At 49.3% G+C, this 130697-nt stretch overlaps 3 protein-coding genes across 9 annotated transcripts in view; 1 reads left to right on the top strand and 2 right to left on the bottom strand.

The window, feature by feature from the left end:
- Positions 1–5895, bottom strand: part of LOC149466154 (uncharacterized) — a 13732-nt gene extending 7837 nt beyond the window's left edge. For all 3 annotated transcript variants that reach the window (XM_089672779.1, XM_089672780.1, XM_089672781.1), the window contains exons 1-4: positions 5776–5895; positions 2077–2179; positions 493–636; positions 303–411 (exon numbers count right to left, since the gene is read on the bottom strand). In XM_089672779.1, coding sequence (XP_089528905.1) covers positions 303–411; positions 493–636; positions 2077–2169 — 346 coding nt within the window. In that variant the 5' untranslated portion in view covers positions 2170–2179; positions 5776–5895. The remainder of the gene's footprint in view (positions 1–302; positions 412–492; positions 637–2076; positions 2180–5775) is intronic.
- Positions 5896–18721: 12826 nt separating this feature from the next.
- LOC149466153 (uncharacterized) lies at positions 18722–60783 on the bottom strand. Of its 2 annotated transcripts, none has more exons than XM_089672762.1 (7): positions 60597–60783; positions 57902–57968; positions 25658–25959; positions 25475–25574; positions 25149–25379; positions 24787–24885; positions 18722–24148 (listed from the first exon to the last, which is right to left on the bottom strand). In XM_089672762.1, exons 2-7 carry the CDS (start codon positions 57930–57932, stop codon positions 22830–22832), a joined length of 2082 nt encoding a protein of 693 aa, XP_089528888.1. In that variant the 5' UTR covers positions 57933–57968; positions 60597–60783; the 3' UTR covers positions 18722–22829. The 2 variants fall into 2 exon arrangements, with proteins under 2 accessions (XP_089528888.1, XP_089528887.1); XM_089672761.1 differs by having other exon boundaries at positions 25149–25382; positions 60597–60782.
- Positions 60731–116555, top strand: LOC149466152 (uncharacterized). 4 transcript variants are annotated; one of them, XM_089672853.1, is made up of 14 exons: positions 60731–60900; positions 67380–67471; positions 67575–67639; positions 67753–67864; positions 73476–73568; positions 85446–85538; positions 91622–91677; positions 97805–97907; positions 99022–99037; positions 102874–102913; positions 105035–105100; positions 107356–107424; positions 112906–113276; positions 116241–116555. In XM_089672853.1, the coding sequence occupies exons 2-14, from the start codon at positions 67441–67443 to the stop codon at positions 116437–116439; spliced, it is 1314 nt and encodes a 437-aa protein (XP_089528979.1). In that variant the 5' UTR covers positions 60731–60900; positions 67380–67440; the 3' UTR covers positions 116440–116555. The 4 variants fall into 4 exon arrangements, with proteins under 4 accessions (XP_089528979.1, XP_089528978.1, XP_089528980.1 ...); XM_089672852.1 differs by having other exon boundaries at positions 60732–60935; XM_089672854.1 differs by lacking the exon at positions 67575–67639 and having other exon boundaries at positions 60872–60935.
- Positions 116556–130697: the final 14142 nt, after the last annotated feature.

The raw sequence follows: 130697 nt of genomic DNA, 5'->3' as shown, positions 1-130697 counted from the left end.
GACACATACACATCATTCATCTACTCTTGGTCCGGCCCCCGGGTCCAATATATGAACCCATTGCGGACCTCAAGTCAAAAAGTTTGCCCACCCCTGATCTAGGTGGATCCTCAATACAAGAAATGAAAGTCTCCTCTTACCCGGTGATGTGAGGGGCGGCCAGTTCTCCATCATGACGTCCTTCTACAGATCCTTGTGTCCTTCTATATACTCCCACTCCTCTATTGTTTCTATATCTTTATATCAGAGGATGTGTGTATCTAGGTGGATCCTCAATGCAAGAAATTAAAGTCTCCTCTTACCCGGTGATGTGGCTGGTGGCCGGTTCTTGGTCTTGATGTCCTTGTACAGGTCTTTATTTTCTTCTAACTCCTCCACCTCCTCCTCCGATGAGAAGCAGACGGTGACATCCTGGAGCAAACAACAATACGATCACCATCCAAACACATCTCTTGTCTGTTACAATGGCCCATAATTCCCGGCACCGCTCACCTCTCCTGTCAGCAGCTCGGTGATCTTGCATGTGACATCTAGAATCTTCTTATTGTTGTTTTTGTCACTTCTCAGTACATGGGGAGAAAGCATGTTCTTGGTCGTCACATGTTCAACAGATGTCTTCTTCACTACTATGTAATCCTATATGTGATAAGTTCAGGTCACTAAAAATAGTTCTCAACTCACATTTCACAATAAAGTTTTATATCTCTTATTTTAAATCAAAGAATGAATCACACCTCTCCAGTCAGCTCAGTGATGTCATGTGACCCTCCCAGAATCCTCCTCACCTCTCCGGTCAGGTCTGTATTTATTAACCGATTTCCGCCCGCCATATAATAATATGACGGACGCAAGGTGGTTCTCTCGTTCTGGGAGGACGTCATATGACGTCCTCCCATTCTCACCGCGCATGAGTGGCTCCGGGAGCGCACAGCGCGGCGATCGTCGGTGCGCTGTGTCCCTCGGACACAGCGGATCACCGATCTACGAAAAGAGCCGAGGATGTCGGCTCGGTCATGTGATCAGCTGTGTCCAATCACAGCTGATCACATGTAAACAGGGAAATGCCGGTTATCGGCATTTCTCTCCTCACGAGCTATCACGCTGACAGAGAAGAAGAGAGCCGGTAATCGGCATTCCTCGGAGGGGACATCTACACAGATCATCAGAGCACTGATGATCAGTGTGCCCTGATGATCTGTGTAGCCCCAGCAGCGCTACCTGTCAGTGTCCATCAGTGTCAGCTCTCAGTGCTCATTCATGCCACCTGCCAGTGCCCATTAGTGCCACATCAATGCCACATATCAGTGCCCATCTGAGCTGTCTTTCAGCGTCACCCATCAGTGCCAGTCAGTGCCACCTATCAATGCCAGTCAGTACCACCTATTAGTGCTGCTAATCAGTGCCCCCTATCAGTGCTGCCTATCAGTGTGCATCAGTGCCGCCTATCAGTGCCGCCTAACAGTTCCAGTCAGTGCCACTTAACAGTGCCAGTCAGTGCCGCCTATCAGTGCCATATATGAGTGCTGCCTTTCAGTGCCCATCAGTGATGCCTGTCAATGCCCAACAGTGCCACCTACCAGTGCCTCCTCATCAGTGCCCATCAATGCCACCTATTAGTGTCCATCAGTGCAGCCTATCAATGCCCATCACTGCAGCCTCATTAGCACACATCAGTGAAGGAGAAAAATCACTTATTTACAAAATTTTATAACGAAAACTAAGAAAAAGTGTTTTTTTTTTTTAAAACTTTCAGTGGTTTTTGGTTTGTTTAAGAAAAAAATAAAAAACCCAGAGGTGATTAAATACCACCAAAATAAAGCTCTATCTGTCTCAAAAAAATTATAAAACTTTCATATGGGTACAGTGTTGCATGATAGTCATTCAAAGTGCAACAGCGCTGAAAGCTTGAAATTGGCCTGGGCAGGAAGGGGGTATAAGTGCCCTGTAGGCTAGTGGTTAATAGATATGAGCAATGTCATGTGACCTACCAGAATCCTCGTCACCTCTCCGGTCAGCTCTGTGTTTTATTAATAGAGATAGGAGTGATGTCATGTGACCTCCCAGAATCCTCCTCACCTCTCCAGTAATAAGGTAGATGATCTCCAGGGTGAAGTTCAATATCTTCTCAGTAATTATGTTCGCCTCATCCATAGTCTGTGGATCAGTCATGACTGCAGCACTGGGTATGGTGCAAAGGCAATACATATGCAATAAATAAATGGTACATGTAATAGTCCTCCATACATTGTAAGTAAGGTGAAAGACTTTATGCAACCAGATCTTTTCCTGTACACATAAGTAGTGATTCCCTTACATGACATTGGTGTCATTGGTGTTGGCCCTGGAACTATGAAGGCATAATCATATAGGAGGTCAATCAGCTACAGCTCAAATAACCCCTAGCAACCTCTGGAGGAACCCCAGGGTTCCGTGGAACCTTGGTTGAGAATTGCTGCATTACATCATCAAAAAATATCTGCACACTCTTAAAATCCACCAAATACGGGAGTATAATTAAAACACTGCCACCGTACTGGAGACCTCAGTGGCTAAAAACGTTGGACTATGATGGAAAGCTACCGTCAAAGCAAGTCAAGTTCTACACATTCTGCTAAGATAGGACAAGGCTCTGTGCATAAAGCAGACCTAAACCCAACACAAACCTGGATCTTGCCGACCAACAGTAGTGTCAAACCTCACCAAAACTCAAGCCTAGGAGCTTTTGAAAAACAGAGCTCTTGAGATTCCTGGGGGGTCCTGCAGTGAAATGGGATACTCTAAGCCAGGGTTCAATGAAATCCTAGGGTTCCTCCAGAGGTTACCAGGGGTTCCTTGGGCAGTGAGCAATTTCTGCCTCTCAGATAAGTTCCCACTGACACCATTGATCTTTTTAGCTATCTCTAAGGGGGAATTCTTCCCAATGTCCACATGTGTAAGGATCATTCTTCCCACTGACCATCACACTAATGTATCATGAGTTGTAGATATATTCATTTTTAACAGGGGTTCCCTGAGACTGGAAGGTTATTTCAAGGGTTCCTCCATATTGAAAAGGTTGAGAAAGGCCACTCTAAACAAACGGACATGCCAATATTTAGGCAAAACATGGAACCCTATCCTGACATAAAAGGGGCAACAGTGCTATACAAAGACAGCAAACCCACAAATGTTAAAAAGAGCCGGCAACAATTGGGCAATTGTTACAAGACACTGGCAACAAAGGGGCAATCATTCCAATACGCAATCAACAAATGGGCAATCATTACAAATGTGACCAACATCTCCCTCTGGTCACACAGTGGCTAGAGAAGGTGGAGTAGCAAAGTCTGCCAAACTGGCTGGGGAAGAACCTAATGAACCACAATCTGCGTTCCATTAGCTTCACTGGAGGACAGGTGGGAAATTTAATGCTTCATTAAAAAACACAACCAGATCTTTTCCTGTACATAGAAGTGGCGATTCCCTTACAAGACATTGGTGTCTTGCTTCTTAACCTGTAAGAAGAAAAAAAAAAAAAAAAAATCACAAAGGGGACTTTTTGCCCTCTATGTGATGAAAAAAAAAAAGCAAAAAAAAAATAAAGTTACACCCAAGCACTTACAATACCACCTGAAAAGTTTTTTTGAGGCCCCTCCACCCCCACATAGGCAAACAAAAAAGCACACATTGGGGGTACCTACACACAAAAAGTCAATTGCCTTACACTTCTTACATATCGCCGCACATGCCAGAATGAGACCTACAATTCTAAGCCTATTTTTCATGGTTATCTATAAACTGATGACCTGTAGGGGGCTTTTAAAGGGTCGCCTATGGAAAATATAGTGCGCCGAAGTTTGAAGCCATTTCAAGGTTTCAAGTTTTGACATGTTGGGGATCTATTTACTGAAAGCAGCCAGAAAATATAGTGTGCCGAAGCTTGATGCAGTTTCACGGTTTGACATGTTGGGTATCTATTGAGTCGGAGCAACCTGAAAATTTAGTTTGCCGAAGTTTGACGCCATTTCACTGTTTCAAGTTTTGACATGTTGGGTATCTGTTTACTCGGAGCAACCTGAACATTTAGTGTGTCAAAGTTTGACGCCGTTTCACGGTTTCAAAGTTTGACATGTTGGGTATCCATTTACTCAGTGAAACCTCACCTTTCATATTTTACGAAAAAAAATTTAAGAATATATTGTGTTATTGTGCCTTAAACCTAACCTTAGTGTATGATTTACTCAAATTTTTTATTTCAAAGACTGTTGCGCTAATATCATCTGCCAAATAATATTGGAACTCCCATTATTTTATTCTCCAGGGTGTCTGCTTTGGGAAAATATGTTTTCAGGGGTTTATGTCATCTTCGCTATTTTACTCTCTAGGGCAGGGGTCTCCACACTTTCTAAACTGGACTATGGCCAGCGGGACTAGAAGTTTTCCTGGCATCAGTAAACATCACCACATAGGCACCACATGGTATCATTGGGAGGAATGGTGTCCCATTGTTGGCGTCAGTTGGAGAAATGGTGCCCTATTGTTGGCGTCAGTCGGAGAAATGGTGCCTCATCGTTGGCGTCAGTCGGAGAAATGGTGCCCCATCGTTGGCGTCAGACGCAGAAATGGTGCCCCATCGTTGGCGTCAGACGCAGAAATGGTGCCCCATCGTTGGCGTCAGACGCAGAAATGGTGCCCCATCGTTGGCGTCAGTCGCAGAAATGGTGCCCCATCGTTGGCGTCAGTCGCAGAAATGGTGCCCCATCGTTGGCGTCAGTCGCAGAAGTGGTGCCCCATCTTTGGCGTCAGTTGCAGAAGTGGTGCCCCATCTTTGGCGTCAGTTGCAGAAGTGGTGCCCCATTTTTGGTGTCAGTTGCAGAAGTGGTGCCCCATTTTTGGCGTCAGTTGCAGAAGTGGTGCCCCATTTTTGGCGACAGTTGCAGAAGCGGTGCCCCATTTTTGGCGTCAGTTGCAGAAGGGGTGCCCCATTTTTGGCGTCAGTTGCAGAAGCGGTGCCCCATTTTTGGCGTCAGTTTCAGAAGTGGTGCCCCATTTTTGGCGTCAGTTGCAGAAATGGTGCCCCATTTTTGGCGTCAGTTGGAAGAATAGTGTTTCGTATCAGTGGGAGGAATAGTGCCCCAAGAGACAGATAAAGACATGCAAAAAGCAGCACCTGGCCCCCCGACCGCAGTTCGAGGACCACTGTTCTAGGGTGCCTGCTTTCAGGAAATATATAACGTTTGGGGGGGGGGAGTTTAATTAGTCTTCAGGCCTAAAATTATTTTCTTTTTTTTTTCTTTAACTCAAAAATGGCTCTGGCACTCAAAAAAAATCGTGCCGAGTCACAGTTTGCAATTGGTAATCACCAGCCCAGAAGAAGGATGCAGATCAGAGGAAAGTCGTTCAAACCCACCTACTTGTTCCAGGTGTGCAGCTGGAAGTCACTGCAGCCTGAGGATCAGAACAGCAAGCAGGCCATCAGCATTTTCAGAAGGAGATCTGCATTGGAGATCCCTATTACTTTTTGATGACAGGCTTCCGATAAAGTTGGTACAGCGGTCTGCCTTCGCTATTGGTTAATACTACGATGGCTCCTGACCAATAGCAGGCACTGAGAATGGCTAGGCAACATTTCATGCCAGAGTAATAAGGCAACCCCTTGTTTGGGGGCTTCTGGACTCTAATCAAGGTTGATTGACCACCACTAACACCCCCTGTAGGTTCACATTGGTAACATTCCTCCTACAGCTACAATCCTCCCCAAGACAGACAACAATAACAGCCATTGGCTCCTCATACCTGTTTCAGCCTGGTCAGCCCAGCCACAGCCAGCCAGCACTGCAGGAATAAAGACACAATAGGCAGAGCAAGCCAATCTGACACTCGTCCCCCTTTTTTTTTGTCAATTCAACAACTTCCTGGTGGACCACGACAAAATGGCCGCCGCTGGACTACAAGACTATGGCTGCCTGCTCACTTCCGGTTCTTCCTGGCGGATAATGAGCGCTCTTTAGAGGTGGAAACGTGTGGAATGCAGAGGAATGGCCAGCAGGAGGCGCAGTTCGGCGCTTACCGCTGGTAGACTGAACCTTGTTCAGCACTTCCGCTGTCTACAAAAAAATGGCGTCTGAACCTCCAGCTTTGAGGACATTTTTTTTGTGTATGTAATTCCAAGGTATATTTTTTACATCTGACTTCAAATGTACTGTCTAGTGAGGAAGAGGCAATAATGTCTTCTTATTATGAGAGAAGGGGGTCCCAGCACTGTGTGTGGACTAGATGGGGGAGGGGGGGTGTTATGTCACCTCAACCCATCAACATCTTCCTGCAAGTCTTCTGGAGGACCTTAGATGGTCAGCTCTGCTGGTGCCAGGGCTAACGACATTTGGGGAGTATTCCCCGGAAAGCTGCAACCCTCGTCTTCTAGAAATACGCTAACTGATTGGAGAGCGTATCAGTCATGGTGTCACCGGTACTTGCATTGGAGAGCGTATCAGTCATGGTGTCACCGGTACTCGCATTGGAGAGCGTATCAGTCATGGTGTCACCGGTACTCGCATTGGAGAGCGTATCAGTCATGGTGTCACCGGTACTCGCATTGGAGAGCGTATCAGTCATGGTGTCACCAGTACTTGAATTGGAAAGCGTATCAGTCATGGTGTCACCAGTACTTGCATTGGAAAGCGTATCAGTCATGGTGTCGCCGGTACTTGCACACGCTACTGATTTACAAACATCAGATATTCCTGGAAGATGAAACAAGAATGGGCTGTATAGCAGTTGCGCATAAAAATTCTTTTTTTTTAATAAAATCAAGGGAAGGTGGCGTAAGCAGTGTTCGAAAATACTGGTCGGCAATGCTGATTTTTTTTTTATCATTTTGTTTCACTGATCTATGAGTAGCATAAGTTTACTTGCCTGTGTGTACACTTCCATTAAAAACAATGGGCTGTATTTAGATCAGTAGAGAAAAATGAGCACAAGTGTGTGTATATACAAATATACAAATATATACAGTATCTCCCAGAAGTGAGTCTACCCCTCACATTTGTGTAAATATTTGATTCTATCTTTTCATGTGACAACACTGAAGAAATGACACTTTGCTACAATGTGACGTAGTGAGTGTACAGCTTGTATAACATGTAAATTTGCTGTCCCCTCAAAATAACTCAACACACAGCCATTAATGTCTAAACTGCTGGCAACAAAAGTGAGTCCACCCCTAAGTGACAAGGTCCAAACTGGGCCCAAAGTGTCAATATTTTGTGTGGCCACCATTATTTTGCAGCACTGCCTTAACCCTCTTGGTCATGGAGTTCACCAGAGCTTCACAGGTTACCACTGGAGTCCTCTTCCACTCCTCCTTGACGACATCACGGAGCTGGTGGATGTTAGAGACCTTACGCTCCTCCACCTTCCGTTTGAGGATGCCCCACAGATGCTCAATAGGGTTTAGGTCTGGAGACATGCTTGGCCAGTCCATCACCTTTACCCTCAGCTTCTTTAGCAAGGCAGTGGTGGTCTTGGAGGTGTGTTTGGGGTCCTTATCATGTTGGAATATTGCCCTGCGGCCCAGTCTCCGAACGGAGGGGCTCATGCTCTGCTTCAGTATGTCACAGTACATGTTGGCATTCATGGTTCCATCAATGATCTGTAGCTCCCCTGTGCCGGCAGCACTCATGCAGCCCCAGACCATGACACTCCCATCACCATGCTAGACTGTAGGCAAGACACACTTGTCTTTGTATTCCTCACCTGGTTGCTGCCACACATGCTTGACACCATCTGAACCAAATATGTTTCCCTTGGTGTCATCAGACCACAGGACATGGTTCCAGTAATCCATGTCCTTAGTCTGCTTGTCTTCTGCAAACTGTTTGCAGGCTTTCTTGGGCATCATCTTTAGAAGAGGCTTCCTTCTGGGACGACAGCCATGCAGACCAATTTGATGCAGTGTGCGGTGTATGGTCTGAGCACTGACAGGCTGACCCCCCCCCCCCCCACCCCTACAACCTCTGCAGCAATACTGGCAGCACTCATACGTCTATTTCCCAAACACAACCTCTGGATATGACGTTGAGCATGGGCACTGAACTTCTTTGGTGGACCATGGCGAGGCCTGTTGTGAGTGGAGCCTGTCCTGTTAAACCGTTGTATGGTCTTGGCCACCGTGCTGCAGCTCTGTTTCAGGGTCTTTCCAATCTTCTTATCGTCTAGGCCAGTGATGGCGAACCTTTTTGAGCCCGAGTGCCCAAACTGCAACCCAAAACCAACTTATTTCTTTCAAAGTGCCAACACTGCAATGAAACCTGAATATCGAGCTTTTGGTTTAGAAAAAACAACTCGTACAGTAGTGCAAACTAATTAACAGTACAGGGATGACCAGAGACTGCGGACAGTACAGGGATGACCAGAGACTGCGGACACAGTACAAGGATGACCAGAGACTGCGGACACAGTACAGGGATGACCAGAGACTGCGGACACAGTACAGGGATGACCAGAGACTGCGGACAGTACAGGGATGACCAGAGACTGCAGACACAGTACAGGGATGACCAGAGACTGCAGACACAGTACAGGGATGACCAGAGACTGCGGACACAGTACAGGGATGACCAGAGACTGCGGACAGTACAGGGATGACCAGAGACTGCGGACAGTACAGGGATGACCAGAGACTGCAGACACAGTACAGGGATGACCAGAGACTGCGGACACAGTACAGGGATGACCAGAGACTGCGGACAGTACAGGGATGACCAGAGACTGCGGACAGTACAGGGATGACCAGAGACTGCGGACACAGTACAGGGATGACCAGAGACTGCGGACAGTACAGGGATGACCAGGGACTGCGGACAGTACAGATGACTGCTGACCTTTGGGGAGGGAGGGGGAGCGGGTACCTGAATTTGACAGGTACCCGCTCTTACTTCCGCAGAGTTTTTTTTTTATCTTACCTGTTCCTTTATCCAGCCGCGCGCTGTCTTCCCGGCTTCTGTAGTGTGGGAGCTCGTCGGACAGCCGGATGCCCAGTGCGCATGCGCGAGAAGCGCTGCGCTTTGTGATTGGTCCGGCGGCTTCTGGGATCTGTCATGTGTCCCAGGTACCGCCTTACCATTCACAAAGCATGCGCACTTGGGACCCGGCTGTCACGCACACTACAGAAGCCGGGAAGAAAGCGCGCCGCTGGATAGAGGGACAGGTACGGTCCCACTGCAGAGCTGAGCGGCCGGCCCGGTATTCTGACACGGCGGCGGTGGAAATACCGGACCGGCCGCTTTATATTCGCTCCATAAGACGCACTGACATTTTCCCCCCTTTTTTGGGGGAAAAAAAGTGCGTCTTATGGAGCGAAAAATACGGTATTCTCCTGGCGTGCCCACAGATAAGGCTCGGCGTGCCGGCTGTGGCACGCGTGCCACGGGTTCGCCATCACTGGTCTAGGCCATCTTTATGTAGAGCAATAATTCTTTTTTTCAGATCCTCAGAGAGTTCTTTGCCATGAGGTGCCATGTTGAACTTCCAGTGACCAGTATGAGAGAGTGCGAGCAACAACACCAAATGTAACACACCTGCTCCCCATTCACACCTGAGACCAGTGGTGTGTTTTGGTTTTGTGCTGCCCTAGGCAAAACTAAAATCGGGCACCCCCCGCATCCAAATTTGTCCCACCCTTTCATCTACAAACTCCACCCCTTCCTCTTTAGGCCCCACCTCTTCCTATTAGAGCTCCACCCACTGACAACGATGGGGCGCTATTCCTCCCACTGACACCAATGATGGGGCACTATTCCTCACACTGACACCAATGATGGGGCACTATTCCTCCCACTGACACCAATGATGGGGCACTATTCCTCACACTGACACCAATGATGGTGCCCCATCATTGCTGTCAGTGGGAGGAATAGTACTCCATCACTATTCCTACCTATGACACCAATGATGGGGCACTATTCATCCCGCTGACACTAATGATGGAGTACTATTCCTCCCACTGACAGCAATGATGGGGCACTATTCCTCACACACTGACACTAATGATGGGGCACCATCATTGGTGTCAGTGTGAGGAATAGTGCCCCATCATTGGTATCAGTGGGAGGAATAATGCCCCATCATTGGTGTCATTGGGAGGAATAGTGCCCCATCATTGGTATCAGTGGGAGGAATAGTGCCCCATCATTAGTGTCAGTGGGAGGAATAGTGCCTCATCATTGGTATCAGTGGGAGGAATAGTGCCCCATCATTGGTGTCAGTGGGAGGAATAGTGCCCTATCATTGGTATCAGTGGTAGGAATAGTGCCCCATCATTGGTGTTAGTGGGAGGAATACTGCCCCATCATTGGTATCAGTGGCAGGAATAGTGCCCCATCATTGGTGTCAGTGGGAGGAATAGTGCCCCATCATTGGTTTCAGTGGGAGGAATAGTAAACCATCATTGGTATCAGTGGGAGGAATAGTGCCCCATCATTGGTATCAGCGGGAGGAATAGTGCCCCGTCATTGGTATCAGTGGGAGAAATAGTGCCCTGTCATTGGTATCAGCGGGAGGAATAATGTCCCTTCATCGGTATCAGCGGGAGGAATAGTGTCCCATCATCGGTGTCAGCGGGAGGAATAGTGCCCCATCATTGGTGTCAGCGGGAGGAATAGTGCCCCATCATTGGTATTAGTCGGAGGAATAGTGCCCTATCATTGGTATCAGTGGGAGGAATAGTGCCCCATCATTGGTATCAGTGGAAGGAATAGTGCCCCATCACTGGTATCAGCGGGAGGAATAGTGCCCGTCATTGGTATCAGCGGGAGGAATAGTGTCCCTTCATTGGTATTAGTGGGAGGAATAGTGTCCCATCATTGGTGTCAGGGGGAGGAATAGTGCCCCATCATTGGTGTCAGTGGGAGGAATAGTGCCCCATCATTGGTGTCAGTGGGAAGAATCGTGCTCCATCATTGGTATCAGTGGGAGGAAGTGCCCCATCATTGGTTTCAGTGGGAGGAATAATGCCCCATCATTGGTGTCAGTGGGAGGAAAAATGCCCATTCATTGGTGTCAGTGGGAGGAAAAGTGCCCTATCATTGGTATCAGTGGGAGGAATAGTGCCCCATCATTGGTGTCAGTGGGAGGAATAGTGCCCCATCATTGGTGTCAGTGGCAGGAATAGTGCCCTATCATTGGTATTAGTTGGAGGAATAGTGTCCCATCATTGGTATCAGTGGGAGGAATAGTGCCCCGTCATTGGTATCAGTGGGAGGAATAATGTCCCTTCATTGGTATTAGTGGGAGGAATAGTGTCCCATCATTGGTGTCAGGGGGAGGAATAGTGTCCCATCATTGGTGTCAGTGGGAGGAATCGTGTCCCATCATTGGTGTCTGTGGGAGGAATCGTGCCCCATCATTGGTGTCAGTGGGAGGAAGTGCCCCATCATTGGTGTCAGTGGGAGGAATAATGCCCCATCATTGGTGTCAGTGGGAGGAATAGTACTCCATCATTGGTGTCAGTGGGAGGAATAGTACTCCATCATTGGTGTCAGTGGGAGGAATCGTGCCCCATCATTGGTGTCAGTGGGAGGAATCGTGCCCCATCATTGGTGTCAGTGGGAGGAATAGTGCCTCATCATTGGTGTCAGTGGGAGGAATAGTGCCTCATCATTGGTTTCAGCGGGAGGAATAGTGCCACGTCATCGGTATCAGCGGGAGGAATAATGTCCCTTCATCGGTATCAGCGGGAGGAATAGTGTCCCATCATCGGTGTCAGCGGGAGGAATAGTGCCCCATCATTGGTATTAGTCGGAGGAATAGTGCCCTATCATTGGTATCAGTGGGAGAAATAGTGCCCCGTGATTGGTATCAGCGGGAGGAATAGTGTCCCTTCATTGGTGTTAAAGGGAGGAATAGTGTCCCATCATTGGTGTCAGGGGGAGGAATAGTGCCCCATCATTGGTGTCAGTGGGAGGAATATTGCCCCATCATTGGTGTCAGTGGGAAGAATCGTGCCCCATCATTGGTGTCAGTGGGAGGAAGTGCCCCATCATTGGTTTCAGTGGGAGGAATAATGCCCCATCATTGGTGTCAGTGGGAGGAAAAATGCCCCATCATTGGTGTCAGTGGGAGGAAAAGTGCCCCATCATTGGTATCAGTGGAAGGAATAGTGCCCCATTATTGGTGTCAGTGGGAGGAAAATTACTCCATCATTGGTGTCAGTGGGAGGAATCGTGCCCCATCATTAGTGTTAGTGGGGAGGAATAGTGCCCCATCATTGGTATCAGTGGGAGGAATAGTGCCTCATCATTGGTATCAGTGGGAGGAATAGTGCCCCATCATGGGTATCAGTGGGAGGAATAGTGCCCCATCATTGGTATCAGTGGGAGGAATAGTGCCCCATTATTGGTGTCAGTGGGAGGAAAATTACTCCATCATTGGTGTCAGTGGGAGGAATCGTGCCCCATCATTAGTATCAGTGGGAGGAAGTGCCCCATCATTAGTGTCAGTGGGAGGAATAGTGCCTCATCATTGGTGTCAGTAGGAGTAATAGTGCCCCATCATTGGTGTCAGTGGGAGGAATAGTGCCCCATCATTGGTATTAGTGGGAGGAATAGTGTCCCATCATTGGTATCAGTGGGGAGGAATAGAGCCCCATCATTAGTATCAGTGGGAGGAATAGTGCCCCATCATTAGTATCAGTGGGAGGAATAGTGCCCCATCATTGGTGTCAGTGGGGAGGAATAGTGCCCCATCATTGGTATCAGTGGGAGGAATAGTGCCCCATCATTGGTATCAGTGGGAGGAATAGTGCCGTATCAGTGGGAGGAATAGTGCCCCATCATTGGTATCAGTGGTAGGAATAGTGCCCCCTCATTGGTATCAGTGGTAGGAATAGTGCCCCATCATTGGGGTCAGTGGGAGGAATAGTACCCCATCATTGGTATCAGTGGGAGGAATAGTGTCCCATCATTGGTGTCAGTGGGAGGAAAAGTGCCCCCTCATTGGTATCAGTGGAAGGAATAGTGCCCCATCATTGGTATCAGTGGGAGGAATAGTGCCCCATCATTGGTGTCAGTGGGAGGAATAGTGCTCCATCATTGGTATCAGTGGAAGGAATAGTGCCCCATTATTGGTGTCAGTGGGAGGAAAATTACTCCATCATTGGTGTCAGTGGGAGGAATCGTGCCCCATCATTAGTGTTAGTGGGGAGGAATAGTGCCCCATCATTGGTATCAGTGGGAGGAATAGTGCCCCATCATTGGTATCAGTGGGAGGAATAGTGCCCCATCATTGGTATCAGTGGGAGGAATAGTGCCCCATCATTGGTATCAGTGGGAGGAATAATGCCCCCTCATTGGTATCAGTGGTAGGAATAGTGCCCCATCATTGGGGTCAGTGGGAGGAATAGTACCCCATCATTGGTATCAGTGGGAGGAATAGTGCCCCATCATTGGTATCAGTGGGAGGAATAGTGCCCCATTATTGGTGTCAGTGGGAGGAAAATTACTCCATCATTGGTGTCAGTGGGAGGAATCGTGCCCCATCATTAGTATCAGTGGGAGGAAGTGCCCCATCATTAGTGTCAGTGGGAGGAATAGTGCCTCATCATTGGTGTCAGTAGGAGTAATAGTGCCCCATCATTGGTGTCAGTGGGAGGAATAGTGCCCCATCATTGGTATTAGTGGGAGGAATAGTGTCCCATCATTGGTATCAGTGGGGAGGAATAGAGCCCCATCATTAGTATCAGTGGGAGGAATAGTGCCCCATCATTAGTATCAGTGGGAGGAATAGTGCCCCATCATTGGTGTTAGTGGGGAGGAATAGTGCCCCATCATTGGTATCAGTGGGAGGAATAGTGCCCCATCATTGGTATCAGTGGGAGGAATAGTGCCGTATCAGTGGGAGGAATAGTGCCCCATCATTGGTATCAGTGGTAGGAATAGTGCCCCCTCCTTGGTATCAGTGGTAGGAATAGTGCCCCATCATTGGGGTCAGTGGGAGGAATAGTACCCCATAATTGGTATCAGTGGGAGGAATAGTGTCCCATCATTGGTGTCAGTGGGAGGAAAAGTGCCCCCTCATTGGTATCAGTGGAAGGAATAGTGCCCCATCATTTGTATCAGTGGGAGGAATAGTGCCCCATCATTGGTGTCAGTGGGAGGAATAGTGCCCCATCATTGGTATCAGTGGAAGGAATATTGCCCCATTATTGGTGTCAGTGGGAGGAAAATTACTCCATCATTGGTGTCAGTGGGAGGAATCGTGCCCCATCATTAGTGTTAGTGGGGAGGAATAGTGCCCCATCATTGGTATCAGTGGGAGGAATAGTGCCCCATCATTGGTATCAGTGGGAGGAATAGTGCCCCATCATTGGTATCAGTGGGAGGAATAGTGCCCCATCATTGTTATCAGTGGGAGGAATAATGCCCCCTTATTGGTATCAGTGGTAGGAATAGTGTGCCATCATTGGGGTCAGTGGGAGGAATAGTACCCCATCATTGGTATCAGTGGGAGGAATAGTGCCCCATCATTGGTATCAGTGGGAGGAATAGTGCCCCATTATTGGTGTCAGTGGGAGGAAAATTACTCCATCATTGGTGTCAGTGGGAGGAATCGTGCCCCATCATTAGTATCAGTGGGAGGAATAGTGCCCCATCATTGGTGTCAGTAGGAGTAATAGTGCCCCATCATTGGTGTCAGTGGGAGGAATAGTGCCTCATCATTGGTGTCAGTAGGAGTAATAGTGCCCCATCATTGGTGTCAGTGGGAGGAATAGTGCCCCATCATTGGTATCAGTGGGAGGAATAGTGTCCCATCATTGGTATCAGTGGGAGGAATAGTGCCCCATCATTGGTGTTAGTGGGGAGGAATAGTGCCCCATCATTGGTATCAGTGGTAGGAATAGTGCCCCCTCATTGGTATCAGTGGTAGGAATAGTACCCCATCATTGGTATCAGTGGGAGGAATAGTGTCCCATCATTGGTGTCAGTGGGAGGAATAGTGCCCCATCATTAGTGTCAGTGGGAGGAATAGTGCCTCATCATTGGTGTCAGTAGGAGTAATAGTGCCCCATCATTGGTGTCAGTGGGAGGAATAGTGCCCCATCATTGGTATCAGTGGGAGGAATAGTGTCCCATCATTGGTATCAGTGGGAGGAATAGTGCCCCATCATTGGTGTTAGTGGGGAGGAATAGTGCCCCATCATTGGTATCAGTGGTAGGAATAGTGCCCCCTCATTGGTATCAGTGGTAGGAATAGTACCCCATCATTGGTATCAGTGGGAGGAATAGTGTCCCATCATTGGTGTCAGTGGGAGGAAAAGTGCCCCTTCATTGGTGTCAGTGACACCAATGAGGGGGCACTATTCCTCCCACACTGACACTAATGATGGGGCACTATTACTCCCACTGACACCAATTATACTTACATCGCTGTGCTGACCCCTGCTCCAGCCCGGGCTCCCTCCTTCAGGCACAGACACTTACCCATCAGCTGTCTTCCTTCTCCAGCCGCTCTCCTCCTCTTCACCGGCTACAGCTGCTCCCTCACTGGATCTCCAATCTTCGCACTGCCGCTTGGCTCCTCCTCTACAAGCTCTGCCTCCTCGCCTGTGATTGTCTGCCTGTGTGCCTTTTCTGAGCTACAGATCTGGCGTCCAATCACTGGCGAGGAGGTGGAGCTTGCAGAGGGAGGGACAGGCTGCAGTAGGCTGCCCAGTGATCCCAGGGGTGTGGCCAGATTCCAGGGGTGGCTTGTCATCCCGCCCACATCTTGATCAAGATCCAGGAAGATGAAGACACCGGACGGACACCCTCTGCACCCCTCCTCCAGCAGCGCCTTGTGGACCTGATCAACGTGGGACACGAAGTCAGGTAAGACACAGCAGCACCTGTCCCTTTCCCACGGAAATGTCCCTTCCGTGGGAAAGGGGGAAGGCAGCGCTGCCGCCCCTCTGAAAAGTGCCGCCCTAGGCAAATGCCTTGTTTGCCTCGAGGCAAATATGCCCCTGCCTGAGACCTTGTAACACTAACGAGTCATATGACACCAGGGAGGGAAAATGGCTAATTGGGCCTAATTTGGACCTTGTCACTTAGGGGTGATTCACTTTTGTTGCCAGCGGTTTAGACATTAATGGCGGTGTGTTGAGTTATTTTGAGGGGACAGCAATTTATATGTTATACAAGCTGTACACTGACTACGTCACATTGTAGCAAAGTGTCATTTCTTCAGTGTTGTCACATGGAAAGATAGAATCAAATATTTACAAAAATGTGAGGGGGGGAATCACTTCTGAGAAATACCGTGTGCATATATATATATATATATATATATATACACAGTTGTGTTCAAAATAATAGCAGTCAGACATCACTAACCTGATCAATCACTGTTTTTGGTAGAAATGATATTTCTACATGGCAAATAATTTACTAGCAGGTGTAGTAGAGTAATAGAAATCCAACAGACCCAACAGTCATGACATGCATGCTGCTGATTCTGTGTAATTGAATCACTAATTGAAGGGGGCATGTTCAAAATAATAGCAGTGTGGAGTTCTATTAGTGAGGTCATTCATTCTTTGAAAAACAGGTGGCAATTATTGCCCTTATTTAAGGAAGGAAGGCAGCAAATGTTGTACATGCTGGTTACAGTGCATTTCTCTCTGAAATTCTGAGGAAAATGGGTCGTTCCAGACATTGTTCAGAAGAACAGCGTACCTTGATTAAAAAGTTGATTGAAGAGGGGAAAACGTATAAAGAAGTGCAGAAAATGATAGGCTGCTCAGCTAAAATGATCGGAAATGCTTTAAAATGGCAACCAAAACCTGAAAGACGTGGAAGAAAGCGAAAAACTACCATTCGAATGGATAGAAGAATAGCCAAAATGGCAAGGACTCAGCCAACAATCAGCTCCAGGAAGATCAAAGAAGGTCTAAAGTTACCTGTGAGTACTGTTACAATTAGAAGACGCCTATGTGAAGCCAAGCTATCTGCAAGAAGCCCCCCCAAAGTCCCACTGTTGAAAAAAAGACATGTGCTGAAGAGGATACAATTTGCACAAGAGCACATTGACTGGCCTAAAGAGAAATGGCGCAACATTTTGTGGACTGATGAAAGTAAGATTGTTCTTTTTGGGTCTAGTGGCCGGAGACAGTTTGTCAGACGACCCCCAAACACTGAATTCAAGCCACAGTACACTGTGAAGACAGTGAAGCATGGTGGTGCAAGCATCATGATATGGGGATGTTTCTCATACTACAGTGTTGGGCCTATTTATCGCATACCAGGGATCATAAATCAGTTTGAATACATCGGAATACTTGAAGAGGTCATGCTGCCTTATGCTAAAGAGGAAATGCCCTTGAAATGGGTGTTCCAACAAGACAACGACCCCAAACACACCAGTGAACGTGCAACATCTTGGTTCCAGACCAACAAGATTGACGTTATGGAGTGGCCAGCCCAATCCCCGGATCTTAATCCAATAGAAAACTTGTGGGGTGACATCAAAAATGCAGTTTCTGAGGCAAAACCAAGAAAAGAGAACTGTGGAATGTAGTCCAATCATCCTGGGCTGGAATACCTGTTCACAGGTGCCAGAAGTCGGTTGACTCCATGCAACACAGATGTCCAGCAGTTCTCAGAAACAGTGCTTATACAACTAAATATTCATTAAGTGATTCAAAGGAAAGCAAAATCTTCAAACATTTTTCAGTTTATATAGTGAATGTTTGAGTTTGTAAAGAAGAATACAAACACTGCTATTTTTTTGAACAGTCTAATATTCACTTTTCTTCAATTTTTTTAGAGGAACAACACAAATTTGATATATTTTTCTTCATGTTTTGATTTGGAATAGAATGTGTAGTGTTCCCAATGCATTTGTGTGTATGGAAATAAAAGCTGTTAGATGGATTTTGAGCTTTATTCACTTTTTTCAACACACTGCTATTATTTTGAAAACAACTGTATATTGTAATTTTTATTTATTTATACTAGTAATGGCAGAGATCAACGACTTATAGTGGGACTGTGATAGTGTGGTGGGCAAACTGACACTGACTGCGTGGGGGGTACACTGACAGCAACAGTGACACTAATACAGTGATCACTAATATTATACAGTTTCACTGTACTAATGACACTGGCTGGGGTTAACTGTGTACAGGGGTGGACTGACCATTTGGAAACTCGGGCACTGCCCGAGGGCCCGGGGTCAGTAGGGGGCCCCATGAGATGCCCCTGGTACCCTTTTCATAGTTTTTTTTTTAGTTTGGCCAAAGAAACAGGGGCCCCATGATCCCCTATTGCCCCATGAGTTGTCAGTCGGCCCCTGACTGTGTACCTAACAATGTGTAACAGGTGCTGCTTTTACTAAGCGATCTTGTCTTTTTCCCTTGCAGGGAATAAAAAAAAAAACAGCAAGAGCGCCTGTGAGTGTACATAGCTCTGTGTTGGTAAACAACACAGGGCTCTCTTCCGTAAATCACGGAGCCGATCAGCGGGTCCCGGTGATCAGACATTGGCGGGGACCCAATGATCGGCTTGTGCTGTAACAAATTATAGCACAGCTGGGGTGGCGGGTGCTCGCGCCCTACCCGGAGGTTCTGATCACATACCGGATGCATCATCTAGTGCACAGTGGCTGCTCTGCCACAGTAAATGCACATGGGGTGGTCGCTAAGCAGTTAAACAACCTCCAAACATCACAATGTATACAGTAAAGATTTAAAAGAAAACAGAGACAAAGGTAATCAGTACGTATTCTTTATTTATAACTGAAGAAAGCGTTATCTTAAGATTGATGGATGAAAGTATCTTGTGTGTCTCTTCTCCCTCCATGTGGCACCTCTGGGAAAAATGGTACATTGCCTTCCACAATGTACGAGGGGTGTTCAAGTTAAACCAGGACTTTTAAGTTCATATAATAAAAGAACAAATTTCAAGGAGTGGAAACTGCGTTTATTTTTCGACATACTCCCCTACTACATATATACACTTATCTCAGCGTTTGACTAACGCCTGGAAAGCTTCGGCATAGAAAGGTTTGTCAGTACGCCAGAATCATCCTAGGTCAGCCAGCTTCACTTCACCATCATTGTGTTCAAAGTTCCCACAGAAAGATTCATCTCTTGTGAAATTTCACAACAGGTAATACGTCGATTATCCAGGATCAGGCGTTCTACACACTGAATATTCACAGGAATGACTGCTGTGGGCTGGGAACCACCATGGCCGGAATGGTCAATGACAGACTTATGGCCATCTTTGAAACGTTTACACCATTACTGCGGCTGAGCGTCTCATCACCGTATCGTGCTTGAAGTCTGTAGTTATCTGTGGGTTTTACGCCTTCTTCCTCAAGAAACTTCATCACCACATGCTGTTCCATGCACGCACTAACACTCCTGTCTGCCATCTTGATTACCAATCTCTGGCCTGGCCCACGCCTATCAGTAATAGGACTCACTTGCCACTTACTACTGTGTGTATTACCGCCACGCTAGTATCCTTTTATACATGGAAAATTAAAGGTTCCAGTTGGACTTGAACACCCCTTTTAGTTCTTGATGCATTACATCAGGGCTCTCCAAACTTTTCAAAGGGCCAGTTTACTGTCCTTCAGACTTTAAGGGGGTTGGACTGGGGCCAGTGGGGGTAGAAAATGTCCCTGACCCAGCATCAGTGAGAGTAAACATTACCATAGGGTTGGTGGTCAGTAAGGAGGAGTAATGCTCCATCATTGGTAATAGTGGCAAGAATAGTGCCCCATCATTGGTATCAGTGTGGAAGACATAGTGCCCCATTGTTGGTTTCAGTGGGAGGAATACTGTCACATCATTTTTATTAGTATGAGGAATAGTGCCCCATCATTGGTATTAGTGGGAGGAATAGTGCCCCATCATTGGTATTAGTGGGAGGAATAGTGCCCCATCATTGGTGTCAGTGGGAGGAATAGTGCCCCATCATTGGTATCAGTCGGAGGAATAGTGCTCCATCATTGGTAATAGTGGCAAAAATAGTGCCCCATCATTGGTAGCAGTGTGGAAGACATAGTGCCCCATTGTTGGTTTCAGTGGAAGGATTACTGTCCCATCATTATTATTAGTGGGAGGAATAGTGCCCCATCATCGGTGTCGGTGGGAGGAATAGTGCCCCATCATCGGTGTCGGTGGGAGGAATAGTGCCCCATCATCGGTGTCGGTGGGAGGAATAGTGCCCCATCATCGGTGTCGGTGGGAGGAATAGTGCCCCATCATCGGTGTCGGTGGGAGGAATAGTGCCCCATCATTGGTACCAGTGGGAGGAATAGTGCCCCATCATTGGTATCAGTGGGAGGAATAGTGCCCCATCATTCATGTCAGTGGCTGGAATTATGCCCCACTATTTGTGGAGGTATAGTGCCCCATCATTGGTATCAGTGGGAGGAACAGTGCCCCATCATTCATGTCAGTGGCTGGAATTATGCCCCACTATTTGTGGAGGTATAGTGCCCCATCATTGGTATCAGTGGGAGGAATAGTGCCCCATCATTCATGTCAGTGGCAGGAATTATGTCCCACTATTGGTGGAGGTATAGTGCCCCAAGGGTCGAATAAAGGCAAACAAAGGGCCTCTAAGGAACATTATGAACATGAAAATATGGCCAACTAATTGGTAAAGTTCACTGTTTGGCTTTTCAAGAACTGTATAGGCAATCCAAGGTCAATGGAATGAGTGGGCCACTATGCGTTTCAGGGGCCCCATCCCCTTTGTCAAACTTGAAACACGTAGCGGTCCACCCAAGCCATTGACGTTGTGTTGCATGTCAGAGGTGCATGAGGGAAGGCTGGAGACGCCTCTGGCTTTCTCTCAAATTTGCAGGTCCGGCTTCACTAGCCTACCACCTCAACAGCCTATTTGTCACCCTTGCAATCGGCCGCATGGTGTACCCCTTCTGCTCCTCAGGCTGTTTTCAGGCTTCTTATATGTAAGTGTACTCTACTGTTTATTTAACCATTTACCCCCTCCCCCCATCCTGACCAGGCCATTACGGTGCTGCGTTACTTTAACTGACAATTGCGCGGTCATGCAACGCTGCACCCAAATTAAATTTACGTCTTTTTACCACAGAGCTCTCTCTCTCGGTGGGATTTGATCACCTCTACATTTTTTATTTTTTGCACTATAAAAAAAAAAAAAACCTACAATTTTGAAAAAAAAAACAATATTTTTGACTTTTTGCGATTAAACATTTCCAGTAAAAAAATTAGAAAAATCAAATTTCGGCATAAATTTAGGCCAAAATGTATTCTGCTCCGTGTCTTTGCTAAAAAAATAAATCCCAATACGTGTAAATGAATTGGTTTACATGAAAGTTATAGCGTTTACAAATAGCGATATATATACTGGGATTTTTTTATATTTACTAGTAATGGCGGCGATCAGCGACTTATAGCGGAACTGCGGCGGGCATTCTGACACTGGGGGAGAACTGACTTGGTGTCACTGACATCCCCAGTAACACCAATACAGTGATCAGTGCTAATAAAAAGCACCGACACTGTACTAATGGCACTGGGCAGGAAGGGGTTAACGTCTGGGGCGATCAAAGGGTTGACTGTGTGTGTTTTACCAAGTGCTGTGTTTGTGCTTCACTGTAAGCACACTGCTTTGCACGGCTGTGCTATGCAGAGCCATACAAAGCAGTGTGCAGGAGCTGACAGGGGAGAGAACTGTACTGTTTACATACAGTTCTGTCCCTCCTTCGGTAATGCTCCTCGATCACCGGGTGCCGGCGAGTAATTACTGGCGAGGACCTGGTGATTGACAGCTGAGGATGCAAATAGCGGCGCAGGCCCCCTACCCGGAAACGCGAAATCATGTATATATACACGTGATTTTGCGCACCCTGCAGCAGTATATCTGCTATAGGGGGGCGAGAAAGTGGTTAAGCCTGCCAAGCCCTTGGTCTTACATGTGATAGTGTTTATGATACGTGCCTGCCTTGTTCCCGTGCCTTGACCTGATCTCCGCCGTGCCAGCTAGTTTGGATTTCCTTGTTATTGACTTTGGACTACTCTCTAAACTCAACTTACCTTTTATTGATTTACTTATTTCAGGTACTTATATAGCGCCGTCAATTTTACGCAGCGATTTACAGATATATTATACATTCACATCAGTCCCTAACCCTCAAGGGGCGTACAATCTAAGGTCCCTAACTTACATTCATACATACACATACTAGGGACAATTTAGACAGAAGCCAATTCACCTACCAGCATGTCTTTGGAGTGTGGGAGGAAACCGGAGTACTCGGAAGAAACCCAGGCAGGCACATGGAGAACATGCATACTCCAGGCAGGTGGGTCCGTGGTTGGGATTCTAACCATCGACCCTAGTACTCCAGGCGGAAGTGCTAACCATTTAGCCACTGTGCTGCCCTAAACGACTACATTGCCTGCCCTGAACCTAGACTGCCATTGGACCACTTTGTCTGTCTGCCGTTTTGTTTGCTGTACTTAGCTGGTGCCTGCCCTGGCATGGTAGCTATAGGCACTACAGCATTGCTTAGAAGTCCTGGGGGGCAATGGAGTCCCGGTAGGCCTGCTTGCGTTATGGGAAAGGGGGCTGGCTAAGGCTGAAGAACACAGAGCCAGCTATAGTGCCTGACCACCAATGCTAGGGGTAGGCATGACAGCAGCTTTGTTTTCACAGAAACAGTTCTCCCGCTCTGACCCTGAAAACGGCTTATTTCCACAGTTAACTCTTTCATGTATTGCTGACATTTCCTGCTATCGGAACATGAACATGGCATCAACTCGGAGTTAGGTCAATGATGTCCAATAGAATGTTTTCACTAGAAAAGCTTCTAGTTCACTCTGGACCTGAATATGACCTATCACCCGTGTGTGTTCTAAGATGTGTTTCAAATGCTGACTTGTCAGCAAAACATTTCTCACATTCAGAACAGGAAAACGACTCGTCCTTCATGTGAATTCTTTCATGTGAAATAAGACGTCTCCTCACGGAAAAACATTTCCCGCACTCCGTGCACGAGTAAGGCTTTTCCCCCGTGTGAATTCTTTGGTGCGTCACGAGAGTTGACTTTTGGCTAAAATATTTACCGCATTCGTCACAGTAAGGTCGCTTCTCCCCCATGTGAACTTTCTGATGGCTGGTCAGTAGCCGTTTACAAGAAAAGTTCTTCCCACATTTGGAACACAGATAGGGGCGATCCCCGCTGTGTGTTCTTTGATGTATGACAAGAACCGATCTGACGGCAAAACACTTTCCACACTCCAAGCATGTATATGGCTTTTCTCCTGTGTGAATCCTCTGGTGTCTGATCAGGCATTCCCGCGATGAAAAAAATTTCTTGCAATCTGAACATGTGTACGGCTTTTCCCCCGTGTGAGTCCTCTGGTGCTTGAGAAGGCGGGTCTTACAGCGGAAACATTTTCCGCACTCGGGGCATGAAAACGGCCTTTCTCCTGTATGAATCCGTGTGTGTGAAATTAAAGACTGCTTTAGGGAAAATGTTTTTCCGCATTCGGAGCATACGTATGGTTTCTCCCCCGTGTGAATCCTAACGTGCACTATGAGAGCTGATTTCCGGCTAAAGCACTTTCCGCACTCGGAGCATGGGAATGGCCTCAGTCCTTGGTGGGTCTTCCGATGAGCGATGAGGTTCCCGTTATGGGTGAAGCTTTTGCCGCACTCTGAACAAGAAAACGGCTTCTCGGAAGTGTGAATTCTCTCGTGGATAACAAGAGAGGATCTTTCGATGAAGCACTTTCCGCACTGTGAACAGGAATACGGCTTCTCTCCTCTGTGGATTTTTTCATGCTTGGCAAGGGATGATTTCCAGGGGAAACCTTTACCGCATACAGAACAGGAATAGGGTTTCTGGGCCGTATGCAATCTCTCATGTGAGATGAGCCCTGCCCTATCAGTAAAATATGTACCACACACCGTGCATGGGAATAGTTGTCCCTTGCTGAGTGCTGCTTGTTGGATGATGAAGTGTAAGTGGCCAGATAAAGGCTTGCCGTGTGTATAGAATGACAGACCTCCATTTTGTGGTGCTGGAGGAAGATTCTGGGTGATCGGGTTTTGCTTCGAAGAAACGGGCGTAACTTCTGTTCCACAATCTGAAGGCTGCAGCTCTGCTCTATATCTATGATACTCTCCATCTAGAGAAGAAGAAAGGGGGAAAATAGGAAACGTAAACAGACCAAGCATTTTCTGGCACATTTTGTTTACAAGTTTAATCACTTGCCCTCCACTCTATAGCAGAAATACTGCTACAAGGCAGCAGGGCTGCGCAAAATCACATATATATATATACACGTGATTTGCATTACTGGGTACGGTGTGTGCACACCCAAGCTGCTGTTGGCAGCTAGAGATATCAATCACCGTGTCCCGGCCAGCGATTCAGAGAGAGAAAACAAGGGGGGGTGGGCTTCAGAGTGACTGATCACTGTGACAGCCAATCAGATACTGTCTCCCCATTACTGTCTACTGACAGAGGAGGGGGGGGGGGGGGAGAAGAGATTGTTGTAGTGACTGAACAAGGAGGATCTGGGACTCTTCTCTGAATTTAGTATTTATCACTCACCTGGGCTGATCTCTGGAGGGATCTCCTCCTTCTTGCATAGCGCATAGCCGGAGTCTAATAGAGGCTGATGGTTTCTGACCCCCCCACTGGGCACATACTGTCCCCCCATTACTGTCTACTGACAAAGGAGGGGGGAGAAGAAGAGATTGTTGTAGTGACTGAACAAGGAGGATCCGGGACTCTTCTCTGGATTTAGTGTTTATCACTCACCTGTGCTGATCTCTGGTGGGATTTCATCCTCCTCAATCTTCACACATTGTATTTCCTCCTCTTCAACTTTGACATGTTTGTGAGTGGGGTCCCTGGGGTCTGTGAATAAAGAGAATTTGTGCCGATTTATTGTGTTGTTGATTACCGCCATTAATAGTATAGTGTCATAGCTGAGTAAATTCCAGTATATATTGTATACTATAGTTTGTAGACACTATATCTTTTACACAAACCAATTAAGACCCCGGTCACACTGGGTGAGACCCGGCATGCGATTTTCATGCCATACAACTTGCAAATTGCATGCCAAAACCTTCCGGAGGTCAAAATAATTACCTTTTAGAATCACTTTAATTTCTCACCTGTTTTGAGCTCTGCAGGAAGTTCCTCCTCTTTAATCTTCACATTCCCTTGTTCCTCCTCTTCAACGCTGAAGTGTCCCTGTGTCACTGAGGTATTTCCAAGGTCTTTGGTTACAGATGGCCTTCTCGTCAGGTAGCACAGAATGACAGGATGAGAGGAAAGCAGCGGTCTAATAGAGGCTGATGGCTCCTGACTCCCCCACTGGGCACATACTGTCCCCCCATTTCTGTCTACTGACAGAGGAGGGGGGAGAAGAAGAGATTGTTTTAGTGACTGAACAAGGAGGATCTGGGACTCTTCTCTGGATTTAGTGTTTATTCCTCACCTGTGCTGATCTCTGGAGGGATCTCCTCCTCCTTACATGGACCATCACCCATCACATACGGCTCTTCTGCCTCTTCTTTGACTTTATTCATATTTTTATACTGAAAATAAATACAAAATGTTGCATACGGTTTGATCTAGTAGACATCTGCAACAAAGTAGACTCAGTGGACAATCCATCTACCTGGTCCTCCTGAGGGATCTCCTGATGTTCATGTGTGAAGTCCCAGGAATACAGAGAAGGGGGACATCTCTCTGGTGGGTTCCCAATACTGGATCCATCTACCTGGTCCTCCTGAAGGATCTCCTGATGTTCCTGTGTGGAGTTCCAGGAATACAGAGAACGGGGACATCTCTCTGGTGGGTTCACAATACTGGATCCATCTACCTGGTCCTCCTGAGGGATCTCCTGATGTTCCTGTGTGGAGTCCCGGGAATACAGAGGACGGGGACATCTCTCTGGGGGATTTCCATTGCAGGATCCATCTGTAGGAAGCACATCCAGACTGTTTTTTTATTTTCGGTCTTGAAGATTCAATCAAATGTTAATTAGGAGCTTAAGTAACTTCCAACACACTCATTCATTACTCTGCACTGGCCTTTCCATCTATCAGAGAGCAGTTACGCCTAGCGGGACTTGTTACATGACACATCTGCCAGTACAATGTATGGCCAAAAGTATGTGGTCATACCTCTAAACCAGTCATTCTCAACCAGGGTTGAGAAACCAAGGGTTCCTCCAGAGATTTCTAGGGGTCCTTGAGCTGTGGGTACATCTTGAAGGCCCCTGCATAGTTCCAGGACCAATGGCACTTAGTAAAACCAGTGACACCAATAATTTTTAGCTGTCTGTATGGGTGGCATTCTCTCACTGTAATGGGTGCATTCCTTCTATTGACCACCAATGTAAGAGGCATTTTTGAGATTGCCGCCCAATGGACTGGTTTTAGTAAGGCAGGGCTTGACAAATTTGCTTCGACTCTAGGAGGAAGTTAAAAAAGTTAGAAAGCCAGTTTTTTTTAGCGCAGCGTGGGTTGTCAGCGCCTGGAGCAAGGCAACTTTTGAGTGACAGGCTTCACGGTTAAGCGATTTGCCGTGTGATAATCATGGGAAAACCACGCTACGTTATGGGTATCATTGAAACTAGTGGCACTTGAACCTGCATTTTGCAATCACAGCGATTCTGCTGCAATCCCAAAATGCCCAGGTGTGAATGGAACTGCCCTGCAATTCTGGATGCGTTTTCAAACTCACAGATTTGCATGACAGGCTAGATATTGTGTGTTCCTATAGAGATTGTTCACACAGATGCGATCCACATGCATTGTGTTTTGAGTGCCATTATGAAAAGGGTCCTGTGCGAGTGTGTAGCAGAAAACTCCAGACTCCCAAGTGATAGAGTACCAGACTCATCCACCTTACTAATGGCTCCATATCTGCCAATCCCTCCAATGGCTTCCCATTCAGTGTCCTCTGTCCCTCTCTGCCAAACTCTCCACAGGCCTCTACTCAGTGTCCTGCATCCCTCTTTGCCAATCCTTCCACTGGCCTCCATTCAGTGTCCTCCACCTTTTTCTGCCAATCCCTCCACTGGCCTCCATTCAGTGTCCTCCACCTCTCTCTGCCAATCCCTCCACTGGCCTCCATTCAGTGTCCTCCACCCCTCTCTGCCAATCCCTCCACTGGCTTCCCATTCAGTGTCCTCCACCCCTCTCTGCTAATCCCTCCACTGGCTTCCCATTCAGTGTCCTCCACCCCTCTCTGCTAATCCCTCCACTGGCTTCCCATTCAGTGTCCTCCATCCCTCTCTGCCAATCCCTCCACTGGCTTCCCATTCAGTGTCCTCCACCCCTCTCTGCCAATCCCTCCACTGGCCGCCATTCAGTGTCCTCCACCCCTCTCTGCCAATCCCTCCACTGGCTCCCATTCACTGTCCTCCATCCCTCTCTGCCAATCCCTCCACTGGTCTCCATTCAGTGTCCTCCATCCCTCTCTGCCAATCCCTCAACTGACTTCCATTCAGTGTCCTCCACCCATCTCTGCCAATCCCTCCACTGGCCTTCATTCAGTGTCCTCCACCCCTCTCTGCCAATCCCTCCACTGGCCCCCATTTAGTGTCCTCCACCCCTCTCTGCCAATCCCTCCACTAGCTTCCATTCAGTGTCCTCCATCCCTCTCTGCCAATCCATCCACTGGCTTCCATTCAGTGTCCTCCACCCCTCTCTGCCATTCCCTCCACTGGCCTCCATTCAGTGTCCTCCACCCCTCTCTGCCAATCACTCCACTGGCCTCCATTCAGTGTCCTCCACCCCTCTCTGCCATTCCCTCCACTGGCCTCCATTCAGTGTCCTCCATCCCTCTCTGCCAATCCCTCCACTGGCTTCCCACTGCCCAACGAATAAAATTCAAACCATTAACAATCACATATAAAGCCATTTATAACTCTGCCCAAAATCACTTCACCGATCTTGTCTTTAAATATCACCCAAACCATCCTCTCCGCTCCTCCCACTCTCTAGCTCCCTTGTCTCCTCCTCCCATGCTCATCTCCAGGACTTCTCCAGAGCCTTCCCCGTCCTCTGGAACTCTCTACCCCAATTTATCAGACTATCGCCTACTCTGCTCACTTTTAGGTGATCTCTGAAAACCTCTCTTCAGGGAAACCTATCCTGCCGTCAGCTAATAACGGAATCTTCTATTCCTTCTACCAGTCCCTCCCCCACAGTTATTACCTTTTGTATGACCATCCCCTTCCTCTTAGATTGTAAGCTCCTAGGATCAGGGCCCTCCTATCCCTCTTGTATTGAACTGTAGTGTGGCTGTATTGTTTCCCGTTATACTGTAAAGTGCTGAGCAAACTGTTGGCGCTATATAAATCCTGTATAATAATAGAGTAGAGTGATAGAGTAGAATGGCACGTGGAGATAAGTGGTCACATAGGATTGCTATCCACAGGGGTTTTTGAATTGAAGTCAATGGGATGCGATTTTACACTGAAATCAATTGGAAGCGATTTTACATTGAAATAAATTGAAGGCAATTCTGCATTGATGTCAATAGGACGAAATTTTGCATTGAAGTCAATGGGAGACGATTTTGCATTGAAGTCAATAGGAGGCAGTGTGTGCACTGAGACGCCAGGACACAATTTTTAGGTGCCATGGTGACTTGGCACCTGGGATTTGTCGAGCCCTGTAGTAAGGGTTCCTCGAGACCTGAAAATTATTTTAGGGGTTCCTCTGGGTAAAAAGATTGAGAAAGGCTGCTTTTAACTATGGAGTTCAGGTGTTTCCAGTGAAGTTTATGTTACTCCTACACCATAAAGGCATTTTTGATAATTGCGTGTTTCCAACCTTGTGACAACAGTTTGGGGAAGGCGCTTTTCTATTACAGCATGACAGTGCCCTGCGCACAAGCCCAGCTCCATGAAGACATGGTTTGATGTGAAGGGACTCAAGTGGGTCCAGGGAGAGCGGATATAGTGAATGCAGGGTCCGGGGAGACCGGATATAGTGAATGCAGGGTCCAGGGAGAGCGCATATAGTGGATGCGGGGTCCGGGGAGACCAGATACAGTGAATGCAGGGTCCGGGGAGACCAGATACAGTGAATGCAGGGTCCGGGGAGACCAGATATAGTGAATTAAGGGTCGTGGGAAACCAGGTATAGTGAATGCAGGGTCTGGGGAGACCAGATATAGTGAATGCAGGGTCCAGGGGGAGAGCGAATATAGTGAATGCGGTGTCCGAGGAGAGAGGATATAGTGAGTGCAGGGTCCGGGGAGACCAGATATAGTGAATGCAGGGTCCGGGGAAAGCAGATATAGTGAATGCAGAGTCCGGGGAAAGCGGATATAGTGAATGCGGGGTCCGGGGAAAGCGGATATAGTGAATGCGGGGTCCGGGGAAAGCGGATATAGTGAATGCGGGGTCCGGGGAAAGCGGATATAGTGAATGCGGGGTCCGGGGAAAGCGGATATAGTGAATGCGGGGTCCGGGGAAAGCGGATATAGTGAATGCGGGGTCCGGGGAGAGCGGATATAGTGGATGCGGGGTCCGGGGAGAGCGGATATAGTGGATGCGGGGTCCGGGGAGAGCGGATATAGTGGATGAGGGGTCCGGGGAGAGCGGATATAGTGGATGCGGGGTCCGGGGAGAGCGGATATAGTGGATGCGGGGTCCGGGGAGAGCGGATATAGTGAATGCGGGGTCCGGGGAAAGCGGATATAGTGAATGCGGGGTCCGGGGAAAGCGGATATAGTGAATGCGGGGTCCGGGGAAAGCGGATATAGTGAATGCGGGGTCCGGGGAAAGCGGATATAGTGAATGCGGGGTCCGGGGAGAGCGGATATAGTGAATGCGGGGTCCGGGGAGAGCGGATATAGTGGATGCGGGGTCCGGGGAGAGCGCATATAGTGGATGCGGGGTCCGGGGAGAGCGCATATAGTGGATGCGGGGTCCGGGGAGAGCGCATATAGTGGATGCGGGGTCCGGGGAGAGCGGATATAGTGGATGCGGGGTCCGGGGAGAGCGGATATAGTGGATGCGGGGTCCGGGGAGAGCGGATATAGTGGATGCGGGGTCCGGGGAGAGCGGATATAGTGGATGCGGGGTCCGGGGAGAGCGGATATAGTGGATGCGGGGTCCGGGGAGAGCGGATATAGTGGATGCGGGGTCCGGGGAGAGCGGATATAGTGGATGCGGGGTCCGGGGAGTGCGGATATAGTGGATGCGGGGTCCGGGGAGAGCGGATATAGTGGATGCGGGGTCCGGGGAGAGCGGATATAGTGGATGCGGGGTCCGGGGAGAGCGGATATAGTGGATGCGGGGTCCGGGGAGAGCGGATATAGTGGATGCGGGGTCCGGGGAGAGCGGATATAGTGGATGCGGGGTCCGGGGAGAGCGGATATAGTGGATGCGGGGTCCGGGGAGAGCGGATATAGTGGATGCGGGGTCCGGGGAGAGCGGATATAGTGGATGCGGGGTCCGGGGAGAGCGGATATAGTGGATGCGGGGTCCGGGGAGAGCGGATATAGTGGATGCGGGGTCCGGGGAGAGCGGATATAGTGGATGCGGGGTCCGGGGAGAGCGGATATAGTGGATGCGGGGTCCGGGGAGAGCGGATATAGTGGATGCAAGGATTGGGGAGACCAGATATAGTGAATTCAGGGTCCTGGGAAACCAGATATAGTGAATGCAGGGTCCTGGGAGAGCAGATATAATGAATGCAGGGTCCTGGGAGACCAGATATAGTGAATGCAGGGTCCTGGGAGAGCAGATATAGTGAATGCAGGGTCCTGGGAGACCAGATATAGTGAATGCAAGGTCCGGGGAGAGCCAATATAGTGAATGCAGGGTCCGGGGAGACCAGATATAGTGAATTAAGGGTCGTGGGAAACCAGGTATAGTGAATGCAGGGTCTGGGGAGACCAGATATAGTGAATGCAGGGTCCAGGGGGAGAGCGAATATAGTGAATGCGGTGTCCGAGGAGAGAGGATATAGTGAGTGCAGGGTCCGGGGAGACCAGATATAGTGAATGCAGGGTCCGGGGAAAGCAGATATAGTGAATGCAGAGTCCGGGGAAAGCGGATATAGTGAATGCGGGGTCCGGGGAAAGCGGATATAGTGAATGCGGGGTCCGGGGAAAGCGGATATAGTGAATGCGGGGTCCGGGGAAAGCGGATATAGTGAATGCGGGGTCCGGGGAAAGCGGATATAGTGAATGCGGGGTCCGGGGAGAGCGGATATAGTGGATGCGGGGTCCGGGGAGAGCGGATATAGTGGATGCGGGGTCCGGGGAGAGCGGATATAGTGGATGCGGGGTCCGGGGAGAGCGGATATAGTGGATGCGGGGTCCGGGGAGAGCGGATATAGTGGATGCGGGGTCCGGGGAGAGCGGATATAGTGGATGCGGGGTCCGGGGAGAGCGGATATAGTGGATGCGGGGTCCGGGGAGAGCGGATATAGTGGATGCGGGGTCCGGGGAGAGCGGATATAGTGGATGCGGGGTCCGGGGAAAGCGGATATAGTGAATGCGGGGTCCGGGGAAAGCGGATATAGTGAATGCGGGGTCCGGGGAAAGCGGATATAGTGAATGCGGGGTCCGGGGAAAGCGGATATAGTGAATGCGGGGTCCGGGGAGAGCGGATATAGTGAATGCGGGGTCCGGGGAGAGCGGATATAGTGGATGCGGGGTCCGGGGAGAGCGGATATAGTGGATGCGGGGTCCGGGGAGAGCGGATATAGTGGATGCGGGGTCCGGGGAGAGCGCATATAGTGGATGCGGGGTCCGGGGAGAGCGCATATAGTGGATGCGGGGTCCGGGGAGAGCGGATATAGTGGATGCGGGGTCCGGGGAGAGCGGATATAGTGGATGCGGGGTCCGGGGAGAGCGGATATAGTGGATGCGGGGTCCGGGGAGAGCGGATATAGTGGATGCGGGGTCCGGGGAGAGCGGATATAGTGGATGCGGGGTCCGGGGAGAGCGGATATAGTGGATGCGGGGTCCGGGGAGAGCGGATATAGTGGATGCGGGGTCCGGGGAGAGCGGATATAGTGGATGCGGGGTCCGGGGAGAGCGGATATAGTGGATGCGGGGTCCGGGGAGTGCGGATATAGTGGATGCGGGGTCCGGGGAAAGCGGATATAGTGGATGCGGGGTCCGGGGAGAGCGGATATAGTGGATGCGGGGTCCGGGGAGAGCGGATATAGTGGATGCGGGGTCCGGGGAGAGCGGATATAGTGGATGCGGGGTCCGGGGAGAGCGGATATAGTGGATGCGGGGTCCGGGGAGAGCGGATATAGTGGATGCGGGGTCCGGGGAGAGCGGATATAGTGGATGCGGGGTCCGGGGAGAGCGGATATAGTGGATGCGGGGTCCGGGGAGAGCGGATATAGTGGATGCGGGGTCCGGGGAGAGCGGATATAGTGGATGCGGGGTCCGGGGAGAGCGGATATAGTGGATGCGGGGTCCGGGGAGAGCGGATATAGTGGATGCGGGGTCCGGGGAGAGCGGATATAGTGGATGCGGGGTCCGGGGAGAGCGGATATAGTGGATGCGGGGTCCGGGGAGAGCGGATATAGTGGATGCAAGGATTGGGGAGACCAGATATAGTGAATTCAGGGTCCTGGGAAACCAGATATAGTGAATGCAGGGTCCTGGGAGAGCAGATATAATGAATGCAGGGTCCTGGGAGAGCAGATATAGTGAATGCAGGGTCCTGGGAGAGCAGATATAGTGAATGCAGGGTCCTGGGAGACCAGATATAGTGAATGCAGGGTCCGGGGAGAGCCAATATAGTGAATGCAGGGTCCGGGGAGACCAGATATAGTGAATTAAGGGTCGTGGGAAACCAGGTATAGTGAATGCAGGGTCTGGGGAGACCAGATATAGTGAATGCAGGGTCCAGGGGGAGAGCGAATATAGTGAATGCGGTGTCCGAGGAGAGAGGATATAGTGAGTGCGGGGTCCGGGGAGACCAGATATAGTGAATGCGGGGTCCGGGGAAAGCGGATATAGTGAATGCGGGGTCCGGGGAAAGCGGATATAGTGAATGCGGGGTCCGGGGAAAGCGGATATAGTGGATGCGGGGTCCGGGGAGAGCGGATATAGTGGATGCGGGGTCCGGGGAGAGCGGATATAGTGGATGCGAGGTCCGGGGAGAGCGGATATAGTGGATGCGGGGTCCGGGGAGAGCGGATATAGTGGATGCGGGGTCCGGGGAGAGCGGATATAGTGGATGCGGGGTCCGGGGAGAGCAGATATAGTGGATGCAAGGATTGGGGAGACCAGATATAGTGAATTCAGGGTCCTGGGAAACCAGATATAGTGAATGCAGGGTCCTGGGAGAGCAGATATAGTGAATGCAGGGTCCTGGGAGAGCAGATATAGTGAATGCAGGGTCCGGGGAGACCAGATATAGTGAATTAAGGGTCGTGGGAAACCAGGTATAGTGAATGCAGGGTCTGGGGAGACCAGATATAGTGAATGCAGGGTCCAGGGGGAGAGCGAATATAGTGAATGCGGTGTCCGAGGAGAGAGGATATAGTGAGTGCAGGGTCCGGGGAGACCAGATATAGTGAATGCGGGGTCCGGGGAAAGCGGATATAGTGAATGCGGGGTCCGGGGAAAGCGGATATAGTGAATGCGGGGTCCGGGGAAAGCGGATATAGTGAATGCGGGGTCCGGGGAAAGCGGATATAGTGAATGCGGGGTCCGGGGAAAGCGGATATAGTGAATGCGGGGTCCTGGGAGAGCAGATATAGTGAATGCAGGGTCCTGGGAGAGCAGATATAGTGAATGCAGGGTCCGGGGAGACCAGATATAGTGAATTAAGGGTCGTGGGAAACCAGGTATAGTGAATGCAGGGTCTGGGGAGACCAGATATAGTGAATGCAGGGTCCAGGGGGAGAGCGAATATAGTGAATGCGGTGTCCGAGGAGAGAGGATATAGTGAGTGCAGGGTCCGGGGAGACCAGATATAGTGAATGCGGGGTCCGGGGAAAGCGGATATAGTGAATGCGGGGTCCGGGGAAAGCGGATATAGTGAATGCGGGGTCCGGGGAAAGCGGATATAGTGAATGCGGGGTCCGGGGAAAGCGGATATAGTGAATGCGGGGTCCGGGGAAAGCGGATATAGTGAATGCGGGGTCCGGGGAAAGCGGATATAGTGAATGCGGGGTCCGGGGAAAGCGGATATAGTGGATGCGGGGTCCGGGGAGAGCGGATATAGTGGATGCAAGGATTGGGGAGACCAGATATAGTGAATTCAGGGTCCTGGGAAACCAGATATAGTGAATGCAGGGTCCTGGGAGAGCAGATATAATGAATGCAGGGTCCTGGGAGACCAGATATAGTGAATGCAGGGTCCTGGGAGAGCAGATATAGTGAATGCAGGGTCCTGGGAGACCAGATATAGTGAATGCAAGGTCCGGGGAGAGCCAATATAGTGAATGCAGGGTCCGGGGAGACCAGATATAGTGAATTAAGGGTCGTGGGAAACCAGGTATAGTGAATGCAGGGTCTGGGGAGACCAGATATAGTGAATGCAGGGTCCAGGGGGAGAGCGAATATAGTGAATGCGGTGTCCGAGGAGAGAGGATATAGTGAGTGCAGGGTCCGGGGAGACCAGATATAGTGAATGCAGGGTCCGGGGAAAGCAGATATAGTGAATGCAGAGTCCGGGGAAAGCGGATATAGTGAATGCGGGGTCCGGGGAAAGCGGATATAGTGAATGCGGGGTCCGGGGAAAGCGGATATAGTGAATGCGGGGTCCGGGGAAAGCGGATATAGTGAATGCGGGGTCCGGGGAAAGCGGATATAGTGAATGCGGGGTCCGGGGAGAGCGGATATAGTGGATGCGGGGTCCGGGGAGAGCGGATATAGTGGATGCGGGGTCCGGGGAGAGCGGATATAGTGGATGCGGGGTCCGGGGAGAGCGGATATAGTGGATGCGGGGTCCGGGGAGAGCGGATATAGTGGATGCGGGGTCCGGGGAGAGCGGATATAGTGGATGCGGGGTCCGGGGAGAGCGGATATAGTGGATGCGGGGTCCGGGGAGAGCGGATATAGTGGATGCGGGGTCCGGGGAAAGCGGATATAGTGAATGCGGGGTCCGGGGAAAGCGGATATAGTGAATGCGGGGTCCGGGGAAAGCGGATATAGTGAATGCGGGGTCCGGGGAAAGCGGATATAGTGAATGCGGGGTCCGGGGAGAGCGGATATAGTGAATGCGGGGTCCGGGGAGAGCGGATATAGTGGATGCGGGGTCCGGGGAGAGCGGATATAGTGGATGCGGGGTCCGGGGAGAGCGGATATAGTGGATGCGGGGTCCGGGGAGAGCGCATATAGTGGATGCGGGGTCCGGGGAGAGCGCATATAGTGGATGCGGGGTCCGGGGAGAGCGCATATAGTGGATGCGGGGTCCGGGGAGAGCGGATATAGTGGATGCGGGGTCCGGGGAGAGCGGATATAGTGGATGCGGGGTCCGGGGAGAGCGGATATAGTGGATGCGGGGTCCGGGGAGAGCGGATATAGTGGATGCGGGGTCCGGGGAGAGCGGATATAGTGGATGCGGGGTCCGGGGAGAGCGGATATAGTGGATGCGGGGTCCGGGGAGAGCGGATATAGTGGATGCGGGGTCCGGGGAGAGCGGATATAGTGGATGCGGGGTCCGGGGAGAGCGGATATAGTGGATGCGGGGTCCGGGGAGTGCGGATATAGTGGATGCGGGGTCCGGGGAAAGCGGATATAGTGGATGCGGGGTCCGGGGAGAGCGGATATAGTGGATGCGGGGTCCGGGGAGAGCGGATATAGTGGATGCGGGGTCCGGGGAGAGCGGATATAGTGGATGCGGGGTCCGGGGAGAGCGGATATAGTGGATGCGGGGTCCGGGGAGAGCGGATATAGTGGATGCGGGGTCCGGGGAGAGCGGATATAGTGGATGCGGGGTCCGGGGAGAGCGGATATAGTGGATGCGGGGTCCGGGGAGAGCGGATATAGTGGATGCGGGGTCCGGGGAGAGCGGATATAGTGGATGCGGGGTCCGGGGAGAGCGGATATAGTGGATGCGGGGTCCGGGGAGAGCGGATATAGTGGATGCGGGGTCCGGGGAGAGCGGATATAGTGGATGCGGGGTCCGGGGAGAGCGGATATAGTGGATGCGGGGTCCGGGGAGAGCGGATATAGTGGATGCAAGGATTGGGGAGACCAGATATAGTGAATTCAGGGTCCTGGGAAACCAGATATAGTGAATGCAGGGTCCTGGGAGAGCAGATATAATGAATGCAGGGTCCTGGGAGAGCAGATATAGTGAATGCAGGGTCCTGGGAGAGCAGATATAGTGAATGCAGGGTCCTGGGAGACCAGATATAGTGAATGCAGGGTCCGGGGAGAGCCAATATAGTGAATGCAGGGTCCGGGGAGACCAGATATAGTGAATTAAGGGTCGTGGGAAACCAGGTATAGTGAATGCAGGGTCTGGGGAGACCAGATATAGTGAATGCAGGGTCCAGGGGGAGAGCGAATATAGTGAATGCGGTGTCCGAGGAGAGAGGATATAGTGAGTGCGGGGTCCGGGGAGACCAGATATAGTGAATGCGGGGTCCGGGGAAAGCGGATATAGTGAATGCGGGGTCCGGGGAAAGCGGATATAGTGAATGCGGGGTCCGGGGAAAGCGGATATAGTGGATGCGGGGTCCGGGGAGAGCGGATATAGTGGATGCGGGGTCCGGGGAGAGCGGATATAGTGGATGCGAGGTCCGGGGAGAGCGGATATAGTGGATGCGGGGTCCGGGGAGAGCGGATATAGTGGATGCGGGGTCCGGGGAGAGCGGATATAGTGGATGCGGGGTCCGGGGAGAGCAGATATAGTGGATGCAAGGATTGGGGAGACCAGATATAGTGAATTCAGGGTCCTGGGAAACCAGATATAGTGAATGCAGGGTCCTGGGAGAGCAGATATAGTGAATGCAGGGTCCTGGGAGAGCAGATATAGTGAATGCAGGGTCCGGGGAGACCAGATATAGTGAATTAAGGGTCGTGGGAAACCAGGTATAGTGAATGCAGGGTCTGGGGAGACCAGATATAGTGAATGCAGGGTCCAGGGGGAGAGCGAATATAGTGAATGCGGTGTCCGAGGAGAGAGGATATAGTGAGTGCAGGGTCCGGGGAGACCAGATATAGTGAATGCGGGGTCCGGGGAAAGCGGATATAGTGAATGCGGGGTCCGGGGAAAGCGGATATAGTGAATGCGGGGTCCGGGGAAAGCGGATATAGTGAATGCGGGGTCCGGGGAAAGCGGATATAGTGAATGCGGGGTCCGGGGAAAGCGGATATAGTGAATGCGGGGTCCTGGGAGAGCAGATATAGTGAATGCAGGGTCCTGGGAGAGCAGATATAGTGAATGCAGGGTCCGGGGAGACCAGATATAGTGAATTAAGGGTCGTGGGAAACCAGGTATAGTGAATGCAGGGTCTGGGGAGACCAGATATAGTGAATGCAGGGTCCAGGGGGAGAGCGAATATAGTGAATGCGGTGTCCGAGGAGAGAGGATATAGTGAGTGCAGGGTCCGGGGAGACCAGATATAGTGAATGCGGGGTCCGGGGAAAGCGGATATAGTGAATGCGGGGTCCGGGGAAAGCGGATATAGTGAATGCGGGGTCCGGGGAAAGCGGATATAGTGAATGCGGGGTCCGGGGAAAGCGGATATAGTGAATGCGGGGTCCGGGGAAAGCGGATATAGTGAATGCGGGGTCCGGGGAAAGCGGATATAGTGAATGCGGGGTCCGGGGAAAGCGGATATAGTGAATGCGGGGTCCGGGGAGAGCGGATATAGTGGATGCGGGGTCCGGGGAGAGCGGATATAGTGGATGCGGGGTCCGGGGAGAGCGGATATAGTGGATGCGGGGTCCGGGGAGAGCGGATATAGTGGATGCGGGGTCCGGGGAGAGCGGATATAGTGGATGCGGGGTCCGGGGAGAGCGGATATAGTGGATGCGGGGTCCGGGGAGAGCGGATATAGTGGATGCGGGGTCCGGGGAGAGCGGATATAGTGGATGCGGGGTCCGGGGAGAGCGGATATAGTGGATGCGGGGTCCGGGGAGAGCGGATATAGTGGATGCGGGGTCCGGGGAGAGCGGATATAGTGGATGCGGGGTCCGGGGAGAGCGGATATAGTGGATGCGGGGTCCGGGGAGAGCGGATATAGTGGATGCGGGGTCCGGGGAGAGCGGATATAGTGGATGCGGGGTCCGGGGAGAGCGGATATAGTGGATGCGGGGTCCGGGGAGAGCGGATATAGTGGATGCGGGGTCCGGGGAGAGCGGATATAGTGGATGCGGGGTCCGGGGAGAGCGGATATAGTGGATGCGGGGTCCGGGGAGAGCGGATATAGTGGATGCGGGGTCCGGGGAGAGCGGATATAGTGGATGCGGGGTCCGGGGAGAGCGGATATAGTGGATGCGGGGTCCGGGGAGAGCGGATATAGTGGATGCGGGGTCCGGGGAGAGCGGATATAGTGGATGCGGGGTCCGGGGAGAGCGGATATAGTGGATGCGGGGTCCGGGGAGAGCGGATATAGTGGATGCGGGGTCCGGGGAGAGCGGATATAGTGGATGCGGGGTCCGGGGAGAGCGGATATAGTGGATGCGGGGTCCGGGGAGAGCGGATATAGTGGATGCGGGGTCCGGGGAGAGCGGATATAGTGGATGCGGGGTCCGGGGAGAGCGGATATAGTGGATGCGGGGTCCGGGGAGAGCGGATATAGTGGATGCGGGGTCCGGGGAGAGCGGATATAGAGGATGCGGGGTCCGGGGAGAGCGGATATAGTGGATGCGGGGTCCGGGGAGAGCGGATATAGTGGATGCGGGGTCCGGGGAGAGCGGATATAGTGGATGCGGGGTCCGGGGAGAGCGGATATAGTGGATGCGGGGTCCGGGGAGAGCGGATATAGTGGATGCGGGGTCCGGGGAGAGCGGATATAGTGGATGCGGGGTCCGGGGAGAGCGGATATAGTGAATGCGGGGTCCTGGGAGACCGGATATAGTGAATGCAGGGTCCGGGGAGAGCCAATATAGTGAATGCAGGGTCCGGGGAGACCAGATATAGTGAATTAAGGGTCGTGGGAAACCAGGTATAGTGAATGCAGGGTCTGGGGAGACCAGATATAGTGAATGCAGGGTCCAGGGGGAGAGCGAATATAGTGAATGCGGTGTCCGAGGAGAGAGGATATAGTGAGTGCAGGGTCCGGGGAGACCAGATATAGTGAATGCAGGGTCCGGGGAAAGCAGATATAGTGAATGCAGAGTCCGGGGAAAGCGGATATAGTGAATGCGGGGTCCGGGGAAAGCGGATACAGTGAATGCGGGGTCCGGGGAAAGCGGATATAGTGAATGCGGGGTCCGGGGAAAGCGGATATAGTGAATGCGGGGTCCGGGGAAAGCGGATATAGTGAATGCGGGGTCCGGGGAAAGCGGATATAGTGAATGCGGGGTCCGGGGAGAGCGGATATAGTGGATGCGGGGTCCGGGGAGAGCGGATATAGTGGATGCGGGGTCCGGGGAGAGCGGATATAGTGGATGCGGGGTCCGGGGAGAGCGGATATAGTGGATGCGGGGTCCGGGGAGAGCGGATATAGTGGATGCGGGGTCCGGGGAGAGCGGATATAGTGGATGCGGGGTCCGGGGAGAGCGGATATAGAGGATGCGGGGTCCGGGGAGAGCGGATATAGTGGATGCGGGGTCCGGGGAGAGCGGATATAGTGGATGCGGGGTCCGGGGAGAGCGGATATAGTGGATGCGGGGTCCGGGGAGAGCGGATATAGTGGATGCGGGGTCCGGGGAGAGCGGATATAGTGGATGCGGGGTCCGGGGAGAGCGGATATAGTGGATGCGGGGTCCGGGGAGAGCGGATATAGTGGATGCGGGGTCCGGGGAGAGCGGATATAGTGGATGCGGGGTCCGGGGAGAGCGGATATAGTGAATGCAGGGTCCTGGGAGACCAGATATAGTGAATGCAGGGTCCGGGGAGAGCCAATATAGTGAATGCAGGGTCCGGGGAGACCAGATATAGTGAATTAAGGGTCGTGGGAAACCAGGTATAGTGAATGCAGGGTCTGGGGAGACCAGATATAGGGAATGCAGGGTCCAGGGGGAGAGCGAATATAGTGAATGCGGTGTCCGAGGAGAGAGGATATAGTGAGTGCAGGGTCCGGGGAGACCAGATATAGTGAATGCAGGGTCCGGGGAAAGCAGATATAGTGAATGCAGAGTCCGGGGAAAGCGGATATAGTGAATGCGGGGTCCGGGGAAAGCGGATATAGTGAATGCGGGGTCCGGGGAAAGCGGATATAGTGAATGCGGGGTCCGGGGAAAGCGGATATAGTGAATGCGGGGTCCGGGGAAAGCGGATATAGTGAATGCGGGGTCCGGGGAGAGCGGATATAGTGGATGCGGGGTCCGGGGAGAGCGGATATAGTGGATGCGGGGTCCGGGGACAGCGGATATAGTGGATGCGGGGTCCGGGGAGAGCGGATATAGTGGATGCGGGGTCCGGGGAGAGCGGATATAGTGGATGCGGGGTCCGGGGAGAGCGGATATAGTGGATGCGGGGTCCGGGGAGAGCGGATATAGTGGATGCGGGGTCCGGGGAGAGCGGATATAGTGGATGCGGGGTCCGGGGAAAGCGGATATAGTGAATGCGGGGTCCGGGGAAAGCGGATATAGTGAATGCGGGGTCCGGGGAAAGCGGATATAGTGAATGCGGGGTCCGGGGAAAGCGGATATAGTGAATGCGGGGTCCGGGGAGAGCGGATATAGTGAATGCGGGGTCCGGGGAGAGCGGATATAGTGGATGCGGGGTCCGGGGAGAGCGGATATAGTGGATGCGGGGTCCGGGGAGAGCGCATATAGTGGATGCGGGGTCCGGGGAGAGCGCATATAGTGGATGCGGGGTCCGGGGAGAGCGCATATAGTGGATGCGGGGTCCGGGGAGAGCGGATATAGTGGATGCGGGGTCCGGGGAGAGCGGATATAGTGGATGCGGGGTCCGGGGAGAGCGGATATAGTGGATGCGGGGTCCGGGGAGAGCGGATATAGTGGATGCGGGGTCCGGGGAGAGCGGATATAGTGGATGCGGGGTCCGGGGAGAGCGGATATAGTGGATGCGGGGTCCGGGGAGAGCGGATATAGTGGATGCGGGGTCCGGGGAGTGCGGATATAGTGGATGCGGGGTCCGGGGAGAGCGGATATAGTGGATGCGGGGTCCGGGGAGAGCGGATATAGTGGATGCGGGGTCCGGGGAGAGCGGATATAGTGGATGCGGGGTCCGGGGAGAGCGGATATAGTGGATGCGGGGTCCGGGGAGAGCGGATATAGTGGATGCGGGGTCCGGGGAGAGCGGATATAGTGGATGCGGGGTCCGGGGAGAGCGGATATAGTGGATGCGGGGTCCGGGGAGAGCGGATATAGTGGATGCGGGGTCCGGGGAGAGCGGATATAGTGGATGCGGGGTCCGGGGAGAGCGGATATAGTGGATGCGGGGTCCGGGGAGAGCGGATATAGTGGATGCAAGGATTGGGGAGACCAGATATAGTGAATTCAGGGTCCTGGGAAACCAGATATAGTGAATGCAGGGTCCTGGGAGAGCAGATATAATGAATGCAGGGTCCTGGGAGAGCAGATATAGTGAATGCAGGGTCCTGGGAGAGCAGATATAGTGAATGCAGGGTCCTGGGAGACCAGATATAGTGAATGCAGGGTCCGGGGAGAGCCAATATAGTGAATGCAGGGTCCGGGGAGACCAGATATAGTGAATTAAGGGTCGTGGGAAACCAGGTATAGTGAATGCAGGGTCTGGGGAGACCAGATATAGTGAATGCAGGGTCCAGGGGGAGAGCGAATATAGTGAATGCGGTGTCCGAGGAGAGAGGATATAGTGAGTGCGGGGTCCGGGGAGACCAGATATAGTGAATGCGGGGTCCGGGGAAAGCGGATATAGTGAATGCGGGGTCCGGGGAAAGCGGATATAGTGAATGCGGGGTCCGGGGAAAGCGGATATAGTGGATGCGGGGTCCGGGGAGAGCGGATATAGTGGATGCGGGGTCCGGGGAGAGCGGATATAGTGGATGCGAGGTCCGGGGAGAGCGGATATAGTGGATGCGGGGTCCGGGGAGAGCGGATATAGTGGATGCGGGGTCCGGGGAGAGCGGATATAGTGGATGCGGGGTCCGGGGAGAGCAGATATAGTGGATGCAAGGATTGGGGAGACCAGATATAGTGAATTCAGGGTCCTGGGAAACCAGATATAGTGAATGCAGGGTCCTGGGAGAGCAGATATAGTGAATGCAGGGTCCTGGGAGAGCAGATATAGTGAATGCAGGGTCCGGGGAGACCAGATATAGTGAATTAAGGGTCGTGGGAAACCAGGTATAGTGAATGCAGGGTCTGGGGAGACCAGATATAGTGAATGCAGGGTCCAGGGGGAGAGCGAATATAGTGAATGCGGTGTCCGAGGAGAGAGGATATAGTGAGTGCAGGGTCCGGGGAGACCAGATATAGTGAATGCGGGGTCCGGGGAAAGCGGATATAGTGAATGCGGGGTCCGGGGAAAGCGGATATAGTGAATGCGGGGTCCGGGGAAAGCGGATATAGTGAATGCGGGGTCCGGGGAAAGCGGATATAGTGAATGCGGGGTCCGGGGAAAGCGGATATAGTGAATGCGGGGTCCTGGGAGAGCAGATATAGTGAATGCAGGGTCCTGGGAGAGCAGATATAGTGAATGCAGGGTCCGGGGAGACCAGATATAGTGAATTAAGGGTCGTGGGAAACCAGGTATAGTGAATGCAGGGTCTGGGGAGACCAGATATAGTGAATGCAGGGTCCAGGGGGAGAGCGAATATAGTGAATGCGGTGTCCGAGGAGAGAGGATATAGTGAGTGCAGGGTCCGGGGAGACCAGATATAGTGAATGCGGGGTCCGGGGAAAGCGGATATAGTGAATGCGGGGTCCGGGGAAAGCGGATATAGTGAATGCGGGGTCCGGGGAAAGCGGATATAGTGAATGCGGGGTCCGGGGAAAGCGGATATAGTGAATGCGGGGTCCGGGGAAAGCGGATATAGTGAATGCGGGGTCCGGGGAAAGCGGATATAGTGAATGCGGGGTCCGGGGAAAGCGGATATAGTGAATGCGGGGTCCGGGGAGAGCGGATATAGTGGATGCGGGGTCCGGGGAGAGCGGATATAGTGGATGCGGGGTCCGGGGAGAGCGGATATAGTGGATGCGGGGTCCGGGGAGAGCGGATATAGTGGATGCGGGGTCCGGGGAGAGCGGATATAGTGGATGCGGGGTCCGGGGAGAGCGGATATAGTGGATGCGGGGTCCGGGGAGAGCGGATATAGTGGATGCGGGGTCCGGGGAGAGCGGATATAGTGGATGCGGGGTCCGGGGAGAGCGGATATAGTGGATGCGGGGTCCGGGGAGAGCGGATATAGTGGATGCGGGGTCCGGGGAGAGCGGATATAGTGGATGCGGGGTCCGGGGAGAGCGGATATAGTGGATGCGGGGTCCGGGGAGAGCGGATATAGTGGATGCGGGGTCCGGGGAGAGCGGATATAGTGGATGCGGGGTCCGGGGAGAGCGGATATAGTGGATGCGGGGTCCGGGGAGAGCGGATATAGTGGATGCGGGGTCCGGGGAGAGCGGATATAGTGGATGCGGGGTCCGGGGAGAGCGGATATAGTGGATGCGGGGTCCGGGGAGAGCGGATATAGTGGATGCGGGGTCCGGGGAGAGCGGATATAGTGGATGCGGGGTCCGGGGAGAGCGGATATAGTGGATGCGGGGTCCGGGGAGAGCGGATATAGTGGATGCGGGGTCCGGGGAGAGCGGATATAGTGGATGCGGGGTCCGGGGAGAGCGGATATAGTGGATGCGGGGTCCGGGGAGAGCGGATATAGTGGATGCGGGGTCCGGGGAGAGCGGATATAGTGGATGCGGGGTCCGGGGAGAGCGGATATAGTGGATGCGGGGTCCGGGGAGAGCGGATATAGTGGATGCGGGGTCCGGGGAGAGCGGATATAGTGGATGCGGGGTCCGGGGAGAGCGGATATAGTGGATGCGGGGTCCGGGGAGAGCGGATATAGTGGATGCGGGGTCCGGGGAGAGCGGATATAGTGGATGCGGGGTCCGGGGAGAGCGGATATAGTGGATGCGGGGTCCGGGGAGAGCGGATATAGTGGATGCGGGGTCCGGGGAGAGCGGATATAGTGGATGCGGGGTCCGGGGAGAGCGGATATAGAGGATGCGGGGTCCGGGGAGAGCGGATATAGTGGATGCGGGGTCCGGGGAGAGCGGATATAGTGGATGCGGGGTCCGGGGAGAGCGGATATAGTGGATGCGGGGTCCGGGGAGAGCGGATATAGTGGATGCGGGGTCCGGGGAGAGCGGATATAGTGGATGCGGGGTCCGGGGAGAGCGGATATAGTGGATGCGGGGTCCGGGGAGAGCGGATATAGTGAATGCGGGGTCCTGGGAGACCGGATATAGTGAATGCAGGGTCCGGGGAGAGCCAATATAGTGAATGCAGGGTCCGGGGAGACCAGATATAGTGAATTAAGGGTCGTGGGAAACCAGGTATAGTGAATGCAGGGTCTGGGGAGACCAGATATAGTGAATGCAGGGTCCAGGGGGAGAGCGAATATAGTGAATGCGGTGTCCGAGGAGAGAGGATATAGTGAGTGCAGGGTCCGGGGAGACCAGATATAGTGAATGCAGGGTCCGGGGAAAGCAGATATAGTGAATGCAGAGTCCGGGGAAAGCGGATATAGTGAATGCGGGGTCCGGGGAAAGCGGATAGAGTGAATGCGGGGTCCGGGGAAAGCGGATATAGTGAATGCGGGGTCCGGGGAAAGCGGATATAGTGAATGCGGGGTCCGGGGAAAGCGGATATAGTGAATGCGGGGTCCGGGGAAAGCGGATATAGTGAATGCGGGGTCCGGGGAGAGCGGATATAGTGGATGCGGGGTCCGGGGAGAGCGGATATAGTGGATGCGGGGTCCGGGGAGAGCGGATATAGTGGATGCGGGGTCCGGGGAGAGCGGATATAGTGGATGCGGGGTCCGAGGAGAGCGGATATAGTGGATGCGGGGTCCGGGGAGAGCGGATATAGTGGATGCGGGGTCCGGGGAGAGCGGATATAGAGGATGCGGGGTCCGGGGAGAGCGGATATAGTGGATGCGGGGTCCGGGGAGAGCGGATATAGTGGATGCGGGGTCCGGGGAGAGCGGATATAGTGGATGCGGGGTCCGGGGAGAGCGGATATAGTGGATGCGGGGTCCGGGGAGAGCGGATATAGTGGATGCGGGGTCCGGGGAGAGCGGATATAGTGGATGCGGGGTCCGGGGAGAGCGGATATAGTGGATGCGGGGTCCGGGGAGAGCGGATATAGTGGATGCGGGGTCCGGGGAGAGCGGATATAGTGAATGCAGGGTCCTGGGAGACCAGATATAGTGAATGCAGGGTCCGGGGAGAGCCAATATAGTGAATGCAGGGTCCGGGGAGACCAGATATAGTGAATTAAGGGTCGTGGGAAACCAGGTATAGTGAATGCAGGGTCTGGGGAGACCAGATATAGGGAATGCAGGGTCCAGGGGGAGAGCGAATATAGTGAATGCGGTGTCCGAGGAGAGAGGATATAGTGAGTGCAGGGTCCGGGGAGAGCGGATATAGAGGATGCGGGGTCCGGGGAGAGCGGATATAGTGGATGCGGGGTCCGGGGAGAGCGGATATAGTGGATGCGGGGTCCGGGGAGAGCGGATATAGTGGATGCGGGGTCCGGGGAGAGCGGATATAGTGGATGCGGGGTCCGGGGAGAGCGGATATAGTGGATGCGGGGTCCGGGGAGAGCGGATATAGTGGATGCGGGGTCCGGGGAGAGCGGATATAGTGAATGCGGGGTCCTGGGAGACCGGATATAGTGAATGCAGGGTCCGGGGAGAGCCAATATAGTGAATGCAGGGTCCGGGGAGACCAGATATAGTGAATTAAGGGTCGTGGGAAACCAGGTATAGTGAATGCAGGGTCTGGGGAGACCAGATATAGTGAATGCAGGGTCCAGGGGGAGAGCGAATATAGTGAATGCGGTGTCCGAGGAGAGAGGATATAGTGAGTGCAGGGTCCGGGGAGACCAGATATAGTGAATGCAGGGTCCGGGGAAAGCAGATATAGTGAATGCAGAGTCCGGGGAAAGCGGATATAGTGAATGCGGGGTCCGGGGAAAGCGGATAGAGTGAATGCGGGGTCCGGGGAAAGCGGATATAGTGAATGCGGGGTCCGGGGAAAGCGGATATAGTGAATGCGGGGTCCGGGGAAAGCGGATATAGTGAATGCGGGGTCCGGGGAAAGCGGATATAGTGAATGCGGGGTCCGGGGAGAGCGGATATAGTGGATGCGGGGTCCGGGGAGAGCGGATATAGTGGATGCGGGGTCCGGGGAGAGCGGATATAGTGGATGCGGGGTCCGGGGAGAGCGGATATAGTGGATGCGGGGTCCGGGGAGAGCGGATATAGTGGATGCGGGGTCCGGGGAGAGCGGATATAGTGGATGCGGGGTCCGGGGAGAGCGGATATAGTGGATGCGGGGTCCGGGGAGAGCGGATATAGAGGATGCGGGGTCCGGGGAGAGCGGATATAGTGGATGCGGGGTCCGGGGAGAGCGGATATAGTGGATGCGGGGTCCGGGGAGAGCGGATATAGTGGATGCGGGGTCCGGGGAGAGCGGATATAGTGGATGCGGGGTCCGGGGAGAGCGGATATAGTGGATGCGGGGTCCGGGGAGAGCGGATATAGTGGATGCGGGGTCCGGGGAGAGCGGATATAGTGGATGCGGGGTCCGGGGAGAGCGGATATAGTGGATGCGGGGTCCGGGGAGAGCGGATATAGTGAATGCAGGGTCCTGGGAGACCAGATATAGTGAATGCAGGGTCCGGGGAGAGCCAATATAGTGAATGCAGGGTCCGGGGAGACCAGATATAGTGAATTAAGGGTCGTGGGAAACCAGGTATAGTGAATGCAGGGTCTGGGGAGACCAGATATAGGGAATGCAGGGTCCAGGGGGAGAGCGAATATAGTGAATGCGGTGTCCGAGGAGAGAGGATATAGTGAGTGCAGGGTCCGGGGAGACCAGATATAGTGAATGCAGGGTCCGGGGAAAGCAGATATAGTGAATGCAGAGTCCGGGGAAAGCGGATATAGTGAATGCGGGGTCCGGGGAAAGCGGATATAGTGAATGCGGGGTCCGGGGAAAGCGGATATAGTGAATGCGGGGTCCGGGGAAAGCGGATATAGTGAATGCGGGGTCCGGGGAGAGCGGATATAGTGGATGCGGGGTCCAGGGAGAGCGGATATAGTGGATGCGGGGTCCGGGGACAGCGGATATAGTGGATGCGGGGTCCGGGGAGAGCGGATATAGTGGATGCGGGGTCCGGGGAGAGCGGATATAGTGGATGCGGGGTCCGGGGAGAGCGGATATAGTGGATGCGGGGTCCGGGGAGAGCGGATATAGTGGATGCGGGGTCCGGGGAGAGCGGATATAGTGGATGCGGGGTCCGGGGACAGCGGATATAGTGAATGCGGGGTCCGGGGAAAGCGGATATAGTGAATGCGGGGTCCGGGGAAAGCGGATATAGTGAATGCGGGGTCCGGGGAAAGCGGATATAGTGAATGCGGGGTCCGGGGAGAGCGGATATAGTGAATGCGGGGTCCGGGGAGAGCGGATATAGTGGATGCGGGGTCCGGGGAGAGCGGATATAGTGGATGCGGGGTCCGGGGAGAGCGCATATAGTGGATGCGGGGTCCGGGGAGAGCGCATATAGTGGATGCGGGGTCCGGGGAGAGCGCATATAGTGGATGCGGGGTCCGGGGAGAGCGGATATAGTGGATGCGGGGTCCGGGGAGAGCGGATATAGTGGATGCGGGGTCCGGGGAGAGCGGATATAGTGGATGCGGGGTCCGGGGAGAGCGGATATAGTGGATGCGGGGTCCGGGGAGAGCGGATATAGTGGATGCGGGGTCCGGGGAGAGCGGATATAGTGGATGCGGGGTCCGGGGAGAGCGGATATAGTGGATGCGGGGTCCGGGGAGTGCGGATATAGTGGATGCGGGGTCCGGGGAGAGCGGATATAGTGGATGCGGGGTCCGGGGAGAGCGGATATAGTGGATGCGGGGTCCGGGGAGAGCGGATATAGTGGATGCGGGGTCCGGGGAGAGCGGATATAGTGGATGCGGGGTCCGGGGAGAGCGGATATAGTGGATGCGGGGTCCGGGGAGAGCGGATATAGTGGATGCGGGGTCCGGGGAGAGCGGATATAGTGGATGCGGGGTCCGGGGAGAGCGGATATAGTGGATGCGGGGTCCGGGGAGAGCGGATATAGTGGATGCGGGGTCCGGGAAGAGCGGATATAGTGGATGCGGGGTCCGGGGAGAGCGGATATAGTGGATGCGGGGTCCGGGGAGAGCGGATATAGTGGATGCGGGGTCCGGGGAGAGCGGATATAGTGGATGCGGGGTCCGGGGAGAGCGGATATAGTGGATGCGGGGTCCGGGGAGAGCGGATATAGTGGATGCGGGGTCCGGGGAGAGCGGATATAGTGGATGCGGGGTCCGGGGAGAGCGGATATAGTGGATGCAAGGATTGGGGAGACCAGATATAGTGAATTCAGGGTCCTGGGAAACCAGATATAGTGAATGCAGGGTCCTGGGAGAGCAGATATAATGAATGCAGGGTCCTGGGAGACCAGATATAGTGAATGCAGGGTCCTGGGAGAGCAGATATAGTGAATGCAGGGTCCTGGGAGACCAGATATAGTGAATGCAGGGTCCGGGGAGAGCCAATATAGTGAATGCAGGGTCCGGGGAGACCAGATATAGTGAATTAAGGGTCGTGGGAAACCAGGTATAGTGAATGCAGGGTCTGGGGAGACCAGATATAGTGAATGCAGGGTCCAGGGGGAGAGCGAATATAGTGAATGCGGTGTCCGAGGAGAGAGGATATAGTGAGTGCGGGGTCCGGGGAGACCAGATATAGTGAATGCGGGGTCCGGGGAAAGCGGATATAGTGAATGCGGGGTCCGGGGAAAGCGGATATAGTGAATGCGGGGTCCGGGGAAAGCGGATATAGTGGATGCGGGGTCCGGGGAGAGCGGATATAGTGGATGCGGGGTCCGGGGAGAGCGGATATAGTGGATGCGAGGTCCGGGGAGAGCGGATATAGTGGATGCGGGGTCCGGGGAGAGCGGATATAGTGGATGCGGGGTCCGGGGAGAGCGGATATAGTGGATGCGGGGTCCGGGGAGAGCAGATATAGTGGATGCAAGGATTGGGGAGACCAGATATAGTGAATTCAGGGTCCTGGGAAACCAGATATAGTGAATGCAGGGTCCTGGGAGAGCAGATATAGTGAATGCAGGGTCCTGGGAGAGCAGATATAGTGGATGCGAGGTCCGGGGAGAGCGGATATAGTGGATGCGGGGTCCGGGGAGAGCGGATATAGTGGATGCGGGGTCCGGGGACAGCGGATATAGTGGATGCGGGGTCCGGGGAGAGCGGATATAGTGGATGCGGGGTCCGGGGAGAGCGGATATAGTGGATGCGGGGTCCGGGGAGAGCGGATATAGTGGATGCGGGGTCCGGGGAGAGCGGATATAGTGGATGCGGGGTCCGGGGAAAGCGGATATAGTGAATGCGGGGTCCGGGGAAAGCGGATATAGTGAATGCGGGGTCCGGGGAAAGCGGATATAGTGAATGCGGGGTCCGGGGAAAGCGGATATAGTGAATGCGGGGTCCGGGGAGAGCGGATATAGTGAATGCGGGGTCCGGGGAGAGCGGATATAGTGAATGCGGGGTCCGGGGAGAGCGGATATAGTGGATGCGGGGTCCGGGGAGAGCGGATATAGTGGATGCGGGGTCCGGGGAGAGCGGATATAGTGGATGCGGGGTCCGGGGAGAGCGGATATAGTGGATGCGGGGTCCGGGGAGAGCGGATATAGTGGATGCGGGGTCCGGGGAGAGCGGATATAGTGGATGCGGGGTCCGGGGAGAGCGGATATAGTGGATGCGGGGTCCGGGGAGAGCGGATATAGTGGATGCGGGGTCCGGGGAGAGCGGATATAGTGGATGCGGGGTCCGGGGAGAGCGGATATAGTGGATGCGAGGTCCGGGGAGAGCGGATATAGTGGATGCGGGGTCCGGGGAGAGCGGATATAGTGGATGCGGGGTCCGGGGAGAGCGGATATAGTGGATGCGGGGTCCGGGGAGAGCGGATATAGTGGATGCAAGGATTGGGGAGACCAGATATAGTGAATTCAGGGTCCTGGGAAACCAGATATAGTGAATGCAGGGTCCTGGGAGAGCAGATATAGTGAATGCAGGGTCCTGGGAGAGCAGATATAGTGAATGCAGGGTCTGGGGAGACCAGATATAGTGAATGCAGGGTCCAGGGGGAGAGCGAATATAGTGAATGCGGTGTCCGAGGAGAGAGGATATAGTGAGTGCAGGGTCCGGGGAGACCAGATATAGTGAATGCGGGGTCCGGGGAAAGCGGATATAGTGAATGCGGGGTCCGGGGAAAGCGGATATAGTGAATGCGGGGTCCGGGGAAAGCGGATATAGTGAATGCGGGGTCCGGGGAAAGCGGATATAGTGAATGCGGGGTCCTGGGAGAGCAGATATAGTGAATGCAGGGTCCGGGGAGAGCAGATATAGTGAATGCAGGGTCCGGGGAGACCAGATATAGTGAATTAAGGGTCGTGGGAAACCAGGTATAGTGAATGCAGGGTCTGGGGAGACCAGATATAGTGAATGCAGGGTCCAGGGGGAGAGCGAATATAGTGAATGCGGTGTCCGAGGAGAGAGGATATAGTGAGTGCAGGGTCCGGGGAGACCAGATATAGTGAATGCGGGGTCCGGGGAAAGCGGATATAGTGAATGCGGGGTCCGGGGAAAGCGGATATAGTGAATGCGGGGTCCGGGGAAAGCGGATATAGTGAATGCGGGGTCCGGGGAAAGCGGATATAGTGAATGCGGGGTCCGGGGAAAGCGGATATAGTGAATGCGGGGTCCGGGGAAAGCGGATATAGTGAATGCGGGGTCCGGGGAAAGCGGATATAGTGAATGCGGGGTCCGGGGAAAGCGGATATAGTGAATGCGGGGTCCGGGGAGAGCGGATATAGTGGATGCGGGGTCCGGGAAGAGCGGATATAGTGGATGCGGGGTCCGGGGAGAGCGGATATAGTGGATGCGGGGTCCGGGGAGAGCGGATATAGTGGATGCGGGGTCCGGGGAGAGCGGATATAGTGGATGCGGGGTCCGGGGAGAGCGGATATAGTGGATGCGGGGTCCGGGGAGAGCGGATATAGTGGATGCGGGGTCCGGGGAGAGCGGATATAGTGGATGCGGGGTCCGGGGAGAGCGGATATAGTGGATGCGGGGTCCGGGGAGAGCGGATATAGTGGATGCGGGGTCCGGGGAGAGCGGATATAGTGGATGCGGGGTCCGGGGAGAGCGGATATAGTGGATGCGGGGTCCGGGGAGAGCGGATATAGTGGATGCGGGGTCCGGGGAGAGCGGATATAGTGGATGCGGGGTCCGGGGAGAGCGGATATAGTGGATGCGGGGTCCGGGGAGAGCGGATATAGTGGATGCGGGGTCCGGGGAGAGCGGATATAGTGGATGCGGGGTCCGGGGAGAGCGGATATAGTGGATGCGGGGTCCGGGGAGAGCGGATATAGTGGATGCGGGGTCCGGGGAGAGCGGATATAGTGGATGCGGGGTCCGGGGAGAGCGGATATAGTGGATGCGGGGTCCGGGGAGAGCGGATATAGTGGATGCGGGGTCCGGGGAGAGCGGATATAGTGGATGCGGGGTCCGGGGAGAGCGGATATAGTGGATGCGGGGTCCGGGGAGAGCGGATATAGTGGATGCGGGGTCCGGGGAGAGCGGATATAGTGGATGCGGGGTCCGGGGAGAGCGGATATAGTGGATGCGGGGTCCGGGGAGAGCGGATATAGTGGATGCGGGGTCCGGGGAGAGCGGATATAGTGGATGCGGGGTCCGGGGAGAGCGGATATAGTGGATGCGGGGTCCGGGGAGAGCGGATATAGTGGATGCGGGGTCCGGGGAGAGCGGATATAGTGGATGCGGGGTCCGGGGAGAGCGGATATAGTGGATGCGGGGTCCGGGGAGAGCGGATATAGTGGATGCGGGGTCCGGGGAGAGCGGATATAGTGGATGCGGGGTCCGGGGAGAGCGGATATAGTGGATGCGGGGTCCGGGGAGAGCGGATATAGTGGATGCGGGGTCCGGGGAGAGCGGATATAGTGGATGCGGGGTCCGGGGAGAGCGGATATAGTGGATGCGGGGTCCGGGGAGAGCGGATATAGTGGATGCGGGGTCCGGGGAGAGCGGATATAGTGGATGCGGGGTCCGGGGAGAGCGGATATAGTGGATGCGGGGTCCGGGGAGAGCGGATATAGTGGATGCGGGGTCCGGGGAGAGCGGATATAGTGGATGCGGGGTCCGGGGAGAGCGGATATAGTGGATGCGGGGTCCGGGGAGAGCGGATATAGTGGATGCGGGGTCCGGGGAGAGCGGATATAGTGGATGCGGGGTCCGGGGAGAGCGGATATAGTGGATGCGGGGTCCGGGGAGAGCGGATATAGTGGATGCGGGGTCCGGGGAGAGCGAATATAGTGGATGCGGGGTCCGGGGAGAGCGGATATAGTGGATGCGGGGTCCGGGGAGAGCGGATATAGTGGATGCGGGGTCCGGGGAGAGCGGATATAGTGGATGCGGGGTCCGGGGAGAGCGGATATAGTGGATGCGGGGTCCGGGGAGAGCGGATATAGTGGATGCGGGGTCCGGGGAGAGCGGATATAGTGGATGCGGGGTCCGGGGAGAGCGGATATAGTGGATGCGGGGTCCGGGGAGAGCGGATATAGTGGATGCAAGGATTGGGGAGACCAGATATAGTGAATTCAGGGTCCTGGGAAACCAGATATAGTGAATGCAGGGTCCTGGGAGAGCAGATATAATGAATGCAGGGTCCTGGGAGAGCAGATATAGTGAATGCAGGGTCCTGGGAGAGCAGATATAGTGAATGCAGGGTCCTGGGAGACCAGATATAGTGAATGCAGGGTCTGGGGAGAGCCAATATAGTGAATGCAGGGTCCGGAAAGACCAGATATAGTGAATGCAGGGTCCGGGAGACCAGATATAGTGAATGCAAGGTCCTGGGAGAGCAGATATAGTGAATGCGGAGTCCGGGGAGACCGGATATAGTGAATGGAGGGTCCGGGGAGAGCGGATATAGTGAATGCGGGGTCCGAGGAGAGCGGATATAGTGAATGCGGGGTCCGGGGAGAGCGGATATAGTGAATGCGGGGTCCGGGGAGAGCGGATATAGTGGATGCGGGGTCCGGGGAGAGCGGATATAGTGGATGCGGGGTCCGGGGAGAGCGGATATAGTGGATGCGGGGTCCGGGGAGAGCGGATATAGTGGATGCGGGGTCCGGGGAGAGCGGATATAGTGGATGCGGGGTCCGGGGAGAGCGGATATAGTGGATGCGGGGTCCGGGGAGAGCGGATATAGTGGATGCGGGGTCCGGGGAGAGCGGATATAGTGGATGCGGGGTCCGGGGAGAGCGGATATAGTGGATGCGGGGTCCGGGGAGAGCGGATATAGTGGATGCGGGGTCCGGGGAGAGCGGATATAGTGGATGCGGGGTCCGGGGAGAGCGGATATAGTGGATGCGGGGTCCGGGGAGAGCGGATATAGTGGATGCGGGGTCCGGGGAGAGCGGATATAGTGGATGCGGGGTCCGGGGAGAGCGGATATAGTGGATGCGGGGTCCGGGGAGAGCGGATATAGTGGATGCGGGGTCCGGGGAGAGCGGATATAGTGGATGCGGGGTCCGGGGAGAGCGGATATAGTGGATGCGGGGTCCGGGGAGAGCGGATATAGTGGATGCGGGGTCCGGGGAGAGCGGATATAGTGGATGCGGGGTCCGGGGAGAGCGGATATAGTGGATGCGGGGTCCGGGGAGAGCGGATATAGTGGATGCGGGGTCCGGGGAGAGCGGATATAGTGGATGCGGGGTCCGGGGAGAGCGGATATAGTGGATGCGGGGTCCGGGGAGAGCGGATATAGTGGATGCGGGGTCCGGGGAGAGCGGATATAGTGGATGCGGGGTCCGGGGAGAGCGGATATAGTGGATGCGGGGTCCGGGGAGAGCGGATATAGTGGATGCGGGGTCCGGGGAGAGCGGATATAGTGGATGCGGGGTCCGGGGAGAGCGGATATAGTGGATGCGGGGTCCGGGGAGAGCGGATATAGTGGATGCGGGGTCCGGGGAGAGCGGATATAGTGGATGCGGGGTCCGGGGAGAGCGGATATAGTGGATGCGGGGTCCGGGGAGAGCGGATATAGTGGATGCGGGGTCCGGGGAGAGCGGATATAGTGGATGCGGGGTCCGGGGAGAGCGGATATAGTGGATGCGGGGTCCGGGGAGAGCGGATATAGTGGATGCGGGGTCCGGGGAGAGCGGATATAGTGGATGCGGGGTCCGGGGAGAGCGGATATAGTGGATGCGGGGTCCGGGGAGAGCGGATATAGTGGATGAGGGGTCCGGGGAGAGCGGATATAGTGGATGCGGGGTCCGGGGAGAGCGGATATAGTGGATGCGGGGTCCGGGGAGAGCGGATATAGTGGATGCGGGGTCCGGGGAGAGCGGATATAGTGGATGCGGGGTCCGGGGAGAGCGGATATAGTGGATGCGGGGTCCGGGGAGAGCGGATATAGTGGATGCGGGGTCCGGGGAGAGCGGATATAGTGGATGCGGGGTCCGGGGAGAGCGGATATAGTGGATGCGGGGTCCGGGGAGAGCGGATATAGTGGATGCGGGGTCCGGGGAGAGCGGATATAGTGAATGCGGGGTCCTGGGAGAGCAGATATAGTGAATGCAGGGTCCTGGGAGAGCAGATATAGTGAATGCAGGGTCCTGGGAGAGCAGATATAATGAATGCAGGGTCCTGGGAGACCAGATATAGTGAATGCAGGGTCTGGGGAGAGCCAATATAGTGAATGCAGGGTCCGGGAAGACCAGATATAGTGAATGCAGGGTCCAGGGAGAGCAGTGATAGTGAATGCAGGGTCTGGGGAGACCAGATATAGTGAATGCAGGGTCCGGGGAGAGCGGATATAGTGAATGCAGGGTCTGGGGAGACCAGATATAGTGAATGCAGGGTCTGGGGAGCAGATATAATGAATGCAGGGTCTGGGGAGCAGATATAATGAATGCAGGGTCCGGGGAGACCGGATATAGTGAATGCGGGGTCTGGGGAGACCAGATATAGTGAATGCAGGGTCCGGGGAGAGCGGATATAGTGAATGCAGGGTCCGGGGTTTAGAAACACTTTAATGTCCCTCTAACAACGAAGTCACGTAGACGTAGGGCGGAGCGCCGGGAGGTATCTTGCCTACAGAGTGAATGTCGGTTCACCAATAGCAGCCTGATGTACATGGCTCTTTGAGAGCTGCCAGTCTCTGGATACGAATGGAGCGGTGAGCTACGGAAACCATCCCGCTCTGTGACAGTGAATGCCTCTTATTTCTGTATTATTGTGAGTGCGGTTTTTAATAAATAGGTGGTTTTGATATAATTATACAGAAAGAACTATTTGGTTCTTTTTTTTGTTTACTTTTTTATTATTTTTGTGGACCAACTGGGAGTGTACCGAGAAGGAAGAATAAAAAGTCTTCATGTTAGCTGATCCCGGCTCACAGATGGGACACAGGTTGCACAGGAGTATTCACTATCTTTTTGGGGAGCTGGACATAATTGTCTCATCAACTTTTACATCAACTGTTTTCACTGGTTTTTTTTTCATATTTATTTATTGTTCATTGATTGCACACCAGCACTTTATGATATACTGATGCTGATATGGGCATTTTACAAATACGGTACCATCCGCCCTATAGCAGTTTTACTGCTACAGGGCGGCATTCCTGTGCAAAATCACAAATATATATATATATATATATATATATATACCCGTGAGCCGCCGGAGGGACATTTCTGCTGTGAAATGTCACAGCAAAAATTGATCTACAAGCCCCAGGGAGGAAGAAAAGAGCTGTGTCTATGTTTAGTTACAGTTCTGTTGTGACGGGAAGGGGAGTCATGAATCGTGTGTCTCTGCAGAGCTGAGAACACGATCCATCACTTCCCACCACCTACTGTACACCAAGCACATAGCTAGGCACACCCTTTGATCATCTTAGATGTTAACCCCTTCCCAACCAGTGTCAGTATAGTGATCAGTGTCCATTTTTAGCACTGATCACTGTATTCATGTCACTGGTTCTCACAAAGTGTCAATTACAGTGTCAGGGAATATCCGATTGCCTCTCGGGGGATCAGGAAGGAATTTTTTCCCCTGTAGGAGTAAATTGGATCATGCTTTGCTGGGGGTTTTTTTGCCTTCCTCTGGATCAGCTGTTTAGGATTATAACTTTTTTTTTTTATGGTTGAACTGGGTGGACTTTTGTCTTTTTTCAGCCAGACTATGTAACTATGTAGTGGAAAAATGTCTGTTGCAATATCGCAGTCCTGCTATAGGTCGCTGATCGCCGCCATTACTAGTATAAAAAATAAATAAAATTCCAGTTAATGTCCCATAGTTTGTAGACACTAAAATTTTGCTCAAACTAATCAAAATACAATTATTGGGATTTTTTTTTTATTACCAAAAATACGTAGCAGAATACATTTTGGCCTAAGTTTTTTTAAATTAAAAAAAAGAAACTTAATTTATACATTTTTTTTTATTAGATATGTTTTAAAGCACAAAGTAAAAAATAATAAAAAAATATGGACAGCGCCATGAAAAAATTAAATTATGTAGTGAAAATAAATATAAAAAGCCGCAAAACCTAACCTATAAGGTGTGTGCATAAATGCAAAACCAGCTCCGTGAGGACGTCACGTGACGAAACGCGTAGGGTGGAGCTTGTGGATGTGACGTTCCCTGATCTGTCGGCATCCGTGGTTCCCTGATGTGTCGGCATCCGTGGATGCCGGAGGAAGTTGTGTTTTGTGTTTTTCATTGCTGAGAACGCTGATTATGCTGGTGTCGGGTTAGACACCAGTTATTGTGAGTGCGATGATATATTTTAAATGAAAAAATCTTTTTAAATGTTAGTGCACTATGAGCTTCTCTTCTCTTACTTCCTGAGTACCATTTGGAGTTTATGAAGAAGCGGGTGCCATACTGAAACATTCTATATATGCTGAAATTCTCCTGCAGATTATTGCTCCCAGAGCACAAAGCGCTGATTTATAATATGATCAGCATATTGCTCTGGTGAGTTCATTCAATTTATTCGGTGGTGGATTTATGCACGGTGGTTTTTGCATTTTGCACATGAAAAATAAGTTTTGAATTGAAGATTGTTTATTGAACACAGAAAAAACTTTTTTGTTGGTGTTGGACTTTTTGCACAATTATTTGGATTAATAATTTATTGTTATAAAGATTTATATAGTTATATATGCGACTATATTTGTAATAATTTGGGTGAGATTATTAGCGCAAACCTGTTTTTTCATTTATGCACAAAAAAAAAAAATAGTTTTTTTTTTCAAAATTGTCGGTCTTTTTTTGTTTATAGCGCAAAAAGTAAAAAAAAATGTAGAGGTGATCAAATACCACCTAAATAAAATTTGTGGGTAAAAAAAAAAAAAAAAAAAAAAAAAAAAGGACGGAAATTTCATTTAGGTGCAGCGTTGCATGACCGCGCAATAGTCAGTTAAAGTAACGTAGCGCCGTTTCGAAAAACGGGGGGGAGGGGGGTAACAGTGGTTAAAGTATCGTCTTACCAGGGGAGACAGGGCACTGCTCATCCTCCATCGTGGGATCCTCACAGAAAGATGTCTAAAACCTGAACTGAAAAATGTACAAATCGGTAAATGTCAGCGTACGACATATATTTAACAAATGACGCGGGTTATAAAAGTTGCAGCTGCCACAGATATGGCTGTATGGTAATAACTGTGGTATTGGGGGGATAGTGACAGATCTGTAATGACAATAAATGAGGACAGAAAAAAACAGGGCGCACTCTCCTCGTGCATTAACCACCTCCCGTCCGGCCGTTGTATATAAACGGCCAGATGGTGGCAGTGCAGGGTCAGGTGGCCGTTTATAAACGGCCTCCCCGCCCCCTGCTTGTGCGCCCCCTGGGAGTACGCAGCACTGCGATCCGGTGCCCACTGTGTCCTCAGGACACAGTGGAACACCGATCATCATACGGAATCTATGTGATCACTGACTGGCCAATTGTTGCTGTTTGCTTTTTGTCCGTTTTGCGTTTTTCTACATGTATTTTTATTGCGCTTTGTTCAGCTTTTTTTTTTTTTTTTTTTGCTGGGCAGAATAAAAATGCAAAACGCAGCAAATAGCAGAGCCAGGCAAGGCAGCGTGCTTACAGTGAAGCACACACACAGGACACAATGTAAAAAAAAAAAAAAAGCACACAGTTAACCCTTTGATTGCCCAAAATGTTAACCCCTTCCTGCCCAGTGCCATTAGTACAGTGTCAGTGCTTTTTATTATTATTATACAGGATTTATATTATTATTATTAGTCAGGATTTATATAGCGCCAACAGTTTGCGCAGGGCTTTACAATATAAGGGAGACGGTACAATTAAAATACATTTCAGTGCAGAAGGAATGTGAGGGCCCGGCTCGTGGAGCTTACAATCTTATTAGCACTGATCATTGTATTGGTGTCACTGGGGATGTCAGTGACACCAAGTCAGTACCCCCCCCCAGTGTCAGAATGCCTGGTGCAGTCCTGCTATAGGTCGCCGATCACCATCATTACTAGTAAAAAAAAAATTCCAGTATCTATACCGCCATTTGTAGGGTGATCAAAGGGTTAACTGTGTGCAGGGAGTGTTTTACTAGGGGGCGGAGTCTGTGTGCTTCACTGCTCTGGATGGCTGTGCTGTGCAGTGTGCCCGAGCTGAGAGGGAGGAGAGCTGTTAGTAAATAAACAGTTCTCCCCTTCGGAGGTCCTCGGCAATCATTGGGCACTGGCGAGTAATCACCGGTTGGGACCCAGTGATTGACAGCCGCAAACGGCGGCGTGGGTAGGGCGCACGCCCCCTACCCGTCAATACAAAATCATGTATATATACACACGTGATTTTGCGCACCCATGCCGCCCTGTAGCAGTATTTCAGCTATAGGGAGGTCGGGAAGCTTGTAATTAAAAAGTCGAATAGAATACATTTATATATATATATATATATATATATATATATATATATACCAAAAAAACTATTTTCTTTAGAAAAAAAAAAAAAAACCCCATCCATTTCGGGTTTCAGCCAAGGGCATCCGGAATCTTAAGTTTCGATGCACCACTACTATGGATAGTAAAATTTAAGTCGTTTGTCGCCGTTGCACGGGAATGTGCAATTTTAAGGCGTGACATGTTTGGGATCTATTTTTTTTATTTTTTTTGCGAGTGTATTTTTTTCTCAAAAATTAGTTTGAAAAAAGCACTGCGCAAATGCCGTGCGACAAACAAAAAAGCAAAACCACCATTTTATTCTCCAGGGCCTGTTTTAAAAAATCTCTCATGTTTGGGGGGGGTTTCGAAGACAATTTCTAGGAAATAAATACAGATTTTTACGTGTAAAAAAAAAAGTGTCAGAGAAAAGCCTGGAGGTCAAGTGGTTAAAGCGGATATTTGCCTTCCACTCCCCCCCCCCCCCATTTTTTTTACACCCGACTACCTCTGGGTCCAATCAGGGGTGGACTGACAACTCATGGGGCCCCCGGGCAATAGGGGATCATGGGGCCCGTGTCCTTGCCCAAACTTAAAAAAGCCTATGAAAAAGGTACCAGGGGCATCTCATGGGGCCTCCTACTGACCCCGGGCCCTTGGGCAGTACCCAAGTTTCCAAATGGTCAGTCCGCCCCTGGGTCCAATCCAGTCCACTAAATACAAGGAAGGGGATCTGTCCTCTTTTATGTAGGTTGATCGGATCGGAGGGCAGTTTCGGGTGACCATGGATGATGCCTGTCCATCAACACAACTTTGCAGGGCTTTCCTTTCTCTGGAGTACAGACAGAAGTGTTTCTGTAGTTTTCCTTTTCAGGCCTTTTGAGAGGAGTATTGAGGGAGGGGGCTGTGATGTTTTCAGAGGCAATGTACAGCAAGCCCCCTGCTGACCTCTCCCACCAGCCACAATCTGCCTGCATTGTATATAGAAGCACAGAGACCCCGTGAAGAAACTACTAATGGTGGGGGTGTGGTGCCGGGGGAATAGGCCATCACACAGAATGCAGAGCAGCAATGAGCACTGGCCCTGTATTTTCCCTGATGGTGTCAGTCCACACACAGTGTTGGGACCCCCCATGTCTCATAATATTCAGTCCTCCTCTGCATCTGTCCATCTCCTTCATATAAAGGGGGCATACAACACCTTCCCACAATCCCCCTCGACTACCTAATCCCCATTCATTAATATTCATCAGCTCATTATTACACAGCACTCACCAGCAACTCTGACCGGAAGTCCCTGCTGTCCTCTCTGCCTGACACCGGAAGTGAATGATCTAGGCAGCACCTCCCTGTTCGGAAAGCAGGAGGGAGAGCGCCGACCCGTGCTCTCTGTTGGCCGCCATCCTGCAGGCGGTTAAGCGGTTTTCTGATTGGCTCCTTAGGGAACAGTAAAGAAGCACAAGAGGGCGGCGGCCATTTTCCTGTGGCCGGGGTGTTCTGGAGGAAGGCAAGATTGCCGCCATTTTGTTGTGGAAGAGGAAGAGGCGGGGAGGGGATGTTGTATCGCCTGCAGAGTGATGTGAGTGTGGAGAGTGTGAGCCCAGGGAGGAGGAGGTAATAATGTCTTCTTATTATGAGAGAAGGGGGTCCCAGCACTGTGTGTGGCCTGAATGGGGGGGGTCATGTCACCTCCACACCATCCTCTGATGTGTAGAATTGGATGGGGGGCGCTGCTGGGGCTGATAGAACCCCCATCCTATAGAAACACGTCTGTGGATACGACGGGGCGGGACAATAGAAAACCTCCAGGGCGTGTGCGGGTTAGCGCCCCCATTGGTTTTCTGGCTTGCTTTTGAGGCTGAAAAAGAGCTCCGCCTCCCCACATAGAGTCAAAGGAGGCATTTTTAGTATGGCGTTGTGATTGGTCACTCTGTTACAAGGAGGCGGGGTCTGGAAATGTATATATCAAATTTTTCAAACCATAGTGTGGTGATGGAGGACATCGTGGAAGATCTCGTGGCGCGGTGGCCCCGCTATGCTTCACATGTGTCATCCGTAATCAATACTGACCATACCGACCTTGAGACGGAATATCTGACCCCCCCCCCCCCCCCCGATAGGCCAATTCTGACACTCCTCTCCTACATGTCAAAATCTGCTTTTTTTTGTTTGTTAGAAAATGACTTAGAACCCCCAAACATATATATTTGTAAGCAGAGGCCCTGGAGAATAAAATGGTGTGGGGGGGAGTGCGGTTACTTATGTCACCTGAGGTTTGTGCTGCAGTTTTTCAAGTTTTTTTGGAAGAAATACACTTTAACCCCTCGCCTACCGGGCACTGTCACCCCCTTCCTGCCCAGGCCAATCTCCAGCTTTCAAAGCTGTCGCCCTTTGAATGACAATTGCGCAGTCATGCAACACTGTATTCGTATGGACATTTTTATCATTTTTTCACACAAATAGAGCTTTCTTTTGGTGGTATTTATGCTCCACTGGGTGTTTTATTTTTTGCGCTATAAACAAAAAAAAGAGCAAAAAATTTGAAACAAATAAGTTTTTCTTTGTTTCTATTATAACATTTTGCAAACAGGTCATTTTTCTCCTTCACTGATGTGCGTTGATAAGGCTGCACTGATGGACACTGATAGGCGGCACAGATAAGCAGTACTGATAGGCGGCACTGATAGGTGGCATTGATGGGCAGCACTGATATGCAACAATGATGGGCACTGACTGGCAGCACTGATGGGTGTCCCTGCTGGGCACTGGTGGGTGGCACTACTAGGTACTGATGGGCACTGATAGGTGGCACTGATAAGCAGTACTGATAGGCGGCATTGATGGGCACTGATAGACGGCACTGATAGACGGCACTGATAAGCAGTACTGATAGGCAGCACTGATGGGCAGCACTGATATGCAACTGATGGGCACTGACTGGCAGCACTGATGGGTGTCCCTGCTGGGCACTGGTGGGTGGCACTACTAGGCGCTGATGGGCACTGATAAGCAGTACTGATAGGCGGCATTGATGGGCACTGATAAGCAGTACTGATAGGCAGCACTGATATGCAACTGATGGGCACTGACTGGCAGCACTGATGGGGGTCCCTGCTGGGCACTGGTGGGTGGCACTACTAGGCACTGATGAGCGGCACTGGTGGGTGGCACTACTAGGCACTGATGAGCGGCACTGGTAGGTGGCATGCTGGGCACTGATCATCAGGGAACTGATGATGGGTGCCAATCTGTCCTCTGACAATTGCTGGTTCTCAGCAGTGCTTTTCTCACGTTGTGACAGCGTGAGGAAAGTGCAGCCGATAATTGGCAACTACATTGACTGGTGATCAATGTGTCACTGGACACGGCTGATCACATGGTAAAAGGCCACTGTGACTGGCCTATTACCACATCATGTGACCAGCTGTGTCCGTAGATCGCCGGGGGCGTGCGGGAGGCCGCATTCTGGGAGAACGTCATATGATGCTCTCCCAGGACTGGACAACCTCGCTGTAGTTGTCATTCAGGTATAGCGCAGTTGGCAAGTGGTTAAAGAAGAAATCCGGGCAAATTTTTAATTAATGTCAAATGTTCATTTCTGTATAGGGGCTAAACAAAAGGGATGCAAACTGTGTTGGTGTGAACCAGGCCTGAAATGCATTGAAAACACTCCTTGCATTTTTCATGCATTTTGCATTTTTAATTGTCATAAAATTAAAAAAAAAATGCCTCAAAAACATGCATGAAAAAATGCAAAACAGATAAAGCACAAACTGCATTGGTGTTATCCAGGCCTAAAATGCATTGAAAACGCATAAAAAAAACACATTTTTAATCTGTCCTGCAACAAGTTGGCCAAAATAAATAAATAAATAAAAAAAAGCAAAACTCATCAAAATTGTTTATGCAAAACCAGGCCTGAAATGCATTGAAAATGCTGCAAAAATGCACATGTTGCGTTTTTCATGCATTTTGCATTTTTAATCTACCCAGCTGGCAAAAACACGCGTGCAAAAATGAAAAAAGCACTGCAAAACAGACAAAACACAAACTGCATTGGTGTGATCCAGGCCTGAAATGCATTGAAAACACATAAAAAACACACACTTTTTAATCTGCCCAGCAACAAGTTGGCCAAAAAAAAAAAAAATTTCAAAAAACACAAAACACATCAAAAATGTGTATGCCAAAACACACTACAAAACAGACAAAACGCAAACGGTGCTGGTGTGGACCAGGCCTGAAATGCATTGAAAACCCAGCAAAAATGCGCATGTTGAGTTTTTTATGCATTTTGCGTTTTCAATCTGCCCAGCAACAAGTTGGAAAAAAAAATGAAAAATGCATCAATAAATGTGTCAAAAATTCAAAACGTACTGCAAAACGGACAAAACACAAACTGCATTGGCACGAACCAGGCCTGAAATGCATTGAAAACGCATCAAAAACGCACTTTTTGTTTTAGATATGTATTGCGTTTTTAATCTGCCCAGCAACAAGTTGGCCAAAGAAAAAACGCAAAGGCAAAAAAAAAGTGTAAAACAAATTTTAAACAATGCATGCAAAATGTACTAAAAACAAACTGCATTGGTGTTAACCAGACCTGAAATGCACTGAAAACCCATTAATAAAAAAAACTCACACATGTTACATTTGGATGCATTTTTGGAGTCACATGACCTATGAAAAATGCACCCGAAATGTGGTAAAATCATGCGTTTTTGGTGGCCATTATCGGCTCCTTTTTTCCTATCGGCAAAATGCTGATAACACAATTTTTGACTGATACATTTCGGCCGCCGATATATATCGGTGAATCCATGCGCTTTGATGGCCGTGAATGCGCTGCACTTGCGAGGTGTGTTTGGGGTGCCATTAACAATGAAAGATACGCACATCTCGCAAAAAGCAGTGTGGGAAACGCACAAAGAAAGTGCCTAAAAAGGGAAGTTCCGGCTTTTCTTCCTCCTCCTCCTCCCCCCAACCACAATATTTTTTTTTTCTGGGAGAGGGTACTTGACAGGTACTCACTCCCACTTCCACTTGGATCACCTAGGCAATTGGAGCGGAAGTTCGATGTCCCCCTCCCGCAACCTTCTGAGGCATGTCACAGGTCGTAGGAGGCTGCGGGTCTATTGAGACAGCGCAGCACTACTCATGCAAGTGCAGTGGAAAGAATAGTACCCCATTACTGGTGTCAGTGGGAGGAATAGTGTCCCATCATTGGTATCAGTGGAGGAATAGTGCCCCATCATTGGTGTCAGTGGGAGGAATAGTGTCCCATCATTAGTATCAGTGGGAGGAATAGTGTCCCATCATTGGTATCAGTGGGAGGAATAGTGCCTCATCATTGGTATCAGTGGAGGAATAGTACCCCATCATTGGTGTTAGTGGGAGGAATAGTGCCCCATCATTGGTATCAGTGGGAGGAATAGTGCCCCATCATTGGTATCAGTGGGAGGAACAGTGCCCCATCATTGGTATCAGTGGGAGGAATAGTGTCCCATCATTGGTATCAGTGGGAGGAATAGTGCCCCATCATTGGTATCAGTGGGAAGAATAGTGCTCCATCATTGGTATCAGTGGGAGGAATAGTGCCCCATCATTGGTATCTGTGGGAGGAATAGTGTCCCATCATTGGTATCAGTGGGAGGAATAGTGTCCCATCATTGGTATCAGTGGGAGGAATAGTGCCCCATCATTGGCGTCAGTGGGAGGAATAGTGCCCCATCATTGGTATCAGTGGGAGGAATAGTGCCCCATCATTGGTATCAGTGGGAGGAATAGTGTCCCATCATTGGTATCAGTGGAGGAATAGTGCCCCATCATTGGTATCAGTGGGAGGAATAGTGTCCCATCATTGGTATCAGTGGGAGGAATAGTGCCTCATCATTGGTATCAGTGGAGGAATAGTACCCCATCATTGGTGTTAGTGGGAGGAATAGTGCCCCATCATTGGTATCAGTGGGAGGAACAGTGCCCCATCATTGGTATCAGTGGGAGGAATAGTGCCCCATCATTGGTATCAGTGGGAGGAATAGTGTCCCATCATTGGTATCAGTGGAGGAATAGTGCCCCATCATTGGTATCAGTGGGAGGAATAGTGTCCCATCATTGGTATCAGTGGGAGGAATAGTGCCTCATCATTGGTATCAGTGGAGGAATAGTACCCCATCATTGGTGTTAGTGGGAGGAATAGTGCCCCATCATTGGTATCAGTGGGAGGAACAGTGCCCCATCATTGGTATCAGTGGGAGGAACAGTGTCCCATCATTGGTATCAGTGGGAGGAACAGTGTCCCATCATTGGTATCAGTGGGAGGAATAGTGTCCCATCATTGGTATCAGTGGGAGGAATAGTGCCCCATCATTGGTATCAGTGGGAAGAATAGTGCCCCATCATTGGTATCAGTGGGAGGAATAGTGTCCCATCATTGGTATCAGTGGAGGAATAGTACCCCATCATTGTTATCAGTGGGAGGAATAGTGCCCCATCATTGGTGTCAGTGGGAGGAATAGTGTCCCATCATTGGTATCAGTGGGAGGAATAGTGTCCCATCATTGGTATCAGTGGGTAGAATAGTGCCCCATCATTCGTGTCAGTGGGAGGAATAGTGCCCCATCATTCGTGTCAGTGGGAGGAATAGTGCCCCATCATTGGTATCGGTGGGAGGAATAGTGCCCCATCATTGGTATCGGTGGGAGGAGTAATGCCCCATCATTGGTATCGGTGGGAGGAATAGTGTCCCATCATTGGTATCAGTGGGTGGAATAGTGTCCCATCATTGGTGTCAGTGGGAGGAACAGTGTCCCATCATTGGTGTCAGTGGGAGGAATAGTGTCCCATCATTGGTGTCAGTGGGAGGAATAGTGTCCCATCATTGGTATCATTGGGAGGTATAGTGCCCCATCATTGGCGTCAGTGGGAGGAATAGTGCCCCATCATTGGTGTCAGTGGGGAGGAATAGTGCCCCATCATTGGTGTCAGTGGGAGGAATAGTGCCCCATCATTGGTGTTAGTGGGAGTAATAGTGCCCCATCATTGGTGTCAGTGGGAGGAATAGTGCCCCATCATTGGTGTCAGTGGGCGGAATAGTGCCCCATCATTGGTGTCAGTGGGCGGAATAGTGCCCCATCATTGGTGTCAGTGGGCGGAATAGTGCCCCATCATTGGTGTCAGTGGGCGGAATAGTGCCCCATCATTGGTGTCAGTGGGAGGAATAGTGCCCCATGGTTGTGTCACTGGAAAGAATAGTGCCCCATTGCTGGTGTCATTGGGAGGAATAGTGCCCCATTGCTGGTGTCAGTGGAAAGAATAATACCCCATTGCTGTCAGTGGGAGGAATAGTGCCCCATCGTGGGTGTCAGTGGGAAGAATAATACCTTATTGGTGTCAGTGGGAGGAATAGTACCCCAAGAACTGGATAAAGACAAACAATGAGCCACATCTGGCCCTCAGGCCGCAGTTTGGGGACCTCTGCTCTAGAAAATGTCCTATCTACAGCCCCGAATAAGAGGTCGGCTGTTTCCCCTAAACGCGTTGGCTACATCTGTCACCCTTATGATTGTCAAAGTTCTGAAACCATCCAGTGAGAGGATCATCTGTTAACCCGCTCTCGATTTCTGGACAACCTGAGCGGGGACAAAAGTCCGACGTGGCACTCTGCATTTATCAGGGGCATAGGTCTGTTTGATGGTCATCGAGTCATTCTAGGTTGGACGTCCACTTTGACCTCTTGGTCACACACCCCTCCTTACGCCATTAGCCATCGATCTAAAGCAGGGGTAGGCAAACTGCAGCTCTCTAGCTGTTGTGGAACTACATTTCTCATGAGGCACTGCAAAGATTACACAATTGAGTTACAGCTATGACTTGCAGAGGCATGATGGGACTTGTAGTCTTGCGGCTCTTGGGTTGCCTACCCCCTGATCTAAGGACACGTAGAGCACAGTTTAGTGGAACGGCCACTGTTTAGACCCAGAATTGTGCATGCACGCCGCCATCCGATCCACACACGTATTTGTAACCTTTTTGTGCGATTTTCTTTACTCGTTGCAGTTGCGAGCCGGACAAACGGAATAGAAGGAGAACCTCAACAACACTCTGAAAGGAGGTGACCATGGAGAGCTGGCCCCCCCGAATGTCAGAAGGTAAGAGGAGAGAAGAGTATTGGGGATCCACCTAGATACACACATACTCTGATAGAAAGACCCTAGGAACGCCGTGTCCAATCAGTGTGTGTGTTTCCTACAGGTGGATCCAGTAATAAAAATACATCGGATAGACAGGAAGGACGCAATTTCCCACAGTGTCACCAGGTAGCAGACCATTGCCTTTATGATGCTCTAGTCTCCATAATCCCCGTATCATTTCTATGGATGATCGTTAGCTCTACGGTATAGCGGGTGACATTTGTTTTTGTGTTTTCAAGAGTGGAAATTCAAGTGGCATTAAAGCGGAAGTGAAGGAAGAAGTAGAAGAGACCTACATGTGGGGTGATGAGCAGTGTATTGAGGAGGAAATTGCTCCCGAGATCAGCACAGGTGAGTTGGTATTTTGTAAAAGCGTGATTCTTGTGAGCTACTATGGTGCGTTTTAGGCATTTATGTCTTTGTAAGGTGAGTGAATGAAATACAAATAAACAATGTACAGTATATCCACACATATACACACACACACATATATATATATATATATATATACACACACACACATATATATACACACATACATGCACATACATATTACCAGACACTTTAAACTCCAATCAAGAGATCAAACGAGCAGATGGTGTTCAGATCCCACTTTTGCACGATATTCTAATTTTTTTGAGTTTCACAAGTATATAATTGAAAACACCACTATGAATCGTGTGCTAAATAAATATACTGTACTTGTGTGATGTGATGTGAAAAAATATTTAAATAATTAAATATATGAAAATCAAGTAATTGGGTCGCCTACACCATACACATGTGGAGCTCCACCTGAAAAAAAAAATAAGTCAGTAGCTTCAAAAACTGTAGCTGCTGACTCTTAAAATACAGCCACTTACCTGTCCCTCAGTCTAGAGGTGTCCTCACCAACACTGGTTTAACCAGCCGTCTTCTCTCCCTGGTGCCAGCATCTTCAGTGTGGGCATGCGTGAGAAGCGCTGCTCTTTGTGAATGGCCCCGTAGTCCTCTGGGAGCTGTCATGTGTCCCACAAGACTATGGGGAGGGAGGGGGGAGGGCAACTTCCGCTTACCTAGGCGATCACAGCAGAAGTGGGAGCGGGGGTACCTGTCAGTTTCGGGTACCCGCAAACTCCCACCCCCGCTCCTCAGAGGTGCCAAACCTTAATGCGGAACTTCCCCTTTTGGGTGGAGCTCCGCTTTAAGGTCACTTTGTGGTAAAATTAAGAAAGCATAAACCCTGATTAGTGTACAGAGCCTTGAAAAAGTCTTCACACCCCTTGAAATTTTCCACGTCTAGTCATGCTACAACCAAAACCGTCAATGTATTTTATTGGAATTTTATGTGATAGATCAACACAAAGTGGCACTTAATTGTAAAAATTTTTTTACAAATAAATATCTGAAAAGTGTGGCGGCATTTGTATTCACCCCCTTTACTCTGATACCCCTAACTAAAATCTATGGAACTAATTGCCTTCAGAAATCACCTAATTAGTAAATAGAGTCCACCTGTGTGTCATGTGATCTAGGTATGAATACAGCTTTTCTGTGAAGCCCTCAGAGGTTTGTTAGAGAACATTAGTGAACAAACAGCATCATGAAGGCCAAGGAACACACCAGACAGGTCAGGGATAAAGTTGTGGAGAAGTTTAAAGCAGGGTTAGGTTATAAAAAAATATTCCAAGCTTTGAACATCTCACGGAGCACTGTTCAATCCATCATCCGAAAATGGAAAGAGTATGGCAAACCGCCAAACCTACCAAGACATGGCCATCCACCTAAACTGACAGGCCGGGCAAGGAGAGCATTCATCAGAGAAGCAGCCAAGAGGTCCATGGGAACTCTGGAGGAGCTGCAGAGATTCACAGCTCAGCTGGGAGAATCTGTCCACAGGACAACTATTAGTCGTGCACTCCACAAATCTGGCCTTTATGGAAGAGTGACAAGAAGAAAGCCATTGTTGAAGGAAAGCCATAAGAAGTCCCGTTTGCAGTTTGTGAGAAGCCATGTGGGGGACACAGCAAACGTGGAAGAACGGGCTCTGGTCAGATGAGAACAAAATTTAACTTTTTGGTCTAAAAGCAAACGCTATGTGTGGCGGAAAACTAACACTGCACATCACCCTGAACACACCCTCCCCACCGTGAAACGTGGTGGCAGCATCATGTTTCTTCAGTAGGGACAGGGAGCTGGTCAGAGTTGATGGGAAGATGGATGGAGCCAAATACAGGGAAATCTTTGAAGAAAACCTGTTAAGAGTCTACAAAAGACTAGAGACCGGGGCGGAGGTTCCCCTTCCAGCAGGACAATGACCCAAAACATCCAGCCAGAGCTACAATGGAATGGTTTAGATCAAAGCTTCTTCATGTGTTAGAATGGCCCAGTCACAGTCCAGACCCAAATCCAATGGAGAATCTGTGGCCAGACCTGAAAATTGCTGTTCCCAGACGCTCTCCATCCAATCTGGCAGAGCTTGAGCAATTCTGCAAAGAAGAATTGGCAGAAATGTCCCTCTCTAGATGTGCAAGGAGACATCCCCAAAAAGACTTGCAGCTGGAATTGCAGGGAAAGGGGGTCCTACAAAGTATTGACTCCGGGGGGCTGAATACAAATGCCGCCACACTTTTCACAGATTTATTGGTTAAAAATAGTGAACACCATTTCTCATTTTCCTTCCACTTCACAATGATGTGCCACTTTGTGTTGGTCTATCACATCCAATCCCAATAAAATACATTGATGGTTTTGGGGCCCAAGGGCAGAACCATCTCTGCGCTACAAACCAGCTAGTTGTCTGGGGTTATCCCCTAAAGCAGGGGTCTCCAAACTTTATAAACAATTTGCTGTCCTTCTGACTTTAGGGGGGCTGGACTGTGGCCAGTGGGAGAAGACAATGTCCTGGCATCAGTAGGAGTAAAGAATGTCTCATCATTGGTATTAACGGGAGATATAGTGCCCCATAACTGGTATCCGTGGGAAGAATAGTTTCCAATTGTTGGTGTCAGTGGAATGTATAGTGTCCCATCATTGGTGTCAGTGGGAGGAATAGTGCCCCATCACTGGTGTCAGTGGGAGGAATAGTGCCCCATCATTGGTATCAGTGGAAGGAATAGTGTCCCATCATTGGTATCAGTGGGAGGAATAGTGCTCCATCATTGGTATCAGTGGGAGGAATAGTGCCCCATCACTGGTGTCAGTGGGAGGAATAGTGCTCCATCATTGGTTTTAGTGGGAGGAATAGTGCCGCATCATTAGTATCAGTGGGAGGAATAATGACCCATTATTGCTGTTAGTGGAAGGAATAGTGCCCCATTCATTGGTGTCAGTGGGAGGAATAATGACCCATTGTTGGTGTCAACATATTTATCCCTATTGGGGGGGATATGATCTCCATGTATAATAGATAAGGGGAGACATGATCTCCATGTATAATACATAAGGGGGGGATATGATCTCCATGTATAATACATAAGGAGGATATAATCTCCATGTATAATAAGGGAGGATATGATCTCCATGTAGAATACATAAGGGGGGATATGATTTCCATGTATAATATATAAGGGGGGATATGATTTCCATGTATAATATATAAGGGGGGATATGATCTCCATGTATAATACATAAGGGGGGATATGATCTCCATGTATAATACATAAGGGGGGATATGATCTCCATGTATAATACATAAGGGGGGATATGATCTCCATGTGTAATACATAAGGGGGGATATGATCTCCATGTGTAATACATAAGGGGGGATATGATCTCCATGTGTAATACATAAGGGGGGATATGATCACCATGTATAATACATAAGGGGGATATGATCTCCATGTATAATACATAAGGGGGGATATGATCTCCATGTATAATAGATAAGGGGGGACATGATCTCCATGTATAATACATAAGGGGGGACATGATCTCCATGTATAATACATAAGGAGGATATAATCTCCATGTATAATAAGGGAGGATATGATCTCCATGTATAATACATAAGGGGGGATATGATTTCCATGTATAATATATAAGGGGGGATATGATTTCCATGTATAATATATAAGGGGGGATATGATCTCCATGTATAATACATAAGGGGGGATATGATCTCCATGTATAATACATAAGGGGGGATATGATCTCCATGTATAATACATAAGGGGGGATATGATCTCCATGTGTAATACATAAGGGGGGATATGATCTCCATGTGTAATACATAAGGGGGGATATGATCTCCATGTGTAATACATAAGGGGGGATATGATCACCATGTGTAATACATGGGGGGGATATGATCTCCATGTATAATACATAAGGGGGGATATGATCTCCATGTATAATAGATAAGGGGGGACATGATCTCCATGTATAATACATAAGGGGGATATGATCACCGTGTATAATACATAAGGGGGGGACATGATCTCCATGTATAATACATAAGGGGGGACATGATCTCCATGTATAATACATAAGGGGGGACATGATCTCCACGTATAATACATAAGGAGGGATATGATCTCCACGTGTAATACATAAGGGGGGATAGGATCTCCATGTATAATACATAAGGGTGGGACATGATCTCCATGTATAATAGATAAGGGGGGACATGATCTCAATGTATAATACATAAGGGGGATATGATCACCATGTATAATACATAGGGGGGGGATATGATCTCCATGTATAATACATAAGGGGGGATATGATCTCCATGTGTAATACATAAGGGGGATATGATCTCCATGTGTAATCCATAAGGGGGGGGATATGATCTCCATGTATAATACATAAGGGGGGGATATGATCTCCATGTATAATACATAAGGGGGATATGATCTCCATGTATAATACATAAGGGGGATATGATCTCCATGTATAATACATAAGGGGGATATGATCTCCATGTATAATACATAAGGGGGGATATGATCTCCATGTATAATACATAAGGGGGATATGATCTCCATGTATAATACATAAGGGGGGGGGATATGATCTCCATGTATAAATACATCAGTGGTTCATATAGTGAACTCGGTGTAGAGTTATTCGCTGAGGTCATCACAGAGGACAAGGGGGCGCTCTTTATGTCCGGAGGAAAAAAAATTAATTCTCCAAACACAGAAAGGTTTCTTCACAGTGAGAGCTGTGAAAATGTGTAATAGATTCCCTCAAGAGTTGGTTCTGGCCAGCTCAGTGGATTGCTGTAGGAAAGTCCTGGATTCTTTCTTGGATACACAGAATATAACTGGATATAACTTATAGGTAAAGTTGATCCAGGGAATATCTGATTGCCTCTCGGGGGATCAGGAAGGAATTTTGTTCCCTGTAGGAGTAAATTGGATCATGCTTTGCTGAGTTTTATTGCACTCCTCTGGATCAACTGTGGATGTAGGATTATAACTTTTTTTTTTTTTTTTTTTAATGGTTGAACTAGATGGACTTTTGTCTTTTTTCAGCCAGACTAACTATGTAACACAGTAAACTCTAAAGCCTTAAAATGGTTCCATATCCTCCTTGTTCAGTCACTACAACAATCTCTGGTCAGGAAGGGGGGTAAATCCTCTGGAGGGCAAGTGCTTAATGGCACCCCAAATGAAAAACATGCAAGAATGCACTTGGCACAGTGCCAAAAAAATAGGAGCTACTTTTGGTACCAAATGCGTTGCGTCCTTCAGGTGTGAATGCAGCCTTAACCCAGAGAAGAGTCCCAGATCCTCCTTGTTCAGTCACTTCAACAATCTCTTCTTCTCCCCCTTCCTCTGTCAGTAGACAGTAATGGGGGTACAGTATGTGCCCAGTGGGGGGGGGGGGGGGGTCAGGAGCCATCAGTCTCTATTAGACTCTGGCTCTCCTCCTCACATCATGTCATTGAGACGTGACCAGTCTCCCCCCACACACACTCTCTGGGGTCTCTCATACATCTCAGTACAGGGGGCTTCACTTTCATCTTTATTCACAGACACCAGAGGCACTCTGGGAAGCACTAGAGCTGAGGAAGGAAGGAGGAAAAGCAGAATAAAAGAGGAAGACATCCGTACAGAGATCAAGACAAGTGAGTAATACAAAAAAGATTTGCAGAGTCTTCTTGTTAGGATAACGCTTAGTGCATCTAACCCCCCCTTTTTTTTATAGTGGTGAGGGTTTAGAACCTTTGTCATGTTTTTTTTTATCAATGTCTGTTCCCCCATTATAGAAATAAGGGGGAAAATCCTGTGCTACACCCCAAACAATACAATGTGTGAATAAATGTGTTAAAAAATATTCTGAAACAATAGTGAAAACAATTAGTGAACTGCTGCTACTCTTTCCCTGAACACCACAAAATGCAAAATATATACCGTATTTTTCGCTCCATAAGACGCACCTGACCAGAAGACGCACCTAGGTTTTAGAGGCAGAAAACAGGAAAAAAAAATTCTGAACTAATGGACTGCAGACATAGTAGAGGAGATGACCAGAGACTGCGGACAGTACAGGGATGACCAGTGACTGCGGACAGTACAGGGATGACAAGTGATTGCGGACAGTACAGGGATGACCAGAGACTGCGGACAGCACAGGGATGACCAGAGACTGCGGACAGCACAGGGATGACCAGAGACTGCGGACAGCACAGGGATGACCAGAGACTGCGGACAGCACAGGGATGACCAGAGACTGCGGACAGCACAGGGATGACCAGAGACTGCGGACAGCACAGGGATGACCAGAGACTGCGGACAGCACAGGGATGACCAGAGACTGCGGACAGCACAGGGATGACCAGAGACTGCGGACAGCACAGGGATGACCAGAGACTGCGGACAGCACAGGGATGACCAGAGACTGCGGACAGCACAGGGATGACCAGAGACTGCGGACAGCACAGGGATGACCAGAGACTGTGGACAGCACAGGGATGACCAGAGACTGCGGACAGCACAGGGATGACCAGAGACTGCGGACAGCACAGGGATGACCAGAGACTGCGGACAGCACAGGGATGACCAGAGACTGCGGACAGCACAGGGATGACCAGAGACTGCGGACAGCACAGGGATGACCAGAGACTGCGGACAGCACAGGGATGACCAGAGACTGCGGACAGCACAGGGATGACCAGAGACTGCGGACAGCACAGGGATGACCAGAGACTGCGGACAGCACAGGGATGACCAGAGACTGCGGACAGCACAGGGATGACCAGAGACTGCGGACAGCACAGGGATGACCAGAGACTGCGGACAGCACAGGGATGACCAGAGACTGCGGACAGCACAGGGATGACCAGAGACTGCGGACAGCACAGGGATGACCAGAGACTGCGGACAGCACAGGGATGACCAGAGACTGCGGACAGCACAGGGATGACCAGAGACTGCGGACAGCACAGGGATGACCAGAGACTGCGGACAGCACAGGGATGACCAGAGACTGCGGACAGCACAGGGATGACCAGAGACTGCGGACAGCACAGGGATGACCAGAGACTGCGGACAGCACAGGGATGACCAGTGACTGCGGACAGCACAGGGATGACCAGTGACTGCGGACAGCACAGGGATGACCAGTGACTGCGGACAGCACAGGGATGACCAGTGACTGCGGACAGCACAGGGATGACCAGTGACTGCGGACAGCACAGGGATGACCAGTGACTGCGGACAGCACAGGGATGACCAGTGACTGCGGACAGCACAGGGATGACCAGTGACTGCGGACAGCACAGGGATGACCAGTGACTGCGGACAGCACAGGGATGACCAGTGACTGCGGACAGCACAGGGATGACCAGTGACTGCGGACAGCACAGGGATGACCAGTGACTGCGGACAGCACAGGGATGACCAGTGACTGCGGACAGCACAGGGATGACCAGTGACTGCGGACAGCACAGGGATGACCAGTGACTGCGGACAGCACAGGGATGACCAGTGACTGCGGACAGCACAGGGATGACCAGTGACTGCGGACAGCACAGGGATGACCAGTGACTGCGGACAGCACAGGGATGACCAGTGACTGCGGACAGCACAGGGATGACCAGTGACTGCGGACAGCACAGGGATGACCAGTGACTGCGGACAGCACAGGGATGACCAGTGACTGCGGACAGCACAGGGATGACCAGTGACTGCGGACAGCACAGGGATGACCAGTGACTGCGGACAGCACAGGGATGACCAGTGACTGCGGACAGCACAGGGATGACCAGTGACTGCGGACAGCACAGGGATGACCAGTGACTGCGGACAGCACAGGGATGACCAGTGACTGCGGACAGCACAGGGATGACCAGTGACTGCGGACAGCACAGGGATGACCAGTGACTGCGGACAGCACAGGGATGACCAGTGACTGCGGACAGCACAGGGATGACCAGTGACTGCGGACAGCACAGGGATGACCAGTGACTGCGGACAGCACAGGGATGACCAGAGACTGCGGACAGCACAGGGATGACCAGAGACTGCGGACAGCACAGGGATGACCAGAGACTGCGGACAGTACAGGAGATGACTGCTGACCTTTGGGGAGGGAGGGGGAGCGGGTACCTGAAATTGAGAGTTTTTCTTTGATCTTACCTGTTCCTCTATCCAGCCGCGTGCTGTCTACCCAGCTTCTGTAGTGTGGGCGCTCGGCGGACAGCCCGATGCCCAGTGCGCATGCGCGAGAAGCGCTGCGCTTTGTGATTGGTCCGGTGGCTTCTGGGATCTGTCATGTGTCCCTGGTACCGCCTTACCATTCACAAAGAGCACCGCTTCTTGTGCATGCGCACTTGGGACCCGGCTGTCACGCACACTACAGAAGCCGGGAAGACAGCGCGCCGCTGGATAGAGGAACAGGTAAGGTCCCACTGCAGAGCTGAGCGGCCGGCCCGGTATTCTGACAGGGCGGCGGTGAAAATACCGGACCGGCCGCTCTAAGACGCACTGACATTTTCCCTCCTTTTTTGGGGGGAAAAAAGTGCGTCTTATGGAGCGAAAAATACGGTATATATATATATATATATAAATAAAATGAGTGCGCTGTTCACTAAATCATAAACATAAATATATCATAATGATTATAATCATAAACAATCAATCAAATAAATTCTGCTGCATAAATTAATTGAAATGATATAAGTCCACATTCATATATTAAATAATTAAAAGTCCCAAGATCCAATAACACAGTGCTGTGTGCTAAAGAAATCCTCCAACGGAAAGTGCATAGGTGTCCACAAATGCTTGGCACAAAAGAAAAAATCAGCTTCCTACCAGACACTCCAATCAAGAGATCAAACGACCTCAAGAAGAAAACTTCTCTTCACAATAAGAAAACTTGAAACTATGAAGTTTTCTTCTTGTGTTTTAAACCTTCCCTTGCATGATGTGGAGAGCTGTCTGATGTGATGGATTCGTTCAAGTGAACCTGCAGTTGTCCATTCATCTCCATGATACGGCTGACTAGGGTGTCAGTGTGGGATCTGAACACCATCTGCTCATGTGATCTCTTGATTGGAGATTAAAGTGTCTGGTAACAGGCTGATTTTTTTTTTTTCTTTTGAGTCAAGAATTTGTGGTCACCTATGCACTTTCCGTTGATGGATTTCTTTAGCACACAGCACTGTATTATTGGATCTTGGGACTTTTAATTATGTAATATATGAATGTGGACTCATATAATTTCAATTAATGTATACACATTTTTTGTGTAGCAGCATTTATTTGATTGATTTAATGTTTGATTATTTAGTGAACAGTGCACTCATTTTATATATGTGTGTGTGCGCGCGTGTGTATGTGTGTATATATATATATATATATATATATATATATATGTTTGTGTATGTATGTATATATATATATATATATATATATATATATATATATATATATATATATATTCCCCCATTATGAAGATTAGCCGGCCCCTGCATGTTAATGCCATGATGTGCTACTATGCACCACATACCAGTACATTATGGCAGACTTACCTTTCCAATGGAGCGCGGGCTGCCTGGGCTTTCTTCCTCACCCGGTCTTCTATCCTGGTTTGTGCTCTCTAGGCATTTGAATGCGTGGACTGTGATGACATCATTCCCACTCAGGCGCTTGGAAGTCACGATCACGGCACAGTGCTGTCTGCATTGACGGCACACTCAGTCTCCCCTTAATGTAGAGCTACTGTGCATGTGCCGGTGACATCACCGGCTGCATCTGCAGTGAATGTCTTCAAAATGGTGGAAGTTTAGAAGATATTCTCAGTACCTACATGTAAGCCTTATTAATAGTGTTGTATTCCTTGTTCTGTGCTGCCGCACGGGCATGACCTGTCACCGGCTGTGTCCCACTAGACAGAGCCGATGACAGATCACTGTACCGACCCACTGCCAGTACCATGTGTTCATTGTGACCAATTACAGCAGATCACATGACAATTGTAAACAACAAATGGTTTCTATTCATGCCATTTATTGTGTACAATTGTGTTGCTAGCTGTGATTGGTCACAGTGATCACATGGTATAGACTGGGCCAATCACAGCTAATCACAACAAAACACACTGAATGAATCAAACGATTTCATTCAATAAAAATGCTTGCTAATAGCAGTGAAATTCACTGCTCTAAGCAATAACATGTAAAAAAAAAAAGAAAAATCCTGATCACTTCCCCAGAGTAGTACAATATTTCTATGGTGTTGTTTTGCTCTGGTCACAGTTTGCTTACAAAAAAAAAAAGATCAGTATTCCTTATCACCGGCCACAATTATGTGATGATGCTGTGACAGTATGTTAAAAAAAAAAAAAATGTGAAAATTTTTTTTTTCTTCTTAATTTCTTCATTTTCCAAAATATTATGACAAGTAATATAATATAAATCTCGTCATACCTCTTACCAAAAATTTTGGACTGTCTACTTCTAAAAAGAGTCATTTTGTGGGGGGATATTTGTACTGTCTTGACATTTTTGGGCCTCGAGAAATGAGATCAGTACAGCAGGATTGATCGATTTTCAGATATATATACCATAGCCTGTGAACTCTAGAACAGTGGTTCTCAACCTTTCTAATGCCGCGACCCCTTAATACAGTTCCTCATGTTGTGGTGACCCCCAACCATAAAAATATTTTCATTGCTACTTCATAACTGTAATTTTGCAGTGGGAGGAGTAGTGCCATGTCATTGGTGTCAGTGGAAGGAGTAGTGCCCCATCACTGATGTCAGTGGGATGAATAGTGCCCCATCGTTGGTGTCAGTGGGAGGAGTAGTGCCCCATCGTTGGTGTCAGTGGGAGGAGTAGTGCCCCATCGTTGGTGTCAGTGGGGGGAGTAGTGCCCCATCGTTGGTGTCAGTGGGGGGAGTAGTGCTCCATCACTGGTGTCAGTGGGAGGAATAGTGCCACATCATTGGTGTCAGTGGGAGGAATAGTGCCCCATCATTGGTGTCAGTGGGCGGAGTAGTGCCCCATCATTGGGGTCAGTGGGGGGAGTAGTGCCCCATCATTGGTGTCAGTGGGGGGAGTAGTGCCCCATCATTGGTGTCAGTGGGGGGAGTAGTGCCCCATCACTGGTGTCAGTGGGGGGAGTAGTGCCCCATCACTGGTGTCAGTGGGGGGAGTAGTGCCCCATCACTGGTGTCAGTGGGGGGAGTAGTGCCCCATCACTGGTGTCAGTGGGGGGAGTAGTGCCCCATCACTGGTGTCAGTGGGAGGAATAGTCCCACATCATTGGTGTCAGTGGGAGGAATAGTGCCCCATCATTGGTGTCAGTGGGAGGAATAGTGCCCCATCATTGGTGTCAGTGTGGTGGAGGGGAGAATAGTGCCCCATCATTGGGGTCAGGGGGGGGGGGGAAATAGTGTCCCATCGTTGGTGTCAGTGGGGGGAGGAATAGTGCCCCATCATTGGTGTCAGTGGGAGGAATAGTGCCCCATCATTGATGTCAGTGTGGTGGAGGGGAGAATAGTGCCCCATCATTGGGGTCAGGGGGGGGGGGGAAATAGTGTCCCATCGTTGGTGTCAGTGGGGGGAGGAATAGTGCCCCATCATTGGTGTCAGTGGGAGGAATAGTGCCCCATCATTGATGTCAGTGTGGTGGAGGGGAGAATAGTGCCCCATCATTGGGGTCAGGGGGGGGGGGGAATAGTGCCCCATCGTTGGTGTCAGTGGGGGGAAGAATAGTGCCCCATCGTTGGTGTCAGTGGGGGGAGGAATACTGCCCCATCGTTGGTGTCAGTGGGGGGAGGAATACTGCCCCATCGTTGGTGTCAGTGGGGGGAGGAATACTGCCCCATCGTTGGTGTCAGTGGGGGGAGGAATACTGCCCCATCGTTGGTGTCAGTGGTGGGAGGAATACTGCCCCATCGTTGGTGTCAGTGGGGGGAGGAATACTGCCCCATCGTTGGTGTCAGTGGGGGGAGGAATACTGCCCCATCGTTGGTGTCAGTGGGGGGAGGAATACTGCCCCATCGTTGGTGTCAGTGGGGGGAGGAATACTGCCCCATCGTTGGTGTCAGTGGGGGGAGGAATACTGCCCCATCGTTGGTGTCAGTGGGGGGAGGAATACTGCCCCATCGTTGGTGTCAGTGGGGGGAGGAATACTGCCCCATCGTTGGTGTCAGTGGGGGGAGGAATACTGCCCCATCGTTGGTGTCAGTGGGGGGAGGAATAGTGCCCCATCGTTGGTGTCAGTGGGGGGAGGAATAGTGCCCCATCGTTGGTGTCAGTGGGGGGAGGAATAGTGCCCCATCGTTGGTGTCAGTGGGGGGAGGAATAGTGCCCCATCGTTGGTGTCAGTGGGGGGAGGAATAGTGCCCCATCATTGGTGTCAGTGGGGGGAGTAGTGCCCCATCACTGGTGTCAGTGGGGGGAGTAGTGCCCCATCACTGGTGTCAGTGGGGGGGAGGAATAGTGCCACATCGTTGGTGTCAGTGGGGGGAGGAATAGTGCCACATCGTTGGTGTCAGTGGGGGGAGGAATAGTGCCCCATCGTTGGTGTCAGTGGGGGGAGGAATAGTGCCCCATCGTTGGTGTCAGTGGGGGGAGGAATAGTGCCCCATCGTTGGTGTCAGTGGGGGGAGGAATAGTGCCCCATCGTTGGTGTCAGTGGGGGGAGGAATAGTGCCCCATCGTTGGTGTCAGTGGGGGGAGGAATAGTGCCCCATCGTTGGTGTCAGTGGGGGGAGGAATAGTGCCCCATCGTTGGTGTCAGTGGGGGGAGGAATAGTGCCCCATCGTTGGTATTAGTGACACAAATGATGGGGCACTATTCCTCCCACTGACACCAATGATACTTACCTTGCTGACCCCTGCTCCAGCCTGGGCTCGCTCTCTCACTTACCTGTCAGCTGTCTTCCTTCTCTGGCCGCTCTCCTCTTCACTCGCTCCCTCGGTCTTCTTTGATGTCCGCGCGCTGCCGCTTGGCTCCTCCTCTCCAAGCTCCACCTCTTCGCCGGTGATTGGCCGCCTGTGTGCCTCTCCTGAGCTACAGTTCCGGTGGCCAATCAGCGGCGAGGAGGCGGAGCTGCTGAGCGATCTTGGAGGTGTGGCCGGGTGACAGCAGCGTATCATCCCGCCCACACATCGCCGGAGACTGCAGCGGTGTCTCGGTTCCTAAGACCATCGGAAATATGTGTTTTCCGATGGTCTTAGGCGACCCCTGGGAAATGGTCGTTCGACCCCCAAAGGGGTCGCGACCCCCAGGTTGAGAACCGCTGCTCTAGAACATTCCTACAGACTAAATAATTCACACCGATTTGGATTATTTTCACCAAAGCAATGTAGCAGAATACATTTTAATCTACATTTCTGTAGAAAGAATATTTGCAAAATTTTATAACAGAAACAAAGAAAAATGTGCTTTTTTTTTCAACATTTTCAGTCTTTTTTTCATTTATTTAGCAAAAAAAAAAACCCCATTGGTGATTAAAAACCAAAAGAAAGCTCTATTTGTATGAAAAAATGCTAATATAGATGGAACACAGTGATCACTATGGCCGCCGGCATTGATCGCATAAAAAGAACCTGGCAGACTGGTTGTGCTGAAGTCGATCGATGGTTCTGACCTCAGTACAACCAGCCTGCCCATAGATGGAGTGTATCCTGGCCAGTCCCTGCTGAACCAGCTGAGATTCAGTCCATCTGTGGCTGGATTTAGACGTACTTGCTGTCCTGGCGGCATTGGTTTCATCAGACAGGCAGTGAACAGAAATCTGCAACAGGGACACAAAAATTCAAAGCCGATAGAGGTTCTAACCTTTTTTAACCACTTCAATCCCTGGCACTTTTACCCCCTTCCTGCCGAGGACAATTTTCAGGTTTCAGCTCTCTCACATTTTGAATGACAATTGCACGGTCATGCAACACTGTACCCAAACTAAAATTTTATCATTTTCTTCACACAACTAGAGCTTTCTTTTGGTGGTATTTAATCACCGCCGGGGTTTTTATTTTTTGCTAAATTAACGAAAAAATACCTAACATTCTGGAAAAAAACACGTTTCTTTGTTTCTGTTATAAAAGTTTGCAAATAAATAATTGTCCTTCATAAATTTAGACCGAGATATATTCTGCTACATTTCTTTGGTGAAAATAACCCAAATCAGTGTTTATTATTTAGTCCGTAAGAAAGTTATAGAGTTCACAAACTATGGGATATATCTGAAAATTGATCAATCCTGATATACTGACGGCCAATCTCATTTTTTGAGGCCCAAAAATGTCAGGATAGTACAGATATCCCCCAAATGTCAGGACAGTACATATATCCCCCAAATGTCAGGACAGTACATATATCCCCCAAATGTCAGGACGGTACAGATCTCCCCCAAATGTCAGGACGGTACAGATATCCCCCCAAATGGCAGGACGGTACAGATATCCCCCCAAATGGCAGGACGGTACAGATATCCCCCCAAATGGCAGGATGGTACAGATATCCCCCCAAATGGCAGGACGGTACAGATATCCCCCCAATGGCAGGACGGTACAGATATCCCCCCAATGGCAGGACGGTACAGATATCCCCCCAAATGACAGGACGGTACAGATATCCCCCCAAATGACAGGATGGTACAGATATCCCCCCAAATGACAGGACGGTACAGATACCCCCCCAAATGGCAGGACAGATAACCCCCAAATGACAGGACAGATATCCCCCCAAATGACAGGAAAGATAACCCCCCAAATGACAGGACAGATATCCCCCAAGTGTCAGGACAGGACAGATATCCCCCCAAATGACAGTACAGATACCTCCCAAATGTCAGGACAGGACAGATATCCCCTAAATGACAGGACAGATATCCCCCCAAATGGCAGGACAGATATCCCCCCAAATGGCAGGACAGATATCCCCCCAAATTGCAGGACAGGACAGATCTCCCCCCAAATGGCAGGACAGGACAGATATCCCCCAAATGTCAGAGACAGGACAGATATCCCCCCAAATGACAGGACAGATATCCCCCCCAAATGACAAGACAGATATCCCCTCAAATGACAGGACAATACAGATATCCCCCCAAATGACAGTAGAGATACCCCCAAATGACAGGACAGATATCCCCCAAATGTCAGGACAGGACAGATATCCCCCAAATGTCAGGACAGGACAGATATCCCCCAAATGTCAGGACAGGACAGATATCCCCCAAATGACAGGACAGATATCCCCCAAATGACAGGACAGATACCCCCCAAATGTCAGGACAGGACAGATATCCCCCAAATGACAGGACAGATATCCCCCAAATGACAGGACACATATCCCCCAAATGTCAGGACAGGACACATACCCCCCAAATGACAGGGCAGGACACATACCCCTCAAATGTCAGGGCAGGACAGATACCCCCCAAATGTTAGGACAGTACAGATATCCCCCAAATGTCAGGACAGGACAGATACCCCCAAATGTCAGGACAGGACAGATATCCCCCAAATGACCCCTTTTTGCAAAGTAGACAGTCCGACATATTTCATAAGAGGCATGATTTTTGAAGTTGTAATTTTTTTGTCATCATTTTTCGGAAAATGAAGACATTTTTTTGTTGTGAATGGCCACAGCTAATCACATGACACAGATGGGCTGTGACTGGCCCAGCCTGTGCATGTGATCGCTGTAACCTTTCACAGCTAGACACGTTGTATATAATGGATGGCATGAAAGGAAGCCATCCATTGTATATAACTGTCATGTGACCTGCTGTGATTGGTCACAGCATGTCACATGGTACTGGCAATGGGGCCGGTACACAGATCTGTCATGGGCCGTGTCTGAGGTACACGGCTAGTGACAGATTGTGCAGCTCTGCGGGCATGCGCAATGCGCGTTCTAGGAAGGACGTCATATGGCGTCCTCCCGGAGGGACGTAGTGTTCGCCTGGCCGTCATTTGACAATAGACTGGGCGGCAACTGGTTAATGTTTTTACCATTGTGCTGTTTATCTCCCCCGCCTGTCTCCAGCACTGCACCCGTGGACTAGCAGGGAGGAGAGAGACCTTGCAGTGTAATGAGCACCGATTGGTTGCTTTTCGGGAAAGGGGAGTGTCGGGCTTTAACGCTCAGCAGAAGCGGATCTGCTGAGCGAGTAAATGAGGCGCCGGCCCCAGTGAGATAAATAAAAAAAATTTATTCCTTTGGGTTACCCTCACACACACGGAAGCACTTGGGTGTGATTTTCTGTCTGGCAATTCCCATAGCTTGAAGCTTGTTGCCCACATAGGAGCTGGAGCTTCTTTTGGGTGACAAGCTCCATTCGATGTCATTTGCCGCGATTGGCATGTGATTTGCTGTGCGGCGATTCACATCTCGTGAAGCTTCAACAAGGAGCAGCATCTTCTTTTGGGTGATAAGCTTCACGCGATGCAATTTGCTGCACGACGATCACGGCAACAAAACGCAACACTTTTTAGGTGCCGTTGAAAATAATGGCACCTGAACCTGCGTTTTGCGATCGCGGGGCAGAATCGCAGCTATTCTGATTCAAATGCCCAGGTGTGAATGGAGCCACCCTGGTTCACACATATGCGACTCTTGATGCGTTTTCAAACTCACAGATTCGCAGGGTAGATATTATGTATTCCTATTGAGGTGCTTCACACAGATGTGATCCACAGGCATTGCGTTTTGAGCGCCGTCATGAAAAGGGTCCTGTGCGGGTGTGTAGCGGTGCCTTCCAGACTCAAGTGATCAAGTAGAGTGGCATGCCGAGAAGTGTTCACATAGGATTGCTATTGACAGGAGATTTGCATAAAAGTGAATGGAGGCAATTTTGCATAGAAGTCAGTGTGAGGCGATTTTGCGTAGAAGTCCGTGGGAGGCGTTTTTGCAAAGAAGTCAGTAGGGAGGCGTTTTTGCACTGAAGTCAATACTGAGGCGGTTTTGTAGTGAAGTAAGTGGGAGGCGTTTTTGCGCTGAAGTCAGTGGGAGGCGTTTTTGCGTAGAAGTCAATGGGGAGGCGTTTTTGCACAGAAGTCAATGGGGAGGCGTTTTTGCACAGAAGTCAATGGGGAGGCGTTTTTGCACAGAAGTCAATGGGGAGGCGTTTTTGCACTGAAGTCAATGGGGAGGCGTTTTTGCACTGAAGTCAATGGGGAGGCGTTTTTGCGTTGAAGTCCGTGGGAGGCAGCTGTGGAGAGAGAGAGCAAAACGGCACCTGTACTAAAATCACACCAAAACCAGAATTACATTGCCATTTAAGTACAGATAAATGTGAACCCAGGCTATTTGCCCGCAGCAGGGCTAAATGTAGGTAACACCCACCTGCCTGGTACTGCATGTGCTGGGCGTCCGGTGATATAAGTCACGCATCCCTGGAATCACTTTAAGGGTCAATCCACCCAAAAGTGATAGTTAGTCACAGACAGCCCCTCATGTATTATGTATGACTTGGGATTATAGGCTAAGGTTGCTTTGGGGGCTCCAATAAATTTCTCTTGCATATCCTTTATTCACAGACCGTGGAAGCACCCGAAACGTTGGATCTGGCATGGAGGGAGACTTGCACATGATGATTAAAGAAGAGGAAGTTCCCGTGGAGATCAGCACAGGTGGGTAATAAGAACAGATTTAGCTTACTAGGTCCCTGGTGCCCAACCTATGACCCTTTTGCCCCAACAGTCAATAGCAGGAGCATTGATTTTTATAAAGGATTTGATAATGGCAGGGCTTTTCTTCAGCTTGAACTTGGTGGATCTCGATTCCATCACCACTGGCTCAGGCCCCCTGCTCACTACTATCACTTGTAAACACAGAGGTCCGGCTTATGTGTTTACCATTGACTGCTTGTCTCCCAACAACTCTCACAGATCTGATCTGAACAGCTCACACTGAGTGCAGGATGAGGACAAGGGAGGTGCAGGTGCCCGGAGTGCAGTGCAGATGCCAACACCCCCACTGGATGATCTCCCTGCAAGTGCGAGAGGTGGAGCTACCTACAGTGTGCGGGGAGGTACTAGAGCCAGCTGGGTGCTTCAGCTTAATACAGCAACAAAAGTAGTGGGTGGAGGAGGGGGTGGGGAGAAGATGGGGGGGATTGGAGGGGGGTTGCATGCAGAGTTCAGAGCTGAAGAGGGGTGAAAGTGAGATGTGGATGGGGGGAAGCAGAGGTAATCAGCTGTGGAAGAAGGCTGAACTCTGCACCTCTCTGTGTAGAGCACCCCTGAACTCTGCAGCTCTGTGTGTAGAGCACCCCAGAACTCTGCACCTCTGTGTGTAGAGCACCCTGAACTCTGCACCTCCGTGTTTGGTGCTCCACTGAACTGTGTGTGTGGTACTCCTCTGGACTCTGCACTCTGTGTGTGGTGCTCCTCTGGACTCTGCACTCTGTGTGTGGTGCTCCACTGGACTCTGCACTCTGTGTGTGGTGCTCCACTGGACTCTGTGGTGCTCCACTGAAGTCTGTGTGTGGTGCTCCACTGGACTCTGCACTCTGTGTGTGTGGTGCTCCAGTGGACTCTGCACTCTGTGTGTGGTGCTCCAGTGGACTCTGCACTCTGTGTGTGGTGCTCCAGTGGACTCTGCACTCTGTGTGTGGTGCTCCAGTGGACTCTGCACTCTGTGTGTGGTGCTCCACTGGACTCTGCACTCTGTGTGTGGTGCTCCACTGGACTCTGCACTCTGTGTGTGGTGCTCCACTGGACTCTGCACTCTGTGTGTGGTGCTCCAGTGGACTCTGCACTCTGTGTGTGGTGCTCCAGTGGACTCTGCACTCTGTGTGTGGTGCTCCACTGGACTCTGACCTCTGTGTGTGTGTGGTGCTCCACTGGACTCTGACCTCTGTGTGTGTGTGTGGTGCTCCACTGGACTCTGCACTCTCTGTGTGGTGCTCCACTGAACTCTACATTATTTGTGTGGTGCTCCACTGAACTCTGTGTGTGGTGCTCCTCTGGACTCTGCACTCTGTGTGTGGTGCTCCACTGGACTCTGCACTCTGTGTGTGATGCTCCACTGGACTCTGACCTCTGTGTGTGTGGTGCTCCACTGGACTCTACACTATTTGCGTGGTGCTCCACTGAACTCTGTGTGTGGTGCTCCTCCTGACTCTGCACTCTGTGTGTGGTGCTCCACTGGACTCTGGGAGACATTAGGTGCTACATTTGAGGCCTCAAAACCTTGTAAATTGACAACCACTGTCCTAGATAATCTGATCAGGATCCCCTTAGGCTACACTGAATGGGTGAAAAAGTGTCCAACCTATAACTATCTTTTGCAGTAAGGTGCATATGGAGGGGCAACACAAATCACAAACAAACAAAAGATTTCTCAGCACACTCGCCAACCCGCAAAACAACCAAATTGACCCCGTCTAACAATTCACCTTAAAAACAGAGGGTTTAGTTTGCACACACTTGCAAATATATGTGTAAGCCACAGTGCCCACGCCAAGGGACCTCTGTATATACTGCGATCTTAACTATATATTTCTGTCACCCAAGCACACATAGCAATGGATAGATTAGGGCAGGAGTGCCTGGAGGGAGCCCACCCCTCCTTAAAGGCACAGGGATACACGTGAAGCCCAGCAAGAGCTCAATGGCAGCTTAAGCCATCCAGTGTGTCCCCGCACCTAATTCATCCAAGTGTACAAAAAAGTGGCAACCACCCCAACCTTTATCTAGCCTGTGCTGTAAGATGCATATGGGAGGGTATGCGTAGGCCGCAGTGCCCACGTCAAGGCTCCTCTGTATACTTCGGTCCTAACTTTATAAAACAGTTGGTCGAATTGGCGGCTAGGATGCAGTGGATGTCTTCAGCTGCCATTGTGCTCTTCCTAGGTGTCACGTGCGTCCCTGTACCTTTTAAGGGGTAGACTTCCTCCAGGCACACCTGCCCTAATCTATCCACTGCTATGTGTGTTCCAAGACGTATACAGAGGACCCTTGACATGGGCACTGCAGCTTACGCATATATTTTGCAAGTCTATGCAAACAAAACCCTCTGTTTTTAACATGAATTGTTACAGGAACAATTTGGTTGTTTTGCAGGCTGTCTGGTAGGTGTGCTGGGAAATATTTTGTTTGCTTGTGATGTACATTCACATGGGTGACTAGCGCCAGTGTGAATAACAGCAGCAGGAATTTCCTGATTCCCGCAGATGTTTCTGACACTTGTGAGCAGCTAGATGGGGTTGTCGCGCCCTGTGCACTTTAAAAACAGGTTAGCGGTGGCCACAGCTATTCGTGGCTGTTCGTCCAGCCAGCGATTGACTGCGGTGATCACTGTTGGTCGCACTTTGGTGGCAGAAACAGATTCCTGCCATTGTTATATACACTGGAGCTAGTTGCTTGTGTGAATGTAGCCTTATACTTCAACTTGACCCAATCTTCTTCTGTTCTTACAAGTGACTTGGTGCAGTCCATATACTGTAGTACGTATGGGAGATGTTGTTGTATATGGTCCATACATGATACAAATGCCTCCAGAAATGCTCCAATCAACCCTCAGATGCCAGCAGTCAATAGTGGGAGTGGCAGCAATTATTTGTAAAGGAGTAATGTAGTGGTGGTCAACTTTCTTGATATGGCGGGCCTCAAGTGTGGCCCCAACATCATCAAAAGACTGCACATAAAATTCAATGAATATTCATTATTAGAGACAGCAAACACACAACAGGATATATTGCAGACATAATACAAGAGATGATCAGAGATTGTGGGTATGATACAAGAGATGATCAGAGATTGCAGACATGATTCAAGAGATGATCAGAGATTGCGGGTATGATACAAGAGATGGTCAGAGATTGAGGGTATGATACAAGAGATGATCAGAGATTGCAGATATGATACAAGAAATGGTCAGAGATTGCAGATATGATACAAGAGATGATCAGAGATTGCGGGTATGATACAAGAGATGATCAGAGATTGCGGGTATGATACAAGAGATGGTCAGAGATTGCGGGTATGATACAAGAGATGGTCAGAGATTGCGGGTATGATACAAGAGATGATCAGAGATTGCGGGTATGATACAAGAGATGGTCAGAGATTGCGGGTATGATACAAGAGATGGTCAGAGATTGCGGGTATGATACAAGAGATGATCAGAGATTGCGGGTATGATACAAGAGATGATCAGAGATTGCAGATATGATACAAGAGATGATCAGAGATTGCAGGTATGATACAAGAGATGATCAGAGATTGCAGATATGATACAAGAAATGGTCAGAGATTGCAGATATGATACAAGAGATGATCAGAGATTGCGGGTATGATACAAGAGATGATCAGAGATTGCGGGTATGATACAAGAGATGGTCAGAGATTGCGGGTATGATACAAGAGATGGTCAGAGATTGCGGGTATGATACAAGAGATGATCAGAGATTGCGGGTATGATACAAGAGATGGTCAGAGATTGCGGGTATGATACAAGAGATGGTCAGAGATTGCGGGTATGATACAAGAGATGATCAGAGATTGCGGGTATGATACAAGAGATGATCAGAGATTGCAGATATGATACAAGAGATGATCAGAGATTGCAGGTATGATACAAGAGATGATCAGAGATTGCAGATATGATACAAGAGATTGCAGACATGATACAAGAGATGGTCAGAGATTGCAGACATGATACAAGAGATGATCAGAGATTGCAGACATGAGACAAGAGATTGTCAGAGATTGCGGGTATGATACAAGAGATGATCAGAGATTGCGGGTATGATACAAGAGATGATCAGAGATTGCAGATATGATACAAGAGATGATCAGAGATTGCGGGTATGATACAAGAGATGATCAGAGATTGCAGACATGAGACAAGAGATTGTCAGAGATTGCGGGTATGATACAAGAGATGATCAGAGATTGCAGATATGATACAAGAGATGGTCAGAGATTGCGGGTATGATACAAGAGATGGTCAGAGATTGCGGATATGATACAAGAGATGGTCAGAGATTGCGGATATGATACAAGAGATGGTCAGAGATTGCGGATATGATACAAGAGATGGTCAGAGATTGCAGATATGATACAAGAGATGATCAGAGATTGCGGGTATGATTCAAGAGATGGTCAGAGATTGTGGATATGATACAAGAGATGGTAAGAGATTGCAGATATGATACAAGAGATGATCAGAGATTGCAGATATGATACAGGAGATGATCAGAGATTGCAGATATGATACAAGAGATGGTCAGAGATTGTGGGTATGATACAAGAGATGGTCAGAGATTGTGGGTATGATACAAGATACATGATACTGCAGATATTACATAGTCTGCCTGAAAAAAGGCAAAAGTCCATCCAGTTCAACCATTAAAGAAAAAAAGTTATAATCCTACACCCAAAGTTGATATGATTCAAGAAATGGTCATAGATTGCGGATTTGATGCAAGAGATGGTCAGAGATTTGAATATGATGCAAAAGATGGTCAGAAGCTGTGGATATGATGCAAAAGATGGTCAGAGACTGCGGATATGAGGCAAGAGATGGTCAGAGACTGCTGATATGAGGCAAGAGATGGTCAGAGCCTGCGGATATGAGGCAAGAGACGGTCAGAGACTGCGGATATGAGGCAAGAGACGGTCAGAGACTGCGGATATGAGGCAAGAGACGGTCAGAGACTGCGGATATGAGGCAAGAGACGGTCAGAGACTGCGGATATGAGGCAAGAGACGGTCAGAGACTGCGGATATGAGGCAAGAGACGGTCAGAGACTGCGGATATGAGGCAAGAGACGGTCCGAGACTGCGGATATGAGGCAAGAGACGGTCAGAGACTGCGGATATGAGGCAAGAGACGGTCAGAGACTGCGGATATGAGGCAAGAGACGGTCCGAGACTGCGGATTTGAGGCAAGAGACGGTCAGAGACTGCGGATATGAGGCAAGAGACGGTCAGAGACTGTGAATATGATGGAAGAAGTGATGATCAGACACTACACATAAGATGGAAGTGATGATCAGAGTCTACAGACATGCTGCAGGAGACTGTCAGAAACTGTGATCATGCTATAGGAATTGTTGGAGACTTGGGACATGGTTCAGGAGGTAATCATAGACTGGAGATCTATTACGTGAGACTGCTAGAAATCACTACTAAAAAAGGGCAATAGGGAAACGCAGAAGTGTCTGCAGGGGCCCTGAGGACCACACAAGAAGTGCCAAGGGGCCACAGGTTGGATACTGGGGAAGGGGGGTAATAGCAGTGATTTCTACTTGCTTCATGTGACCAAGCCTGTAACATGTCTTTAGTCTCTGACTATCCTACCCTTTAATACATCTGCATATATGGTACATACGCATGGTATATATGTATATATTGGTGATGTCGGCGACCACATTTAAAGCCAACCTGAACCTTTTAAGATCTGAAAAACACTGCTTTATAAAGTTCCTGCGCAAGAGTGTGGGAAACTGTTCTAAGTCACACATTGCAAGGTGGCACCTTCCACCCTGCTCATGTCAAGAGGGAACATCTGCAGACCGCATGCTTCAGAGAACCACAAAACTCCTGGAAGTGTTGCATTAGAAAAAAAAAATGCAGCCAAGATTATTATAATAGGAAGGTACCACTGACCCACCCACCAGACCACGAGAAATGGCTTATTGCAGATTTATAGAATGTGAACCATGGTGACAGGGTCTCTTTAACAATACAGTGTTTTCCTACAGGTGAATTCGGGAACAGGCGTACACGGGATGATAGCTGGATCGTACAGGATTATCAGGTAGATGGAACGACCTTGTGAAATAATATAATACGTGATTGGGGGGGTGCTTTAATCACGTGCACTCCTGAGGATTCCCCCCCCTTCCTGACCAGGCCCTTTTTTGCGATACGGCGCTGCTTTACTTTAACTGACAATTGCGCGGTCATGCAATGCTGCACCCAAATGAAATTTTTTTTTCCCCCCACAAATTGAGATTTCTTTCGGTGGTATTTGATTGCCTGTGCGTTTTTTTTGTTTTTTTTTTTTTTCATTTTTTTGCACTGTAGAAAAAAAGACCGCCAATTTTGAGGGAAAAAAACAATATTTTTTACTTTTTGGCTATTAAACATGTCCAGTAAAAAAATTTAAAAAATCAAATTTCGTCATAAATTTAGGCCAAAATGTATTCTGCTCCATGTCTTTGCTAAAAAAAAAAAAAATCCCAATACGTGAAAATGAATTGGTTACGAGAAAGTTATAGCGTTTACAAATACCGGTATTGATACTGGGATTTTTTTTTTTTTCTGTTTTTTTTTTTTTTTTTTTTTTTACTAGTAATGGTGGCGATCAGCAACTTATAGAAGGACTGTGGCGGGCATTCTGACACTGGGGGGAACTAACTTGGTGTTACTAACATCCCCAGTGACACCAATACAGTGACCAGTGCTAATAAAAAGCACTGACACTGTACTAATGGCACTGGGCAGGAAGGGGTTAACACGTGGGGCGATCAAAGGGTTAAATGTGTGCTGTTTCACGTTATGCTGTATGTGCTTTTGACTAAGCACACTGCTTTGTATGGCTCTGCTATGCAGAGCCATACAAAGCAGTGTGCAGGAGCTGACAGAGGAGAGATCTGTATTGTTTACATACAGCTCTCTCCCCCTTCGGTAATATTCGGAGATAGAGGCGGACTGACCATTTGGAAACTCGGGCACTGCCCGAGGGCCTGGGGTCAGTAGGTGGCCCTATGAGATGCCCCTGGTACCTTTTTCATAGGCTTTTTTGAGTTTGAGCAAGGACACAGGGGCCCCATGATCCCCTATTGCCCGGGGGCCCCATGAGTTGTCAGTCCGCCCCTGCGAGTCGGAGATCACCGGGTGTCGGCAAGTAATCACCGGCCAGGGCCCAGGGATTGACAGCCGAGGCCTTGTGGTGGCAGATGGGACATTTTGTAGTGTTTCCATTCACAGAGTCTTGTGAATGGATGATATGGCTGTTCAGGCGGTGCAGTACCAAATTCAAATGAAAACGGGGTACTCTGGAGAAGTATCCTGCCATTCAGGTAAGGGGGGGCTGTAGTTTGTAGGTCTGTGTACGGGAAGGGGAGGGGGGGGGAGATGAGACCATTGAGACCATGTTTCACATTACAGCCTAAATGGGCTGACCATGAAACATGGTCACAAAAGTGAGAAAATGGGGCTGCTAAAGTAGTTCTAAAGCCAACATTTTTTTTACTTTAGTGCATTCCCTTCATTAAGGTGAAAACATTTTTTCTTGCTTTCTGTCCTCCCCCTTCCCTGTGTGAAGGGGAAGAGAGGGGAGAAGAGATCCAGCACTGTGCACAGCTGCACCTCTTCTCTTCTCCCCTCTCTTTCCCTTCACTATTGGCTTCTACTGCTGTCAATCAAATGCAGTGAGGAGGAAGTGAGGGCTAAACCCTGCTGTGTGACTATGGAAGCATGGCACCATAGATGCACATAGCTTGGGAGTGAGCATGCACTGTGCGCCCCCATAGCTTGGGAGTGAGCATGCACTGTGCGCCCCCATAGTTTGGGAGTGAGCATGCACTGTGCGCCCCCATAGCTTGGGAGTGAGCATGCACTGTGCGCCCCCATAGTTTGGGAGTGAGCATGCACTGTGCGCCCCCATAGCTTGGGAGTGAGCATGCACTGTGCGCCCCCATAGCTTGGGAGTGAGCATGCACTGTGCGCCCCCATAGCTTGGGAGTGAGCATGCACTGTGCGCCCCCATAGCTTGGGAGTGAGCATGCCCTGTGCGCCCCCATAGCTTGGGAGTGGGCATGCCCTGTGCGCCCCCATAGCTTGGGAGTGAGCATGCCCTGTGCGCCCCCATAGCTTGGGAGTGAGCATGCACTGTGCGCCCCCATAGCTTGGGAGTGAGCATGCACTGTGCGCCCCCATAGTTTGGGAGTGAGCATGCACTGTGCGCCCCCATAGCTTGGGAGTGAGCATGCACTGTGCGCCCCCATAGCTTGGAAGTGAGCATGCCCTGTGCGCCCCCATAGCTTGGGAGTGAGCAAGCACTGTGCGCCCCCATAGTTTGGAGTGAGCATGCACTGTGCGCCCCCATAGCTTGGGAGTGAGCATGCACTGTGCGCTCCCATAGTTTGGAGTGAGCATGCACTGTGCGCCCCCATAGCTTGGGAGTGCGCATGCACTGTGCGCCCCTATAGATTGGGAGTGAGCATACACTGTGCTCCCCCATAGCAAGCAGCTTACTATGGGGGCACACAAAGAAGAGGAGGAGCAAAGATTGCTTGTGGGGAACCCAAGAAGAGGTGGTTTGGGACAGCTCTTCACAATATTGTTATACAGAGCAGACACGTATATCATGTTTATTATTTTGATTTAAAAAAAATTGCCTTTATTAACACTTTTTATAGAGGACCAGACTCACTCCTGCTCAGTATTAATTTTGAAAGGTCCTTAAGTACGTAAGGATTAATAGGCACAACTGCTCATACGTAAAATATGTTTCTTTTAGGCAAGTGATCAAGGGATGGTAAAAACGAGCAGCTGTGTAAAATAACAGCCGGACATGACTGTTCACTTGCCGCGGTTGTGATACTCTGCTTCATGGTCACAACATTTTTAACTTGGAGCGCAGAGTTTGAGAAGCGGCATTGCTTGTCAAACTCGCCCATTGAGTTCATTGGGGCCGTGCCGCAACAGCATGCAATGCATGCGATTGTGGAGCGGTTGTGTGACATCACAGGGTTAAATAAGGCAGTGAGGAGGCATCTAAATGGGGGTATCCTCCTGCGCTTTATATAGATAGGATCCCTATATTAATAGCTGCTGTCACTCAACTAAAACCAATAAGTAATCAAATATGTATCCATAAATTAATGAAGCGCTGTAAAAATAATATATATATACTATAGTGCCATTAATAACTAATAGTTCTCTGTGATAATAAACTCATAAATACAAAAAATATTTAGTGACAAAAAAGTAAATGAGTGATAACAAATATATCTTGTGTATCCATAATATTCAGTAAAATTATTATACAATTACTTGGCATATAACTGTGAATCACACAAATGCGAAAACCATCCGTGTATATATGAAAACAAGTCCATGCAAGTGAAACTTTGTGAAAAAAGTGATCTTCACTTCTAGTGCACAAAATCCTCAAATGGCAGCAATGCCTGCTCACCACCCCACACTGACCCACACAGGGCCAAAAGGCTATTCCTCTCCTCTATAACAGATCCTTATTGCAGATTGCTCATCCAGGGATCACAGGATTTCCACTCCACCTCCACTCATAAGTTATACAAGACACAAGAGAGAACCCGACTGGCTGCCTCCTGCACCCGCGTGTTCTTTGTGTCTGCTCCCCGCATTATTTATAAACTAATTTGGGTTATGTCTTTTACTAAAAAGATTACATAATAAATTTTGGCCAAGATTTATGATGAAATATTATTTATTTGCAAAATTTTGTAAGAAAAACACTTTTTAAAAAAATGTTTGGACTTTTTCATTTACCTAGCAAAAAAAATAAAAATCCCAGTGGTGAATAAATACCACCAAAATAAAGCTTTATCTGTCTCAAAAAATGCTAAAAAATTTCATATGGGTACAGTGTTGCATGACCGTGCAATTGTCATTCAAAGTGTGACAGCGCTGAAAGCTGAAACATAGTAAATAACTATTTCAGACATTTTGAGAGGAATAGAGAAAGCAGAAGCAGAGAGAGCAGTATGTGTTGAGATGACCTGTCTTTTCTGGTTGTAGTCACTATGGATCCCATCATGAGCATAATGCGGCGCGTTCTACCATTTTTTCCTTCGCAAAACCTGGAACTGACTGCGCTGGCGTACCGGGTTCATTTGAATACATGGAAAACACTGTGCATGCATTTCTGATGATCAAAAAAGGCTCTGCACAGCATCTGGATATGGACCAATCAAAAAACGCATCTAAACGCAAACGATTATAAACTCGGTTAATCCCGTTTCTAAAATATTAGTGCCGCGCTAAAATGCTTGTCACAATTTCATCAACGCATGTAAATTGAGCGTATAGGTGACTAAAGTGCAATATCAATATAAATTGTATAAATAATTTAAATGATGCTAAAACAAATAAAAGGAGTTTGTAGAATTATTCGTGAATATTAAAACATCTTTTGTGCAAAGATATCGGCTGAAATAGTGCCTATGATTGGCACGTGAGGTTATCCATGATGAACAAATGTGCAAGAACTTGTGAAAGCAAATCCACCCTTGGGACGGATGTACACTCACCAGACCATAAATAATAATGCACATGGGTTATAATACATCGCACATCTGGGGGTGCAGCCGTTTGCTGACAGTTACAGGATCATCCATCTATCCGTCAGGGTGGGTGCCTGGTGGTCCTGGCCCACATCCAGATGATGTCGAGAGCCTTTTTTCATCATCAGAAATGCATGCAAAGCATTTTCCATGTATTCAAATGGACCCGGCACATCAGCGCAGTCAGTTCCAGGTTTTGCATATCTGGTGGTCCTGGGGAGGAATCGGCTCAGCCACAGGAGCCAGAAAGGTGCTTACAGTGTAGTATTTTATTATAGTAATGGTAGCAAGTAACATAAAAGTATCCACATGCAGTAACACAAAGTAATAAAATAAAGTACCAAGATGGCCGCCGCTCCTCTGTAGCGGCGGCTAGCGGCGGCTAGACGTCAGCAATAGGGCTCCACCCAACGCGTTTCGTGTAATAACATGTCCTCAGGGGCACACCCATTGCTGACATCTCAAATTTATCTCTTTTATATAGCCCGCAAGGCGCCAAAATACTGCGAGGTGACGCCGCCATTTTGCCGGTGACACATGGTCACGTGGTAACCGCGGCCATCTTGCCGGAGTCCGGGCCAGGTTGGATTGCAGCCATTTTACTGGAGGTGCTGATGTACTGTTGTGAGAGCACATATGTGAACAGGGACAAAGCTGTTCACAATCGTACAGAGTAGGCTATATGTTTAACCTCTTCACGCCGGCCAAATGCAAATGTGCGACCTTCCGGCGTCTGGGCCTAGACGCTGAGTGGCTGCACATTTGTGTTCTATTAAAAAAAGGACATATGTGCCGAGACCGTGTGCCCTGCCCGCTCCCAGCACACATGTCCGGTACTCACGGAAAGGTCCCGATCTCCTCTTTCGATCGGGACCTTTCCCGATCATGTGACCGCCGTGACGTCACGGCGGTCACATGACTAAATCCCACCCCGCCTCCCGGCTTCTGAAACTCTTAAAGGGCCAGGAGGCGCCGGCGTAAAGGGGTTAAAAAACAGGGAAAACAGGAGTATAAAGTCTAATGGCGTATAGAGAAGCATAAAAGTGTAGTAATGAAACTTGGATATTTCTATTGAAAAACGAGGTTTAAAAATGTATCTTATTGATACTAGCGATATCATATCTGACCGCGGTTAATCGTGTTTACAAGTGTTTGGAGTTTGAAATGCTGGTAAAATCTTCTGAATGCAATTTTGTTGTGTTAAAAAAAAACAACTGTAAACTCAACTGCCGGTAAATGACATAGTGTACATAGGAAAACATTAGGGAGAGTTCAGGGGCTGCTGAAAAAAATGCTGAACAGATTCTGAACGTCAATTTAGCAGCTGCAGTGTACATAGAGTCCTTAAAGTCATACTGAGGAAAAGCACAACTCTGAAGGGAAAGAAATTTCAGTTTCAGAAATAGCCTGTAAAGGGACAGTTTTTCCTGTTGTCTGTGGCTCTGCCGGGTGAATTTCTTTCACTTCTTTTCTAGTAATTGTCACCCAAAGTAACAAGAATGCTTGTACAGGATCACAAGGATCATTGGGCCGTCAGATGTTGCGTCATTGTTTGTAGGCACCTTGCATTTTTTTGTAACATTCTCTTTTTTTTTTCTTTGTGCTATTCAGAATGACAGTCTTAAAGTTGAAGTCAAGGAGGAAGCACAAGACGCGTATATGAGAGGTGCTGGGCAATGTAAGGAGGAGGAATTTCCTACAGAGATTGGTGCAGGTAAGTAACACCAAAACCAGAGAAGAGTCCCAGATCCTCCTTGTTCAGTCACTTCAACAATCTCTTCTTCTCCCCCCTCCTCTGTCAGTAGACAGTAATGGGGGGACAGTATGTGCCCAGGGGGGGGGGGGGGGGGGGGGTCAGGAGCCAGAAGCCTCTATTAGATTCCAGCTATGAGCCATGGAAGGAGAAGGTGATGCCTCCAGAGATCAGCACAGGTGAGGAATAAACACTAAATCCAGAGAAAAGTCTCAGATCCTCCTTGTTCAGTCACTACAACCATCTCTTCCCCCCCCCTCCTCTGTCAGTAGACAGTAATGGGGGGACAGTATGTGCCCAGTGGGGGAGTCAGGAGCCATCAGCCTCTAGTAGACTCCAGCTATGAGCCATGTAAGCAGGAGGAGATGCCTCCAGAGATCAGCACAGGTGAGGAATAAACACTAAATCCAGAGAAGAGTCCCAGATCCTCCTTGTTCAGTCACTACAACCATCTCTTCTTCTCCCCCCTCCTCTGTCAGTAGACAGTAATGGGGAGATAGTATGTGCCCAGTGGGGGAGTTACAAGCCTCTATTAGATCATTGGGTTCCATGCCACCTTTCGGTTCAGTCTACAATTAAAGTGCAACCCCATTTCCAAAAAAAGTTGGGATGCTGTGTAAAATCGACATAAAAACAGAATGTAATGGTTTGCAAATCTCTTAAAAACTCCAATTTTTATTCACAATAGAAAACAAAAAAACATATATGTTTACACTGAGAAAATGGACCATTTGAAGAAAATAATAGGGGAATTTTGAAATTGTTGGCAGCAACACGTCTCAGAAAAGTCGGTACAGGGCAAATAATCTGGCAGAGTAAGTGGTACTAACAAGGAGGAGCTGGAGGAATATTTTGCAACTAAATAGGTTACTTGGCGACAGGTCAGTAATGTGACTGGTTATAAAAGGAGCATCTTAGAGAGTCAGAGTGTCTCAGAAGTAAAGATGGGCAGAGGTTCACCAACCTGAAAGCTGCAACTGGGTCTTCTGACATAGCTTGTTCTCCAGAATGTGTTTTATTGTCTTGAACATGTCTGAGAATTCAAGTAACCATTACCATTTTCTTTTCCTTTTAGATGGACAATACAGAAGGTATGATATTGGACAACAGACTTTTGTCTACTGAAGGTGAAATGATAATGTCCCATTCAGAAGAAAATCCCACAACCCCAAATACCGGTTCCTAGTTACAATGATCCATCTAAAGCTTCTCCATGTGAGGAGAGTTTCTTCATCCCTCACAACCTGTCATAGAGTGGTGGGAATATTCTCTTGTTCAGATTTTGGCTAAGGTTTTACCCAGAGAAGTCAAGCTTGTCTCACACAGGTCAGGAACCATTTTTATGGCCCAAATGCTGGAAATGCTTCCTATGAACTCAACTCGTATCACATGGACCATATTCATGTTTTGGAATGCAGGAGAATAACAGACCTAAAAGGCACTAGTGAAATTATTCTCAGGGTTCTGAAGGTGCTTTTTTTTTTTTCTTGGAAAGGATGAGCCTCTAATACAGCCATTCTCAATCAGGGTTCCATGGAAACCTAGGGTTCCTCCAGAGGTCACGAGGGGTTCCTTGAGCTGTGCCTTACTGACCTACAATGTGATGGTGTCTACATAGTTCTAGGTCCAACACCACTTGACAGAGCCAGCAGCATTACCCTAAAGGTTGCATTCTGACCCACCCCTGTAAGGGGGGCATTCTTTTAACAGACCACCACTATTATAAGAGGCATTTTCCTGATGACCACCAATGGGACTAATCTTAGCAGGGGTTCCCTGAAACCTGAAAATTATTGAAAGAGTTTCTTTGCAGTAAAAATCTTGAGAAGGGCTGTTCTAATACATCAGGGGACTTGTTCAAGCCTTTTCCGTGTTATGAGGGTCAGAAGATGAACACTGTTCTCAGTGCTAGACGTTTAAAGCCTTAATACTTTTTGAGGAAGCTTGAAAGGAACTCTGCAGGGAAAGAATTGGACCTGGCCCAAGGGCTGAAGATCACTGCAGCCCCAGAGTCGAGGAAAAAAGGTTTTGTTCAGTTCCTGAGGTGATAGTAGCCATTTTAGTGCACTTGTGACAGAAGCAATTGAGTACCTTCCATGATACTTTTTTTTTTTTTATTTGCACTAACGTACATCCTACCCTTCCCTTCCCTTATGAAATCAGTAGAAGATCTGGATGTCATCTTGATCAGCCTTTCTCAACCTTTAATATCAGACTTAAAAGGCACTAGTGAAGTTATTCTCAGGCTCTGAAGGCATTTTTTGTTTTCTTGGAAAGGATGAGCTTCTAATACAGCCATTCTCAACCAGGGTTCCATGGAAACCCTGGTTGAGAATGCAGTAACATACATCCTTGGCAACCACCCTTTGGTGCTCACACTTCTCTTATTACCCACTAGCCTACAGGGCACTTATACCCCCTTCCTGCCCAGGCCAGTTTCCAGCTTTCAGCGCTGTTGCATTTTGAATGACAATTGCGCGGTCATGCAACACTGTACCCATATGAAATTTTTATAATTTTTTTGTGACAGAGCTTTATTGTGGTGGTATTTAATCACCTCTGGGTTTTTTATTTTTTTTTAAACAAACCAAAAACAACTGAAAACTTTGAAAAAAAAAAGTTTTTTCTTAGTTTTTGTTATAAAATTTTGTAAATAAGTGATTTTTTTCCTTCACTGATGTGCACTAATGAGGCTGCAGTGATGGGCTGCAGTGATGGGCACTGATAGGCTGCAGTGATGGGCACTGATAGGCTGCAGTGATGGGCACTGATAGGCTGCAGTGATGGGCACTGATAGGCTGCACTGATGGAAACTGATAGGTGGCACTGATGAGGCACTGGTAGGTGGCACTGATGGGCACTGAAAGGCAGCACTCGTATATGGCACTGATAGGCGGCACTGACTGGCACTGTTAGGTGGCACTGACTGGCACTGTTAGGCGGCACTGATAAGCAGCACTGACGGGCACTGATATGCGGCACTGATGCATACTGATAGGCGGCACTGACTGGCACTGATAGTCGGCACTGACTGGCATTGATAGGTGGCACTGATGGGTGACACTGAAAGGCAGCTCTGATGGGCACTGGCAGGTGGCATGGATGAGCACTGAGAGCTAGCACTGATGGACACTGACAGGTGGCACTGCTGGGGCTACACAGATCATCAGGGCACACTGATCATCAGTGCTCTGATGATCTGTGTACATGTCCCCTCCGAGGAATGCCGATTACCGGCTCTCTTCTCCTCACGAGCTGTCAGCGTGACAGCTCATGGGGAGAGAAATGCCGATAACCGAATGTCACCTAGAGAAAAGATCTGAATGTCACTGATTATCTGTGCTGCCTATCAGTGCTGCCTCAAAAGTGCCCGTAAGTGTAGTTTCATCGGTGCCCTGATTATCTATCTGCCTATCAGTGCCGCCTCAAAAGTGCCCGTCAGTGTAGTTTCATCAGTGCCCTGATTATCTGTGCTGCCTATCAGTGCCGCCTTAAAAGTGCCCATCAGTGTAGTTTCATCAGTGCCCTGATTATCTGTCTGCCTATCAGTGCCACCTCAAAAGTGCCCATCAGTGTAGTTTCACCAGTGCCCTGATTATCTGTGTTGCCCATCAGTTCAGCCTCAAAAGTGCCCGTCAGTGTAGTTTCATCAGTGCCCTGATTATCTGTCTGCCTATCAGTGCCCATCAGTGTAGTTTCATCAGTACCCTGATTATCTGTCTGCCTATCAGTGCCCACCAGTGCCCTAATTATCTGTGCCACCTCAAAAGTGCCCATCAGTGTAGTTGCATCAGTGCAGCCTCATGAGTGCACATCAGTGAAGGATAAAAACTGCTTATATACTTTTATAACCGAAACTAAGAAAAACTTTTTTTTATTTTAGTCTTTATTCATTTGTTAAGCAAAAAATTAAAAAATCCAGCGGTGATTAAAAACCACCAGAAGAAAGCTCTATGTGAAAATTTTAATTTGGGTACAGTGTTGCATGACCGCGCAATTGTCATTCAAAGTGTGACAGCACTGAAAATTGGGCTGGAGGGGGATAAAAGTGCTCGGTATTGAAGTGGTTAATATAATGTAAACGGTTGATAATAATGTGAACCTGTCGAACCTCCTAGGGCCCCTCTCCAAGGACCGATCTGAGGCTCCTCCAGTAATCCTCATCTGAGGCTCCTCCAGTAATCCTCATCTGAGGCTCCTCCAGTAATCCTCATCTGAGGCTCCTCCAGTAATCCTCATCTGAGGCTCCTCCAGTAATCCTCATCTGAGGCTCCTCCAGTAATCCGCATCTGAGGCTCCTCCAGTAATCCTCATCTGAGGCTCCTCCAGTAATCCTCATCTGAGGCTCCTCCAGTAATCCTCATCTGAGGCTTCTCCAGTAATCCTCACCTGGGGCTCCTCCAGTAATCCTCACCTGGGGCTCCTCCAGTAATCCTCACCTGAGGCTCCTACAGTAATCCTCATCTGAGGCTTCTCCAGTAATCCTCACCTGGGGCTCCTCCAGTAATCCTCACCTGGGGCTCCTCCAGTAATCCTCACCTGGGGCTCCTCCAGTAATCCTCACCTGAGGCTCCTACAGTAATCCTCATCTGAAGCTCCCATCCTAGCATGCTCTAATTTGTATTAACCATGAGGATGCTGCACACTTAAACAGCCCAGGTACTGAGTGAAGGAAATGTGGCTTTCGCCTGGCTCCTCCCAGGCCATGTTGCCGACACGTTTCGCCCCACCCACAGGGTTTAGTCATAGTCCTCTCTATAACTAAGCCCTGCGGGCAAGGTGAAATGCATCAGAGGGCGTGGGCTGGGAGGAGACACACTGAAGCCGCACTTCAATCACTCAGTACCTGGGCTATTTAGGTGTATATATGTATGGTGTATGTAAGACCGATCAATATTCATTTATTTGACATTTGCCTTTTTTCTAGAATTCCTGATGGTGCTGACCCACTTCTAGGAAGATCAACAGTAAGTAGTTGAGTCCAAGAGAAATAACCACTCCATGCGTTAATCTCCCTCCGGCCTCGGGTGAATCGGGAACCCACTCATGGGTGTGTCCTCGTTTCATGCATCATGTGATCATAAAACATTAAGGGGCCACACAGTTACATCTCTATGATAGTGGATGTTCATTGGGTTCCGGTTATATGTCCTCAGGCTGAGCTGCTGGTGGGCTGGTCCTGCCCATAGCAGAAATGTTGTGGCAACTGTCATATCTATTCTTTGGTCACATGATTGGCCATATGGCTAAAGCTTCTTATTTTCTAAGCAACGATAAGCATATCACCGCCTCGGTTACTTGTATGACATTAACATGTTACTAAACTCACAACAGTACAATCAGTCTGTATATACAGTAAAGCATGCTTGTTATACTCAATGGAACCTAAGGGGTAATCCTCTGCATTGTGTAACAAGGCTGTTTGATGCTGTCTTCTCTGATCCTCCGCTTCTTCTACTGTCCCCAATCTATCTCCTGATAGAACAGGGGCTTGAAGGCATTCTGCACATGCTCAGTTCGGTGTGTATTGCTAGAGAGGGTTTTTTTTTTTCTTGGGAGGGTGCATGTGATCAGCACAGGGCCAATCAGCACTGTCCAGACAGAGGTCAGGGATTCTGCATTCTCCTAGAGAAAACCCCTCCTACAAATTTTAATCAATGCTCTGCTGGACACTGATAGAAGCCACAAGACTGCTCTAACTGTTGATGAGAAAAGGGATTTAGCAGTTTATATTTACTAAAATAATTGCATTTCCATGTTCTTTGTACTGTGGGAGAGCGGATATAGTATACAGGGTCCAGGGAGACTGGATATAGTGAATGTAAGGTCCGGGGAAAGCGGATATAGTGAATGAGGGGTCCGGGGAGAGCGGATATAGTGAATGCAGGGTCCGGGGAGAGCGGATATAGTGAATGCAGGGTCCGGGGGGAGCGGATATAGTGAATGAGGGGTCCGGGGAGAGCGGATATAGTGAATGAGGGGTCCGGGGAGAGCGGATATAGTGAATGCGGGGTCCGGGGAGAGCGGATATAGTGAATGCAGGGTCCGGGGAGAGTGGATATAGTGAATGCGGGGTCCGGGGGAGCGGATATAGTGAATGCGGGGTCCGGGGAGAGTGGATATAGTGAATGCAGGGTCCGGGGAGAGTGGATATAGTGAATGCGGGGTCCGGGGGAGCGGATATAGTGAATGAGGGGTCCGGGGAGAGCGGATATAGTGAATGCGGGGTCCAGGGAGAGCGGATATAGTGAATGAGGGGTCCGGGGAGAGCGAATATAGTGAATGAGGGGTCCAGGGAGAGCGGATATAGTGAATGCAGGGTCCGCGGAGAGCGGATATAGTGAATGCAGGGTCCGGGGAGAGCGGATATAGTGAATGCGGGGTCCGGGGTTTAGTAACACTTTAAGAGGTGTAGGATGCACAGAGAAGTGTGGGTTGAGGGGGATAGCGAGTTTGTGACGGGGAGTTTTATAGCAGCATTCAATCAGCTTACCAATTCTTAGATGTAATGGCTGCATTACTCAGTAAGTCTGTTTGTTTTTCAACAAAACATACTGTCCTGCAGATGTAGCAGTTAGAGGGTTGAAACAAACTATTTACCACTAACAGGGTTGCTTACAATGATCAGCTTTTATTTATTCATGTAAAACGTTTATCCTAAAAGGGGGAAAAAAACTGCTGTAACTGATCATAAAGTTTGAGCTGGAGTTTGGCTTCAGTTTGGTAGTGTAGCTAAATCTGTTAGTATATCTAACACTCCCCTTCCCCCCCAAGACTGACCCTGCTGCTGTCCAAAGATGCCCCTGTACTCATGTATTGAGAGTGGGGGGTGCACTAATACAGGAGGTGTGTTACTGGCCAGATCACCAGGTGAAAACAGAGGGGAAAAGCCTAAAAAGAGAAAACAAATGCAGCCGTATCTAGCGATTGGTAAGCTGCAATATATGATATTTTTGGGTTTATTATCGCTTTAAAATTGGTTGTTGCAGATGGCTATTGATACTCTGTAGGTAGAGTGGGATTACACATGAAAGTAGATCATGCATATTGATAAATTACTTTCTTTTTTTTTTCTTTTTTTTTGCCAGGATTTTCTTTATGATGAAGAAACCATTGAAGATATGTATTCCTACACCATGGACTCTGATAGAGGGGTGAGTTGTGTTTGTTGCTGCTATGTCATGACTGTTGTAGTGGCCACAGACAGACAGCCGTCTCACCACTCTCTGAGACCAACGCCGAAGAGTTCCTTAGTGAGGCGCGTGCAGTTATCGCTACTTTCTGATTGGCAGGATGAGCCTACCTCTTCATAAAGATTTTCCAACATGCTGCAGATTTGGATTCTGTAAGTCCCTGGTGCCCAAGCTGTGACCCGGGGGCCGCATGCGCAACCCCTGGGCACTTTCTGTGCAGCACTCGGGGTCCCTGGAAGCATCAGTCTTTGTTTTGTTTGCCCTGTTAAAACAGCGACTAGCAGTCTTATGTAATATGTCCATGGTCTCTGACCATCTCTTGTATCATGTCTGCAGTCTCTGACCATCTCTTATATCGTGTCCACGTCCTGTATCATATCCACAGTCTCTGACCATTTCTTGTATCAAGTCGACACTCTGACCATCTCTAATGGCATGATTACAGTCTCTGACCATCTCTTGTATCCTGTCCACAGTCTCTGACCATTGCTCGTATCAAGTCGACACTCTGACCATCTCTAATAGCATGACTGCAGTCTCTGACCGTCTTTAGTATCATGTCCGCAGTCTCTGGCCATCTCTTGTATCATGTCCGCAGTCTCTGGCAATCTCTTGTATCATGTCCGCAGTCTCTGGCCATCTCTTGTATCATGTCCGCAGTCTCTGGCCATCTCTTGTATTATGTCCACAGTCTCTGACCTTCTCTTATATCATGTCCACTGTCCACTTACCATGTCTGCAGGCCCTGACTGTCTCTTGTATCCTGTCCACAGTCTCTGACCGTCTCTTGTATCCTGTCCACAGTCTCTGACCGCCTCTTGTATCCTGTCCAGTCTCTGACCGTCTCTTGTATCCTGTCCAGTCTCTGACCGTCTCTTGTATCCTGTCCAGTCTCTGACCGTCTCTTGTATCCTGTCCACAGTCTCTGACCGTCTGTTGTGTCCTGTCCACTGTCTCTGGCCATCTCTTGTATTATGTCCACAGTCTCTGACCTTCTCTTATAGCATGTCCGCTGTCCACTTTCCATGTCTGCAGGCTCTGACCGTCTCTTGTATCCTGTCCACAGTCTCTGACCGTCTCTTGTGTCCTGTTCACTGTCTCTGACCATCTCTTGTATCCTGCCCACAGGCAATGACCATCCCTTGTAGCAGGTCTGCAGCCTCTGACCTTCTCTTGTATCATGTCCGCAGTCTCTGACCTTCTCTTGTATCACGTCCGCAGTCTCTGACCATCTTTTGTATTACCTCTGCAGTCTCTGACCATCTTTTATATCCAGTCCACAGTCTCTGACCATCTCCTGTATCATGCCATTTGTCTTTTGGCCATGTCCTGTTGTGTGTCTGCTGTCTCTGACATCGAATATTCGCTGAATTTTATGCGAGAACCTTTGTTGATGTCTAGGGCCACACTGGAAGCCCCTCATATCAAGAAAGTTGACCACCACTGCAATAAGTGTTGTGGGGGGAGGGGGCTGCAGACTCTGACCAGGCGTGTATGGGTGTAATATGACACATGGTCAGAAAGGCGAGCTTTTAAAACAGTCTGGGATTAGTCTATGAGAAATGACAAAAAAAGGGAGCGCAAAATGTAATAAAATAGAAAGGTGTCAAAAACTTCATTGGAAACAGATGAGACAGAGCTGCTTAAATATTCCAGAGGCACTGAGCTCAGGCTGAAAGTTCTCTGAAAACCTTGCACAATATACAAACGTCAGTAAATGTCAGCAAACAGTTATCCTCTATTACACAAAGTAAAATACTGCAACTATCCAACGCGTTTCGACTTAGGCCTAAACGGCTGAAACGCTTTGGATTTTTAATGGCTGCATTTCACTTTGTACAATAAAGGATAACCTCTTGCTGACATTTATCGAAGTGCTGGCTTTCCATTGAAGTCAAAAACATTCTCACAAAAGCCATACGGCTATAGAAATCAAGGGATGCGCAGACCCCAGTAGCTGACACTGGATACACAGTACAAATGCTTCCTATGGATCTTGTTATCGAGTGATGTCCAGGTCCGGATGAAGCATTCTAAGCTCTATTCTAACTACACTGCTACCCTGTAAAGCCGGGGTGGGCAACTGTGGCCCTCTAGCTGTTGTAGAACTACAAGTCCCATGAGGCATTGCAAAACTGACAGTTGCAAGCATGACTCCCAAAGGCAAATTCTGTTTATATTGAACCATGTTTTTTGTTTTGTTTTTTACTTTGTAGTCTTTTGAGGATTCATCGGATGAAGACGAGGAATCAGAACCCTCCTCTCCTGAAAGGGAGCCGGATGAGGTAGGTTGACTTTAAGTTGAAGCTTGCGGTCATTTGAACAACTGGACAACTTAAATCCATTAATGTAAACTTCTATACATCTGGACAATGTTCTGCTTTTAACCGCCTCCCGCCTGCCATATAGTACAATGACGGGCACGAGGTGGTTCTCTCGTTCTGGGAGGACGTCATATGACGTCATCCCATTCTAACCGCACATGCGCGGCTCCGGGAGTGCGCAGCGTGGTGATCAGCGGTGCGCTGTGTCCCTTGGACACAGCGGATCACTGATTCATGGAAAGAGCCGAAGATGTCGGCTCGGTCGTGTGATCAGCTGTGTCCAATCACAGCTGATCACATGTAAATAGGGAAATGCCGGTTATCGACATTTCTCTCCTCCCGAGCTGTCACGCTGACAGAGGAGAGGAGAGCCGGTAATCGGCATTCCTCAGAGGGGACATCTACACTGATCATCAGAGCACTGATATGTGCCCTGATGATCAGTGTAGCCCCAGCAGTGCCACCTGTCAGTGTCCATCAGTGCCAGATGTCAATGCTCATCCATGCCACCTGCCAGTGCCCATCAGTGCCTACCAGTGCACATCAATACCACATATCAGTGCCCATCTGAGCTGCCTTTCAGTGTCACCTATCAGTGCTGCCAGTCAGTGCCGCCTAGCAGTGCCACCTAGCAGTGCCAGTCAGTGCCATATGAGTGCTGCCTTTCAGTGCCCATCAGTGATGCCTGTCAATGCCCATCAGTGCCACCTACCAGTGTCTCCTCATCAGTGCCCATCAGTGCCACCTACCAGTGTCTCCTCATCAGTGCCTATCAGTGCCACCTATCATTGTCCATCAGTGCCCATCACTGCAGCCTCATTAGCGCACATCAGTTAAAGAGAAAAATCACTTATTTACAAAATTTTAAATAAAAACTAAGAAAAAACTTTTTTTTTTCAAAATTTTCAGTGGTTTTTGGTTTGTTTAAGAAAAAATAAAAAACCCAGAGGTGATTAAATACCACCAAAAGAAAGCTCTATCTGTCTCAAAAAAATGATAAAAAATTCATATGGGTACAGTGTTGCATGACCGCGCAATTGTCATTCAAAGTGTGACAGCGCTGAAAGCTAGAAATTGGCCTGGGCAGGAAGGGGGTATAAGTGCCCTGTAGACAAGGGGTTAAAGGAGAAGTACAGCCAAAGCAGTTTGTTCTACACTCCATGACTTGACAGCGGGGCTGAACTTCACTGTTAGCTGACGTCACTGAGCCAGTCCAGGCTGGGGAAAGATCCCGACTTTAAAGTCTGGATCCACCCCAAATTCTTGAGCGGCACCTGGCTCAGCCTCTCAGTGAGCCGCTGAGAGCCTAAGCAGGCCGCTCCCTCCCTCTCCACATAGCTCCGCACTCCAGTGAGCGGGGGGGGACCAGAGTAGACAGTGGTGACAGTCACCATTCTCTGCCTACAGCGACTGTGAGAACTCAACGGTCATGTGATCCTTAGAGCTGGTGGGGACAGATGCCTCATCCACCTAGGTAAGTACAATTTTAAAAAATCCCATACATCTTTGTAGCTGTCTTGGGCAATTTTTGCATTTTTCACACAGAAAAAAATACTAGAAAATGACTTAGAACCCAAAACATGATATATTTTCTGAAAGCAAAGGCCCTGGTGAATAAAATTGTGTTGGTTTCAATTTTTTATGGCACGCAATATTTCCGCAGACGTTTTATCAAACAATTTTTTAGCAAATAAAAAATTACTCTTCATTGAATTTTAGTGCTCACAAATACAATATAATACCCAATTGTTTTGGTAAAATACAAAAGATGATGATGTGTTGAGTAAATGGATACTAAACATACACTATATTGCCAGAAGTATTGGGCCCGCCCTCCAAATCATGTGATTCAGGTGTTCCAATCCCCTCCATTGACACAGGTGTATACAATCAAGCCCCTAGGCATGCAGACTGCTTCTACAAACATTGGTGAAAGAATGGGTCGCTCTAAGGAGCTCATTGACTCCAATCCCGTGATAGGTGGCCACCTGTGCAATAAGTCCATCCGTGACATTTCCTGGCTACTAAATATTCCACGCTCAGCTGTTAGTGGGATTATAACAAAGTGGAAGCAACTGGGAACAACAGCAACTCAGCCACCAAGTGGTAGGCCACGTCACATGACAGAGCGGGGTCAGCGCATGCTGAAGCACACAGTGCGCAGAAGTTGCCAACTGTCTGCAGAGTCAATAGCTAAAGACCTCCAAACTTGCTGTGGCCTTCAGATTAGCACAACAACAGTGCGTAGAGAGCTTCATTAAATGGCTTTCCATGGCCAAGCAGCTGCATCCAAGCCTTACATCACCAAGTGCAATGCAAAGCGTCAGATGCCGTGGTGTAAAGCACACCGCCACTGGACTCTAGAGCAGTGGAGACATGTTCTCTGGAGTGACCAATCACGCTTCTCTGTCTGGCAATTCCGATGGACGTGTCTGGGTTTGACGGTTGCCAGGAGAACGGTACTTGCCTGACTGCATTGTGCCAAGTGTAAGGTTTGGTGGAAGGGGATTATGGTGTGGAGTTGTTTTTCAGGGGTTGGGCTTGGCCCCCTAGTTCCAGTGAAGGGATCTCTTAAGGTGTCAGCATACCAAGACATTTTGGACAATTTCATGCTCCCAACTTTGTGGGAAGAGTTTGGGGATGGCCCCTTCCTGTTCCAACATGACTGCGCACCAGTGCACAAAGCAAAGTCCATAAAGACATGGAGGAGCCAGTCTGGGGTTGAGGAACTTGACTGGCCTGCACAGAGTCCTGATCTCAACTCCATAGAACACCTTTGGGATGAATTAGAGTGGAGACTGCGAGCCAGGCCTTCTCGTCCGACATCAGTGCTTTACCTCACAAATGCTCTTCTGGAAGAAAGGTCCAACCTTCCCATAGACTCCCTCCTAAACCTTGTGGATGGCCTTCCCAGAAGAGTTGAAGTTGTTATAGCTGCAAAGGGTGGGGCCAACTCAATATTGAACCCTACGGACTAAGACTGGGAGGCCATTAAAGGTCATGTGTGTGGAAAGGCAGGCCGACCAATACTTTTGGCAATATAGTGTATACTGACAGGCAAAGTGAATAAAATTGATTATCTCATTACAATGACATCTGAAAGTGGGTGGGATATATTAGACAGCCTGTGAATGTGTACCTGATGATGTGTTGAAAGCAGAAAATATGTGGGCAAGTGTAGATATTTGAGGAACTATGACAAGGACCAAATTGTAATGTCTAGGCCAGTATTTCTCAACCTTTTTTCAGTCAAGGCACCCTATAAAATTACGGAGAGTCTTGAGGCACCCTATAAAATTACGGACAGTCTTGAGGCACCCTATAAAATTACGGACAGTCTTGAGGCACCCTTTAAAATTACGGACAGTCTTGAGGCACCCTTTAAAATTATGGACAGTCTTGAGGCACCCTTTAAAATTATGGACAGTCTTGAGGCACCCTTTAAAATTATGGACAGTCTTGAGGCACCCTTTAAAATTATGGACAGTCTTGAGGCACCCTTTAAAATTATGGGCAGTCTTGAGGCACCCTATAATATTATGGACAGTCTTGAGGCACCCTATAAAATTATGGACAGTCTTGAGGCACCCTTTAAAATTATGGACAGTCCCGAGGCACCCTTTAAAATTATGGACAGTCTTGAGGCACCCTTTAAAATTATGGACAGTCTTGAGGCACCCTTTAAAATTATGGACAGTCTTGAGGCAGCCTTTAAAATTATGGGCAGTCTTGAGGCACCCTATAATATTATGGACAGTCTTGAGGCACCCTATAAAATTATGGACAGTCTTGAGGCACTCTTTAAAATTATGGACAGTCTTGAGGCACCCTTTAAAATTATGGACAGTCTTGAGGCACCCTTTAAAATTATGGACAGTCTTGAGGCACCCTTTAAAATTATGGACAGTCCCGAGGCACTCTTTAAAATTATGGGCGGTCTTGAGGCACCCTATAAAATTATGGGCAGTCTTGAGGCACCCTATAAAATTGTGGGCAGTCTTGAGGCACCCTATAAAATTGTGGGCAGTCTTGAGGCACCCTTTAAATTTATGGACAGTCCAGAGGCACCCTTTAAAATTATGGGCAGTCTTGAGGCACCCTTTAAATTTATGGACAGTCCAGAGGCACCCTTTAAAATTATGGGCAGTCTTGAAGCACTCTTTAAATTTATGGGCAGTCTTGAGGCACCCCATTCTAACATGTGAAAAACTATTCTAATAGTTTTATATAACACCGCAACATCCACACATGGAGGACACCCAACATTAGAGGTGGTTTATTCTTCCAAAGCAAATACACTTTTGCACACTGGTACTGACTAGTATTCCCATGTTTCTCTTCTTCCTCAATTTTTCTCCATCACTGAGCTAATGTGACCCCAGCACTGATGGAGAGGGGTGGGGAGAGTCAAACTAGGATGGTGTGCAGGCAACTGGCATCCTCCTTATCAACTGATGATGTCATTGGTTGTCAGGATGCTGGCAGCTAGAAGGCCGTAATGGTGCACGACGAAAACCTGTGGCTTTGTGTAACTAAAAGGCCGGCTTGTTCCACCGGCTGGCTTGTATACAAGTTTTGGGCAATTTTTAGACATTTTGCCATGGCACCCCTGAAGAAACATCAAGGCACCCCAGTGTGCCTGGGCACCTTGGTTGAGAAAGGCTGGTCTAGACAACTTGGTCAGAGTATCTTCAAAACTACATCTCTTGTGGGATGTTCCAGTATGCAGTGGTCAGGACCGACCAAAAGTGGTCCAAGGAAAGAAAACCGGAGAACCAGCGACAAGGTCATGGGCGGCCAAGGCTTATTGATGCACGTGAGGAGCGAAGACTGGCCAGTGTAATCCAATCCAATAGAAGAGCTCAAATTGCTGAAAAAGTTCATGCTGGTTCTGATAGAAAGGTGTCAGGATGCACAGAGCTTCGCAGTTTGCTGTGTGTGGGACTGGGTAGCTGCAGACCGGTCAGGGTGCCCGTGCTGACCCGTGTCCACAGCCAAAAGCGACTACAATGGACACATGAGCATCAGAACTGGACCACGGAGCAATGTGCCTGGTCTGATGAAGTCATGAATTGTTTGAGTTGTTGACTTGGCCTCCAAGTTCTCCAGATCTCAATCCAATCAAGCATCGGTGGAATGTGCTAAAATAAACAAGTTTGATTCCTGGAGGACCCACTTTGCAGCTAACAGGATTTAAAGGATTTGCTACTGACGGCTTGGTGCCACAGCGTACCTTCAGAGGTCTAGTGGAGTCCATGCCTCAATAGATTATGGTGAGTGGCCATCGGTGTGTATGTACCGGGCATTTTCTGTGTCACAATATACAGTATACTATTAGTTTTTATAAATGATCCATTTAAGGAATGCACAATGGTATATAAATATCAGGGGTGACAGTACATTAGGGAACATTAATTAATTTTTTTGTTTTGTTTTTTATAGGAACTCAAGGAATTCCTTCAAAAGATGTACGAGAGAGTAAATCCTCCAGGTCAGCCAACTCCTCCATGCTTCCAGGATGATCCCATACGTCTCAGACCTCCTTCACCGTCCGATGAAAGCCCCTCAGGAGACACCCTCATCGGCAACAGCGACTGGTGCGTCTGCGGGAACTGCAGGCCGATGCTGACAAATTTCGAGTCGGTGTGCTGCCACAACGTGGACAGCGCGGACCGGTTTATCACGGGCGACATGCACTGCCTCACAGAGGCAGAAGAATTCCGTGAACGTTGCTTGAACGAAAGAATCCTCCGGTACCAACTCGAATGTGACAACCTCACGACTAAAAAGGATTTCGATAATGACAGAAATCGGTGAGCACAAAGTACATGCGTTTTTTTTTTGTTTTGTTTTGTTTTTTTTCCTTAACCACTTCCAGTCCGGACACTTTTACCCCCTTCCTGTCCAGGCCAATTTTCAGCTTTCAGTGCTATCACACTTTGAATGACAATTGCGCGGTCATGCAACATTGTACCCATATGAATTTTTTAGCATTTTCTGAGACAGATAAAGCTTTATTTTGGTGATATTTATTCACCACTGGGATTTTTATTTTTTTTGCTATGTAAATGAAAAAGTCCAAACATTTTGAAAAAAAAGTGTTTTTCTTATACAATTTTGCAAATAAATAATATTTCATCATAAATCTTGTACAAAATGTATTCCGTTATCTTTTTAGTAAAAAAAAAAAATCACCCAAATTAGTTTATAACCAAAAATTATAATTTTTTAAAAATTTTTTTACATTTTTATTTTATTTTTTTATATTATTTGTTTTTGTTTTTTTTTGTTTTTTTTTCTTTTACATACTGTCACCCTAGCAGTACAGTGTCACCATGGTGACACTGTACTACTTGTGGGGGGTGATGAAGATTTTTTTTTTTTACACTGATTGCTTTTACACCCATAAAGGCTGTAAAAGCAATCATTTCTCCTTCTCTCTGGCTGCATTCTTGCAGCCATTGAGAAATACTGTGAGAGCTGTGATTGGTCACAGCTTGTCACATGGTACAAGGCTATTGTGAATAGCCCTGTACCATGTGATCTCTGTGATCATTCACAGATTTCACACGTAGTAAGCAATGATGTCAGAAGTGACATCTTGCTTACTGCTCTGCATATGATTGGGACCTCACACAGAGGTCCCGTACGACGATCGGTGTTCTACTGTGTCCGGAGGACACAGCGGGCACCGGATCGCAGGGCTGTGCGCTTCCAGGGAGCGCGCACAAGCAGGGTGCGGGGAGGCCATTTATAAATGGCCACCTGACCCTGCACTGCCACCGTCCGGCCGTTTTATATACAATGGCCGGACGGGAGGTAGTTAATGCCAAAAATTATAGAAAAAAATTTAATTTTTTAAAAACTAAAATAAAGTATATTGTGGGAAGATTTACAAAAGCAGCAAGAAGATCTTCTAGTATACTCAATGTCTCCATAGAAAGAACCTGTCGCCTGCTCATGAAATCACATAGGGGACTTGTTAGCCCCCCCTGTGATAGCAATAAATGAAAAACATAAATAAATGAGGTGTTACATAAAAATGTATATAAAATAAATAAAAAAAAAAAAAATTAGGTACCCCTGTACACACTGCATACAAAACGCACAGCATGGGGCAAGCACATGTATGTAAAACACACAAATGAGGTATCTTCGTGAACGTCGGTGCAAGAGCAATAATTCTAGGGCCAAAATTCACAGCTAAAGCAGAGCTAAACCTTTTCTTCTATGGCACCCTCTCTTGCTGACCCCAGCACATTTTGCTGGGTGCCAGTCTTTGGCCATCTTCATTGGCTGGTGCGGGATGACGTCGCTCCTGAACATGTGCAGGGGTCAGTCATCCCAGCATACAGGGATCACGCCTGTGATGTAAGCTGACCTGTGCATGTGCAGCTCCGTCTACATACTGGAGAAGACAGCAAGCATACAGATAGGTGTAGTTTTTTGCAGAACAGATATTGCATGTCTCTTCTGCAATAATCAGCCTGCCTGCTTGCATTTTTTTTTTTTTGTTTTTGTTTTTTTTTTACAGCAGGACATAGATTCAGTGTAAAGTGTTAATAAACCCAGCCCAGGATCCCGCATTCACTATATCCATTCTCCCCGGACCCCGCATTCACTATATCCACTCTCCCCGGACCCCGCATTCACTATATCCACTCTCCCCGGACCCTGCATTCATTATATCCGCTCTCCCCGGACCCTGCATTCATTATATCCGCTCTCCCCGGACCCCGCATTCACTATATCCGGTCTCTCCTGACCCCGCATTCACTATATCTGGTCTCTCCTGACCCCGCATTCACTATATCTGGTCTCTCCGGACCCTGCAGTCACTATATCTGGTCTCCCCGGACCCCGCATTCACTATTTCCGCTCTCCCCGGACCCCGCATTCACTATTTCCGCTCTCCCCGGACCCTGCATTCACTATATCTGCCCTCCCCGGACCCCGCATTCACTAAATCTGGTCTCTCCTGACCCCGCATTCTCTATATCTGGTCTCCCCGGACCCTGCATTCACTATATCCGCTCTCCCCGGACCCTGCATTCACTATATCCGCTCTCCCTGGACCCTGCATTCACTATATCTGCCCTCCCCGGACCCCGCATTCACTATATCTGGTCTCCCTGGACCCTGCAGTCAATATGTCCGCTCTCCCAGTACCCTGCATTCACTGCCATTTTTTGCAATGCGGCGCTGCGTTCCTTTAACTGACAATTGTGCAGTCATGCAATGCTGCACCCAAATTAAGTTGATGTCATTTTTTTCCCCACAAATAGAGCTTTCTTTTGCTCGTATTTGATCACCTCTGCATTTCTTTTTTGTGCTATAAACAAAAAAAATTCCCGACAAGTTTGATGGGAAAAAAAAACAATATTTTTGACTTTTTGCTACAAAACATATCCATAACAAACTGTAAAAAAATAAAATTTCTTCATGAATTTAGGCCAAAATGTATTCTGTGATGTCTTTGCTAAAAAGAAAAATCCCAACTTAATTGGTTTACGTGAAATTTATAGCATTTACAAATGGCGGTATAGATACTGGAATTTGAATTTTTTTCATACTAGTAATGGCAGCGATCAGCGGGAGTCTAACGGAAATACCCTAGTGCAGTCGGGTCCGGTTTTGTTACAGGCCCCACCCAACTCATGTTCTGAATGTGAGAGCTGGTCTTATCAGGAGGTGGGAGGGAGGACCTGACCGCGTGAGAGACCTGGCGCCAGCGAATGAATACGGTAGCAAATTAATTGTAGATTTTCTCTTTTCAGGTGCTTGCGGAAAGCGGCCTTCCGGTCCTACACCCGGATGGTTCACGGGTTTTGGGGAAAGAAGAAAAGAATCCAGGTGCCATCTTGTGTTGTATGGGCTGTCCGAAATGCCTTCCCAGACCCAGATGGACGTTACATAGAAGTGGCCCTGTGGCCCAGTGATTATATAGCCAGTGATATGGCGTTGTACATGTATTAGTTCTGACGTCTTAGTTATGTCGCTGCATTCTTACCCGTAAATGTTCTGTTTATCCAGTTAAGATTCTATTTTTGTTTCCACGGTTTTTACACTTCAATAAAGATGTTTAAAACGAATATACAGCATTTGTCTTATTTGTGATCGAGTTGTATATAATAAAACCAACTAATGTTTTCATGTCACCTGTAAAGCTGGCTACATACCTTACAATCTGATAGTACAGTCTGCTTTAACCACTTCCAGTCCGAACACTTTCACCCCCTTCCTGCCCAGGCCAATTTTCAGCTTCCGTGCTATCACACTGTGAATGACAATTGCGCGGTCATGCAACACTGTACCCATATGAATTTTTTAGCATTTGTTTTAGACAGATTAAGCTTTATTTTGGTGGTATTTATTCACCACTGGGATTTTTATTTTTGTTTGCTATGTAAATGAAAAAGTCCAAAAATGTAAAAAAAAAAAAGTGTTTTTCTTATATAATTTTGCAAACAGATAATATTTTATCATAAATCTTGGCCAAAATCTATTCCGTAATTAGTTTATAACTAAAAATTATAATTTTTAAACATTTGTTTTTACATTTTTTTTTTTTATATTATTGTTTTTTGTTTTTGTTTTTACATACTGTCACCCTAGCAGTACTGTGTCACCATGGTGACACTGTACTACTTGTGGAGGGTTTTGTCTTGTTTTGTTTTTTTTCACTGGTTGCTTTTACACCCATAAAGGCTGTAAAAGCAATCATTTCTCCTTCTCTCTGTCTGCATTCTTGCAGCCATTGAGAAGTACTGTGTGAGCTGTGATTTGCTCACAGCTTGTCACATGGTACAAGGCTGTTGTGAATAGCCCTGTACCATGTGACCTCTGTGATCATTCACAGATTTCACACGTAGTAAGCAATGATGTCAGAAGTGACATCTTGCTTACTACTCTGCATGTGATCACTGATTGGCCAATCAGTGATCACATGATCGGGACCTCGCACAGTGGTCCTGTCTGACGATCGGTGTTCCATTGTGTCCGGATTCCCAGGGAGCGCGCACAAGCAAGGTGCGGGGAGGCCTTTTATAAACAGCCACCCGACCCTGCACTGCCACCGTCCAGCCGTTTATATACAACAGCTGGACGGGAGGTGGTTAACCACTTGCCATCTACTCGTATTAAAATGTCCAGACAGCTCCTACCTTGTACATCTTTCCTTTTGTATACAAGGCCCAAAACGAAAGTATTTATTTAAAATTCCTGCCTCCTAAGACTTCCTGCTTTCTAGCTCCCTTGTCGCCTCCTCCCATGCTCACCTCCAGGACTTTTCCAGAGCTGCTCCCATCCTCTGGAACTCCCTTTCCCAATGTGTCCAACTATCTATTATTTATTACAGGTACCTATATAGTGCCGTCAATTTATGTAGGCTGATGCACGGGTATGTTAGCCCACATCAGCACTGCTCCTGTCCACTGTCTATAGCAGCGGTTCTCAACCTGGGGGTCGAACGACGCTTCCACAGGGGTCGCCTAAGACCATCGGAAAAAACACATATTTCCGATGGTCTTAGGAACCGAGACACCGCTCCTCGCCGCCGCCGCCACCGCCCTCTCCAGGTGTGGGCGGGATGACATGCCGCCCCTGTCATCTGGACACACCTCGAGATCAATCCTCGCCTGTGATTGGCCGCCGGCACTGTAGCTCAGGAGAGGCACACAGGCGGCCAATCACCGGCAAGGAGGTGGAGCTTGGAGAGGAGGAGCCGAGCGGCACCGCGAAGATCGAGCGAGTGAAGAGGAGGAGAGCGGCCGGAGAAGGAAGACATCTGACAGGTAAGTGTCGGTACCATGGGAGAGGGAGGGAGCGAGCGAGCCCAGGCTGGAGCAGGGGTCTGCAAGGTAAGTATCATTGGTGTCAGTGGGAATAGTGACCCATCATTGGTGTCACTAATACCAATGATGGGGCACTATTCCTCCCACTGACACCAACGATGGGACACTATTCCTCCCACTGACACCAATGATGGGGCACTATTCCTCCCACTGACACCAACGATGGGGCACTATTCCTCCCCCCACTGACACCAACGATGAGGCACGATTCCTCCCCCAAATGACACCAACGATGGGGCACTATTCCTCCCCCACTGACACCAAGGATGGGGCACGATTCCTCCCCCCACTGACACCAACGATGGGGCACAATTCCTCCCCCCACTGACACCAAGGATGGGGCACTATTCCTCCCCCCACTGACACCAAGGATGGGGCACTATTCCTCCCCCCACTGACACCAAGGATGGGGCACTATTCCTCCCCCCACTGACACCAAGGATGGGGCACTATTCCTCCCCCCACTGACACCAAGGATGGGGCACTATTCCTCCCCCCACTGACACCTATGATGGGGCACTATTCCCCCCACTGACACCTATGATGGGGCACTATTCCCCCCACTGACACCAATGATGGGGCACTATTCCCCTCACTGACACCTATGATGGGGCACTATTCCTCCCCCCACTGACACCAATGATGGGGCACTATTCCTCCTCCCACTGACACCAATGATGGGGCACTATTCCTCCCACTGACAGCAATGATGGGGCACTATTCCTCCCACTGACAGCAATGATGGGGCACTATTCCTCCCACTGATACCAATGATGGGGCACTATTCCTCCCACTGATACCAATGATGAGGCACTATTCCTCCCACTGACACCGATGATGGGGCACTATTCCTCCCACTGACACCGATGATGGAGCACTATTCCTCCCACTGACACCGATGATGGGGCACTATTCCTCACACTGACACCGATGACGAGGCACTATTCCTCCCACTGACACCGATGACGGGGCACTATTCCTCCCACTGACACCAATGACGGGGCACTATTCCTCCCACTGACACCAATGAAGGGGGCACTATTCCTCCCACTGACACCAATGACGGGGCACTATTCTTCCCAATGATACCAATGATGGGGCACTATTCCTCCTACTGCAAAATTACAGTTATGAAGTAGCAACGAAAATAATTTTATGGTTGGGGGTCACCACAACATGAGGAACTGTATTAAGGGGTCGCGGCGCTAGAAAGGTTGAGAACCACTGGTCTATAGGCTATGGGAAGCGGTTAAAGTATATTTTCCACCCCCCCCCCCAAAAAAAAAAGAATTACATCTGAGAAACCCTGGATAAAGAAAACAGAGAAGCGGCTATGCACTAAAAAGGAAATCAATGCTATGCAGCCGGATCACGGAGGTCCGGCGCCCCCCCCACGTTACTCTGCAATACCTGTTGCTATAGTATTCCATACTGTGTTGCTCTGGAAAGATTGTGTCCGTTTATTTATACAGCATTTATTTATATACATTTTATGACTACTTATAAAATTAAATTGAATTACTACACTATGGGCATTCCCCTTATGGCTCTTTGGTGAGCTTTTAATTCCCCAGAGCTCCCCCTGGTAACCATCCCTGGTTTTTGAAGAGGCTGATTATATGTCCTTCAACTGGACCCCCGGATGTAAAGATACCCTGACGTTAACCTACCTTTCCTAAACTGTACCATTTAAGAGGGACTCCGGGCAGACCTCCGTGTGATTAAATACATTGCGCATTTTCCTTGTGTATCTGGTGAGTGCGCATTTTATCTACTTGTTGCCACCCACCTTTATGTTAGATTACTACTGGGATTAAGTGTGTCACCTACGGGCTCACGTATGACCTTCGAATTTATTTATGGACTTTTATCAATGATTATTATGATGTTCATTTATGATTTTTATGTGGCCCAGACACTTCTTTGACCTCATTATATTATCTTACCATTATTATTATTTTTATATAGCTTTTTTAGCTCTGCACTTTCTTATCTTCATTACATTTGAGAAACCGCTGTGCAAATACTATGTGGCATAAAAAATATGCAACACCCACCATTTTATTCTCTAGTGCCTCTGCTTCAAAAAAACAAAAATACGTGTGGGTGTTCTATGTAATTGTATGTTTTAAAAAATGCCGATTTTTCCATGTATGAGGGAAATGTCGGAACTGACACAGGAGTCAATGGTCCACACACCCGCCTCGGCGTGATCCCATTACTTTTATAACAGGAAATAACGTCAATGTCTCACCAGGGTGCACCGTATTCATTCCCTGAGTCATCATTGGAACACTCCCATGTATATCCCGTGTACACATAGATAAGGGAGGAGTTGTGAACATACCCACATGGAAGAAAAAAATATTTTAAAAATATTCTTCCCAAATATGATGGTGATCAGGGTACTGAGCATGGCCATATTCAATATATTTTAAAATATATTTCAGTAAGTGAATATATATATATATATATATATATATATATATATATTGTACATTCACATCAGTCCCTAACCCACAAGGGACACACAATCTAAGGTCCCTAACTCACATTCATACATACACATACTAGGGACAATTTAGACAGGAGCCAATTAATATACCAACATGTCTTTGGAGTGTGTTTGGAAACAGGAATACCCAGAGGAATGCCACGCAGGCACAGAGAGAACATGCAAATTCTAGGCAGGTGGTGCTGTGGTTGGGATTCGAACCATTGACCCGAGTACTGCCAGGTGGAAGTGACAACCATTTAGCCACTGTGCTATCTCCTACTCTGTCCACTTTTAGACTATCCCTGAAAACGCATTTCTTCAGAGAGGCCTATTCTGCCCCCACCTAACCAACCTTACATGTATTTTATCTATCAGCCCATCCCCCACAGTTATTAACGTTTGTATCTCTTGACCCTCCTTCTTAGATTGTAAGCTGTCATGTTACAACCAAAAACGTAAATGTATTTTATTGGGATTTATGTGATAGACCAACACAAAGTGTCACATAATTGTGAAGTGGAAGGAAAATGAGAAATGTTTTTAAAAATGTTTACAAATAAATATTTGAAAAGTGTGGCGTGCATTTTTATTCAGCCCCCTTTACTCTGATACTCCTAACTAAAATCTAGTGGAACCAACTGCCTTCAGAAGTCACCTAATTAGTAAATAAAGTCCCCCTGTGTGTCATGTGATCTCAGTATACAGTAAATACAGCTGTTCTGTGAAGCCCTCAGAGGTTTGTTAGAGAACATTAATGAACAAACAGAATCATGAAGGCCAAGGAACACACCAGACAGGTCAGGGATAAAGTTGTGGAGGAGTTTAAAGCAGGATTAGGTTATAAAAAAATCTCCCAAGTTTTGACCATCTCACGGAGCACTGTTCAATCCATCATCCGAAAATGGAAAGATTATGGTACAACTGCAAACCTATGAAGACATGGCCGTCCACCTAAACTAACAGGCCGGGCAAGGAGAGCATTCATCAGAGAAGCAGCCAAGAGGCCCATGGGAACTCTGGAGGAGCTGCAGAGATCCACAGCTCAGGGGGGAGAATCTGTCCACAGGACAACTATTAGTCGTGCACTCCACAAATCTGTCCTTTATGGAAGAGTGGCAAGAAGAAAGCCATTGTTGGAGGAAAGCCATAAGAAGTCCCGTTTGCAGTTTGTGAGAAGCCATGTGGGGGACACAGTAAACATGTGGAAGAAGGGGATCTGGTCAGAGGAGACCAATATTTAACTTTTTAGCCTAAAAGTGAAACGCTGTGTGGGGGAAAAACTAACACTGCACATCACCCTGAACACACCATCCCCACTGTGAAACGTGGTGGCAGCATTATGTGGTGGGGATGCTTTTCTTTCATCGGAACCAAGGGCTGTGGAAGCAATCGGCGGTGGCAACTGCCTGTCAGTTTTATACACAATCTCGGTGGCTGCAGCCACTGGATTGCGTATATAACCCCTCTGCTGTCAGGCCTGTACTGCGTATGGACTTGACAGTGAAAGGGTTAAAAAGGTATTAAGCAGTGCTGAGCTGGACACTGATAGACGTCACAAGACTGCTCTAACTGCTGATGATAAAAGGTATTTAGCAGTTTATATTTACTAAATTAATTGCATTTTCTTGTTCTGTATACTGTGGGAGACCGGATATAGTAAATGCAGGGTTCGGGGAGAGCGTATATAGTGAATGCGGGGTCCGGGGAGACCGGATATAGTGAATGCGGGGTCCGGGGAGACCAGATATAGTGAATGCGGGGTCCGGGGAGACCAGATATAGTGAATGCGGGGTCCGGGGAGACCGGATATAGTGAATGCGGGGTCCGGGGAGAGCAGATATAGTGAATGCGGGGTCCGGGGAGAGCGGATATAGTGAATGCGGGGTCAGGGGAGAGCGGATATAGTGAATGCAGGGTCCAGGGAGACCGGATATAGTGAATGCAGGGTCCGGGAAGAGTGGATATAGTGAATGAGGGGTCCGGGGAGACCAGAAAGAGTGAATGCGGGGTCCAGGGAGAACGGATATAGTGAATGCGGGGTCCGGGGAGAGCGGATATAGTGAATGCGGGGTCCGGGAAGAGTGGATATAGTGAATGAGGGGTCCGGGGAGACCAGAAAGAGTGAATGCGGGGTCCAGGGAGAACGGATATAGTGAATGCGGGGTCCGGGAAGACCGGATATAGTGAATGCGGGGTCCAGGGAGACCGGATATAGTGAATGCGGGGTCCAGGGAGACCGGATATAGTGAATGCAGGGTCCGGGGAGAGCGGATATAGTGAATGCAGGGTCCGGGGAGACCAGAGAGAGTAAATGTGGGGTCCGGGGAGACCGGATATAGTGAATGCAGGGTCTGGGAAGACCAGATATAGTAAATGTGGGGTCCGGGGAGACCGAATATAGTAAATGCAGGGTCCGGGGAGAGCGGATATAGTGAATGTGGGGTCCAGGGAGAGCGGATATAGTGAATGCAGGGTCCGGAGAGAGATGTTGTGAATGCGGGGTCCGGGGAGAGCAGATATAGTGAATGCGGGGTCTGGGGAGAGCGGATATAGTGAATGCAGGGTCCGGGGAGAATGGATATAGTGAATGCAGTGTCCAGGGAGACCAGATATAGTGAATGCAGGGTCCGGGGAGAGCGGATATAGTGAATGCGGGATCCTGGGAGAGAAGATATAGTGAATGCAGAGTCTGAGGAGAGCAGATATAGTGAATGCGGGGTTCAGGGAGACCGGATATAGTGATTGCGGGGTCCGGGGAGAGCGGATATAGTGAATGCGGGGTCCGGGGAGAGCAGATATAGTGAATGAGGGGTCTGGGGAGACCAGAAAGAGTGAATGCGGGGTCCAGGGAGAACGGATATAGTGAATGCGGGGTCCGGGGAGACCGGATATAGTGAATGCGGGGTCCGGGGAGACCGGATTTGTGAATGCGGGGTCAGGGGAGAGCGGATATAGTGAATGCAGGGTCCAGGGAGACCGGATATAGTGAATGCAGGGTCCGGGGAGAGCGGATATAGTGAATGCGGGGTCCGGGGAGACCAGAGAGAGTAAATGTGGGGTCCGAGGAGACCGGATATAGTGAATGCAGGGTCTGGGAAGACCAGATATAGTAAATGTGGGGTCCGGGGAGACCGAATATAGTAAATGCAGGGTCCGGGGAGAGCGGATATAGTGAATGTGGGGTCCGGGGAGAGCGGATATAGTGAATGCAGGGTCCGGGGATACCGGACATAGTGAATGCAGGGTCCGGAGAGAGCAGATGTTGTGAATGCGGGGTCCGGGGAGAGCAGATATAGTGAATGCGGGGTCTGGGGAGAGCGGATATAGTGAATGCAGGGTCCGGGGAGAATGGATATAGTGAATGCAGTGTCCAGGGAGACCAGATATAGTGAATGCAGGGTCCGGGGAGAGCGGATATAGTGAATGCGGGGTCCTGGGAGAGAAGATATAGTGAATGCAGAGTCTGAGGAGAGCAGATATAGTGAATGCGGGGTTCAGGGAGAGAAGATATAGTGAATGCAGAGTCTGAGGAGAGCAGATATAGTGAATGCAGGGTCTAGGGAGACCGGATATAGTGAATGCGGGGTCCGGGGAGAGCGGATATAGTGAATGCGGGGTCCAGGGAGAACGGATATAGTGAATGCGGGGTCCGGGGAGACCGGATATAGTGAATGCGGGGTCCGGGGAGACCAGATATAGTGAATGCGGGGTCCGGGGAGACCGGATATAGTGAATGCAGGGTCCTGGGAGAGAAGATATAGTGAATGCAGAGTCTGAGGAGAGCAGATATAGTGAATGCGGGGTTCAGGGAGAGAAGATATAGTGAATGCAGAGTCTGAGGAGAGCAGATATAGTGAATGCAGGGTCTAGGGAGACCGGATATAGTGAATGCGGGGTCCGGGGAGAGCGGATATAGTGAATGCGGGGTCCAGGGAGAACGGATATAGTGAATGCGGGGTCCGGGGAGACCGGATATAGTGAATGCGGGGTCCGGGGAGACCAGATATAGTGAATGCGGGGTCCGGGGAGACCGGATATAGTGAATGCAGGGTCCAGGGAGACCGGATATAGTGAATGCAGGGTCCGGGGAGAGCGGATATAGTGAATGCGGGGTCCGGGGAGACCGGATATAGTGAATGCAGGGTCCGGGGAGACCAGAGAGAGTAAATGTGGGGTCCGGGGAGACCGAATATAGTAAATGTAGGGTCCGGGGAGAGCGGATATAGTGAATGTGGGGTCCCGGGAGAGCGGATATAGTGAATGCGGGGTCCGGGGAGAGCGGATATAGTGAATGTGGGGTCCGGGGAGAGCGGATATAGTGAATGCGGGGTCCGGGGATACCGGACATAGTGAATGCAGGGTCCGGAGAAAGCAGATATAGTGAATGCGGGGTCCGGGGAGACCGGATATAGTGAATGCGGGGTCCGGGGAGACCGGATATAGTGAATGCGGGGTCCGGGGAGACCGGATATAGTGAATGCGGGGTCCGGGGAGACCGGATATAGTGAATGCGGGGTCCGGGGAGACCAGATATAGTGAATGCGGGGTCAGGGGAGAGCGGATATAGTGAATGCAGGGTCCAGGGAGACCGGATATAGTGAATGCAGGGTCCGGGGAGAGCGGATATAGTGAATGCGGGGTCTGGGGAGAGCGGATATAGTGAATGAGGGGTCTGGGGAGACCAGAAAGAGTGAATGCGGGGTCCAGGGAGAACGGATATAGTGAATGCGGGGTCCGGGGAGACCGGATATAGTGAATGCGGGGTCCGGGGAGACCAGATATAGTGAATGCGGGGTCAGGGGAGAGCAGATATAGTGAATGCAGGGTCCAGGGAGAACGGATATAGTGAATGCAGGGTCCGGGGAGAGCGGATATAGTGAATGCGGGGTCCGGGGAGACCGGATATAGTGAATGCAGGGTCTGGGAAGACCAGATATAGTAAATGTGGGGTCCGGGGAGACCGAATATAGTAAATGCAGGGTCCGGGGAGAGCGGATATAGTGAATGTGGGGTCCGGGGAGAGCGGATATAGTGAATGCAGGGTCCGGGGATACCGGACATAGTGAATGCAGGGTCTGGAGAGAGCAGATGTTGTGAATGCGGGGTCCGGGGAGAGCAGATATAGTGAATGCGGGGTCTGCGGAGAGCGGATATAGTGAATGCAGGGTCCGGGGAGAACGGATATAGTGAATGCAGAGTTCAGGGAGACCAGATATAGTGAATGCAGGGTCCGGGGAGAGCGGATATAGTGAATGCGGGGTCCTGGGAGAGAAGATATAGTGAATGCAGAGTCTGGGGAGAGCGGATATAGTGAATGCGGGGTCCGGGAAGAGCGGATATAGTGAATGCGGGGTCCGGGGAGAGCGGATATAGTGAATGCGGGGTCCAGGGAGAGCGGATATAGTGAATGCGGGGTCCGGGGAGAGCGGATATAGTGAATGCAGGGTCCGGGGAGAGCGGATATAGTGAATGCGGGGTCCGGGGAGACCGGATATAGTGAATGCAGGGTCCGGGGAGACCAGAGAGAGTGTATGTGGGGTCCGGGGAGACCGGATATAGTGAATGCAGGGTCCGGGGAGACCAGATATAGTAAATGTGGGGTCCGGGGAGACCGAATATAGTAAATGCAGGGTCCGGGGAGACCGGATATAGTGAATGTGGGGTCCCGGGAGAGCGGATATAGTGAATGCGGGGTCCGGGGAGAGCGGATATAGTGAATGTGGGGTCCGGGGAGAGCGGATATAGTGAATGCGGGGTCCGGGGATACCGGACATAGTGAATGCAGGGTCCGGAGAGAGCAGATGTTGTGAATGCGGGGTCCGGGGAGAGCGGATATAGTGAATGCAGGGTTTGGGGAGAGCAGATATAGTGAATGCGGGGTTCAGGGAGAGCGGATATAGTGAATGCGGGGTCCGGGGATACCGAACATAGTGAATGCGGGGTCCGGAGAGAGCGGATATAGTGAATGCGGGGTCTGTGGAGAGCAGATATAGTGAATGCGGGGTCCGAGGAGAGTGGATATAGTGAATGCAGGGTGGGGAGAGCGGATATAGTGAATGTGGGGTCCTGGGAGAGCGGATATAGTGAATGCGGGGTCCGGGGTGAGCGGATATAGTGAATGCGGGGTCCGGGGAGAGCGGATATAGTGAATGCGGGGTCCGGGGATACCGGACATAGTGAATGCAGGGTCCGGAGAGAGCATATGTTGTGAATTCGGGGTCCGGGGAGAGCAGATATAGTGAATGCGGGGTCCGGGGAGAGCGGATATAGTGAATGCAGGGTCCGGAGAGAGCTGATATAGTGAATGCAGGGTCCGGGGAGAGCGGATATAGTGAATGCAGAGTCCGGGGAGACCAGATATAGTGAATGCAGGGTCCGGGGAGAGTGGATATAGTGAATGCAGAGTCTGGGGAGAGCAGATATAGTGAATGCAGGGTCCTGGGAGAAAAGATATAGTGAATGCAGAGTCCGGGGAGAGCGGATATAGTGAATGCGGGGTCCGGGAAGAGCAGATATAGTGAATGCGGGGTCCGGGAAGAGCGGATATAGTGAATGCAGGGTCCGGGGAGAGCAGATATAGTGAATGCGGGGTCCGGGGAGAGCGGATATAGTGAATGCGGGGTCCGGGAAGAGCGGATATAGTGAATGCGGGGTCCGGGAAGAGCGGATATAGTGAATGCGGGGTCCGGGGAGAGTAGCTATAGTGAATACGGGGTCCGGGGAGAGTGGATATAGTGAATGCAGGGTCCGGGGAGAGTAGATATAGTGAATGCGGGGTCCGGGAAGAGCGGATATAGTGAATGCGGGGTCCGGGGAGAGTAGCTATAGTGAATGCGGGGTCCGGGGAGAGTGGATATAGTGAATGCGGGGTCCGGGGAGAGTAGATATAGTGAATGCGGGGTCCGGGGAGAGCGGATATAGTGAATGCAGGGTCCGGGGAGAGCGGATGTAGTGAATGCAGGGTCCGGGGAGAGCGGATGTAGTGAATGCAGGGTCCGGGGAGATCAGATATAGTGGATGCAGGGTCCAGGGAGAGCTTTAAGAGGTGGCATGATCACACTACACCTATCTTAAACCTCAGACATTAAATATGAACAAAGCATATCCCTCTATAGTGTGTACTTGTCTCAATCCAGAGCACTAAGGGTCATTTCTCTGTGTTGCTTTGTTCCTCTGCTATCACCATGAATCACTTCTAACAAGTTTTGATGACACCAAGAGAAAAAAGGTGACAATAGATAAATATTAATTAACCCCTAACCTTAACCCTAAAAAAATATATAAATTATTTATAATAATAAAATAATATTAAATAAACATCCAAATCCAAACAAAAAATACAATAATAATAAATTATTGTTATTATTGCACTACTTTTTTTTTAAGGGTTAGGGGGTTGAGGTTAGGGGTAATTATTATTTGTTATATTTATTTATTTATATATATATATATATTATTACATAGTATTTATTTATGATTATATTTGTGTATTTATTTTACAATTCTTTTTCATTATTATTAGCACTCTAACCCTACCAGAAAATAAATACATCAATAATAAGAGGATAATAAATGAAATATTAACCCAAACCCCCAATCTTAATTCTAACCTTACCCTAACAAAAAAACTTTATAATAATGAACAATAATTATATAAAAAAAATAAAAGCTGACAGAAAAGCAGAAAAACCTAGCAACAAATTATGCACCAGATGATATTTTTCTCCACCGGCTAATAAAACCCCCCCACCAAAGCTAAAAAAACGCTGTATGAAAAAATTGCTGTAGAATATGCGCACAATATCGTGATAACGTGCAAAAACTCTACGCTCAGATGTGAATGGAGCCTCAGGGCACAGGGCGATCTCAGTTTCAGTTGGGAAATCTTTGGATTCTACTGATATGGTGAAAAAAAATGAAGGACTCTATACCTTTCCGTTCAACCCTTCAGACCTTTGGCCTGGCCTTGGATTATTTCCACCACCACACCGGGCTCCCAAACCCATAGTTTCTCTCAAAAATATTCTGCACAAGCTCCCAACTCTTCCCACCAGGGTCTCACCATATCCAGAGATTTGCAGTGAGTATTGTACCGTTTTACCCTCCTGGTGTATGGGGTCTTTTAAGGCCCTGATCTGTTGTGTCTCCCTAAATCTTTGCTTTGGTCCTGCTGGCTGGCTCCTCAGTCTTGGTCTGGCTATGTGTTTTTGGCCCCCATTTAAAGCTTCCAGGGCCTAGCTTGAGGTTACAATTGCTGCTTTTCCTTCTGCCTCCAGTTGTCTCTTCCACCATCCACAATCCTACTACATTTTAAAAGTAACATTTTATTTAATTATTTTCTCTTACAATAAGTTAACATAAACCACCAAAAACATACAAAGATCGAAACAATGACAAACATGCTGGGTTCTGGTACATTCCACCCTAGAACCCCCTGCCCACCTTAAGAAAACCTTTCTTTCCCAACAGTATGATAACAATCATTACATGATAGGACTTAGAGGTGGTACAAGGCACTGCCTTACAGTTAAAGTGAAGGTCCACCATGTAAACTACAGTGGATATAAAAAGTCTACACACCCCTGTTAAAATGTTAGGTTTCTGTGATGTAAAAAAATGAGACAAAGATAAATCATTTCAGAACTATTTCCACCTTTAATATGATCTATAACTGTACAACTCAATTGAAAAACAAACTGAAATATTTTAGGGGGGGGGGAGTAAACATAAAAAACTAAAATAATGTGGTTGCATAAGTGTGCATACCCTCTTATAACTGGGGATGTAGCTGTGTTCAGAATTAAGCAATCACATTCAAAATCATGTTAAATGGGAGTCAGTACACACCCGCCACCATTTAAAGTGCCTCTGATTAACCCCAAATAAAGTTCAGCTGTTCTAGTAGGTCTTTCCTGATATTTTCTTAGTCGCATCCTACAGCAAAAGCCATGGTCTGCAGAGAGCTTCCAACGCATCAGAAGCGGATATAGTGAATGCAGGGTGGGGAGAGCGGATATGTCATTGTTGAAAGGTATCAGTAAGGAGAAGGGTACAAAAGAATTTCCAAGGCATTAGATATACTATGGAACACAGTGAAGACAGTCATCATCAAGTTGAGAAAATATGGAGCAACAGTGACATTACCAAGAACTGGACGTCCCTCCAAAATGGATGAAAAGACGAGAAGAAAACTGGTCTGGGAGGCTGCCAAGTGGCCTACAGCAACATTAAAGGAGCTGCAGGGATATCTGTCAAGTTCTGGCTGTGTGGTCCATGTGACAACAATCTCATGTATTCTTCATATGTCTGGGCTGTGGGGTAGAGTGGCAAGACGGAAGGCTTTTCTTACGAAGAAAAACATCCAAGCCCTGTTAAATTTTGCAAAAACACATCTGAAGTCTCCCAAAAGCATGTGGGAAAATGTGTTATGGTCTGATGAAACCAAGGTTGAACCTTTTGGACATAATTCCAAAAGATATGTTTGGCGCAAAAACAACACTGTCCATCACCAAAAGAACACCATACCCACCGTGAAGCATGGTGGTGGCAGCATCATGCTTTGGGGCTGTTTTTCTTCAGCTGGAACTGGGGCCTTAGTCAAGGTAGAGGGAATTATGAACAGTTCCAAATACCAGTCAATATCGGCACAAAACCTTTAGGCTTCTGCTAGAAAGTTGAACATGACAACGACCCAAAGCATCCATCCAAATCAATAAAGGAATGGCTTCACCAGAAGAGGAAAGTTTTGGAATGGCCCAGCCAGAGCCCAGACCTGAATTTGATGGAAAATCTGTGGGGTGATCTGCAGAGGGCTGTGTTCAGGAGATGCCCTCACAATCTGACAGATTTGGAGTGTTTTTGCAAGGAAGAATGAAGATGTGCCA

This window comes from Staurois parvus, unplaced genomic scaffold (assembly GCF_062004578.1).
Source record: "Staurois parvus isolate SC_StPar_1 unplaced genomic scaffold, SC_StPar_1.0 ptg000132l, whole genome shotgun sequence".
Lineage (NCBI taxonomy): Eukaryota > Metazoa > Chordata > Amphibia > Anura > Ranidae > Staurois > Staurois parvus.
Note: the sequence above shows the minus strand (reverse complement) of the source record. Positions and strands in the feature narration are given on the sequence as shown.

What these genes read in the sequence shown, in the direction of transcription:
- LOC149466153 (XM_089672761.1), bottom strand. Translation starts at nt 57,932, where the DNA reads ATGGAGGATGAGCAGTGCCCTGTCTCCCCTG. An exon ending in AGATCCCTCAGGAGGACCAG is followed by an intron (nt 25,575 to 25,657) that starts GTAGATGGATTG and finishes ATTTATTTTCAG; the next exon opens with TATAAAAATATGAATAAAGT. An exon ending in TCCTGCAGAGCTCAAAACAG is followed by an intron (nt 24,886 to 25,148) that starts GTGAGAAATTAA and finishes CTTTATTCACAG; the next exon opens with ACCCCAGGGACCCCACTCAC.
- LOC149466152 (XM_089672853.1), top strand. Translation starts at nt 67,441, where the DNA reads ATGGAGAGCTGGCCCCCCCGAATGTCAGAAG. An exon ending in GCCCCCCCGAATGTCAGAAG is followed by an intron (nt 67,472 to 67,574) that starts GTAAGAGGAGAG and finishes TGTTTCCTACAG; the next exon opens with GTGGATCCAGTAATAAAAAT. An exon ending in TTCGATAATGACAGAAATCG is followed by an intron (nt 113,277 to 116,240) that starts GTGAGCACAAAG and finishes TTCTCTTTTCAG; the next exon opens with GTGCTTGCGGAAAGCGGCCT.